At 45.1% G+C, this 144,179-nt stretch overlaps 1 protein-coding gene across 1 annotated transcript; it reads right to left on the bottom strand.

The window, feature by feature from the left end:
• Positions 1-31,666: 31,666 nt before the first annotated feature.
• Positions 31,667-107,497, bottom strand: CLDN15 (claudin 15). Its single transcript, XM_073547125.1, has 5 exons — positions 106,879-107,497; positions 35,882-36,046; positions 35,196-35,277; positions 34,781-34,888; positions 31,667-34,561 (listed from the first exon to the last, which is right to left on the bottom strand). Exons 1-5 carry the CDS (start codon positions 107,093-107,095, stop codon positions 34,435-34,437), a joined length of 699 nt encoding a protein of 232 aa, XP_073403226.1. The 5' UTR covers positions 107,096-107,497; the 3' UTR covers positions 31,667-34,434.
• Positions 107,498-144,179: the final 36,682 nt, after the last annotated feature.

Below are 144,179 nucleotides of genomic sequence, written 5' to 3' on the forward strand. Positions count from 1 at the left end.
GGTCCTAACTTCCATACCAATGATCCCTTTAAGAGAGGCCTGGTGTCAGTACAAAAGCACAGACTCAAAGAGGAGATCCCAAGAGGGAAAAAAGCACCAGATTCCCGCGCTGATATATTTCAACCAACAAATAGAGGAAATCCAGTAGATTGTAGAAATTGGTTCCAATATCAGTACTTTATTTATGGTACATACAGAGACAACGCGCTTCGAGATCCATTCAGTGACCTCTTCTTCAGGTCGAATGTACAGAAATGAAGATAAATCAGAAGTTGGCGGTTTATATCATATCGAGGTTAGGCCCCCCGCTGTTCACAAAAAAAAAATGGAGGGGGAAGGGCCAGTAACCAAATGCAAGTACATAGAAATTTCACAAAAAAACGACCAAGTGTTAAAAGACACAATAACCTACATCCCATAGATCACAAGTTGAACTAATAAAAAAGAAATAAAAAATAAGAGTATTTAAAAACGAAACATAAAAGACTCCCCACACCAGGATCAAACCAATAAGGTTGTGGGACTGAGTGTATGTATATGAACCAAGGTCATCCACTTTAACTAGTAGTGCTATATGTGGGTCGCCCTCCCAGGCACACAGGACCCGGGAATACCGGGCTCCGTAATCCTGTTCGTGACGCCAAGTTGGGTCGCCCTTCCAGGGCTGTGGGGTACTCGGTACCGGGCCGGTGTCGGGGGATGTGTCACAGCAGCGGTGACCCGGTCCGTGGCCCTGGGCGCCCAATAAAGTGGTGGTTTGTGGTGTAGTTTATATGGATAGTTCGTGACGCCACCTGTGGTGTTTGGCAAGTAAGATGTGAAGCCGACGCTGCATGCAGATCCTCTGGGACTGATGATGTGGTGCAGCAAAGATGGTGTAGCTCCCCACAGGTAGAGCTGTAGCCCCAGGGAAGTGTAGATATGGTTGGCACGGGGATGTAGCAGTGCCGGAAGGATAGGAAGCAGACAAGACACAGCGGGGTGCAATTTCTGTACCTTTACTTGATAACTGTAGTCCAGGGTCCTGATTACAGATGTTAACGGAGCAGGCTAGCCTGGAAGCAACTCTGGGATTCTCTCTCACAGACGGGCTGTGCAGTCTCCTTCCTAGCGCTTGTGTGGTGTGAAGCACTCCAGTACTTAGTTACTCTGAAGTTCCTTCTGTCAGATGTTCTCAAGAACCTCACTTGAACGGCAGACAGCTGTAGCCTATCTCTGGGACTCCTTACTTCCGGCTCTCTATCCGTTTTGCTGTTGTGCCTCAAGTCCTAGATGGGAGCAGGGCATTTACATCCTCCTACTCCTCTGGTATCTGTTGCAGGATCGTTAATATCCGTACAACCGTGGAGACCAGACTCCAGTTCGTGTGCTCTCAAGCTGAGGGAGCTTGCCTTCTGCAGCTCAACCTCCAGCTTCGCTCTCCACGTCTGCACACTTCACCCTCTGCAGACGTACTACTCCTTCCTCCTCCTGGCCCTCAGAGGGCACTCCTCCCCTGAATCCTGGTTCAGAGTTCCCCCTGCTGGCCTAGAGTGGAACTGTGTTGCATGTAAGGATTGACTGTGAGAGAGACCCATCATTGCCTCCAAGCCTGGCATTATCCTCCCCTGGAGGAAGGCAAAGCCAGTGTGGTGACCATACTACTGGGGGCGCCACATTCCCCCCTAGTGAAAGTCAGCACTCCTGGGCTGAACATAAACATGTATAACATATAAACATTTGAACAATAATAATTGTACAAGATTGAAAAAGGGAAAAATGTACAAAAACCAAATGTTTCCAAAAATGGTCCTATGATGACAAGTCCAACATCAATGTCCATGGTCCATTCCTGGGCAAATGGTAACTATTTATAAAGAAAGTTTTTGACCACACACAAGTCCTGTGGTTCAGTGTCCAATAAACAAAACTGGTAACTTTTAAAGAGAACTCTTACAGGTCACCTGTAGGCACAAAACTTGGAAAACAGTTACATATTTACATTCAATTTCAATATTCACATTTACTTTATATGCGGAACCTAACTGGTAGTATTCCCTGTGTGGTACGGGTAGATCTGCGTAACACTGGTGTTGTAGTGGTCCCTACCGATTGTCTGGTTCTAACTACCGGTGTAGTGTGCAAGGTACTGGATACACTACTGGGTGTTCTACATGGCACAGGAGTACATGATTGTCTAGTAACTCTTGGACTCACCAGGGGCACAACAGGTTCACCACTGGCAGGGCGAGGGTTCTCTGGCTCCACTGCTGGTGTGGCTTCTGCTACCTGATTTTCCTGATATTCTCGAGTCACGTCCTCTGGTGCTTCCACTTGGGGGAATAACAACACTGGAACCACTATTGCATCATTAATTCTAGTCCAATTCGCAGGGAACTCCCCAAGCTTTGTGCTGACCTTTTCTTCTGCCTCTACAGGTTGGATGTCCTCTGAGTCTTCTGCTCTTGCTTTCAACTGGTCAGGGCATAACTTCAAATGGTCCCTGGATACCACTGCCGAGGTCTCTCCTCCATCTTTACTAACAAGGCATACTTTAGTATTATCAAAGTTTGAGGGCAGAATGGTATAATGTTCAGCCTCCCATTGATCATCCAGCTTGTGCAATCTCCTCTTCCTTTTTAGGACTTGTTCTCCCGGGGAAAAAGGAACAGCAGGTGCATTCTGATTGTAAAGCTTCTCCTGCTTTTGTCTTGCCTGGGCCAGATTCTACTCCACACACTCCTGTACTCTCCTGTACTGCTGCTGCCTCTCCTTGTCCCAGTCAGCGTCTGGCGACGTTACTTCAGGCGTCAGGACTCCCATGTCCAAATCCACTGGCAGTCTACCCGGTCTTGCTCTCATCAGGTATGCTGGAGTACAGTTGGTAGAGTTCACTGGAATATGGTTGTAGAGGTCTACCAGATCTGGCAACTTTTCTGGACACAGATTTCTCTCCTCCAAGGGCAATGTTTTCAGTAGGTCAATCACTACCTGGTTCATCTTCTCGCACATGCCACTGGTCTGTGGGTGATAAGGTGTTGTCCGGATCTTCTTACAACCATACAAGTTGCAGAACTCATGGAACACTTCTGCCTCAAAAGCTGGACCTTGAACTGTGAGCACTCTTTCAGGATACCCATGTGGCCTAAAGAAGTGCTGTTGGAACGCTCTGGCTGCTGTCCTGGCAGTCTGATCTTTGACAGGCACAACTACCAGGAATCTTGAATAGTGGTCCACAATGGTAAGGGCATAGAGGTAGCCTGTCCAGCTTGGAACCAACTTCACATGGTCCAGGGCTACCAACTCGAGGGGCTGTTTGGTGATGATAGGCTGCAAGGGAGCTCTCTGGCTGTCTCGATCCTTTCTGCGCAGGTTACATTGTCCACACTCTCGGCACCACCTCTCAAAGGCTTTCCTCATACCAGCCCAATAGAACCTCTCTCCGAGCAATGCTTCCAACTTCTTCCATCCGAAGTGTCCAGCTCCATTGTGGTATGCTTCCTGGACCATTGATGCCTCTCTCTTTGGGACTATCACCTGCCAGACCAGCTCATATGTGCGGGCATTGATTCTCCTTCGACACAGCTTCCCTTCATAAATGAACAGCCGGCCCTTCTCCTTCCACAGCTGCTGGGTTTCTTCAGGAGCATCTGACTCTGGGCGTGAGTCAGCTTGTGTCAGCAGTTCCTTCACCAGGCAGACTGCAGGGTCACTATCTTGCGCTTCTGCCCAGTCATGATGGGGCAATGGGTTCAGGGTGACCTCCTTCAAGCCAGACCGTCGGTTCCTCACTCCTTGAGCACGTTGGGCCGCAAGTGGTCGGTGGAAGGGAGGTAGCTCTATTTCTTCAAGAGCCTCTGGGTCTTCTCCTGCATCTGGTAGGTTAGGCATCCTGGACAGCGCATCAGCATTGGCATTCTTGTGCCCTGCCCGGTACTTGATAGTAAACTCATAGTTAGATAGCCGAGCCATCCATCGCTGTTCCAGTGCACCTAGCTTTGCAGTGTCCAAGTGGGTCAACAGATTGTTGTCCGTGAAGATAGTAAAATTGGCGGAGGCTAAGTAGTGTTTGAACCTTTCGGTGACAGCCCAGACTATGGCAAGGAACTCCAACTTGAAAGAACTGTAGTTGTCAGGGTTCCTTTCAGTGGGGCGCAGCTTCCTGCTGGCGTAGGAGATCACTCTTTCTTTTCCATTCTGTACCTGCGACAGTACTGCTCCTAGTCCCACATTGCTGGCATCGGTGTACAGCACAAAGGGTTTCTCATAGTCTGGGTAGGCCAGAACTTCGTCACCTGTGAGAGCCATCTTCAATCTGGTGAAGGACCTTTCCAACTCTTCCGTCCATTCAAAGGTGGAATTCTTCTGTTTGGTCTTCTTGGACTGCCCCACCAGAAGGTTTTGCATAGGGGTGGCTATTTCAGTAAAGCCCTTGATGAATCTTCGGTAGTAGCCAACCAGTCCAAGGAATTGGCGGACTTCATGAAGGTTGCTGGGCTTCGGCCAGTCCCGGATGACTGTGACCTTGTCAGGATCTGGTGCCACACCTTCTGCACTGACCACATGACCGAGGTACTGTACCTTGGGCTTCAGGAGGTGGCATTTGGAAGGCTTCACCTTCAGGCCAAAATTGGACAAAGCTTCAAACACTTCCGCCAGGTGTTCCAGATGATCTTCATAGGTCTTGGAGAAAACAATGACATCATCCAGATACAACAGGACAGTCTCAAAGTTCATGTGTCCCAAGCAACACTCCATCAGCCGTTGAAATGTCCCTGGAGCAGTGCAGAGCCCAAATGGCATATAACTGAACTCACAGAGACCCATTGGAGTCAAATATCTAAAGGGCTGTCACATTGTAGAAGGATCAACTTTATTCTCATTTGCACAAGGAAAGACTAGAAGCAATGGGATGAAGCTGAATGGGAGGAGACACAGATTAGATATTAGAAAAAACTTTTTGACAGTTAGAGTGATCAATGAGTGGAACAGGCTGCCACGAGAAGTGGTGAGTTCTCCTTCAATGGAAGTCTTCAAACAGAGGCTGGACAGACATCTAACTGGGATGATTTAGCGAATCCTGCTTTGAGCAGGGGGTTGGACCAGATGGCCCAGGAGGTCCCTTCCAACTCTACCATTCTATGTGGTCCTCCTCACCACATTCCCACAGTCATTTCTACCTCCCATCCACGCTCTATCACAACCTTCCGTAACCTCTCCAACCTTATACCCATTCACCCAGCCCCCGCTTCCCCAGTCCCACTAACAGGAGCTCTGTGGAACGCTCGCTCTGTCTGCAACAAGCTTTCCTACATCCATGATCTTTTTGTTACTACCAAACTCTCCTTCCTCGCCATCACCGAAACCTGGCTCACCCCTTCTGACACAGCCTCTCCTGCTGCACTTTCGTATGGTGGCTTCCACCTTTCTCACACCCCCCGCCCCAGCAGCAAACATGGTGGAGGAGTTGGTTTTCTCCTGTCAGATACCTGCTCCTTCACCCCAATCCCACTGCCACCCTCTGTTACCCTCCCTTCCTTTGAGGTGCACTCTGTGCGCATCTACTCCCCCTCCAACCTCCAACTGGCTGTCATCTACCGCCCCCCAGGGCCAGCCACCATCTTCTTTGACCACTTCACCACCTGGTTACTTCATTTCCTTTCCGCTGACATCCCTACCATCATCATGGGCGACTTCAACATCCCCATTGACACTTCCCTCTCAGCTGCCACTAAACTTCTATCTCTCACTTCCTCCTTCGGCCTCACTCAATGGTCTTCTACAGCCACCCACAAAGATGGCCACACACTGGACCTCATCTTCACCCGCCTCTGCTCCCTATCTAACCTCTCTAACTCACCTCTTCCTCTCTCTGACCACAACCTGCTCACATTCTCTTCCCTCTTCACTCCATGTCTACAATCCTCACCCCACAAACTTTCACACCCTCGCAGGAATCTTAAACACCTTGACCTACACTCATTCTCTGAATCCCTCCTCCCTCTTACAGATATAAGTTCCTTACACAATGCGGATGACGCTGCCGCTCTATATAACACCACAATAGCTGTAGCTTTGGAATCCGCTGCCCCACTTACACATACCAAAACTCGCAAAATCAACAGACAGCCCTGGCACACCAGCCTGACCAAAGAGCTGAGGCGAGCTTCCAGGGCTGCTGAGCGCAGATGGAAAAGATCCCACTCCAACGAGCACTTCATCGCATTCAAACAGTCCCTCACTACTTTCAAGACCACACTCGCCACAGCTAAACAAACCTACTTCTCATCTCTCATATCCTCCCTGTCTCGCAACCCTAAACAGTTATTCAACACCTTCAATTCTCTCCTCCGCCCCCCAGCACCTCCTCCCTCCCCACTCATCTCAGCTGAAGACTTTGCCTCATTTTTCAAGCAGAAAATTGATAACATCAGGGACAGTTTTGGTCAACAACCCCCAGAGCCCTTCCTTCCGACTTCCCAGCCCTCCACCTTCAAAACCAACTTCTCCACCATTACAGAAGATCGACTCTCCACTCTACTCTCAAGATCACATCTCACCACCTGTGCACTCGACCCGATCCCATCCCACTTCATCCCAAACCTCACCACAGTCTTCATCCCAACCCTAACCCATCTCTTCAACCTATCACTAACAACTGGTGTTTTCCCCTCAAGCTTTAAACATGCCTCCATCACACCTATCCTCAAAAAGCCCTCTCTTGACCCATCCTCTGTATCTAGCTATCGCCCTATATCACTTCTCCCATACGCCTCCAAGCTACTGGAACAACACGTCTACCTTGAACTGTCCTCCCATCTCTCTTCTTGCTCCCTCTTCGACCGCTTACAATCTGGCTTCCGGTCACACCACTCCACTGAAACAGCCCTTACTAAGGTCACCAATGACCTCTTAACTGCCAAGAGCAAGCGACACTACTCTGTCCTCCTCCTCCTGGACCTGTCGGCTGCCTTTGACACAGTGGACCATTCCCTATTATTACAGACCCTCTCATCCCTCGGCATCACAGACTTGGCCCTCTCCTGGATCTCATCATACCTAACAGACCGGACATTCAGCGTCTCCCACTCACACACCACCTCCTCACCTCGCCCCCTATCTGTCGGAGTCCCACAAGGTTCAGTCCTTGGGCCCCTGCTGTTCTCTATTTACACCTTTGGCCTGGGACAGCTCATAGAATCTCATGGCTTTCAGTATCATCTTTATGCTGATGACACACAGATCTACATCTCTGGACCAGATATCACCTCCCTACTAACCAGAATCCCTCAATGTCTGTCCACTATTTCATCCTTCTTCTCCACTAGATATCTGAAACTCAACATGGACAAAACAGAATTCATCATCTTTCCCCCATCTCACGCGACCCCCCCTACGAACCTATCAATTACAGTAAATGACTGCCCACTCTCCCCAGTCCCACAAGCTCGCTGCCTCGGAGTAATCCTTGACGCTGATCTCTCCTTCAAACCACATATCCAAACCCTTTCCACTTCATGCCGACTTCAACTCAAAAATATTTCACGCATCCGTTCATTCCTCACCCAAGAATCTGCAAAAACCCTAGTCCATGCCCTCATCATCTCTCGCCTTGACTACTGCAACCTCATGCTCTGTGGCCTCCCCTCAAACACTCTCGCACCCCTCCAATCTATTCTAAACTCTGCTGCCCGACTAATCCACCTGTCCCCCCGCTATTCCCCAGCTTCTCCCCTCTGTCAATCCCTTCACTGGCTCCCAATTGCCCAGAGACTCCATTACAAAACCCTAACCATGACATACAAAGCCATCCACAACTTGTCTCCTCCATACATCTGTGACCTCGTCTCCCGGTACTTTCCTGCACGCAACCTCCGATCCTCACAAGATCTCCTTCTCTACTCCCCTCTTATCTCCTCTTCCCACAATCGCATACAAGATTTCTCTCGCGCATCACCCCTACTCTGGAACTCTCTACCACATCATATCAGACTCTCACCTACCATCGAAACCTTCAAAAAGAGCCTGAAGACCCACCTCTTCCGACAAGCCTACAACCTGCAGTAACCACCGATCGACCAAACCGCTGCACGACCAGCTCTACCCTCGCCTACTGTATTACCACCCATCCCTTGAAGATTGTGAGCCCTCGCGGGCAGGGTCCTCTCTCCTCCTGTACCAGTTATGACTTGTATTGTTTAAGATTATTGTACTTGTTTTTATGTATACCCCTCCTCACATGTAAAGCGCCATGGAATAAATAGCGCTATAACAATAAATAATAATAATAAAATAATAATAATAATTCTAAGATTCTATGATTCTATGATTCTATGGTACATGCGGTTTTCTCCTTATATGCCTCTGCCACGGGAACCTGCCAATACCCACTGGTGAGATCCACGGTGGAAAAGTAGTTAGCAGTTTTAAGTGCAGCTAATGATTCCTCAATTCTGGGTAGTGGGTAGGCGTCTTTATGTGTAATTCTGTTAATTTTCCTGTAATCAACACACATTCTCATGGTACCATCCTTTTTCTTTACAAACACTATTGGAGCTGCCCAGGGGCTACAACTGTCTCTGATAACCCCAGCCTCCTTCATCTCTTTCAGCATACTCTTAGCACACTGGTACTGTGTTGGGGGTATAGGTCTGTACCTCTCCTTTATGGGTGGATGTTCTCCAGTGAGGATATGATGTTGCACCCCTTTTGCCTGCCCTAAATCTAGTGGGTGTTTGCTGAATACCCGCTCATACTCTTGTGTCACCCTGTAAACCCCATTTCTCTGGTATGAAGGTGTAGAGTCAGTTCCCACCTGCAGTTGCTGGCACCACTCCTCTGGCTGCTTCACAGAGCCATTGTCCTCCACCTGATCGGATGAGACCAAGGGTTCTACTGCCTGCAAAGAGTTGTTATTAACTGTGAGCAGCTTAGCAACTGTGGCGTACCGAGGTATTGTGGCTTCCTCTTCCCCACAATTCAAAAGACGTACAGGTACTCTCCCTTTTCTGACATCAACCACCCCTCTGGCTGTGAGGACAGTGGGCCTGCTTTCGGAGTATACTGGTTCTACCAATGCCTGGTAATCTCTCCCTCTAAGACCTATAGCTGACCGACACCATACCAACATTTCACATCTGGGGGGTATTGCAATGGGGAAAGCATCACTCACTCTGACGCTGCCAATCTCTCCGCCAGAGAGTTCTACCTGTTGCCTTTGCATAAGGGCTTGGATCTCCTTCTGCAGGACTCGTTGTTCTCCGGAACCAGCAGTCTCAGCCACCTGTTGCAATAAGACAATAACCTCGGACAGACAGTTTTCAATCACATTTGTACCAAGAGTCATCATGGGATTGCATTCACGTCGATCAATATCAACAATTATCAGTCCTTGTGATTTTAGCTCTACCTGCCCCACTTTAACAGTAATCTCCTTACATCCAATCTGCGGTAAGGTCTGACCATTACTAGGAACTACTGTCAGTTCATCAGTGGGACCACAGGTGAGTTCAGAATCAGCCCAATACATCTTGTATAGAATATAGGGCATGGTGGTCACCTGGGAGCCAGTGTCCAGCAAAGCGTTCATGGGGATACCATCAATCACCACTGGAAGGATCGGTCTCCCTCCAACAAACTTGGCTCTCCAGTTCTTTGGGCCTGGGGATCCTACTCCTGGGGGTTGGCCCTCTGCCCCAGGGGTTGCTCGTTTAAAGGACAGTACCTTGCAAGATGACCTGCCTTGTAGCAGCGCCGACAGATGGGAAGCCCGTCCTGGTCATAGTGATCGTTGTTCCTTCCTCGAAGCGGCGGGGCTCTCCTCCTCCGGAGCCACGGGACATCCTCTGGACTGGAAGCAAGCTGGACCTTTTCTTTGGAGGACACCTGCAGGGGCTGCACAGTTTTAGTCAGTGCAGCCATTCCTTTGGTCAACTCCTGGACCTGAAGACGCAGCTCCTCCGTGGGGTCTTTATCCAGAGTCTGGGCATCAGCCTCCACAGAGATGGAAGGAAAAGATGTTGCTTCCTGGTGGTAGGTGATCGCTGGGCGCCTAGGGTGCGCTGGGCGGCTGTCAGTGGATTCCTGCAGTACCCGAATAGCCCGGTCCTTGAAATTAGTAAAGTCCAGATGAGGGTCTTGCAGGGTTTTGATGCGCAACTGTCCCATGTGGGTACTGGACAGGAGTCCTTCAATGAACTGCTCCTTTAACAGTTTATCTTCTTCCTTCACACTGTCAGGGTCAACTTGTTTAACTGCTCGCAGCGCCTCCTGCAGGTTGAGGGCATAGTCCCTGATACTGTCTTGCGCTCTCTGCTTACAGCCAAAGAACCTCATCTTGATTTCAGCTGCAGTGCGGGTGTCAAAAGTGCTCTTCAGCTTGGCCAGGACCTTTGCAACAGTCTCTTTATCGGTGTCCTGCCAGGCTTTCACCTCCCTCAGTGCTGCACCCATTAGCTGTCCAATCAAGATATTCACTTTCTGGCTTTCAGACAGGGGGTAAACTTTAAACAAGCTGCACAGTCTCTCTCTAAATTCACTCAGGGTATGTGACTCACCCAAGTACTGCGGTAGCCAGGTCGCTCCCGGTATGTAGGGCATAGACAGCGGCATTATGGGGACCACTGCAGCGGGTACTCCTCCTGGCGGTGCCGCGGGGTTGGCAACGGCGTCCGCCGCTGCATCGCCGCCTGGCGCAGACATTCTCTTCCCCCCCCAGTTAACGCTAGCCAGGGCCGGGGGGATGTAGGAGCTCACTGGCGGCCGCTTTACAGGCCTGACGCTCCGGGCTGTAGGCCTCAGCTCCTCCTCCTCTCCCGCGCTGTCCTCTATTCCCGCGCGGCACTTCACTGCTTTGCGCTCTGTGGCAGGCTCCACCCACGAAGGCCGCCCCTCTCTCTTCCCGCGCGCGCCAAGCAGCGCGGCAATGGCGGCAACTGGTGCCAAATTCACACAGTCTTTTTCACATACACAGTCTATGGCACACAGGACCCGGGAATACCGGGCTCCGTAATCCTGTTCGTGACGCCAAGTTGGGTCGCCCTTCCAGGGCTGTGGGGTATTCGGTACCGGGCCGGTGTCAGGGGGATGTGTCACAGCAGCGGTGTTATGGTCCGTGGCCCTGGGCGCCCAATAAAGTGGTGGTTTGTGATGTAGTTTATATGGATAGTTCGTGACGCCACCTGTGGTGTTTGGCAAGTAAGATGTTAAGCCAACGCTGCGTACAAGTCCACTGGGACTGATGATGTGGTGCAGCAAAGATGGTGTAGCTCCCCACAGGTAGAGCTGTAGCCCCAGGGCAGTGTAGATATGGTTGGCACGGGGATGTAGCAGTGCCGGAAGGATAGGAAGCAGACAAGACACAGCAGGGTGCAATTTCTGTACCTTTATTTGATAACTGCAGTCCAGATTACACATGGTAATGGAGCAGGCTAGCCTGGAAGCAACTCTGGGATTCTCTCTCACAGACGGGCTGTGCAGTCTCCTTCCTAGCGCTTGTGTGGTGTGAAGCACTCCAGTACTTAGTTACTCTGAAGTTCCTCCTGTCAGATGTTCTCAAGAACCTCACTTGCATGGCAGACAGCTCTGGGACTCCTTACTCCCTGCTCTCTATCCGTTTTGCTGTTGTGCCTCAAGTCCTAGATGAGAACAGGGCATTTACAGCCTCCTACTCCTCTGGTATCTGTTGCAGGATCGTTTGTATCCGTTCAACCGTGGAGACCAGGCTCCAGTTCGTGCGCTCTCAAGCTGAGGGAGCTCGCCTTCTGCAGCTCAACCTCCAGCTTCGCTCTCCACGTCTGCACACTTCACCCTCTGCAGACTAACTACTCCTTCCTCCTCCTGGCCCTCAGAGGGCACTCCTCCCCTGAATCCTGGTTCAGAGTTCCCCCTGCTGGCCTGGAGTGGAACTGTGTTGCATGTAAGGATTGAATGTGAGAGAGACCCATCATTGCCTCCAAGCCTGGCATTACTCTCCCCTGGAGAAAGGCAAAGCCAGTGTGGTGACCATACTCCTGGGGGCGCCACATATGCATTCTGCTATATTTTACTGATAAGAGAGACATATGTTAAAATGGAAAGTAAACATTATACACGGGGAGCGCCAGAAACCATGACTGTGAGTAACCCAAAGGGTTTTCCAGTCCCCACGGTCAGTACTGACGTCAGAGGCCAGGGAGACATTTCCAAAGAAGCGGAGAGATGTTGGGTGAACCCTTCAACACCAGATGTCTGAGCTATTGGGATCATTAAAAAGTATCAGAGGATCCCAGGTGAGACAAAAATAAATAAATAAATAAAATAAATAAAAAATGCTGGATGAATACATATGAGAGGAAGTTTTACTCAAAGATATCACCCACCTCATTGAGGCCATTCGGATTTATAGTATTCATCCTATAAATCCAATAAATTTCTCTCCTACACAGAGCCTGGAATCTGTTAGGAGTATTAGGAGTAATCCGGTCAATAGGTAGAAACCGCAAACCTATGAAATCCCGTCCACGTGTGATAGCGCAGTGTCTGGACAGGCCGGGCTTCATGAAGCCTTTTTTAGTATCATGGCGATGTGCTTTGAATCTCTTTCTTAATGTCGGTGTTGTCCGCCCTATATACTGTTTATTGCAGCTACACTGTATCAAATAAATGACAAAGTCCGACTCGCAGGACAATCGCTCACGTATGGGGAAGGAGTCATTAGTAGAGGTAGAGCTGAAAGAGGACACATTAGGAGTGATGCCTTTACAACAATGGCATTTCAGTTTCCCACACCGGAACACTCCAATATGGCTGGCTTTTTTAATATTCAAAAAGGGATTAGAGATCTTCTCTTACAAATGACTGGGGGCCAATATATTTCTGATGGTGGGAGCCCTCCTATAGGTGATCCTGGGGTTCTCAGGCAAGGAATTCCCCAAGATAAGATCACTGCGGAGAATGTGCCAATTCTTCATTAATATGCTTTTCATTTGTTTGTGACACTTATTAAATGTAGTTAAAAAATTAACCGAGAAGTCCTCATCCTCTCGGTTCCTTATAAGTAGCGTTTCCTGATCACACTCCGTCTGTACATGTCTGAGGGATTTTTCAATAAGTTTTTTCGGGTAATTTTGTGCATAAAACCTTTTTTTAAAAACTCCGCCTGCTCTAAAAAATCTTTCTCCTCAGTACAATTCCTCCTAATCCTCTTAAACTGATTTACCGGTATATTGAAGACCCACTTAAAATAATGCCCACTCTCAAAATGTAAAAAACTGTTTGCATCTACCGTCTTAAAAAACGTCTTAGTGTGAATACTGCAGGATTCAATAAATAAATTTAAATCCAGAAAATCAATGGCGGTATCACTAAAATGGGGAGTAAAATTAAAACCCAATTCATTGGAATTCAGACGATCAATGAAAGAACCAAGGTTATTGTGCCGGTTATCCCAGACTAAAATCAGATCATCAATAAAACATTTATAAAAAATGATCTCGTTTTTAAAAACAGAATTCTCTATAAAAATGTTCTCAAAACGTCCCATAGCGAGATTAGCAATGGTTGGTGCTACTTTAGATCCCATAGCCACACCTGTTATTTGGTGATAAAAGGCACCTAAAAAAGTAAAAAAAACTATTTTTCATGATTAGTGAAATTCCATTGTATATAAAAGTTCTCTGGGGGGATGAAAGCCGATCATCGGATTCCAAATAAAATAATAGACACGATAGGGCTAAATCTTGCTGAATATTTGAATAAAGTGCTGTAATATCGAAAGTCACAAATCTATATGAATCCTTCCACTGTACTGTCTTCAGGAGTTGAATCAAGTGCGCTGAGTCCCTTAAACAGCTAGGTAGTGTGAAAACATGGACTTTCATCACAGAATCAATATATTCAGCCAATCCGCTATAGATAGAACCAATGCTTGATATAATTGGCCTCCCTGGGGGGTTATTAAAATCTTTATGACCTTGGGGAGGTGATTAAAAAAAAGGAATATTCGGATTTTTAACCATTAAAAACCTCCCCTCTTTCTCATCAAGGATACCATCTTTCTTGGCATTTTTTATAAATGATAAATACTCCTTTAAAATATTGGTACCAGGATAAGATCTAACTTTGGAATAAAAATTGGAGTCCGATAAAATTTTAAAAGCCTCTTGGCAATAAGTATTAAAATCCTGTCTAACAATCCCCCACCCTTATCTGCTGGGCGTATAACTATTTTGCGATTGTTTGCCAGATTTTTCAATGCCATTTTCTCTAATCTAGTCAGGTTACCTTTTTTATCGTTGAAATTTTTCAAGGATTTGAATTCCTTCAGTACAAGGTCCCCAAATACATTAATAAAATTCCCCATGTTCTCTATAGGAGAAAAATTCAATTTGGACTTCACATCCACATGTAAATGAGTATCAGAAACCGGGGTCAATGTTTCTTTTGGTAATTTCACGTTATCTTTTTTAGCATTAAAAAGTGTCTACGAAGTGTGAGCTTTGTTAAGAAAAGTTGAACGTCCATAAATAAATTAAAATCACTACGGTAATGTGAGGGGCTAAAAGACAGACCCTTGGATCATACTTTCTCTTCAATCGGATTGAGTTTATATGAGGACAAATTAAAAATATTTGTGCTTTTATCCCTCAAATTGATATCACTGATTACTTCTTTTTTATTTTTGTTGCCTTTCTTTCTCCTTCCCCCCTGGTACCTCTGTAGGAGGCTTTCTTTTTTTTTTTGTTTTGCTCCAAAAAAATCTTCCAGATTGTTCTTTTTCTTTACTTTTATAGAGGTGGCCACTGGCAAAAAAGGGAACAATCCCTGCCGAATTGTTTCCACTATTATCTACCATGACAATTTGGTTATTATCAATTTTCTGGTCGGTATCTACAACTGGAATTTTGCAACAATTATCAATCCTTTGGTCAATTTTTAAACCAGGATTTATGTTACTGACCACATCTTGAGACATGCTCTGCGATGGGGTATCAACATGTATGGAAAGATCTAAAAGATCCTCCACTTCAACATTCCCAAAGTCTATTAGATCAGAGGGAGTGCCTGGTAATTCCTCAGGTACAAAGGAATACTAAAAGATGATGATATCCTTCTATTCTCATAAAATTTGGTTTTAAAATCTTCCAGATTTTTTTCCATACTCTGACTAATGTCTTGCTCATTTTTTGGGGTACCCCCCTTCATGGGCTTATTGTGGATAACTGGTGTTGGTAAGCCTGAAAAACCTTCAACAGGGGTACCAGTGTTGTTATCAATATTCCCCAACTGCTTCGTATTATGTCTAGAATCCACCTCATTTTTACCCTTATTACTACAAAAGATATTCCCTGGTGCTCTATTAGTGTTGACAAAACTCTCTTAATGTTTCTACTATTTTGTCCAGCCTCGATTGCTCCAAACTTGTTCCCAAACTTAGAGGTCCAGGCGACAGAGAGATTATTATCAGATTTTTCTACATTAGGTTCCGAACTACACTCGGCTAAAATACAATTTTTCTTATTATAGAATTCTCTGTCCCTCGTAAGTTTGTTGGTTTTATTCAAGATGGTATCATGTTCTAATTTGAGAATGCTGGTTGAGATACTTGTATTAATTTTTTTATAAAGCGGATGTGATTTAAAAAAACTCAATTTAGCAGAAATATTCTCTACACATTCTGTGGCTTTATCACTCAAAGCCTGTCTTTTTCTCATTAGACAACTTAATAAATTGCGCATACTGTCAGAAAGTATAGCATTCCATTCAGTAGAAAATGCCAGATCATTAGGGAAAGGAGACTCATGGCTAATCCTTAAACCCTTTGGACAAATTTTTTCATTCAGGTAAATCCCTAGAAATCTCACATCTATGCTACTATGTAACTCTTCTCTTATTGATCTATCCAGACATGAAACAAATTCTTCATCTTAGCGGTCTCTTCAATAGAAAAACACTGTTCAATTTCACTAACACTCATAGTCGGTGGAGTAGTGGTATTACCAATCGCCTGTAAAATCAGTCTCTCCCTAGAGGATATGCAAAACACAAGCCGCGGAGACACCATCACATGTTTCTCAACGCAAGCAATGATTAGCCAGGTCTTACCCCGGGAAGGAACAACCACGGGAAGGGCAGTCTCCAATGAAGGAAACCACCTATGCCAAAACATGGTATCCATCCACAGACAGCTGTTTCAGGGTATTGCCCCTCGTCAGTGTGGAGTAGGAAACTGGCCAGTAGGAGCAATGCCTAGTAGAAGACTGTGAAAAATGAGGATGAATGAACTCATGGAGATCAACATCCAACACTGCGGAGACACCATCACATGGCCAGTTTCCTACTCCACACTGATGAGGGGCAATACCCCGAAACAGCTGTCTGTGGATGGATACCATGTTTTGGCATAGGTGGTTTCCTTCATTGGAGACTGCCCTTCCCGTGGTTGTTCCTTCCCGGGGAAAGACCTGGCTAGTCATTGCTTGCGTTGAGAAACATGTGATGGTGTCTCCGCGGCTTGTGTTTTGCATGTTTTTACATATTTCCCATAAGGGTGGGGGCATTGCTCTAGAATCACTGCATTGAGAAACATGTGATGGTGTCTCCGCAGTGTTGGATGTTGATCTCCATGAGCTCACGTGATGGTGTCTCCGCAGTGTTGGATGTTTATCTCCATGAGTTCATGTAATGGTGTCTCCGAAGTGTTGGATGTTGATCTCCATGAGTTCATGTGATGGTGTCCCCGCAGTGTTGGATGTTGATCTCCATGAGTTCATGTGATGGTGTCTCTGCAGTGTTGGATGTTGATCTCCATGAGTTCATGTGATGGGGTCTCCGCAGTGTTGGATGTTGATCTCCATGAGTTCATGTGATGGTGTCTCCGCCGTGTTGGATGTTGATCTCCATGAGTTCATGTGATGTGTCTCCGCCGTGTTGGATGTTGAGTTCATTCATCCTCATTTTTCTCCCTGGAGGATAGTCTGAACTGGAAGTAGTCCATTTTACCAGGGTGTATCTCCAAACACAGTAGCTTGATAGAAAATCTGATGCAGGTGAAGCTCTAGTGGTATGCAGCTTTCTGTGGTAAGAAAGGGGGTTCCGTAGGAAATCCCCAAATCCAGCGTAGGATCTCTCCTCAGCGATCTCCTGGATTGGCAATAAAGATAAAAGAAAACACAAAAGCGCGCCCATAGGGCCTTACCAGTGCAGATATAATGAATATAAATTAAATAGTGCAGGGTACGCACCCTCAATAGTTGTGTAAAGCCACAACTACTGTATGCGCTTAGTCACCTGCAATGAAGCTGCAGCAGGATGGTGTAGACAGACAGCGTCTGCTTCCATTACTCAAAGAGGAGATCCCAAGAGGGAAAAAAACACCAGATTCCCGCGCTGCTATATTTCAACCAACAAATAGAGGAAATCCAGTAGATTGTAGAAATTGGTTCCAATGTCAGTACTTTATTTATGGTACATACAGAGACAACGCGTTTTGAGGTGTATTCAGTGACCTCTTCTTCAGGTCTTTGTACAGAAATGAAGATAAATCAGAAGTTGGCGGTTTATATCATATCGAGGCTAGGCCCCCCGCTGTTCACAAACAAAAAAAAAAAAAAAGGAGGGGGAAGGGGCAGTAACCAAATGCAAGTACATAGTTCGGAACCTAATGTAGAAAAATCTGATAATAATCTCTCTGTCGCCTGGACCTCTAAGTTTGGGAACAAGTTTGGAGCAATCGAGGCTGGACAAAATAGTAGAAACATTAAGAGAGTTTTGTCAACACTAATAGAGCACCAGGGAATATCTTTTGTAGTAGTAATAAGGGTAAAAATGAGGTGGATTCTAGACATAATACTAAGCAGTTGGGGAATATTGATAACAACATTGGTACCCCTGTTGAAGGATCTTCAGGCTTACTAACACCAGTTATCCACAATAAGCCCATGAAGGGGGGTACCCCAAAAAATGAGCAAGACATTAGTCAGAATATGGAAAAAAATCTGGAAGATTTTAAAACCAAATTTTATGAGAATAGAAGGATATCATCATCTTTTAGTATTCCTTTGCTTGTACCTGAGGAATTACCAGGCACTCCCTCTGATCTAATAGACTTTGGGAATGTTGAAGTGGAGGATCTTTTAGATCTTTCCATACATGTTGATACCCCATCGCAGAGCATGTCTCAAGATGTGGTCAGTAATATAAATCCTGGTTTAAATATTGACCAAAGGATTGATAATTGTTGCAAAATTCCAGTTGTAGATACCGACCAGAAAATTGATAATAACCAAATTGTCATGGTAGATAATAGTGGAAAGAATTCGGCAGGGATTGTTCCCTTTTTTTTGTCAGTGGCCACCTCTGTAAAAGTAAAGAAAAAGAACAATCTGGAAGATTTTTTTGGAGCAAAACAACAAAAAAAAAAGCCTCCTACAGAGGTACCAGGGGGGGAAGGAGAAAGAAAGGCAACAAAAATAAAAAAGAAGTAATCAGTGATATCAATTTGAGGGATAAAAGCACAAATATTTTTAATTTGTCCTCATATAAACTCAAACCGATTGAAGAGAAAGTATGATCCAAGGGTCTGTCTTTTAGCCCCTCACATTACCCTAGTGATTTTAATTTATTTATGGACGTTCAACTTTTCTTAACAAAGCTCACACTTCGTAGACACTTTTTAATACTGAAAAAGGATAACGTGAAATTACCAAAAGAAACATTGACCCCGGTTTCTGATACTCATTTACATGTGGATGTGAAGTCCAAATCGAATTTTTCTCCTATAGAGAACATGGGGAGTTTTATTAATGTATTTGGGGACCTTGTACTGAAGGAATTCAAATCCTTGAAAAATTTCAACGATAAAAAAGGTAACCTGACTAGATTAGAAAAAATGGCATTGAAAAATCTGGCAAACAATCGCGAAATAGTTATACGCCCAGCAGATAAGGGTGGGGGATTGTTAGACAGGATTTTAATACTTATTGCCAAGAGGCTTTTAAAATTTTATCGGACTCCAATTTTTATTCCAAAGTTAGATCTTATCCTGGTACCAATATTTTAAAGGAGTATTTATCATTTATAAAAAATGCCAAGAAAGATGGTATCCTTGATGAGAAAGAGGGGAGGTTTTTAATGGATAAAAATCCGAATATTCCTTTTTTTTATCACCTCCCCAAGGTACATAAAGATTTTAATAACCCCCCAGGGAGGCCAATTATATCAAGCATTGGTTCTATCTATAGGGGATTGACTGAATATATTGACTCTGTGATGAAAGTCCATGTTTTCACACTACCTAGCTTTTTAAGGGACTCAGCTCACTTGATTCAAGTCCTGAAGACAGTACAGTGGAAGGATTCATATATATTTGTGACTCTCGATATTACAGCACTTTATTCAAATATTCAGCAAGATTTAGCCCTATCGTGTCTATTATTTTATTTGGAATCCGATGATCGGCTTTCATCCCCCCAGAGAACTTTTACATACAATGGAATTTCACTAATCATGAAAAATAATTTTTTTACTTTTTTAGGTGCCTTTTATCATCAATTAACGGGTGTGGCTATGGGATCTAAAGTAGCACCAACCATTGCTAATCTCGCTATGGGACGTTTTGAGAACATTTTTATAGAGAATTCTGTTTTTAAAAACGAGATCATTTTTTATAAGCGTTTTATTGATGACCTCATTTTAGTCTGGGAAAACCGGCACAATAACCTTGGTTCTTTCATTGATCGTCTGAATTCCAATGAATGAGGTTTTAATTTTACTCCCCATTTTAGTGATACCGCCATTGATTTTCTGGATTTAAATTTATTCATTGAAAACTGCAGTATTCACAATAAGACGTTTTTTAAGAAGGTAGATGCAAACAGTTTTTTACATTTTGAAAGTGGGCATTATTTTAAGTGGTGTAACGGGGTCTACCAAGCTGGGGTACCTCTTTCAGTACCACCCCGTGTTTTCGGAGGTCCGCTCTGCGCTGGCTGGAGTCTGAATGAATGACGCTGGCTGGAATTCCTCTAAGTGCATGGGCGCATATAAAAGATCACTGCTTCTACATGTATTTCCAGTCTGACAACACTTTACTCACAGGACACAGAATATATCACACAGATACAGAGGGCAGGCCAGACATGCATTACAAAAGCCGCAGGTGGCCGGAGCCGGCTATGTTTACTGTGGAAATTACAAAGGTGGGGAGAGGGCGGACAGAAGGGGAATGCTGATACATTAGGGACATGCATCTCTCATAGAACCTATTATACATCCATATAACTGAACAACATATTCTGGGTGCTGAGTGGTTCTGTAACATGGCTCCCCCTTTTCAGCGACGCGATCGGCATACACAGTCTGATCCTTAACGGATCGGTTTGGGGATGACCGAAGTTTATGGGGTTGGTACAAGTTCCGTTTGCCGACTTAGTCCATCGGCGTTACCGTTTTGTTTGCCGGGTCTGTAGTGGATGGTGAAGTCCAGAGGTTGTAGGGCTAAACTCCACCGCAGCAATCTGGCGTTGTCTCCGGAGACCCGATTAAGCCAGACTAGGGGATTATGGTCCGTTAGAAGGGAAAACTGTTGTCCATACAAATATGGTTGCAACTTCTTGAGTGCCCATACTATCCCCAGGCACTCCTTCTCGATGGCCGCATAGCTTACTTCACGGGGCAGTAGTTTCCGACTCAGGTAAGCTACCGGGTGTTCTTGGCCGTCCGGCCCGACTTGGCTCAGTACTGCCCCCAATCCAAACATAGAAGCGTCCGTATGAACAAGGAAACGTTTAGTTAGATCGGGTGAGGCCAATACAGAGGTATTGGTGAGGGCGTCCTTTAGTTGGCGGAAGGCTCCCTCACACTCTGAGGTCCAGGTTACCTGGCGGGGTTGGTTCTTACGGGTCAAATCAGTGAGGGGCTTGGCTACGCTGCTGTAATTGGGAACGAATTTCCTGTAATACCCCGCTGTCCCTAGAAACGCCATGGCCTGGGTTTTAGTGCGTGGGATGGGCCATTTGGCTATGGCCTCAATCTTGGCTGGTTCTGGTCGCTGTTTCCCACTTCCCACCCAGTGCCCTAAATACTGAACCTCTGCTTTGCCCACGTGACACTTGTTTGGGTTCAGGGTGATTCTGGCCTGGTGGATCCTGTCCAATACTGTCTCTAGGTGATTTAGATGCTCTTCCCATGTCGCACTGTAGATGGCGATGTCGTCCAGGTAGGCACAAGCATAGTTCTGGAGACCATCCAGAAGCCGGTCAGCCAGCCTTTGGAAGGTCGCCGAGGCATTCTTCATCCCGAATGGCATAACTCGAAACTGGAATAAGCCGAACAGGGTGACAAATGCCGACTTGGGAATAGTGTCAGGACTAAGGGGAATCTGCCAGTAGCCTTTGCATAGATCGATGGTGGTCAAATACTTTGCCCCCGCCAGCCGGTCTAACAACTCATCCACACGCGGCAAGGAATATGCATCCGTCACTGTTTTCTCATTGAGCTTACGATAGTCTACACAAAACCGTGTAGTCCCATCCTTCTTGGGCACTAACACTACGGGGGATGCCCAGGGACTATCTGACTCTTCAATGACCCCTAAACGCAACATCTCTTGTATCTCTTGTCGCATCCCCTCTCGTACAGACTCAGGGACGCGGAAGGGGTTTTGTCGCAGGGGGGTCTGATCCTGGGTCTCAATCTTGTGTTGTGCCAGGCGAGTGTACCCCGGTCTCTCTGAAAACATCCTCTGTCGCAGACTCAACAACGCCTCCACCTGCTGTCTCTCCCGGGGCCTAGGTCTTCACCCAAGTGTACCTGGTCCCATGTTTTAGACTGAGTCCTTTCCCCTAAGACATCCGGCAAGGGAAGTCCGGCTAAATCCTCTCCTTCAGGTGCACAGATGGCCACTACCTCTTCAGGGCGCTCCCGGTAGGGCTTCAGCATATTCACGTGGAACATGTGGATAACCCTGGGGTCGTCACAATCGGCGACATTATAGGTTGTGTCGGCTATTTTCCCCACTACCTGGTAGGGCCCCTGCCATGCAGCTTGAAACTTATTCTGCTTAGTGGGCTCTAACACCAGGACCTTCTGTCCTATTTCAAAAGTGCGCTCTCTGGCCCTCCGATTGTACCATATGCGCTGGCGCCGCTGAGTCGCCTGCATGTTCTCACGTACAGCCTGAGTCAGCTCCTGTAGGCGGTCCCGGAATTCCAGCACATAGGGTACAATAGGTACCCCTTCTATGAGGCCCTCCCCTTCCCAGTGTTCCAGCACTAAGTCTAGGGGTCCCCTTACCCGTCTCCCGTATACCAGCTCGAACGGGGAGAACCCCGTGGATTCTTGGGGCACCTCCCGATAGGCAAACAGGAGGTGTGGCAAGAATTTCTCCCAGTCCCTGTAGGTCCTGGTAAAAGTCCCAATGAGCTGTTTTAACGTCCCGTTAAAGCGTTCACACAACCCATTGGTTTGCGGGTGGTACGGGGCACTTCTAATGGACTTTACGCCGCACAGCTTCCACAGTTGGTTGGTCACCTCTGCTGTTATCTGGGTACCCTGGTCCGAGATAATCTCCCGTGGAAATCAAACCCGTGAGAAAACCTGGAGCAGGGTGGCCGCCACCGTCTCTGCCAGTATGTTAGGTAACGCAACTGCCTCTGGATACCGTGTGGCATAATCTACCACGTTCAATATATACTTTTTCCCGGATGGACTGGGTTTGGCTAACGGCCCTATCAGATCGACCGCTACTCGGCTAAATGGTTCCTCCACAATAGGGCGGGGGCGTAATTTGGCCTTGCATCGATCCCCCCTCTTGCCAATGCGCTGACAACTGTCACAGGTCTGGCAGTACTGACGAACATCATAGGTTACCCCCGGCCAAAAGAAGTTTTGTGTCAGACGATGCCTGGTGCGACTGACGCCGAAGTGCCCGGCCAAGGGTATGTCATGAGAGATTCGCAGTAGCTCCTGCCTATACTTCTTGGGAACTACCAGCTGTTGTTTTATAGTGGGGCTCGTCACTGTGTGGTGCTGCTCTGTGATCCGGTAGAGGAGTCCCTGCTTCCATAAAAACTGTTCTCCTTCTAGTACTCCTCTCCTCTCCTGTGCCTTCCCACGATATCCCTCTAATGAAGGATCCTCAAGTAACTCCCTCTTAAATTCATCTGGGGTGGCCCAGGAAATGTGTCTGGCTATGGGAATACGTGCAGGGCTGGGATGTCTTACCTGGGCCTCCTCTGAGTGTGATTCCGCCTCCGCAGCTCGAGCTTGTCTCCGGGTGGTCACAGGATAGGTCTCAGCCTGAGGGGCCACCAAGGATGCAGACAACATCGGCCCCAAGTAATTTCCCCGCAAGACATCTGCAGGCAAATCCTCCATCAAGCCGACCTCAACAAGGCCATCCCCGACTCCCCAGTTCAGGTGAATCCTGGCAGTGGGTAGTCGATGTATAGCTCCCCCTGCTACACGGACTGCCACTGTCCGGTCCGTCTTCTCTTGGTCCCGGACGAGATCAGGCTTCACAAGGGTCAAAGTTGCTCCGGAATCTCTTAGTCCCTGCATACGTTTCCCATTAACCAACACGACCTGTCGATGCTGTTGTCGATTATCTGCCCGGGCTGCCTGCACGGGGTCTACTTCATGCAGCACTTCCTCCATCTCTTCCACCTCTTGGTTAGTCGTAGCCCCCAATGCCGGGTCAGCTTCGCCTTGGTAGCAGTGTACAGCAGCCCGGTTGAAGGTAGCTGTTCCCGCCTTTGGCCACAGGGTATGCTGAGTCCGGTTGGGGCATTGTCTTTGCAGGTGGCCCAGCTGACGGCAGGTGTGGCATCGCGCCCCAGGGGGACTGTGGTAGGCCGGGTTTCTAGCTGATCCCCCTACAATCTTCGGTGGTTTGGGGCCCTCCAGGGCGGGCCCCTAGTGACCACCTTTGATCCGGAGAACTGTGGCCTCCTGGCATCATGATGTTCATCGGCCAGACGAGCGGCTTCCTCAAGTGTCGTTGGCCGCCGGTCCCGAAGCCATTCCTGTATCTCGGGGTTTAGTCCATTAAAGAATCGTTCTAACAGGAAGAGCTGGAGGACGTCCTCCTTAGTGGTTGCTTGGCTCCCTTGTACCCACTGTAGCAGTGACCGCTGTAATTTTACAGGCCCATTCAGCGTGGGTATCGGTTACGCGTTTTATAAGTCCACGGAACTTTTGGCGGTATGCCTCTGGTGTCAGCGCATACCGGGCCAAGATCACTTCTTTGATCCGCTCATAGTCCATACAGTCCTCATCAGGTACCGTGCGATAGGCGTCCGCTGCCCGGCCTGTCAGCTTGCTGGCCAGAATCAGAACACATTCCTCCGGCTTTACTTGATGAAGGGCACACTACCGCTCAAAGTCCTGCAGAAAGCCATCAATGTCTTCCTCTGCCTTCCCCAACTGTCGGAAGGCATTGTACTGGATCTTTTTGTGGTTTACTGTTGAAGGTACCTGGTCGAAGGCCAGAGCTCCCCCTGCTCGCTGACTCTCCTCTCTCAGCTCTGCCATCTCCATCTTGGCCAGCTTCACTTTGGTCCCCTCTGCCATTTCCATCTTGGCTAGCTCTATCCTGGTCCGCTCGGCCATCTTTTCCTTCAGATCAGTACGCACATCAGCCATCACCTCTCGTATGATCTCTACTGCAGGGTTTGGGCCATAGAACGCCAGTCTGTTCTTTACCTCCCTCTGGAATTCGGTCTCCTCCACGTTCACATTGGGGGGCGCTGCACTGTCGTGTTCCATGATGGCTGCTATTAAATCTGCTTTTGTTTTGTTGCTGGCGATCAACCCTCGGGCTTCCACCAGATCTTTTAATGTAGTCCTATTTAACTTCTGGTAGTTATTTTCCATTCATTTCTTTCCTCCTGTAGAAGGGGTATCAAATCCCACTGTCTGCCACCAGTGTAACGGGGTCTACCCAAGCTGGGGTACCTCTTTCAGTACCACCCTGTGTTTTTGGAGGTCCGCTCTGCGTTGGCTGGAGTCTGAATGAATGACGCTGGCTGGAATTCCTCTGAGTGCATGGGCGCATATAAAAGATCACTGCTTCTCCATGTATTTCCAGTCTGACAACACTTTACTCACAGGACACAGAATATATCACACAGATACAGAGGGCCGGCCAGACATGCATTACAAAAGCCGCAGGTGGCCAGAGCCTGCCATGTTTACTGTGGAAATTACAAAGGTGGGGGGAGGGCGGACAAAAGGGGAATGCTGATACATTAGGGACATGCATCTCTCATAGAGCCTATTATACATCCATATAACTGCACAACATATTCTGGGTGCTGAGCGGTTCTGTAACAAGTGGGTCTTCAATATACCGGTAAATCAGTTTAAGAGGATTAGGAGGAATTGTACTGAGGAGAAAGATTTTTTAGAGCAGGCGGAGGTTTTAAAAAAAAGGTTTTATGCACAAAATTACCCGATAAAACTTATTGAAAAATCCCTCAGACATGTACAGAGTGAGTGTGATCAGGAAACGCTACTTATAAGGAACCGAGAGGATGGGGATTTCTCGGTTAATTTTTTAACTACATTTAATAAGTGCCACAAACAAATGAAAAGCATATTAATGAAGAATTGGCACATTTTCCGCAGTGATCCTATCTTGGGGAATTCCTTGCCTGAGAACCCCAGGATCACCTATAGGAGGGCTCCCACCATCAGAAATATATTAACCCCCAATCGTTTGAAGGAGAAGACCGCTAATCCTTTTTGAATATTAAAAAAGCCAGAAATATTGGAGTGTTCCGATGTGGGAAACTGAAATGCCATTGTTGCAAAGGCATCACTCCTAATGTGCCCTCTTTCAGCTCTACCTCTACTAATGAATCCTTCCCCATACGTGAGCGATTGTCCTGCGAGTCAGACTTTGTCATTTATTTGATACAGTGTAGGTGCAATAAACAGTATATAGGGCGGACAACACAGACATTAAGAAAGAGAATCAAAGCACATCGCCACAATACTAAAAAAAGGCTTCATGAAGCCCGGCCTGTCCAGACACTGCGCTATTAGGCCGGGATCACACACAGCGAGATACGGCCGAGTCTCGCAGGTTAAAACCAAGCTCCGGCACTCCGGAGCGGCGCGTGCAGCTCCATGTATTGCTGTGCGGCTGCACGCTCCGCTCCGGAGTGCCGGAGCTTGGTTTTAACCTGCGAGACTCGGCCGTATCTCGCTGTGTGTGATCCCGGCCTCACACATGGACGGGATTTCTCGGGTTTGCGGTTTCTAACTATTGACCGGATTACTCCTAATACTCCTAACAGATTCCAGGCTCTGTGTAGGAGAGAAATTTATTGGATTTATAGGATGAATACTATAAATCTGAATGGCCTCAATGAGGTGGGTGATATCTTTGAGTAAAACTTCCTCTCATATGTATTCATCCGGCATTTTTTATTTATTTTATTTTTTTCTCACCTGGGATCCTCTGATACTTTTTAATGATCCCAATAGCTCAGACATCTGGTGTTGAAGGGTTCACCCAACATCTCTCCGCTTCTTTGGAAATGTCTCCCTGGCCTCTGACGTTAGTACTGACCGTGGGAACTGGAAAACCCTTGGGGTTACCCACAGTCATGGTCTCTGGCGCTCCCCGTGTATAATGTTTACTTTCCATTTTAACATATGTCTCTCTTATCAGTCAGATATAGCAGAATGCGTATAGCACTACCAGATAAAGTGGATGACCTTGGTTCATATACAAACACTCAGTCCCACAACCTTATTGGTTTGATCCTGGTGTGGGGAGTCTTTTATGTTTCATTTTTAAATACTCTTATTTTTTATTTCTTTTTTAATTAGTCCAGCTTGTGATCTATGGGATGTAGGTTATTGTGTCTTTTAACACTTGGTCGTTTTTTTGTGAAATTTCTATGTACTTGCATTTGGTTACTGCCCCTTCCCCTCCTTTTTTGTTTGTGAACAGCGGGGGGCCTAACCTCGATATGATATAAACCGCCAACTTCTGATTTATCTTCATTCCTGTATATTTGACCTGAAGAAGAGGTCACTGAATGGACCTCGAAGCGCGTTGTCTCTGTATGTACCATAAATAAAGTACTGATATTGGAACCAATTTCTACAATCTACTGGATTTCCTCTATTTGTTGGTTGAAATATAGCAGCGCGGGAATCTGGTGTTTTTTTCCCTTTTGGGATCTCCTCTTAGAGTAATGGAAGCAGAAGCTGTCTACACCATCCGGCTGCAGCTTCATTGCAGGTGACTAAGCGCATACGGTAGTTGTGGCTTTACACAACTATTGAGGGTGCGTACCCTGCACTATTTAATTTATATTCACTATATCTGCACTGGTAAGCCCCTATGGACGCGCTTTTGTGGTTTCTTTTATCTTTACACAAGCACAGAGTGGATTTGCCCTAACTTCCATACCAATGATCCCTTTAAGAGACCCTGCGGTCAGAACCACAGAGCTGAGTGGAACGGTCCTAACTTCCATACCAATGATCCCTTTAAGAGACCCTGCGGTCAGAACCACAGAGCTGAGTGGAACGGTCCTAACTTCCATACCGGGGATCCCTTTAAGAGACCCTGGGGTCAGAACCACAGAGCTGAGTGGAACGGTCCTAACTTCCATACCAATGATCCCTTTAAGAGATCCTGCGGTCAGAACCACAGAGCTGAGTGGAACGGTCCTAACTTCCATACCGGGGATCCCTTTAAGAGACCCTGGGGTCAGAACCACAGAGCTGAGTGGAACGGTCCTAACTTCCATACCAATGATCCCTTTAAGAGACCCTGCGGTCAGAACCACAGAGCTGAGTGGAACGGTCCTAACTTCCATACCGGGGATCCCTTTAAGAGACCCTGGGGTCAGAACCACAGAGCTGAGTGGAACGGTCCTAACTTCCATACCAATGATCCCTTTAAGAGACCCTGCGGTCAGAACCAGAGAGCTGAGTGGAACGGTCCTAACTTCCATACCGGGGATCCCTTTAAGAGACCCTGGGGTCAGAACCACAGAGCTGAGTGGAACGGTCCTAACTTCCATACCAATGATCCCTTTAAGAGACCCTGCGGTCAGAACCAGAGAGCTGAGTGGAACGGTCCTAACTTCCATACCGGGGATCCCTTTAAGAGAGGCCTGGGGTCAGAACCAGAGCGATGGATGGATTTGCCCGGACTTCCATACCAATGATCCCTTTAAGAGGGAAGATGTGCCTATAGGATGGAGGATGTGTGATGTGTATATGGGCACAGAAGGGGTGTGATTCATTTCTATCATGTGCTCTCTGCTCCTTTCTGAGGTGCAGACAATGGCTGGAGCTTATGTTCCTGGGGATGCTAGATTTCTCCCACCATGTCAGTGTCTGCTGAGGTGTTGTCAAGTGGGAAAACTTGCTCATAGCAACCAATCACAGCTCAGCTACTTTTAACCAGCTCTGGTGAAATGAGAGATGCTTAGAGATTGGTTGCAAGGAAAACTGTTGCTCATAGCAACCAATCACAGCTCAGCTACTTTTAACCAGCTCTGGTGAAATGAGAGATGCTTAGAGATTGGTTGCAAGGAAAACTGTTGCTCATAGCAACCAATCACAGCTCAGTTTCTTTTGAACAGCTCTGGTAAAATGAAAGATGCTTCGTGATTGGTTGGTGATACACACACACATACATACATACACTCATTTGTATATATATAGAGATAGATAGATGAAGTTCAGATTTTTGTGGCTGTCAAAGGGACAAAATGTGGACAATTTTTTCTTGGTCAGTTTCGCAGGGTATTAATGGTTTCTGTGGGGCAATTTTGCCATCTAGAGGTCACAGGGGAGGCATTATTACTATGCATGGGGCACAGTGGTGGCGTTACTATGTGGGGCGGTAACAGGAGCCGTTATTGTAGCACACAGCAGGTGCAGTAATAGAGACAGCCGCTCAGCATTGGGGTATCCGCAGGATGAGGAGGAATAGATGGGAAATGTGAGAAGTCAGATGTGTCTTTGTTGTAATGTCTGCAGCCGGGTCCTGGTTGGAGAAGTTGACATGTCGGTCTGGGCCAGATGGAAAAGACAAGAAAAGTGAACGACTCCATCAGAAGGAGCGTCCCCTGTAAGTCACCATCTGTAACTGTACCTTGATCTCTTACATGTTCTGCAGCACTGGTGTGTATCACTATATGGTCACCTTATGGTGGTATTATTGGTGTTGGTCTTTCTGTAGAGTTTTATTTTCAGTAACAGCACGGATAGCTGCTGAGTTTCCCCTATACCCATGGTCAGGGTACACCACCATAGCTGTAATCCGGGTTACGGGTTAGGGGTCCATTCATATGTCCGCCCTCAAGCTGAACCCCTAGCTACGCCTTTGCGTAAAATATATACAGTATATATTCAGGCTCCTTATTCTCCCAATATATGTGTGTCAGCTAAATACCAGAGATAGTCGCTCCACTTCCTGACTTCTACTTGTACCTTTTCAGAACAATCTCTCCTGTGTCTGTTTCATTAGTCTCTGAACTGATGGATGGAGATGAGCTGCCATGATGTCTCCCATACACAGCACACACAGACATCAGGGTTTCCTTCTCTCCTGCCTCTATGTAGCACAAGTTTATAAGTATCAGCAGCGTGATGGAGATTACACAGCAGAGCTTATCAGTGTAGCTGTAAAACCAGCAACGTGGTGAGCTAAAAAATTCTCTAAAGGAATCATGGAGGTCATTATATATCAGTACTGAGCAGCGTAATTGTGAATCCAACAATCTGGTCAGATAAACACTTGTCTGAATTCAGCAACATGGGATATAATATACAACAATACTAAGCATTGTAACTGTGAATCCAGCTCAGTAGTGAGATAGAACATCATTCTAGATCAGTACTGAGCTGATAGCCACAAAACCAACCCTGGAATGAGGTAAATCACCAGAAAGCAGCAGCATGGAGGATATTATAAAGCAATACTGAGCAGAGTTGCTGTGAATCCAATTCTGGAGTGGCATAAAAAACTAGAATGCAGCTGCATGCGGACAAAATAATGCAGTACTGAGAAATGTAATTGTGAATATAATACTAGTGTCAGATAAAACACTTACTAGAAAGCATCAACATGCAGTACATAATACAGCTGTACTGAGCTGTGTAGCTGTGAATCCAACTAAAGAGTGATATAACATACTAGGAAGTAGCAAAACTGAGGGTATTATACAGCATCAATGTGCTGTATAACTATGAATACAGCTCCAGGGTGAGATAAAACACAAAAAGCAACAGCATGGAAGAAATTATAAAGCAGTGTAAAGAATAGTGGCTGTGAATCCAGCTCTAGAGTGTGATACTGAGAGCTCCGGGAGTTGAACCCTCAGGACCGCGACGACGAACCTCCCTAGGGCGAGCTGGCCAGGTGTACTACCCCCTATACAGGGAGCGTTAGGGGCAGACCCAGGGGAGACTATCGCCGTGGAAGCTGATACCTGGGGACAACCGGAGGAAGACGTAGGCAGGGGACCAGACAGAAGGTGGTGGTGACCACAGGGGAGACTGCTGTAGCCGTGAGGATGGTGGTGGACCGCCAGGGAGGCGGCAGGAACGGGTAGCGGGTGAGATGCTGGAACAGGCAGACGAAGGCAGGAACGGGCTGGACCTGGAAGGGAACACAGGAGGGTAACAAATAGGAAAACTAGTGGGAAACCAGGAAAGGTACGAAGCGCAGAGACAGAAGGTACGCTGGAGAGCGTGGACCCGATATCAGAACGTGAAACACAATTGATAGGCAGAGAGCAAAGGGGAAGGCTGCCTGATATAGGGCACGCTGGAGAACTTCCGGGTCAGAGTGCGGCAGAGTCATGGACTCAGGGGATAGAGCGCCTAGTCTAGGGGGGCGTGCGCCTGCGTACCTGGGAGGTAGCTGAGGCCGGCCGCAGGACAGGAGAAGAGGCACTTGATGGACAGGCGTCAGCAGTGGGGCGGGCCGAGAGGACTGGAAGTGCCTGAGCGACGTAGAGGCACGGGAGGCAGCGGGAACCGCCGGTGCCATGACGACAGGAGCCATAGCAGAGGCGGATAGGCCGGCGGTGGCAGGAGCACAGCCAGGGAGGGCTGTGGCAGCGGCGGTCAGAGCGGCGGCCGCTGAAGCTGCAGGACGAGCAGAAGAAGGAGAGGTGCGCGTGACGGCGGGAGCCGGGGAGGTGAGCGTGACAGCGGGAGCCGGGGAGGTGAGCGTGACATGGAGTAAGATAAAGAAAACTAGAAATCAGCAGAATGGAGGGCTGTTATACAGGAGTACTGTGCTATATAGCTGTGAATACAGCTTCATGCCTAGAAAAGAAAACACTTTCTAAAAATCGGCAGCATCAAGGAATTTATATACCGTAGTACTGCTGAGCAGTGCATTGTGAATCCAGTACTGGAGTGAAATCAATTAGTAGAAACTAGCAACATGTTGGGCAATATACAGCAGCAATGTAATGTATAGCTGTGAACACAGCTCTATGGTGAGATACAACACATACTAAAAAGCAGCAGCATGGATGGCATTACACAGCAGCACTGAGCTGTGTAGCTGTGAATCCTTGATGATGATGATGATGATGAGGCAAATTTGAATTACTAACCTAGTCTCCACCGGACAATGCAACTCTGCTGCAATCCATGATCAGAGCTAAAAAGCACAGACAACAGTGGACACAGAGAAGAAGAGATCAGTGATCACACCTTTTTCATATATGCAAAATATTTTATTACAAATTACATTCAGTTAGTCAGAAATGTACACATTCATTTCATAGATTTATTACTAGTCAAAATAAAGTCTGAGCCTGGAGAGTAATAGAAAATTACTGGCATTAAATTCTCTTTTTAAAAAAAATTCTATATTGAAGCTGTACTCCTGCATGCCCTAACTCCGACCATAAATGTCAAAGCTCCACCCTCTGGATTATGAAGGGCCCAATAATTTATTAACGGTAACATTGTATGTACGGGTAATTTTTATTGGAGTGTCGAATTTTGTTCTTTCAGATCTGGAATATATGGGGATATAACTACTATAATACTACTCTAATACTGCCCCTAGTGGAGAAGACTATAACTACTATAATACTGCCCCTAGTGGACAAGACTATAACTACTATAATACTGCCCCTAGTGGACAATTATATAGATACTATAATACTGCCCCTAGTGGACAATTATATAGCTACTATAATACTGCACCCTGGTGGACAAAAATATAACTAATACTGCCCCCCTGATGGGCAATAATATAACTATGGTAATGCTTCCCCCTAGTGGACAAGGTTATAATTTCCATAATGCTGCCCCCTAGTGGACAATATAACTGCTATAATGCTGCCCCCCCTGGAGGATAAGGATATAACTGCTTCCCAATAGATGGAATATATCAAAATAATGGACATCTCTGGAGTGGGTAGACATACAACTGAAAAGGTGTTTGTCACATATTATTATTGCAAACTTATATAGCATCATTAATTATTTTGGAGAACTATTTTTACACTTGCAGTACTGCTTATTGACCACTAGTGGCAGCAAAGATTAAAAGAAAAAAACCCCACAACATATACAGGAGATATCCAATGGATTCTTCTAATTACTGATTTTACTGGCAATGACTTTGAAAAATATTTCCGAATTTGCCGGCCGTTCATTGTAACTATTATCTTAGCCTATCCTAAATTTTTGCATTTGGATATCGTGAAAGTTTTTGCCTTGTTTCACTTTTATATGTTGCAGTGTGTCTTGATGAGTTAGCTTGATCTAATGGGTAGTTCGTAATTGCTTTATCTGCGTTTTTCCGGGCTCCTCTGTGCTGATTTATGATCACATCAAAGATGAGCTGAACTCTGATGTGGTCGTAAATCAAAAAGGACATCTCTGTAATAATCTTCTCCCAAAAAAACTGCGGCAATTCCTTTCCCTCTGTATTTCCAGAACAAATCCCACTGACTTGTGAGCATATCAAAAGGTAAAAATGCTTTAATGACTTATTTTTTACTCTTAATGACACCTTTTTGGAGTCATCAAAATCAACACAAAGGAGCATTAAGTAAAATCATGCTTGGTACCGAAATTAGAGTTACAGTGTTTACACTTATAGGATTATTGTCCTGTAGTTTGCAGAACTCTCCGCCCAAAATAGTAAATCTTCCTCCGTGCTCATACTCACTTGCGAGAGACTCGCGCGATTCTCTCGCATGAAAACCTGGCACTGCTGCCGGCACTCAGACCGGAGCATGCGGTTGCATAGAAATGCATGTAACCGCACGCTCCGCTCCCAGTGGCGGCAGCAGTCCCAGGTTTCCATGCGAGAGACTCGCACGAGAATCGCGCGAGTCTCTCGCAAGTGAATATGAGCCCTACTGATGATTCTCCTTCAATTGATGGCCCAATTTTCTCAAAACCACCAAGTACCCAGAGGATGTCTGCAATAAACGAGGATGGAAATGACAAATACACTTCTAGTCAATAGCAGGTTGGGGTGTTTGGAGTCAGCAGCTGGAGTTCAGATGGTCAGGGATGGTCACCAGAGGTTGAAAAGGACAAGTGGTCGCCCTTTGAAAGATTGACTTGATACAGCACAATAAAAATGTGAACAGCAAAGACATCATTTATCAATTCCAGCGACCCAAAACCCAACATAACCTGTGCAAAACATGACAATTTTAATCATGAAAATCATAAATCTTGGAATTATATTAGCCATTAATGACCATCGACGTTATACAAATATAAAACTAATAAAAAGAATCAATTCACAACATGAGGTTCGGAAGACAAGTCAACCAATTGGACGGTTGTAAAATTCACAATGGTATACGACTTCAAAAAGTCTTCATGGTTGTCCTGGTTCCGTCCATGAAAGTGATATTGCCATTCACTCTAATTTTACCAATTTCAACCTCGTTCCTGAGTGTAGACCCAGGACCACGCTCCATTGGTTGACGCTTACGAGTGTCCATTCTCAAACCTCGCAGGCGTCTTTCGTAACTTTCCCTCAAAACAAATATAAACTATATTCACGGTGATTTTGTAGGTCCTTTAGCAGTAGATTCTTCGATAGACAAAAAACTATAAGAATAAATCACAAATCACAGACTGTTGTGAATATTTTAAACATTTTACAAAATTTTTCAAAAATAGTAAAAAAAAAAAATTTGTAGATTTTCCATAGGGGCTTTACTATTCTCACTGGGAGTCAAGCAGCTTTGAGGAAGGACGTTTTTCAAGTTTTTCTCCTTGATTTGGGCATCATTGTAGGCCTTGAGAGAACTTTTTTTGGCACCAACAGATCAACACGTCCATCTCAGAAGATTCATAAAAGAGCAGCGACGCCTAAACGTTTGACAACTGAAAATGCAGACGGACCGCAGCCGAAGACGGTAGAGCTTGAGGTGTGTGTGGGAAACGGACTTCACGTTCTGGAGGATTAGGTGTGCAATGTGCAGTCCTTAGTCTCGCGACCTATACGTAGGCATTCTTCCCATATTTGGAGATACTGTTACTGGATTCATATCGAGGAAGGGCAGCTTGAGGGGCAGCCTTAGACGAAGATTGGATATTCCCTTGGCGGTAGTTATAGGTGTATTTCCTGTGGGAACATAGCAAATTAGAACAGTTATAAAATTCTGTACTATACCATGACATGTATATGGCAAGGTTTGGGGTTTTTGATATACTTTTTTATGATTGGGGTTCAGCTGCCATGTGTGATACTCATTTAGGGATCCCACTGTATATTAGCTCTTTGATTTTCATGGCTTGGTGGTATCCTGCATTGCTTAGCTCATGTAACTATCCTGGTACTTACTGATTAGCTTTGGCCACTTGTTTGTATGAACAACACATCAATCCTCCTCCGACAACATCCAGAAGAGCACCTGACCAGCCAAGGTAAAGAGCTGGACCGATCTCATATCTGCAGGAAAAGAGCAAACATTTTAGGGATGAGAGCGAGTTTGATAGAGTACCAATGAATTCACATTCCAAAAAAGGAGAGTGTAAACCAGTGGTCAGTGAATGTTGTCCAACTTATGGGTGAACTTAGTCTATAATGTGACTGTCATGATATCCAAAACAATGGCAGGTTGGCCATTTATCAGGAAAAAACAACTGGGAACATTGAGAAAAGTACACCATGAAGACCTAAACTATTCGTGGAGCTTTGGTGGAGTGGGGTTAGTAACGGTGAAGGTGATGGAGTCTAGTTGGTAATTAATACATACTTGGTTCCGGGGTACAAGGGGTTGAAGAAGTCTTTGGTGATGTTGAAGGCATACCACGAGACTGAAATCCCAGCGCAGATACCTGGAGGGAAAAATAACAGAAGATAGAAATATTGTAATGTATAGGAATACTTAGGGATGGGAAGCTGCTATGTGGGGTGGTCTACACTGATTTTCTGATGTGCTATAGTTATCTGTTAGACTATCACATCAGTTCTTGATCCAGGACCACCTTTCTTTTCCAGTTTATAAGGATGATATGAAGGGTTCTATCACTGCTCTGAAATAGGAACTGGACATCAAGATAAACTGAAGTGCTGGATCCCTCATGTGATGGAAGTCAGTGACCCCCAACAAACCCAATCAACTGTAATGGGGTCCATTAGGTTTCCATCATGGAATCAGACATTTTATCAGACAAAAGAGACTGTGAAAAGAAGGCCCAAGATGAGAACATAGCCTTATAAGATGTCCAGGACACTTTATATAAAGAGCTATAAAAACCTGGAAATCAGTGGTGGTCCAAGACTTCACCAATATAAGACTTTACCAATGTTGTCTCATGTATCTACAACACATCAGTAGATTTTCTTTTTTTGTCATGATTTTCCTCTATCGACAGTCTTCCACCTTTTATTCTGAATCTAAAGTTTATATTTAATACATGTAAGCCCAGCATATCTCACCTGCAAATACTGAGAGCGCTCCAGATGCTGTCGCAAGCTTTCCCTTCAGTGCTATGTTACCGTCTGCAACTTTAGTGCACTGAAGCCCGAGCATCCCCAGCAAGCATGCGAAAAGACCAAACACCAGGGCGGAGATTATCAGAGCCCTGGAAGCCTGCAAATACCCTGTGAAGACAAAGAGATCTTTAGCGATTCCACCAGCAATTCTCCATACAAGATCCCTTATGTGTCTTATTACGGTAATCCATTGTCCTTCAGAAATTTGTAAAGTTGGTGGACTTCAGAAGTACGTTATGTCGATCCCGCAGTTGTGCGGTGATTCTACTGGGAAGAAAATACAAGATCTCAACATCACGTTGTGTAGAACAAAGTAACTCGACGTTGTCTAAACCAGGAGTTGTCAACCTTCCAGAGAAGCAGATTCTATTGAAACTCTAGATTTTATCAATAGTGGAACATGAGATGAACGCAGGAGCATCCCAATCTGCGTTCTGCAGAGTCTGTACTGTACACATGCCACGTTGACACAATATCTCTTGGCCTAAATACTGGCTGTGGCCACATTGATAAACTGAGCAAAATTTGACACCATTTCCTTATGTAAAACCCAATTTGTTTTATGCACCTACAGTGGTTTGCGAAAGCATTCACCCCCTTGGCATTTTTTGTGTTTTGCTACCTCACAACCTGGAATTTCACTGTTTTTGAGGGTTTGCATCAGTTCATGTAAATTATTTGCCTACTACTGTGACCATTTGTTTTTCTTTTTATTGTGAAGCAATCAACAAATAGGACAAAATAGCTGAAAACTTCAGTGTGCATAACTATTCACCCACTAAAGGCAGTACTTTGTAGAGCCTCTTTTTGCTGCAGTTCTAGCTGCAAGTCACCTTGGATAAGTCTCTATGAGCTTTCCACACCTTGCTACTTGAATTTTTGTCCATTCCTCAAGGCAAAACTACTCCAGCTCCTTCAAGTTACATGGTTTCCTCTGGTGTACAGCAATCTTCACATCTAACCATATATTCTCAATTGGATTAAGGACTGGCCTTTGACTACGCCACTCCAAAACATTTACACGTATGGGTGATTGTCTGGTTGGAAGGTGAACCTCCATCCCAGTCTCAAATCACTAACAGACTGAACCAAGTTTTGCTTAAGAATATTCCTGTATCCATCCATCCTTCCATCCATCCATCCATCCATCCATCCATCCATCTTCCACTAGACTTGGACCATTTTCCCTGTCCTTGCTGCCAAAAATCATCCCAACATCATGATGTTGCCACCATCATGTTTCATTGTGGGGATGGTGTTCTTGGGGAGATGAGTTGTTGGTTTGGCACCTGACATAGCGATTACCTTGGTGGCCAAAAAGTTCAAGTTTGGTTTCATCTGCCAAAGCATCTTCCTTCACACATTTGGAGAGCCTCTCACATGTCTTTTGGCAAACTTAAAACGAGCCTTACAATTTTTGTCTGTAAGTAAAAGCTTTTTTTGACCACTCTTCCATAAAGACCACCACTATGGAGAGTACTGCTTATTGTGGTTGTTTGGACAGATACTTCAGTCTCTGCTTGAGAACTCTGCAACTCCTTCAGGGTTACTTTTGGTGTCTGTGCTGCCTATGAATGATGCCCTACCAGCTCGGGCTGAGAGTTTTGGTGGGCGGCCCTCTCTGGGCACGTTTGCTGTGTTACCATGTTCTTTCCATTTGATGATAATGGATTTGATTATGTTTCGGGGGATCATCAGCGACTGGGAGATTTTTTTTTATAACCCAACTCCGACTATTACTTCTCCACAACTTTGTCCCTGACTTATATGGCGATCTCCTTGATCTTCATAGTGTTATTTGGAGATCTCCTTGGTCTTCATGGTGGTATTTGGAGATCCCCTTGGTCTTCATGGTGATGTTTGGAGATCCCCTTGGTCTTCATGGTGGTGCTTGGAGATCTCCTTGATCGTCATGGTGGTGTTTGGAGATCTCCTTGGTCTTCATGGTGGTGTTTGGAGATCTCCTTGATCTTTATGGTGTTGTTTGGAGATCTCCTTGGTCTTCATGGTGGTGTTTGGTTAGTGGAGTATCTTATTAATGGTGTTGTAACCTATGTGGCCTTTTAGAAAAGTTAAAGTGTATCTACTGACAGACGTGACACTTAGTTTGCACACCGGGGGACATCCTGTCACTAAACATATGACTTATGAAGGCAATTGCTTGTACCAAAAATTTTTAAGGGCTTCACTTCACCAACTTGGACTATTTCATGTTGATGCATCACACACACATTACAAAAATATTTAAACACTGTTTGTAATGTAACAAATAGGTAAAAAGCAAAGGAGGTGAATACTTTCACAAGCCACTAAACATGTTCATGGGGTGAAATTATAGGGATTATACCATGAATTAGGCCTTTAAACCAAGACATTAGAGAGGCTGTTTATCGTGAGCTACTGGACAATGTCACAAGACCAATTACTCTTCCAGGATCAAGGGAAATTCCAGGGCAATCACCATAAATAATTCATGCGTTTGGACCCACAATAACAATGTATCACCTATCCACACATCATTATGGTAGGGCCATTTGCTTTCAGCAATTCCTAACAGCCAATGATCAGAAGGTCAGTTCATGGTTATTTTATGGCTCCAATGCTTTCTCAAACACTGGGGAAAGCATTGTAAGATGCTGGATGGTGCTGCATGAATTCCATAACCTCAGATATCGCCACCAGTGATTCAGATTCTGTCCATAAATCAGCCCCATAGTGCCAGCTATGGATTCTCCTAAAGTGCCAGCTACAGATCCCAATCCGCCTTCTACAGATCAGATTTTAGAAGATCACAAGAGGTGGACACCACTCACTGAGCACTTACTTCGTAAAGCACCAGAGAAGTTACCAAAATCACAGATGAGTATCATAGTGTTTCTGGGACTCTAACTTCATTCTAAGTTATTTTCATTCCTTCTGTCCAAAGTATCTGTCTAAACACCTACATTTCCCTTTTCCAATTTCATACATTAACTTCCTCATAATGATAGACCTTCAGCCTAGTAGTGTCATGCTGGCAGTTACTATTGGTTCCATTTCTTGTAAGACCACATTGGCATGCCAAGTCTTCGCTTTTCACTCATCCCAAGGAGAAACATTACCCCTTGGATACCGCTCAGAAGCCTCTCGCCTAGTCAAACCAGATCTCACACTTTGCACAGATGAGAGGCAGCTGTCTGAAATACATTGTCTACAAATTGAGATTTTGGTTTGGCTTTTATCCTAAGTTATATGGCAAGGCTTGTTAAAGGGTTGATTTTGACTTTTAGTGTCGCTGCTTCCAATAGATGGCACTAGAGTTCAAGTCCTCTTCTTCTCTCAAGAGGCAATTCGCATGGTAAGATCTATACATGATGAAAGAGTGTAACTTTGCAAAACTTGACTATTAGCCAAACACCAAGTTCACACTTAGGCAAGTTGTAGGTAATACGTTTTCTTACAAAGCTGCAAGATTGTCATAAACGTGAGCTTTGTCTATGAGGGAACTATTGAAGTAACTTCTGCATTTAGTATGGAGCTCATCAAAAGGATGCTTCCCAGCCGGGGGGCCTATGGGTTGAGTGGAAGGGCGCTACTCACACTGCCAAAGTATGACATATGAAAGGCGGCATTACCCATGGACATGGCTTTCTCTATTGACTCTCAGATGGCCAGATTAACTCAGGTGGACCTGATATTGTGATCGAGGAATCGGTTGAAAAGAAAAATTTATTTAAAAACCTTGGAAAACTCCTGAGTCATGAGCAACGCACATGGTGGGACCATAACACCCTTAGCAAATACCTTGAAAGAGAGATGATCCCACGAGATCTGTGCATGAAAAAAGTTCCCACTTTTATGTTTTCTGAAGATTTTCTCGTTAAGTGGAATTGTATTTTGTCGCAATGCTCCTTAAAATTGATGGGATTAATTATTTTTCATGAAGAAACTCGTCTCACTGATCTCAAATCTGATATTGAGAAAACCAATGACGATTTAGCGAAGTTTAGCAGTTCTACTGATTTTAATGATTTAACTAATATAATTATGGATAATATAAAAGTTTGGGAAGAGAGTATATTTAAAACCAAAAAATCCAAGCTCACACTTGTAGTGACACCATCTACTACAAAAGCAAAAAGGTGTATACTTGGAACAAGACTCCGTCACAATAACCCCTATGTCAAAAAACGCAGGAGATGTAGGAGAGGGGGCAGGAGGAAGAGAAGATCGCTCATGGAGTGGTTTCAACTTCTTGTTGAAAGAGACTTACATGCACAAACAGAACTCTCTCATTATTACAGAAATTTAACCAATTTTCAATATAAACTGAAAAATTAATTTTAATCTTAGCATTGGGTCTCTTAATGAAAATGTACCGTAAGTTGATGGGTTGATGAACACCTTGATCCTGTGACGTCCGTCCGCGAATCTGGGCTGCAATAGGGACAGCACCCCGAGAAACCCCGAGACCCTTAACCCCTATACAGGGATCTGGAATTGTAGCAAGGCCCAGGGGGTGACTGTCTAGAGGAGCAGTGGGCCAGAGCAGGATGGTCAACAAGGGAAAAAGGCAGGGAATCAAAAACGTAGACAGAAATCGGGAGAGCAGCGGAGGTACCGAATCGGCAGACAGTGGCAGAGTAAACAGTCCAGGCCAAGGTCACAAAGAGTGGCAACGGTACAAAAACGGCAGGCAGTAGCAGAGTCAAATATCCAGGCCAAGGTCACTAACCAGGAGAGTAGCAGAGGTACAAAATCGTCAGGCAGTAGAGGGGTCAGAAATCCAGGCTGAGGTCAGAGTCAAACAATAGCAAATCACACAGTAGCACACAGGGGAACCAAGAATATATTCGGCGGCTTGCAGGACCAGTCCCAAGGTATTTGAGGGATCAGGTCATCCCTCACAGGTTCCCGGATGTCATTAGGACCGCCCCCAGGACCAGGCCAGATGGTGATGCACCAACCCCTTCATGACTGACAGAGGAGCGGAGCCTGCGTCCACCAGATGCCTGCGCAGGAGCCCCTTCTCTGTTGCCGCCATCACTCAGGGGCGAACCACGGCGCCTCCCAGTGGCCAACATAGGAACAGCAGGCCCCGAGTCAGACGGCGACGTGACAGTCCGGGGCCTCCTGGTGGCCGAGGTCGGGACAGCAGGCCCCGAGTCTGACGCGGGGCCTCCTGGTGGCCGAGGTCGGGACAGCAGGCCCCGAGTCTGACGGCGATGTGACAGTCCGGCGCCTCCTAGTGGCCGAGGCCGGGACAGCAGGCCCCGAGTCTGACGGCGACGTGACAGACCCCCTCGTTTCTAGGATCCCAGGTTTTGTCCGACAACCACAATCCACCAAGTCTGGGTTGTCAGTCACAGGCTTTCACAGGCAGCAGATGCAATGTCTGCACATATGCGTTAGGTAAGACCAAATATGTCCATTCTCACAGTGGCTTTTCTCACAATATCACATTGTTTATTAATGGTGATACCCATTATGTTGTATATTGCATCTGCTGCCTGTCATGTAGACTTCAGTATATTGGATGAACTGTTCTAAAGTTAAACAACAGGAGAGCGGAACATTTATCTAATATCTGTAATAAAAATGCAGCTTGCTCCACAGCTTCTAAACATTTTGTTAACATTCATAAGGGAGATGTTTCACGTTTTGCTTTTTATGGTTTTGAGAAGGTGCAGAATCCATTTCGAGGAATTATTAGCTACGAGAGAAGTATTTTGGAGTCTCAAATTAGATATAAAGTATCCGAAGAGAATGAATGCAGTAATGACTTGTTTTATATTAGTTTGTTTTGTGTCTTTGCTAGTTCCGACCATTTCTGTAACACCTTCTGCATATTAGTGTAATTCTTTACTCTGCTGTGATTGGTTCTGTTATACTATTCATTACCGGGTCATTCCTTTTGTTGTATCCTGTGACTAAGAACGTTTTTACTGCGCCAGAAACGCGTCAGGTGTTCTTCATATTTGTAATCATGGCTTGACATGCCGGAATAAAGTTTTTGTGATTTTACTTCACAGGTTGGTGTGCCAGATCAAATCCCTTCTCCTTCACTGTTTCGGCTGTGCTCACTAGCAGGACTGGCACCCACCTGTTTCTTTTGATTGGACTCAGCCTCATGTGGTCAGATATCATGTTACGTTGACAGCTCCCTGAACCTCTCTCCTATCCCCTAGGTACTGATATCTGGATGGATTATCCCATAGGTCCTGATGTCTGGATGGATTATCTCCTAGGTCCTGATGTCTGGATGGGTTATCCCCTAGGTACTGTTTTCTGGATGGAGTATCCCCAAGGTACTGGGGTCTGGATGGATTATCCAGAAGGTACTGATGTCTGAATGGATTATCCCCTAGGTACTGTTTTCTGGATGGAGTATCCCCAAGGTACTGGGGTCTGGATGGATTATCCAGAAGGTACTGATGTCTGAATGGATTATCCCCTAGGTACTGTTGTCTAGATGGATTATCCCCTAGGTACTGTTGTCTGGATGGATTATCTCCTAGGTTCTGATGTCTGGATGGATTATCCCCTAGGTTCTGATGTCTGGATGGATTATCCCCTAGGTCTTGATGTCTGGATGGATTATCTCCTAGGTCCTGATGTCTAGATGGATTATCCCCTAGGTACTGATGTCTGGATGGATTATCCCCTAGGTACTGATGTCTGGATGGATTATCCCCTAGCTACTGATGTCTGGATGGATTATCCCCTAGGTCCTGATGTCTGGATGGATTATCCCCTAGCTACTGAAGTCTGGATGGATTATCCCCTAGGTTCTGATGTCTGGATGGATTATCCCCTAGGTTCTGATGTCTGGATGGATTATCCCCTAGGTACTGATGTCTGGATGGATTATCCCCTAGGTACTGATGTCTGGATGGATTATCCCCTAGCTACTGATGTCTGGATGGATTATCCCCTAGGTACTGATGTCTGGATGGATTATCTCCTAGGTCCTGATGTCTGGATGGATTATCCCCTAGGTACTGTTGTCTGGATGGATTATACCCTAGCTACTGATGTCTGGATGGATTATCCCCTAGCTACTGATGTCTGGATGGATTATCCCCTAGCTACTGAAGTCTGGATGGATTATCCCCTAGGTACTGATGTCTGGATGGATTATCCCCTAGGTACTGATGTCTGGATGGATTATCCCCTAGGTACTGATATCTGGATGGATTATCCCCTAGCTACTGATGTCTGGATGGATTATCCCCTAGGTACTGATGTCTGGATGGATTATCCCCTAGGTCCTGATGTCTGGATGGATTATCTCCTAGGTCCTGATGTCTGGATGGATTATCCCCTAGGTACTGTTGTCTGGATGGATTATACCCTAGCTACTGATGTCTGGATGGATTATCCCCTAGCTACTGATGTCTGGATGGATTATCCCCTAGCTACTGATGTCTGGATGGATTATCTCCTAGGTTCTGATGTCTGGATGGATTATTCCTTACTGATGTCTAGATGGATTATCTCCTAAATTCTGATGTCTGGATAGATTATTCCTTAGATACTGATGTCTGGATGGATTATCTCCTAGGTTCTGATGTCTGGATGGATTATCCGTTAATTACTGATGTCTGGATGGATTATCCCCTAGATACTGATGTCTGGAAGGATTATCCCCTAGGTACTGATGTCTGGATGGATTATCCCTCAGGTATTGATGTCTGGATGAATTATCTAATAGGTTCTGATGTCTGGATGGATTATTCCTTAGGTACTGATGTCTTGATGGATTATCTCCTAGGTTCTGATGTCTGGATAGATTATCCCTTAGGTACTGTTGTCTGGATGGATTATCTCCTAGGTGCTGATGTCTGGATGGATTATCTCCTAGGTACTGATGTCTGGATAGATTATACCTTAGGTACTGATGTGTGGATGGATTATCTCCTAGGTCCTGATGTCTGGATGGATTATCTCCTAGGTACTGATGTCTGGATGGATTATCTCCTAGGTACTGATATCTGGATGGATTATCCCATAGATACTGATGTAGAGATAGGTCCTATCACTCTACCTCTACAGTCTATTAAAGCATGTAAGCACTACAGCAGCAGGATATTCGTATTATTAGTTCATGTCATGGGCATAAATAGTCATCGATCTACTTGACAGATTACAGAGGATGACATGGATAAGTTCAGTACAATCTTTATGAAATGACAGCAGTCTGGTTGCATAATGGCATTTTCCATGTTTACACTTTCCTTTTTATCTTTGCCTCTTTATCATAGAGAGAACTTCTGTCACCCTGACTCTTTGTCTCTTGACCTAATTACTGGCTGTAACAATTGGTTCCGGTTATTGTAAAACCTATTACATGTAATGACGTTGAAAGAGTCTAGGTTTAACATTTAATATACATCATTTCCACAGTAATGCAGTTTGTAGTTTTTGCCTGATTATCAATATTTTACAATGGTGCAAGAGTGTCCTAAACTTCCAATGGAAGTCATGGAAAGCGTGGTTCCCTGCCATGGAGGTTATGGATTTGGTGGCTCTCAGCGAAGAAACCAATAGAAAAAAACTGACCTCAGCTCTGGTCAATCTTGAACCTTGCCATCCTGAGAGGTGTGGAGTCACGATGTCTGATAAAACTTAAGTAGTATTCACAACTGATCCAGCCAAAGCAAGTTGTGCCACAGTTCACAGACAGGTAATAGGCAGGATGAAAGTGTCCTCGTTGTCTGGACTCCACCGACTGGCTGTAAACATGACATGACCTTAGCCAAGTGTGTGCAATAAGGAGGAACTTCTGCTAGTACAGCAAGCATTGTTTACAAAGACCTGGCCAAAACAAGTCATGGCTCAGCCAATAATTAAAACATATGTAATGAGGCAGAAGGAAAATGTTCTTGTCCATAATGGATCCAATGCAGGAAGTTTGTCTGGAAACATGACCTTCTGGTGGAGATGTTGGCTGCCAGCCTAAAGACTGGAGAGGATTGACTTCAGGTCAGGTCAACACCCATAGTGGGATGGTTTGAGCCATGGCCCAACTGGAAGACCACACCACCCTTTTATAAAGGATGGGAAAATGGGATTTAATAGGAATAAATGGTGGAATGAGCATCAGAAAAGGTCCATTGTGATATTTGTAATGTTGCCACCAGGAATCTTGCAACAAACAGCTGAAGTCAGTAAGAAAAAGGATGCCAGCAATGTGGCCAGTGCCGAAACCACAAACACATTTTGCCAAAAACCTGGTCAAACTCAAGGGTGGCACTCAATGTTCCAAGTAAATCCATAATATAGTAATGTAACTGGATGCTATAACTACCTACAAACAGGCATGTAATAGGGAAGTGTGATATAATTGCATAAAAGACAATTCCACGTAGAGAGGTGTGCCTGGGTAGTAGTGGTCACATTAGTCTCCACAGCCGTGAAGTATAATGGTATTATGCCGGTGCAACGCCTGGTACATGCTATCATACAGCCGTGTTGGCACAGGTACTGCTCACACTGGACGTAATGTGCTTTATAAAAGGATTAAGCTGCAATTATTATGATTAATGGTCTCATTGAAAACTTCTCCACTTACAGCCCTGGAAACTTCAGATGTAATGAGCTGGAAACGTATCTCCCTCCCCCCTTTATATAGCATTGCTGCCAATGCTCTGTATTACCATTTACCTCCCGGAAACGACTCATGTCGCTGGTTCACGTGTCACAGTGAAATTGTATATTATAGCGTTATATTTAGTTGACACGGCTGGTCAAGTCTTTCTTATCTGGTCCCTCGCCCCTGGTCTATACCATCCGCCCCTAGATATAACATCCAGCTCCTTGGCACCAGTATATAAGATCCACCTCCTCGGCCCAGGTGTATACCATCCACCCCTGGTATATAACACTCGGCCCCTCGACACCGGTATATAACATCCACCTCCTTGCCCCTGGTGTATACCAGCCACCCCTGGTATATAACATTCTGACCCTCGGCACTGGTATATAACATCCAGCTCCTCACCCCTGGTGTATACTATCTGCCCCTAGTATATAAAATCTGGCCCCTCAGCATCAGTATATAACATCTGCCTCCCCGCTTCCAACATATAACATCCATCCCCTCAGCACCTCGCTCTGTTGTATACAATCCGGACCCCCATCGCCAGTGCATAAAATGCAGCTCCTCACCCTTGGTGTATAACAACTGGCCCCTCCCTCCTGGTGTATAACATCTGGCCCCTCCCTCCTAGCCTAAAACATCTGACCCTCACGCCTGGCTTATAACATCAGGCCCCTGCCTCCTAGAGTATAACATCTGGCCCTTGCTCCAGTGTATAACATACGGTCCCTGACTCCTGGTGTATAACATCTGGCCCTCGCCCCAGTGTATTACATCCGGCCCCTGACTCCTGGTGTATAACATCCGGCCCCTGACTCCTGGTGTATAACATCTGGCCCTTGCCCCACTGTATAGCATACGGTCCCTGACTCCTGGTGTATTTCATCCGGCCCTCGCCCTTGCGTATAACATCCTGCCCCTCACTCCTGGTGTATAACATCTGGCTCTCGCCCCAGTGTATAACATCCGGCCCCTGACTCCTAGTGTATAACATCCGGACCTCTTCCCAGTGTATAACATCCGGCCCCTGCCTCCTAGAGTATAACATCTGGCCCCTCACTCCTGGTGTACAACATCTGGCCCTCGCCCCAGTGTACTCTACCATTCAAAAGTTTGGGGTCACTTAGAAATTTCCTTATTTTTGAAAGAAAAACACAGTTTTTTCCAATGAAGCTAACATTAAATGATTCAGAAATACATTCTATACATTGTAAATGTGGTAAATGACTATTCCAGCTGCAAACATCTCGTTTGTAATGCAATATGTTTATAGGTGTATAGAGGCCCATTTCCAACAACCATCACTCCAGTGTTCTTATGGTACTTTGTGTTTGCTAACTGTGTAAGAAGGCTAATGGATGGTTAGAATACCCTTGAAAACCCTTGTGCAAGTATGTTGGCACAGCTGAAAACAGTTTGGCTGATAAGAGAAGCTATAAACCTGACCTTCCTTTGAGCTAGTTGAGAATCTAGAGCATTAAATTTGTTGGTTCCATTAAACTCTCAAAATAGCCAGAAAAAAAAAGAACTTTCATGTGAAACTTGACAGTTTATTCTTGTTCTTAGAAATGAAGGCTATTCCATGTGAGAAATTGCCAAGAAACTAAAGATTTCCTAGAATGGCGTGTACTACTCCCTTCAGAGGAGAGCACAAACAGGCTCTAACCAGAGTAGAAAGAGAAGTGGGAGGCCCCGTTGCACAACTGAGCAACAAGACAAGTACATTAGATTCTGTAATTTGAGAAATTGATGCCTCACAGGTTCTCAACTGGCAGCTTCATTAAATAGTACACGCAAAATGCCAGTGTCAACGTCTACAGTGAAGAGGCAACTCCAGGATACTGGTCTTCAGGGCAGAGTGGCAAAGAAAACCCATATCTGAGACTGGCTAATAAAAGGAAAAGATTAATATGGGCAAAAAAACACAGAAATTGGACAGAGGAAGATTGGAAAAAAGTGTTATGGACAGACGAATCCAAGTTTGAGGTGTTTGGATCACACAGAAGAACATTTGTGAGATGCAGAACAACTGAAAAGATGCTGGAAGAGTGCCTGATGCCATCTGTCAAGCATGGTGGAGGTAATGTGATGGTCTGGGGTTGCTTCAGTGCTGGTAAAGTGGGAGATTTGTACAAGGCAAAAGGGATTTTGAATAAGGAAGGCTATCACTCCATTTTGCAGCGCCATGCCATACCCTGTGGACAGCTCTTGATTGGAGCCAATTTCATCCTACAACAGGACAATGACCCAAAGCACACCCCCAAATTATGCAAGAACTATTTAGGGAAGAAGCAGGCAGCTGGTATTCTCTCTGTAATGGAGAGGCCAGCGCAGTCACCAGATCTCAACCACATTGAGCTGTTGTGGGAGCAGCTTGACCGTATGGTATGCAAAAAGCCAAACCAACTTGTGGGAGGGGCTTCTGGAAGCATGGGGTGAAATTTCTGCAGATTACCTCAGTAAATTCACTGCTAGAATGCCAAAGGTCTGCAATGCTGGAATTGCTGCAAAGGAGCATTCTGTGCCAAAAGCAAAGATTGAAGGAGAAAATTATTATTTCAAATAAAAATCTTTTTTTCGAACCTTGTCAATGTCTGGACGAGATTTTACATTCATTTGATTAATAAAAGTATGAGTTTTCATGGCAAACACAAAATTGTCTGGGTGACCCCAAACTTTTGAACGATGGTGTATAACATACGATACCTGACTCCTGGTATATAACATCCGGCCCTCTCCCCAGTGTATAACATCCGGACCCCTGACTCCTGGTGCATAACATCCGGCCCTCGCCCCAGTGTATAACATCCGGCCCTCGACCCAGTGTATAACATCCGGACCCCTGACTCCTGGTGTATAACATCCAGCCCTCGCCCCAGTGTATAACATCTGGACCCCCGACTCCTGGTGTATAACATCTGCACGCCTGACTCCTGGTGTATAACATCCGGCCCTCATCCCAGTGTATAACATCTGACTCTCGCCCCAGTGTATAACATCCGGACCCCTGACTCCTGGTGCATAACATCCGGCCCTCGCCCCAGTGTATAACATCCGGACCCCCGACTCCTGGTGTATAACATCTGGACCCCTGACTCCTGGTGTATAACATCCGGCCCTCGTCCCAGTGTATAACATCTGACTCTCGCCCCAGTGTATAATATCCGGACCCCTGACTCCTGGTGTATAACATCTGGACCCCTGACACCTGGTGTATAACATCCGGGGCCCTCGACCCAGTGTATAACATCCGGCCACTGACTTCTGGTGTATAACATCTGGACCCCTGACTCCTGGTGTATAACATTCGGCCCTCGTCCCAGTGTATAACATCCGAACCCCTGACTCCTGGTGTATAACATCCAGCCCTTGCCCCAGTGAATAACATCCGCACCCCTGACTCCTGGTGTATAACATCTGGACCCCTGACTCCTGGTGTACAACATCTGGCCCTCGTCCCAGTGTATAACATCCGGACCCCTGGTGTATAATATCTGGACCCCTGACTCCTGCTGTATAACATCCGGCCCTCGACCCAGTGTATAACATCTGGCCCTTGACCCAGTGTATGACATCCGGCCTCTGACTTCTGGTGTATAACATCCGTCTCTCCCCCCAGTGTATAACATAACAAAGTGCAATGCCGAGCATTGGATGGAGTGGTGTAAAACCGCCACCACTCGACTCTGGAGAAGACGTGTTCTTTGCAGTTATGGATGAGTCTGGGTTTGGTGATTCCAGGAGGACGTTAGCCCCAGACTGTACTGTGCCCGCTGTACAGATGGTGGAGGAGGATAATGCTATGGACTTGTTATCAAGGGGTGGCCTCGGCTCCTTAATTTCAGGCAAGGGGAACCTTAATACTGCAGCACAAGACACTGTGGACAATTCCATCTCTGTGGGAACAGTTTAGGGAAGATCCTTTTCTGACTCCTTGTGTATAACATCCGGCCCTCGACCCAGTGTATAACATCCGGCCACTGACTTCTGGTCTATAACATCTGGACCCCTGACTCCTGGTGTATAACATTCGGCCCTCGTCCCAGTGTATAACATCCGAACCCCTGACTCCTGGTGTATAATATCTGGACCCCTTACTCCTGCTGTATAACATCCGGCCCTCGACCCAGTGAATAACATCGGCCCTCGACCCAGTGTATAACATCCGGCCCTCGACCCAGTGTATAACATCTGGCCCTCGACCTAGTGTATGACATCCGCACCCCTGACTCCTGGTGTATAACATCTGGCCCTCTCCCCAGTGTATAACATCCGGCCCTCGCTCCAGTGTATAACATCCGGACCACTGACTCCTGGTGTATAACATACGGCCCTCGCCCCAGTTTATAACATCCGGCCCTCGCCCCAGTGTATAACATCCGGCCCTCGCCCCAGTGTAAAACATACGGCCCTCGACCCAGTGTATAACATCCGGACCCCTGACTCCTGGTGTATAACATCCAGCCCTCGCCCAAGTTTATAACATCCGGACCCCTGACTCCTGGTGTCTAACATCTGGACCCCTGACTCCTGGTGTATAACATCCGGCCCTCGTCCCAGTGTACATCTGACTCTTGCCCCAGTGTATAACATCCGGACCCATGACTCCTGGTGTATAGCATCCAGCCCTCACCCCAGTTTATAACATCCGGACCCCTGACTCCTGGTGTATAACATCTGGACCCCTGACTTCTGGTGTATAACATCCGGCCCTCGTCCCAGTGTATAACATCCGACTCTCGCCCCAGTGTATAACATCCGGACCCCTGACTCCTGGTGTATAACATCTGAACCCCTGACTCCTGGTGTATAACATCCGGCCCTCGACCCAGTGTATAACATCCGGCCCTCGACCCAGTGTATAACATCTGGCCCTCGACCCAGTGTATAACATCCGGCCACTGACTTCTGGTGTATAACATCTGGACCCCTGACTCCTGGTGTATAACATCCAGCCCTCCCCCCAGTGAATAACATCCGCACCCCTGACTCCTGGTGTATAACATCTGGTACTGTGCCTGCTGTACAGATGGTGGAAGAGGATAATGCTATGGACTTGTTATAAAGGGGTGGCCTCTGCTCCTTAATTTCAGGCAAGGGGAACCTTAATACTGCAGCACAAGACACTGTGGACAATTCCATCTCTGTGGGAACAGTTTGGGGAAGACCCTTTTCTGTTTCCCATGACTGTGCCCAGTGCTCGAGGTCCATAGAGACATGGAGAGGGGAGCTTGGTAGAAGAACATGGCCGGCCGCACAGAGCCTGGACCTCGGCCCCATGCAACACCTATAATGGAGATTGTCAATTCAGCCTCTCCCGAACAACAGGGTCTGACTTCACACATGCTTTTTGTGGAAATCCTTCCCAGAAGAATGGGAGCCATTATAACTGCAGAGGAGCGACTCCATATTAGTGTCTATGGAGGTAGGATGGGAGGTCATAAAGGCTCCTGTTGGGGGAATGTGGAGAGGTCACATACTTTTTTCCAAAGGTATCCACATATATGCTCTATATAAGGCACATGGACATATAGAAAACCTTTCTGCTGCATATCTCGCACTGATCAGATCTTATTCTGCTTACAGCTTTGGTTGTGTGTGAAGCATAACCCATGCTGTAATCAAAAGTTACCCAACGTTATGTCACACCGTCTCAGGTCAGAGGTTTCCCTAATAGCCGACACCTGGCCGATATCACCTTTTATATTTCTTTTTATGACAGTGGAATATTTGAATCTAAGTAATTTTTATTAACTATAAAGCCATAAATTTTCTCTACAAGACACTAGTGGGTCAATATAGATGATAAGACTGGAGCCATTTATCAAACACACGGTGCAATAATGAAGCAAAGATAAGAACCGCATGCAATACAAAGGCATCAATGTAAAACTGCACAGACTCCAAAGGGGTCAGCCAGGACCCTTCTTTTTCAAAGAGCTCTCTGTTGTGAGTTCATTTTCCCCTTCACCATTGAGGTCTGATGAACTCCCTCTTCTGGTGAAGGAAGGTAGTGAGGCTGCTTACCAAGCACCTGGGTATGATGATGATGACTGGGTGACGGGAATTGCTGACTGGATATAAGGCAGCTGACGCCCTTCTGCCTTGCTGGTGATCTCCCTGAGGGATTCTAGGAGACCTGTCTGATTCCTGCTCCTCAAAAGCTAAGTTTTCTGCACTGCCTTTTGCATTTGTGTTTTGTTTTGTTTTGCCTTGTTTTTCTGAATTTCTGCCATTCCCTGCTGGGGTGAGTTGAATTCCTTTTTGCTCTGTCTTCAGAAAATACCTGAGTGCTGATATAGTCTTTTTGAAGCCTAGCGTCTTCAGGGCTTTTTTCCCTATCAGCCTGTTGGCCCTTGTTTTGATAGGGTTTTTGGCGGATTGCAGACAGCAGCTTTCCTATCCTGTCCTATTTAGTTAGCTTGGGCCCCATCATTTGCTCAGCCTATCTTTCTATCTGTGTGAGTGTTTTTTCATCTTGCTTCACCGTCATTATATGTTGGGGGCTGCCTATTGCTTTGGGGTCTGCTCTGGGGCAGTTTAGATTTCCCTTTCTGTCTTTAGGCTATGTAGTTCTCCGGCTGTGATCGAGGGGTCTAGGGCACCGTAGGAACCCCCCATGGCTACTGCTAGTTGTTGTTGATAGGTTCAGGGGTCTGCAATCCGATAGCTGCCAACTTCTCTGGTTTTCTGGACTTAGCTAGTATTTCTGTTTTTGCCTCCTACGGTGACTCATTCATAACAGCTCTCTAGTAGCAACATATGCTGGCTTGCCTCAATAGTGCACATAAAGTTGCCTAGAAGACTTAAAGGGGTTGTCCAATTCTTAGATATTGAAGTCCTTTCTTACGTTCCAAAGCTCCCAACGATCATCTGTTTTCAGAGGCAGCAACCAAATGGAATCGGCGCACAGAACGGCTGTTGGCACCATTCTCAGACCACATTCACTTCATTAGGAACTGAGATGGCAGTACCTGGGAACGGCCACTACACAGTGTGCGGAGCTGTGCGGTTCCAACTCTGAACACTGCACACATCTGGCTGGTGGTGCAAGCAGCTGATCATGAGGTTTTGTGAGACTCTGATTTGAAAGTGTTGAGATGTGAACTTCTTTCTTTACTATGAATCATCAAATATTTTGTAAAATTGGGCCTAAGCGGCAGGAATTTTTCCTATCTTCAGATGGCTAGCTACAATTGATGGTTGCTGGCCCCCATCCGTCACTTCCAGAAGCCCCTCCCACAAGTTGGTTTGGCTTCATGGGCACTTTTTTCGTACCATACTGTCAAGCTGCTCCCACAACAGCTCACTTAGTAAGAGTCCCTGCAGTAGAAATTTTGTCCCTGCAGTAGATATTTGGAGAAAAAAATAGACCCTTGAGATGATGATGAGATTCATTCCTTTCTGAAAAGTAACCACTTCTGGTGCCTTCCTTACAATGTCTTGATGGTGGCCAGACTTAGCACACTGTCAGCAGGGCCCTAACTTCAGGAGGTTTTTCACCACCATTGGGGCTGTCCTAGATTCCTCACCAAGTACACCATCTTTAAGTGGATCTTCTCCAACTTTCAGGTTCCCTTTGGATTTCCTTGTGTCATGGGTGATCTGGATGGTCAAGTTGGCATCCCTGTGCCAATTAATATTGAATGATTTGCCATGCTTAATGACAGTAGTGTATGTGGTGCCTACTAGTCTCTTCATTGTTTCTCGAGGTAAACTGAACCTTTTTTCTCAGTAGGGATTATTAGGCCATCATCTAATCCATGTGGTGGGTAGATGTGAAGAAGGTTTTGCTGGACAATTCTTCTGCCTAGCAAAGGTGACTACCGCTAGTCTACATGTAACTAGAAGTCTGAGCATAGTTTCTAACTTCATTTTAGGTCAGGTTTTGGGTCTAAATTAATTTAAGAGTCTGATCTGGAGTCTAAATTGATTTTGTCATCAGATCGTTGGACTATGCAGGTGACATCGGTGTCGTGAGTTGGTAAGAACATGTTGACTCCAACCTTTTTAATCCTTATAGATATGACAGTAAACCTGGTCTTTCTTCACTGTCCTTATCTGATCCATATATTAGAGAAGGTTAGCGTGAACTTCAGATCAGGTTCTTATTGGCCACTGGATTGCGTTTTGACGTCAACTGGGGCTCTGCTCTCCATTGGACCCATTGGCTTGGCTGTTTCTTTGGTTTATTGGAACTATTTTTCCAAAAATCTGTTACTCATCTCTTCTGATCCAAGCTTAAACCTCCACTATTACCCACAACTACAGCTGCCATTGGTCTCAGCCATAATTTAATCCAGCAATGCTACCTGCTGATAGCCACAGCTTGATAGTTCAGACCACAGTTCATTTGGAGATCATCACAATTAGCACTCTTTGGCACTAGTTGGAGGACACTGGCAATTACCATGTCATCTGCAGATGAAAGTACTTAGTTGGTGTGGCTCTTGTTCCAGAGAGCTACTCCTGACTATAATCATATCCTTCATTATTGAATTTTACTTTTTTCTCACTCCTTGGATTTGTTACCTGGTACCTGCTATCACACGCCAGGATTTGGCATGTTCCCTGACAGCATCTCCATGGCTTTCTCTCACATCCTGATAACCACTAGTGACAAGTCTTAAATTATTGACTACACTACAGTTCCCCATTTGTTGAATTTTGGAGACCATGATATAGGAGTCCAACCTAAAAAGTCTAAACGTCATTGTGAAGGTCAAGGGAGAAGAACATGGAGATCCCATAACTCAGTCTAACTAATGCCAATGTGATTTTTGCATAGAGGATCAATTTCTCTGAGAAATGTAATAAAAGACCCTTTAGTAAATCAGATCTTGGTGACTTTTGTCTTTGTTGCCTCAATCAAAAGTCTTGAAATGCCAATCTCAATTGACCGACAGGTTGGGAACAACAATTACCCGAATATCCTATAACCCGTTATTGTAACGTCAAATCATTGGCCACAGAAGCCTTGGCACACACTGCCAACGAAATACGTAATTACAGCAATCAAAAGTATAATAGATCTATGTGAAAATACTGAAGGCAGGCTTCTATGAGGCACATTCAGTCCTTTCTCACTAGGTAATTTGCTGCCTCAGGCGCTTGCAGATTCTGTGACTCTCCCGAAGTTGCGCTGAGAAGCTTTCGCCATTGTTACCGGCAGTGTCGTTACCAAGTAAGATACTCTTTCCTGCCACTCAGTTAACAAATATCCACTTGAATGGATTGACATGCATTAATGTGATAATCTTTTTGTGGCCTACACTGGAATGTGCTGGATAATTGCCCTGAGACACGTTCAGGACCTATGATCGCTGGTAATCTTTTGTATATATATATGTTGAGGACACTAATCCCTTCCAGTCCTTCAGAGATCGTCATACATTTACATAGTATTGACATGGAGCACCCAACAGAATTATAATAACGGCGTACTGCCAGATATTGCTAAGTGGTACCAAGTCAATCATCACTGAGGTGATGAAAACTTGGTTACCCAATTATAGGTGTTAGTCTTGGAGGGCTAACTCAAAAACCTCACAGTCAACAGGAACAAATGGACCATCATGGACATTCAATCCAACAGGCAGCAGGTCAATTGCTTGAGCACCTCACTTAACATCACTGTGTCTATAGAGGCATAGCCATGAGGGAACAGAGGTAGCAGTTGCATGCCATCTCTAGAACTAAACCTGTCAAAAGGTTTTCCAATATAAACTACTGTGACCACCTTTAACGCCTCTTTTCACCAGTCTAGCAACATGTATAATAAGTCCCCAACCCCCTCTGCATATCCAAAAAACAAACCCTTTAAAATCCCCCCATGCGGCGCGTTCTGGTCAGATGGGCGTCTCTGGTCTTGCTCAATGACTCCTCTATCCTTGCAGTCGTTGTCCTCTTGTCCTACTTCATGTGGATGACACAACCTACATGATTCACTCCGTGCCCCCAGTACTTTGCTGTTCAATGCTGATGATTTGCGGGTTATCATCACTCTGTGTTCTCTACCGGCACATGCGCATTACAGTACCTTGCTCTGTCATCAGCAGTGCAGGGCGAAGTATGCCGGCATAGGAGCGAAATTGTGGACACTGTCTGTATGACGTAGGACATGTCATCCACATGAAGTAGGGCAGGGTAATGGTCATTACGAGGATAGAGGAGGTGCTGAGCAAGACCAGCGACGCCCATAGGGCTGACGAGGGATTTTAAATGGTATATTTTTGGAAATTAAGACTCGGCAGGAGATTTATATATAGATTGATAAACTGCTGCAAAATAGGCATTAATGATGGTGGCCATAGTTTAGAATGGGCAAACCTAGTGATAGGTTCCTTTTAAGCAAAAAGATTTGTAGGTCTCTGGTCCAATGGTGATTCCAGTAGCCTGTGGCCACTGGCCCAAAACTATACGATCCTCCTCCTTCCTGTTGGGATCTGCAGCCCCTCTTCCAAATAGTAGGTGCATTATCATTATAATATTGTGAAGCACACATGACTTGGTGGATGGAATGCCGTTAGGTAGGAGGAGGTTTGTAGGGCTCTGTATCAATGGTTATGTCGTTATTCTGTGGCCGCTGGACCAGAGCCCAGTAAACTTCCTCCCACCTAACGATATCCCCAGCACCTGTACTGATTAATAGGCTTGGCGAAGCACACGACATCTTTCCGGTGCTACAAATCAGAAAAGGCACCGGTGATGCCATCAGGTAGGAGGAAGTTTGCATGGCTGTGCTCCATTGTTCACGGACTATTGAAGTGCCTCTGGAGTGGGACCCTATTAATTTTTTGGCTCAGCTATACTGGGCATCCCTATACTATCTTAGAAGACACCATTATTAAAAAGTGACAGACCTTAGGTGGGGTTTCCATTATAGGTTTTCTGTTCAAGCCCAGTGACTTACTCAATTCCGAAATTGTAGTAACTACATAGTTCTTGTTTTATTGTTCCAGTGTTATCTTTATTCTATTGGGTGCAACTAGTGAAAAAACAAAGGAAGCTCTATAAGGCAAAATAAAATGGGCCCTTAATTATGGTGCTCAGTTTTGCAAACTTTTGCAATCCTCTACTATGCTTGCATATAATAAAGTTCCTTCCATTGCCTCTGGCTGCCAAAGCAGCAAAATAGTTGTTCCATATGGTACCTACATCCTTGGTAAGAGACTTCTCCTGGGCCAAGTTACCTGTCGGACTGAGAAAAGAGGCCCATTTTATATGCCTTGGAGCACTTTCCAATTACCCAATTGTTAACCCCTTCACCCCCAAGGGTGGTTTGCACGTTCATGACCGGGCCAATTTTTACAATTCTGACCACTGTACCTTTATGAGGTCATAACTCTGGAACGCTTCCATTGATCCCGGTGATTCTGACATTGTTTTCTCGTGACATATTGTACTTCATGTTAGTGGTAAAATTGGCAAAAATTTTGAAAATTTCGCAATTTTCCAACTTTGAATTTTTATGCCCTTAAATCACAGAGATACGGCACACAAAAAACTTGATAAGTAACATTTCCCACATGTTTACATCAGCACAATTTTGGAACCAAAATTTTTTTTTGTTAGGAAGTTATAAGGGTTAAAAGTTGACCAGCGATTTCTCATTTTTACAACACCATTTTATTTTTAGGACCACATCACATTTGAAGCCACTTTGAGGGGTCTATATGATAGAAAATACCCAAAAGTGACACCATTCTAAAAACTGAACCCCTTAAGGTGCTCAAAACCACATTCAAGAAGTTTATTAACCCATTAGGTGCGTCACAGGAATTTTTTTGAATATTTAAAAAGAAATGAACATTAACTTTTTTTCACAAAAAAAATACTTCAGGTTCAATTTTTTTTATTTTACCAAGGGTAACAGGAGAAATTGGACTGCAAAAGTTATTGTGCAATTTGTCCTGAGTACGCTGATACCTGATTTGTGGGGGGGAACGACTGTTTCGGCGCATGGCAGAGCTCAGAATGGAAGGAGCGCCGTTTGACTTTTTCAATGCAAAATTGGCTGGAATTCAGATCGGACGCCATGTCACGTTTGGAGAGTCCCTGATGTACCTAAACAGTGGAAACCCCCTACAAGTGACCCCATTTTGGAAATTAGACCCCCCAAGGAACTTATCTAGATATGTGGTGAGAACTTTGAACCCACAAGGGCTTTACAGAAGTTTATAACGTACAGCGGTACAATTAAAAAATCATATTTTTTCCACAAAAATGATCTTTTCACCCCAATTTTTATTTTCCCAAGGCTAACAGGACCCTAAAAGTTATTGTGCAATTTGTCCTGAGTACGCTGATACCCCACATGTGGGGGTAAACCACTATTTGGGCGCATGGCAGAGCTCGGAAGGGAAGCAGTGCCATTTGACGTTTTTGGCTGGAATTGAGATCGGACACCATGTCGCGTTTGGAAAACCCCTGATGTACCAAACAGTGGAAACCCCCCACAAATGACACCATTTTGGAAACTAGACCCCCTAAGGAACTTATCTAGATGTGTGGTGAGAACTTTGAACCCCCATGGGCTTCACAGAAGTTTATAACATAAAGCCATACAATTAAAAAATCATATTTTTTCCACAAAAATGATCTTTTCACCCTCAATTCTTATTTTTCCAAGGGTAACAGGACCCTAAAAGTTATTGTGCAATTTGTCCTGAGTACGCCGATATCCCACATGTGGGGGTAAACCACTATTTGGGCGCATGGCAGAGCTCGGAAGGGAAGCAGCGCCATTTGACGTTTTTGGCTGGAATTGAGATCGGACACCATGTCGCGTTTGGAAAACTCCTGATGTACCAAAACAGTGGAAACCCCCCACAAATGAAACCATTTTGGAAACTAGACCCCCTAAGGAACTTATCTAGATGTGTGGTGAGCACTTTGACCCCCCCAGTGCTTCACAGAAGTTTATAATGCCCGGGCGTGAAAATAAATAATTCGTATTTTTTCCACAAACATGATCTTTTAGTCACCATTTTTTTATTTTCCCAAGGGTACCAGGAGAAATTGGACCCCAAAAGTTGTTGTCCAATTTGTCCTGAGTATGCTGATACCCCATATGTGGGAGAAAACTACTGTATGGGCACACGTCGGGGCTCGGAAGGGAAGTAGTGACGTTTTGGAATGCAGACTTTGATGGAATGGTCTGCGGGTGTCATGTTGCCTTTGGAGAGCCCCTAATGTTCCTAAACAGTGGAAACCCCCACAAATGACCCCATTTTGAAAACTAGACCCACTAAGGAACTTATCTAGATGTGAGGTGAGCACTTTGAACCCCCAAGGGCTTCACTGAAGTTTATAATGCCAGGGCATGAAAATAAAAAAATCGTATTTTTTCCAGAAACATGATCAATTAGTCCCCAATTTTTTCATTTTCCCAAGGGTAACAGGAGAAATTGGACCCCCAAAAGTTGTTGTCCAATTTGGCCTGAGTACGCTGACACCCCATATGTGGGAGAAAAGTACTGTATGGACATACGTCGGGGCTTGGAAGGGAAGCAGTGACGTTTTGGAATGCAGACTTTGATGGAATGGTCTGCGGGTGTCATGTGCGTTTGGAGAGCCCCTGATGTACCTAAACTATTGAAACTCCCCACAAGTGACCCCATTTTGGACACTAGACCCCCCACGGAACTTATCTAGATGTGTGGTGAGCACTTTGAACCCCCAAGTGTTTCACAGAAGTTTATAACACTCGGACGTGAAAATAAAAAAATCATTTTTTTCCACAAAAATGATATTTTTGCCCCCAATTTTTTATTTTCCTAAGGGTAACAGGAGAAATTGGACCCCAAAAATTGTTTTGCAATTTGTCCTGAGTAGGCTGATACCCTACATGTGGGGGTAAAACACTGTTTGGGCGCCTGGCAGAGCTTGGAAGGGAAGGAGCACCATTTGACTTTTTCAACTCAGAATTGGCTGGAATTGAGATCAGACGCCATGTTGCATTTGGAGAGCCCCTGATGTGCCCAAACAGTGGAAACCCCCAATTATAACTCCAACCCTAACCCCAACACACCCCTAACCCTAATCTGAGCCCTAACCCTAACCCTAACCCTAGCCCTAACCCTAGCCCTAGCCCTAACCCTAGCCCTAACCCTAAGGCTGTGTGCACACTCTGCGGATTTTGCTGCGGTTCCGCAGCGGTTTTGGCTGCTGCGGACCCGCAGCAGTTTCTGCTGCGGTGTACAGTACCATGATTCCCTATGGGAATCAAAAACCGCAGTGCAGACGGTGCGGAATTTTCCGCGCGGATTATCTGCGGTTTTCAATCCGCAGAAAGAATTGACATGTCAATTCTTTCTGCGGATTCTCCTGCGGTTTGCCATCTCCTCTATTGAGGAGATGAAAAACCGCAGGACAAAATCGCAGAGCAATCCGCAGGTAAAACCGCAGGTCTTTTGACCTGCGGTTTCACCTGCGGATTTGACAAAATCCGCGCGGATGAATCCGCACCTAATCCGCAGAGTGTGCACACAGCCTTACCCTAACGGGAAAATGGAGATAAATACTTTTTTTTTAGTTTTATTATTTTTCCCTAACTAAGGGGGTGATAACGGGGGGTTTAACTGACTATTTATGGCGGTTTTTATGTTTGGCGGCTGTCACACGCTAAAAGACGCTTTTTATTGTAAAATAGTTTTTGCATCACCACATTTTGAGAGCTATAATTTTTCCGTATTTTGACCCACTGAGTCATGTGAGGTCTTATTTTTTGCGGGACGAGTTGACGTTTTTATTGGTACCATTTTCGGGCACGTGACATTTTTTGATCGCTTTTTATTCCTATTTTTGGGACGCAGAATGAACAAAAACCAGCGTTTCATGAATTTCTTTTGGGGGGGTGCGTTTACACCGTTCCGCGTGCGGTAAAATTGATAAAGCAGTTTTATTCTTCGGGTCAGTACGGTTACAGCGATACCTCATTTAGGTAGTTTTTTTATGTTTTTGTCAGTTTTATGCAATGAAAACTATTTTATATAAAAAATAATTATTTTTGCATCGCTTTATTCTGTGAGCTATAACTTTTTTATTTTTTCGCTGATGATGCTGTGTGCGGCTCGTTTTTTGCGGGACAAGATGACGTTTTCAGCGGTACCATGGATATTTATATGCATTTTTTTGATCACGCGTTATTACACTTTTTGTTTGGCGGTATGATAATAAATCATTATTTTTTGCTTCGTTTTTTATTTTTATTTTTTAAGGGGTTCGCTAAAAGGGTTAACTAATGAGACAGTTTTATAGGGCGGGTCATTACGGACGCGGCGATACCTAATATGTGTACTTTTATTTTTTTATTTTTTTATTATTTCCAAAAAATGGATTTATTGAGGGAATATTTTTTTTTTTTTTTTCTAATTTATTTGGCGATTTTTTTTAATTTATTTTTACATTTTTTTTAAATTTTTTTTTACTTTATTACATAGTCCCAGGTGGGACATCACTGTCCTGTGACAGATCGCTGATCTGTCACATTACAGATCACTGTGACAGATCAGCAATCTGTCACAGGCATTGAAGAAGACTTCCTCTTGCCTGCGCTTTGCAGGCACTGAGGAAGCCAGCTTCCTCAGGTCCCCGAAGGCCCCCGTCGCCATCTTGGATTCGGGGGCCTGGAGGATAGGAGCCCCCCGCAGCAGCGCTGCACATTGCGCTGCCGTGGGGGACTCGGGAAGCACGGAGGGAGCCCCCTCCCTGCCGATGCTTCCCTTTAACTCCCGGTACACCGCGATCATGTTTGATCGCGGTGTGCAAGGGGTTAACGTGTCGGGGGCGGTCCGTGTCCGCCCCTGACACATAGTGCCGGGTGTCAGCTGTGATAATCAGCTGACACCCGGCCGCGATCAGCGGCGCTCACCACGTGGGCGCCGCTGATCGCGGTAGACGTACTATCCCGTCCACGGTCATACGGGCCCGGGTACCGTGGACGGGATAGTACGTCGCATGTCAGGAAGGGGTTAAGCTGGACAACTTTCAGTCAGTGAAGTGCATGGATTTCCACCATGCAAAGAAGAAATTTTGTAGAATGTAGAAACTTTACTCCTCTCGCTTCTTTTCATTCAGCTCTCCGCTTTACTATGTGTGTTCTAGTGGACCTTTATTATACAGGGGAGGCCATTTATATGGATCCACCTAAATAGAATGGGAATGGTTGGTAATATCAACTTCCTGCTTATGGCACCTTAGTATGTGGGGGGGGGGAACTTTTCAAGATAGGTGGTGACTATGGCGGCCATTTTGAAGTCGGACATTTTGGATCGAACTTTATTTTTTCCAATGGGAAGAGGGTCATGTGACACATCAAACTCATTGAGAATTTCACAAGAAAAACAATGGTGTGCTTGGTTTTAACGTAGCTTTATTCTTTCATGAGTTATTTACAAGTTTATGACCACTTATAAAATGTGTTAAAAGTGCTGCCCATTGTTGGATTGTCAAAACAACCCTCTTCTCCCACTCTTGACACACTGATAGCATCACCCACAGAAGAAATGCCAGTCTAAGGGGGTCAGATTCCTTGTAGGAATGCTCAGACCTGACACCCATAATGTGGTGGTGCACCATCTTGCTGGAAGAACTCAGGGAACGTGCCATATTCAGTGCATAAAGAGGGCAACACATCATCATGTAGCAATTTCAGATATCCAGTGGCATTGATGAAGAATGGCCCCACTATCTTAGTACCCCATATACCACACCATACCATCAATTATTGGTGTCAGGTCCGAGCATTCCTACATGAACAGTTTCCTGGAAAGTGGATTGGTCATCGTGGGCCAGTTGAATGGCCACCAAGGTCTCCCGATCTGACCCCCTTAGACTTTTATATTTGGAGTTATCTGAAGGCAATTGTCTATGCTGTGAAGATACAAGATGTGCAGCATCTGATACAACGGATATACTGGAAGCCTGTGCTAGCATTTCTTCTGCGGTGTTGCTATCAGTCTGTCAAGAGAGGGAGAAGAGGGTTGCATTGACAATCCAACACAACGGGCAGCACTTTGAACTCATTTTATAAGTGGCCATAAACTTGTAAATAACTCATGAAAGAATAAAGTTACGTTAAAATCAAGCACACCATTGTTTTTCTTGTGAAATTCTCAATGAGTTTGATGTGTCACATGACCCTCTTCCATTTGAAAAAAAAATAAAGTTGGATCCAAAATGGCCAACTTCAAAATGGCCACCATGGTCACCACCCATCTTGAAAAGTTCCCCCCATATACTAATGTGCCACAAACAGGAAGTTGATATCACCTACCATTCCCATTTTATTTAGGTGTATCCATATACTGTAAGTGGCCCACCCTGTAGTTGGATTACAAGACTGGGCATGGTTCAGGTTCAACCCAGTCATCCGGGGAACATAGGATCCTCCAGGAGGCCAACACTTGTGCTCGATAAAGGCCACCAAAGGTCTAGCAGAAGACAAACATTTATAGGGGAATTTAAGGGGAGTGACGTTAGGGTATACATCTTATGGGACTACATTACTCAAATAGCCTGTTAGACCTTATTATTAATTTATTCTGTGTGTAGCATAATAGAGCACAGATTGTGCCGTGATTAATAGGGGACAAGCATAGACTCTGTATAGATGTATTGACCCTTAGAATCATCTCGTCTGGTGGGCCCAAGTGCCGTAACTTCGGTTCAGCACCGGACAACACCCCCAGTGGAAGATTTCTTTCTAGTTTTGGCTACACTTTGATGCTTGAAAGATTTTGATTGTTTAGAGGTTTGGGCGTCCTGGGACCTGAGCCAGTATTAATGGGCAGTGACATCATGTTTACTTTTCAGAAATGGATGTAATCTCCGGTGAGCTATAAAAATATTTCACACATGTCTGGAAGCTAGGCTTTATCACTCGTGTTTTGATAATCCCTCAATCCAATCTGGTCTTTATATGAGCAGATTATAGAGGGGAATTATGATTTTATGTTTATATTTGTCTTCTTGGCCTACAAATGTCTTCTGCCCATCTTGACAGTATTTTTCCGTATCTACGAGCTAAAACTCTGTTCAGATCTTCATTTCTTAGTTCTGCTCCTATTAACCTTATACATACTGAATATTGAACCGGTAAAGTACCATTGTCCATGCAGTGGAAATGGAGTTTTTTTTGGCGTGCACAAGTCGCCTGAGTGCTTCCGAGGTCTGTAACACTGAAGTAATGGCTACTGTTACTCTGCTCTGAGGCTTAACTTGAAGTTTCCGGGGGAGCCAATGCAAAATTCACAACATGCCCCTAACTGTTACATGTCATTAATAATTTTGGTGTCCTCCTACATGGTAGAGAGCCCATGTCTGACTGCTTACCCTGCACTGTCTATAGCTTCACCCCTGACTCTACCCATGGGGTGGTCATGCAGTTATGGAACTAGTAGACTGCAGATTGGAAGCTCTCCCCTATAGACTAAATCATCCCATAAAAAAAACTGGAGAACTCTGTTTAAAATAATAAATGACGAATCGTTATTACACACAATAACAATTCATTATCATAAAAACACAAGGGTTCTAAGGTAGTACACAGTAGGGGTTTTAAGTGGGAATTTGTGATGGACTCAGCTTCTGCTGAGCCGATTTTTTGAGTGGACCCTCTGGGTCGTGGCACCCACCCACCGAGGGCGAGCTGACCTTGTGAGGAACCACTCCCTATACAGGGAATAAAGGTGAGAACAAACAAACACGGCAAAGTGCGTGCGTGGGCACGCCAAGGTCCATAGCATAGTATGTACCAGGTAGCACGCCTGGATACAGGCAAAGGCACAATGGAATCGGACTCCGGCCAGCTGGCAACGATCGACATGATCAGGGCATCATGCTGCGAACATCAGCTCCGGACATCAGGCCGCAGTCATCAGGCTTACGATCTCTGGCAGCGATCGGCAAGTTCCGGGCATCCGGCAGGCAAACCAGGGTTCAGGCAAGGAGGCATGACAGATCTCCAGACATGGCGCGTGTTAGGGAACACGCCAAGGTCCAAGGCAGGATTCCAGGCAGGGTGCGTGCTAGGGGCACACCAGGGTCCAGGACAAGGTGCAAGGCAGGGTGCGTGTGTAGGGGACACGCAAGGGTTCAAAGCAAGGTGCATGTGTAGGGGACACGTCAGGGTTCAGAGCTCAACAAACAAGACAGGGTGTGTGTGTAGAGACACGCCAAGACACAAGGTACAAGGCAGAGTCCTGCGCGTGCCAAGGGGCATGCCAGGGTCAGGTTCAACATACAAGACAGGGTCCTGCGCGTGCAGAGGGGCACGCCAGGGTCAGGGTTCAAAGGCAGGGTGTGTGCTAGGAGCCACGCGAGGGTTCGAGGCAGGGTGCGTGCTAGATGCCACGCCAGGGTTCGAGGCAGGGTGCGTGCTAGATGCCACGCCAGGGTTCAAGGCAGGGTGCATGCTAGGAGCCACGCCAGGGTTCGAGGCAGGGTGCGTGCTAGGAGTCACGCCAGGGTTCAAGGCAGGGTGCGTGCTAGGAGCCACGCCAGGGTTCGAGGTAGGAGACATGCCTCACTGGCCAATGCACATGGCTGAGACACAAGTACGCTGCACGACTGAGGCACAGTATGAACAAAACAAAGGAGCAGGGATGGGCTATGCACGGGGGGATCACCACAAACAATTGGTTAGCATTTTAGAATGACAGCTTTTATTGAACATGTATAAACCACACACAGATTAAAAACATTAAAAAGTCACACATGTGACTTGACAATCGCATATACTGGCTCACAATAGAACCTACACCCTGCAAATACACTCCACAGGAGACCCGCCTATATTAACAGCATACCAACTGGTGGCTAAGTGTAGGAAATGAAAAAGGGGATATGAATATACATGGGCATGAAATAACTCCCACCAACCATAAAACATATGAAAAGATGAAAACCAATGGTGTTCAATGGTATTATATCCCCTAAATGAGATCATAAATATCATACCTAATCACCATCGCCCACAATGGCCGTCATGAGAGTCATGGATGCACATGATCAAACACCAATCGTATACTCAAGCCCAAAAAATAAAAAAGACAAGAACTCATGACCACTGATGGGCAGGATCAATAGCCCGTCAGTATTGGTATAAATGGCATCAAGGCAAGGGGCCCATGTGGAGCGAGATCAGGGAGGACAGATGCCCGACGCGTGTCGCAGTTTCTTATTTGGTATGATCAGTACCTTAGAACCCTTGTGATTTCACGATAATTAATTGTTATTGTGTGTAATAAAGATTCCGACATTTATTATTTTAAATAGATTTCTCCAGTTTTTTGATAGGATGATTTAGTTATTGGTTAGGAGACACGGTACTTTTTGCCCAACTATCGGATATTTTTTCCCCTTGTGGTGTAGTAACCACTGTGTCCACTAGGGGGTGCAGTGTGGATGTCCTAAGAGAGAGGATGAATGGCAGAATACTAGATGACCTTTGTGGATCTCAAGGTGGGTGGCCTTGAGATGGAGACTTATGTGTGTGTTGATCAGCAGTGATAATGCTAAGGTGCTGTTTAAATGTGTCCGGGAGAAGGCTCCAGGTAGCTGGTGAGTCGGGCGGAACTAGTTACCTACAAATCCACCCCGGGGAGTGGTTAAGAACGATAGTGTAAAGAGTGTGAGAATGGTTCAGGGACCTGTGATGAGGTCATAGCCATGTGAATGCAGGGACCCGGTTGGTCCGTTTGGAAGGTCTCAATGGGAGATGTGTCTGCCTCCCTGAAGTGCCTGTGTGTAATGGCTGCACATGTCTGAGAATTCCCAGAGGAGGGAATGGACGTCTGCAGCATGGAGAAGCAGCCATGAGGTAAAACCCTGACGGGGTGAGAACTGTGAGGCTAGAAAGCCTGCGCAATGGACATTGCATAACATGTGTGAGTACAGGATAATCAGAGTGGAGCTCTGTCATGGACGCTATGCCGTTTGATATGTACTTTATGTTGCTGGTCATGGTTTATTATGCTGAATAAACCGCATGGACTATAATTGTTTTATGGAAAACCCGTGCCGGATCTGGTTTTGTGGCAGCTAAGCGAGTATCCCCTACCCGAATGACAGCACTACCTCACACCCTATAGACTAGTCATTGACACGGGAAATTGTTTTTGAAGACGTTTTTCCCATGCCCCCAGATGTCTTTTGATGCAACATATTGTGTTGTGCTGAGATTTCACATTGTATTTTCAAGATTATTTCATGACAGTTTTGTTCTCAGGACTGTTCATTTCTAATATTAAGCCTCCCTCTTATTTACAGAGCTGGCTACATGTGTCCCAGAAGAGCAATCAGACTATGTTCCCAGCCATGGAACTTATAGTCATAGTGTAACACGCTCTAAAAAAAAAGTCTTGTCCAAGAGCATTCCTGGACACCAGTCCCCAGCTTATGAAGGGTGAGAATTATGAAACCATTACTGAGTTGTCACAACCTCAGAATCTACAATATATTATCCTCCTGTTCCTCACCCTTAGCCCAACAAGGAACAGGAGGAAAATTGAATACTTAGATCTTAGTCTCCATGATACACCTTAATAGATGGACAAGAAGCAGGCAGCCCACTGGGTCAGAGACTTGGTCAACTTCTTTGTTGTAACTAGTAGATACCATCAAGTTCCAAAAAAAGGTAGCAGAAGACAAGAGGTCAAGCCATAATTGGTACAAGGAAAGTCAGGCAAGAAAATCCAAATGCAACAGGTCTTCAGGAAATAATGGGAAAACATGCACTAATATCAGAGACAAAGAACATCCATGGCATTGACCTGGCATCGGGAAGCCACAGCTCTCTATGGGACAACACACTGTGAGGAACATGACCTGGAGCATGGCCCTCTGACAGTTTTCCTCATGTACAAACTGTGGCTACAAAAATACGCTATTACATACAACACAGGACAAAGCAAATTCACTTCAGGATGGGACCATTGGCTCCATATTGGAGGAGAGTTCGTAAAGAAGTGAAGGACTGTCGAAGATCTTGGAATATCCACAGAACACAACGAGCATCGTGCACTTGTTTCTCCAGTAAATGTTGAGGCATATGATGGAAAACCAATGCACCTCATTGTAGTCACTACCTGCATCGCTGTACCTAACTCCTGATAATCAGTGTTGTGCATGAATACTGCATGTATCCATCCACAACATTAATACTTTGCTGTATCTGAGCCTAGGCACCCATACTACTCACTCTACCATGGCCACGATACAATCTTCATGGGTCATGGCAGGTCCAATAATGGAGACTTATGGAAGAGATAGCTTAACGAGGGCATGAGGTGGCAGGACTTTTTATTGCTGCACGTAGGGACAATCCCATAAAGCTTAGTAAATATGAGTGTCACATGAGAAGCTCTTGGCGTTGGATGGAGCGCGTTGTTGACCTAGTTTTTAAGCTCCAGCAGAAGATCACAGGCATTAGATTACAGCGTAGACATTAATATTTCCATCCTTCTGCCAAATGGCCAAATTACACAAACCTTATACCAGAGCCTGCTCTCCTTGAGAAATGTTTTCGCCAGCGAGAGTAGTCATCTGCCAATATCATGATCATTATTAACCTTATCTTCATGAAGCCATTAGTGTGGACAGATAATGAACAGCAAATATTACGATGCTGTCATTAATAAGAAGTCTCTTCAGGTGTTGCACGTCTCTGCTCCGCTTTTCCTCTTTTATTTCAGATCTAATCAATAGGGAGCCAACTGCCCTCAATAGTTGTAGAGTGAGGAGGAAACTGGAGAATCAGGAGGAAACCTAGGCAAACGTGGGCAGAACTTCAAGAAAAAAAATGGGTGTAGTTCCAGCTTCTTTATAAAATCGATTTTATTTAGCAAAAAATTAAAAATGATGGTGACAGACATGATGAAAACATCCTAACTGGCCAATCATCATTTAATTTTTGCTAAATAAAATCGATTTTATAAAGAAGCTGGAACGACACCCATTTTTTTTTCTTGATTGCTGCACGTATGACGAGCATGGGTTCCGTACTTCTACACGACGCATGCTGCTGCAGGTGAGCTGGTAAATGGTTTTTCTTCCTGCATGGGCAGAACTTACCTGCACAATGCAGATGTTGCCCTTGGTTGATTTCTAGGACTACAAGGCAACAGTGCTAACCACTGAGCCACATGGCCACCTAGTAAGACTAGTTGGAGTCAGAAGTGGCAGAATAAATGGTCAGTGGATAAAACATGCATGTATCACTCACAGGTCAATAGAACCTCTCATACTGGGCTCAGGATGTAGTCACAGGGCTGCATATTGTCACACTGGCAGGTAACCCACGTGGTTCGAGGACCCACAGTGCCACGGGGTCTGACCTGCTTAGGAAAGTGCATAGCTAAGCAGCTAACAGGTGTTCACTGGAGCTCCTGATGGTGAAGACGGACTGGGCTGCGGGTAGCCACCAGGTACTATTCCTAGGCAGGAGTCAGTACTGCAGCTGCGGATCCCAGGGGTCGGGTTCACTGACATGAGGAGACGTGACCAAGTCGTAACACGTAGACAATGAAGAATGCCTGACCTGACTGTACTGATAACTTGAATGTTGAAGATAGGTTCTTGTTCACACTCATAGACATCAGGAAACCGTTCTGGATCTGTCCGCATTAGGACCAAGGACAACAAAAACACGACTGGCTACACCGGGACCAGGAGACCGGGTATAGGTACCACAGACGCGGTTTTAGGATTAGGATACTGCCGAGGTGGTCACAGGAACATGGACAAACTATACTACGTTAAAGGGAACACAGGATGTGGGACTTGGAAACAAAGTTGCAAACACCAACACCATTAAGGCTAACTATAGGGGTTGCTCAGGCATCTCCCAATTGGGGGGGTGCCTTTTATACAAGATGCTTCCCAGTTATTGGCTGGGAGACATCTTACAGGAATCATATTAACTAAATGCCTCCCAGTTGTCAGTTGGGTGCATTTTACCATGTGTGCACACTGCCTTTTTAAGAGCAGGGGGTGCGCGCACAAGGCACGCCGCCAGAGCACAGTGCAACAGGCACAGGAAAGAAGGAGGCAGCTCAGGAGGATGTTGCTGCGGCCGGGCGGAGCGTAAGTTGGTGTCCCCACATGGTGGGAGGAGGGGAATCATGCTTAGGCACCGGCATACGTTACAAATATTAACAACATTAGTCAAAGAGCTCAAATGGAGGTTCTCATTATATATTTGTGGCATGTCAACAAGTGTGATAAGTGGACTCTAACACAACGATTCCCATTGATCCCAATAGTTCAGTGCCTGTTCCTCGTTTTTTTGGTAAGAAACAACATGCGTGGTCATGGTCATCTATGCAAATAAAGCAGCGCACTACTCGAATCGATAAAGGTCTAGTAGATATGTATGGAAAACAAAAGTTTGGTTGATGGTAGTCCAATAGATGGGACTGCCAATGATCCTGAGGTTGAGGTGTCTGTTCTACAATTGTGGTTGGTTCAGTCCATGCATGGTCAACACCCTATAAAAATAATGTAGTGCGCTAATAAACCTCTTTATTCACAGGATCCTTGGCAACAATAGAAGTCTAGTAAATACGTATGGAAAATAAGTGTGATAGGTGGGTGTTTGATAGATGAGATTCCCTATGAGAATGAAGAGTTCTACATTCTTGTTGGAGAATTCTAATACTCATGGAAGGAGATTTTAATACTCAGGATCATTGGGGACTGTAGCGGTTTAGTAGATATGCAAGACGTTTTTGATTGGTAGGAGATAAATAGATGAGATTATGTGACGCTGAGTCACTTTTCACGGCCAAGCCATGAGTCAGGATAGTCAAGAAGTCCAAGGTCAGAAGCTAGGAGGGTACTCAAACAGAAGGAAGAAACAAAAATGTAGTCAGGTAATGTTCTGAGATCAGAATACTAGGAGGATAGTTAATTAGAGCAGGAGTTAAAAAGACAGATGGTTAGAACGAGGTCCAGAATCAGGCAACAAAAGTTCTACAAACAGAGCGCAAAGCACAGAGGCACACCACACACAGTAGCTGAGTGTACATCTGGCAGAGGTCAAGGAGTAACAGCCCAGATAAGTAGTTTGGCAATCACCTGGGACAATGAACACCTAGAGACAGCCAGCACCTCCCAGTCTCAAATTGGATGGCCAGCTGTCAATCAACACATTGACCACTCAGCATGCCACTGTATCAGATTGGGCGGCTAAGCTGTCAGTGACTGCATCCCTGACACATTGAGGGATGGAACCGTGACAGTGCCCCCTCTTTTAGTGGGGGTAGGGGGCACTGGACCGCCAGGCTTCTCAGGAAATTTTAGATGGAAGGCAATGACTAACGGCTTGGCCTTCACATCTCGAGCTGGGATCCAGGATCTCTCCTCTTTTCAGTATCCCCTCCAGCGGATGAGGTATTGGGGGTAATTTTGGACCATATGAGAATCCACAACCCACTGAACCTCATAATCCATGCCACCATCTTCTGAAATTGGAGGAGGCGGGTATGAGGAAGACAATGCTGAAGGGACAAACTCCTTTGATAGGGATTTAAGGAACATGTTAGGAATGCGAAGTGATGGAGGAGATTTTAATTGGAATGACACCAAATTCACCACCTCTAGGATCTCATATGGACCAATAAACTTGGACCCAACTTCGCCAACGCCACTTTATGTGTAATGTTCCTAGATGACAACCAAACCTTATCCTTAATCTTAAAAACATGACCCACTGAATGTCTTCCATCGGCCTTGCATTTTTGAGCAGTCCCAATATTTTCTTGAACCTCCCTCCAGACATCACCAAGTATCTGTATGGGGACCTGCACCCGAGGACCTTCAGAGTTAATCCTAGAAAATGTACCAAAATGGGGACAGAAAAACAGTAATGTCACAGTAGGCTGATTTACTCGACTGTTAAAATCAAATTCAGCTAGAGCTAAAAACAAAGAGCAGTCCTTCTGCCGAGCTGCCACAAAGCACCTTAAAATTTGTTCCAAAGATTGATTTGTCGTCTCAGTCTGACCGTTGGTACAGCAGTACTTAGCATATTCAGTATCAGTGATCATGTACAGCAGTAGTGAGCATGTGAAGCAGTAGTGTGCAAGTGTAGCAGAAGTGAGCATGTGCAGAAGCAGTGAGCATGTGCAGAAGAAGTGAGCATGTGAAGCAGTAGTGAGCATGTACAGCAGTAGTGAGCATGTCTATGCACAGCAAATGCGTCCGTTCGCTGTGCGTTTGAACCAACGCACCCGATAACGCGGTAGACCGCATTCGAGGGTGCATCACAAAGTGACGGAACATCGCTAACGCATGCCGAATTAGACATGCATTAGGATGCATTACAATAATGGCTGGCAATGCGTGAATTAACGCATCCGTTACATCGTGTTAGTGCCGCTTTGTAACGGATGCGTTAAACGGATGCCACTAACGCGATGTGAACCTAGCCTTGGAACTGTAAGAACTTTGTACTCTAAATGTGTCCGTATCACAGATCCAGGTATGTGTGGAGCATGGCTTTAAAGGCGTAGGAAAACTTGACTGCTTACTTCTAAAAACATCACCACCCTTGTGTACAGGTTGTGTGTGGTATTGCAGCTCAGCCTCATTTACATTACTGGAGCTGAACTGCAATTCCAGACACAACCTGTAGACAAGAGTGGAGCTGTTTGTATTATAGAAAGCAGCCATGGTTTTCTAATCTTTCACTTCCATCTTTACCACACTTTTGTCCGTGCTCCGTTATTTCAGCTTGTACAAATCTATAAAGTCCTGTCACAGCCGTTAACGCGTTTCACTCCCATACTCAGACACACACAATTACCCTATAAAGGTGAGGGATTTGTACACACGTCATAAACTAGAAGCCCTAGGTGACATTTTTACGTCACGTTGTCGTAATTAAAGGTGGAGAACGGCGGGTACAAAAAAGTAATATTTTCCCTATTAAAATTTACAATGTGTGCTGATGATATTGCCGCGGGCGGGCGAAACATCACCCGATGGTCACTGCCCGTCTACACACGAAAGCAGCGGTGCTGAGTCCAGATGTGGGGTCCGTGCATATGCTGGTGGGTAGATACAGGGTCAATACTGGGCATAAAGAAGGGTCGGACGGCTCCAGCGCCATCCCCCTTGCAGTGTGAACGGCATCAAAGCTTCCTGCTGGAATAGTACAACACGGAATGATCTAATAGCAGTCAATAAAGACAATTGTTTTATGGCCGTCATAATGCTCAGTGTGTGATGGAGAGATTTATGGTGGGGGGAGGAGAGTGTGCTGAGGTCCACACATTTCCAATGTCAAGGTCCTCTCCCTGAACACAGCAGCTGCGAGATAAAGCTACAAGCGGAGAGTGCGGCCGACACCTGATAGCAGGGGTGGGGATCCATTTGGATATTTATAACCTTGTTTACGGCCGTACAAAATTATCAACTTAAAAATGACCCGGCTATATTTGATCAAACAATTAATTACCGCCCCATAATGTGATGGTGGAGTTGCTTCTTTTTGGTGAGATGTGTGATGACAGGTGGTAGTGATGATGTTGCTACTCATGGCTGCTTTTCCAAATGTACATCAGTCTGGAGCGCAGGCGATACATCACATAGGTGACAAAGAGACCGATGTTTATACATCACATAGGTAACAACGAGACATAGTGGACAATAAGACTGCTGTACATAGTGCACATATGAGATGCTTACACTGCTGAATATATCTCACACAGGAGATACTGAACATGCTGTATATACATGACATAGAAGACTCTAGCACTATTGTATATACATCTCATATTAGATGCCAAGACTGCTATATATACACACACACACATCACATAGTAGATATTAAGACTGCTGTAAATACATCACATAAGAGACACTGATGCTGCTGTATATACATCACGTTGGAGACACTGAGACCTATGTGCATGTGCCACATAGGGGACACTTTAGACTGCTATATATTCATCATATAGAAGACACTGAGACTTCTGTAAATGCATCACATAGGGGACACAGACTGCTGTGCATATATAACATAGGAGACATTAAGACTGGTGTATACACATCACAAAAGATACACTGAGACTGCTTTTAAGGAGATGGACATATTGCCCACGTAGCCCCTTGAAGAAAAAGTGTAATGTGGAATTGTGCAATGTGAATTGTGTTATTCGCTAATGATGTTCGGAATGTGTGTTAATCGACGGTAGGGAGAGCTAGAGTTAAAGATTGGAAATAGCCCAAATTGGGAGGGACTAAGGTGAAGGGACAGAGATATTTTCAACAGACAGGACCTAGTGTTCATCTGGAGTAGATCTAAGGTCCACACAGTAGCAGTGCTGCATGATTGGGGTGTCCCGAACGTGAAAGGAGACTGTGACAGAGGATAGCTAGATCCTAGCAGAAAGAAGAAGAAGAGAAGTGACTGAAAGTCAGAATGATCGGGCTGAGACCTGTACATAGGAAGGATAGCTAGCAGTACAGCTTAGAGTTTATAGCTCCGACAGGTATAGGGCCAAAATGGGACAGAATACATGAGATGAAGAGAGTGCCCTGGGTGGGAGTTCCAGAGCGACAGACAGGAGAGGATAAATACCAGCCACACTGGCAATATAGATCACTAGAGGTGAAAGAAGATGCAGAACCGTGTCCATATTTGCTAACTGGACTGTAGAATTGATCTGGGCTGTGGTGAAGTAGAGCGAAACGGTGAAGATAGAGAACAAGCGAGTAAAAAGGAAAGAATTAGAACCATGTGTGGAAAATGCTCCGAGTTGTGAAGGAAACGTTCATTAAGTTGAGTACCCTCTGTCTACTGTACATAATACCCACAAAGTTCTTGTTTAGTAAAAAATTTATTTCTTGACCGGTGGTGTCCCTCATCGAACTGTGAAACATCTGGTCCTGACCAATCCAAGTCATCAGTTACATGCGGCTTGTGCCTTCACAGCACAAGTCCACCCAGCCTGGACCCCCACTTTTCAGAAAATCACATTGTATGATTTTTAGATAAGTAAATGACATTTTATTGCATGAAATAAGTATTTTATCACCTACCAAGAATTCTGGCTCTCACAGACATGTTAATTTTTCTTTAAGAAGCCCTCCTACTCCGCACTTGTTACCTGTATTAATTGCACCTATTTGAACTCGTTATTACCTGTATAAAAGACACCTGTCCACACATTCAATCATACTCCAACCTCTCCACCATGGCCAAGACCGAAGAGCTGTCTAAGGACACCAAAGACAAAATTGTAGACTTGCCCAAGGCTGGGATGGACTGCAGGACAGGACTCCGGCGGGATTGGAGACAGGTGAATATTCATTTCTCTTAAGTAGCGGGCACACATGACCGCCCGGGGACTGACACTGTGCTTGCTACTTAATAGCAATGAATACTCACTGCCCTCCACGAGCATAGTTCCGGCGTGGAGAGCAGCGAGTATTCCGGCAACTGTGTATAAAGCAGCTGCTGGCATCAGAACAAGACGCTGTGAGGGAACGCAGGAAGGTAAGTATAATTTTTTTTATGTTTTTTGATGGGGGCCATGCATACCAGGATAGAGATGAGGAGCCACACAGACCAGGATAGGGAGGATGAGCCATGCATACAAGGATAGGGATGAGGAGTCATGCATACAAGGATAGGGATGAGGAGCCATGCATACATGGATTGGGATGAGGAGCCATGCAGACAAGAATAGGGATGAGGAGCCATGAAGACAAGAATAGGGATGAGGAGCCATGCAGACAAGAATAGGGATGAAGAGCCATGCATATAAGGATGGGGATGAAGAGCCATGCATACAAGGATTGGGATGAGGAGCCATGCATACAAGGATTGGGATGAGGAGCCATGCATACCAGGATAGAGATGAGGAGCCATGCATACCAGGATAGAGATGAGGAGCCATGCATACCAGGATAGAGATGAGGAGCCATGCATACCAGGATAGAGATGAGGAGCCATGCATACCAGGATAGAGATGAGGAGCCATGCATACCAGGATAGAGATGAGGAGACATGCAGACCAGGATAGGGAGGATGAGCCATGCAGACCAGGATAGGGAGGATGAGCCATGCATACAAGGATTGGGATGAAGATCCATGCATACAAGGATTGGGATGAGGAGCCATGCATACAAGGATTGGGATGAGGAGCCATGCATACCAGGATAGAGATGAGGAGCCATGCATACCAGGATAGAGATGAGGAGCCATGCATACCAGGAGAGAGATGAGGAGCCATGCATACCAGGATAGAGATGAGGAGCCATGCATACCAGGATAGAGATGAGGAGCCATGCAGACCAGGATAGGGAGGATGAGCCATGCAGACCAGGATAGGGAGGATGAGCCATGCATACAAGGATTGGGATGAGGAGCCATGCATACAAGGATTGGGATGAGGAGCCATGCATACAAAGACAGGGATGAAGAGCCATGCATACAAGAATAGGGATGAGGAGCCATGCAGACAAGAACGGGGATGAAGAGCCATGCATACAAGGATAGGGATGAGGAGCCATGCATACAAGGATTGGGATGAGGAGCCATGATACCAGGATAGAGATGAGGAGCCATGCATACCAGGATAGAGATGAGGAGCCATGCATACCAGGATAGAGATGAGGAGCCATGCATACCAGGATAGGGAGGATGAGCCATGCATACCAGGATAGAGATGAGGAGCCATGCATACCAGGATAGAGATGAGGAGCCATGCATACAAGGATTGGGATGAGGAGCCATGCATACAAAGACAGGGATGAAGAGCCATGCATACAAGAATAGGGATGAGGAGCCATGCAGACAAGGATGAGGATGAAGAGCCATGCATACCAAGATAGGGATGAGGAGCCATGCATACCGGGATAGAGATGAGGAGCCATGCAGACCAGGATAGGGAGGATGAGCCATGCGTACAAGGATTGGGATGAGCCATGCATACAAGGATTGGGATGAGGAGCCATGTATACAAGGATTGGGATGAGGAGCCATGCATACAAAGACAGGGATGAAGAGCCATGCATACAAGAATAGGGATGAGGAGCCATGCAGACAAGGATGGGGATGAAGAGCCATGTATACAAGGATAGGTATGAGGAGCCATGCATACAAGGATTGGGATGAGGAGCCATGCAGACAAGGATAGGTATGAGGAGCCATGCAGACAAGGATAGGGATGAGGAGCCATGCATACCAGGATAGGAATGAGAAGGTCATGCAAATGCAGGATTTGGCCAGCACGGTAGTCGTGGCCGAAGACACCAGGGCCTTGGTGTCCTGGCCTACTCCCACAGAAAAATTGTCAGCTTCTGCCGGCATACCTGTTTGAGGTTCTGGTTCACCGTCAGGGATTCCACTGCGGTGAGGCATAGCTCCTGTACACTTTCAGTGCATAGGGTGGAAAGAACGGACATGGATTCCGGTTCAGATGCCAAACAAACAATTTTACTTTTCTCTTCATCGGTCCCGGACACATCAGTAACGTTACAGTTCACACAGCATTCTTCCTGCACTTTCCCTTTCCTGCTTTCTTTGTCCTCATGCACATTACGGGGTAGTAGCGCCCTAGGCGGTACCGCAGCATCACTTCTGTAGGACCTCAAGACATAGGGGATCCCGTTCATCCGTTTCGCCCTGGACTTTCAAGCTAAAGCCCTATTTAAGATCTGCCAAATTGTGAATCTTCTGCGCCCTGCAAGACTCTTGGACCATGCAATTCTCTCCTTCACTTCCTGCTGTGAAACACCATAGCTCCCAGGGTGCTGAGGTCTCATCCAGCACCTGTCTGACTGTACCCTTGCACTTTTCTTCCAACAGAATGTTACATAGCTGCTATGTCGTCCTGGGCCTAGAGCCCTTGTGGACACGTCGGGCGTGCTCGCCCTTCTGACCTGTTCCTATATCCTACACTCACTTATCCCATAGCAGCGCCTCCTACAATTAACCTTCTATGAATTTCCTACAAGATCTACCTACCAGGCCCCCTAGTATACCCTGCCTAGTTGCCCACAACAGAACTACACCTACCCGTATCTATGAGAAATATATACTAATAGTGCCCTCCTCTAATGACCCCAAAGGATGCCCCAGCTTACGCTAATCTAAACATAAATATGCAGAACAGTATACAGCACAATATAATGATAATGAAGATATAGCACTGAAATGTCTCCCCTATAGTGGCAACAACAGTGACCCCCATAATAAAAGCGGCATCCACAGTGCCCCCATAATAACAGCGATATCCACAGTGCCCCCATAACAGCGATATCCACAGTGCCCCCATAATAACAGCGATATCCACAGTGCCCCCATAATAAAAGAGGCATCCACAGTGTCCCCATAATAACAGCGATATCCACAGTGCCCCCCATAATAACAGCGATATCCACAGTGCCCCCCATAATAACAGCGATATCCACAGTGCCCCATAATAACAGCGATATCCACAGTGCCCCCATAATAACAGCGATATCCACAGTGCCCCCATAATAACAGCGATATCCACAGTGCCCCCATAATAACAGCGATATCCACAGTGTCCTCATAATAACAGCGATATCCACAGTGTCCTCATAATAACAGCGATATCCACAGTGCCCCCATAATAACAGCGATATCCACAGTGCCCCCATAATAACAGCGATATCCACAGTGTCCTCATAATAACAGCGATATCCACAGTGCCCCCATAATAACAGCGATATCCACAGTGCCCCCATAATAACAGCGATATCCACAGTGCCCCATAATAACAGCGATATCCACAGTGCCCGCATAATAACAGCGATATCCACAGTGTCCCCATAATAACAGCGATATCCACAGTGCCCCCATAATAACAGCGATATCCACAGTGTCCCCCATAATAACAGCGATATCCACAGTGTCCCCATAATAACAGCGATATCCACAGTGCCCCCATAATAACAGCGATATCCACAGTGCCCCCATAATAACAATGATATCCACAGTGCCCCCATAATAACAGCGATATCCACAGTGCCCCCATAATAACAGTGATATCCACAGTGCCCATGAGGCATGGGGCAGAAATGTAAGGTAAACCAGGCACAAAAACAAAACAAGGATAACAGGCAACCTGTGTCACACAAAAGCACTAACCAATAATAGGGAGTAGGATAGGGACTGGGGGGAATAAACTAAATGGGCAAAGGGAACAGGATATAAACACACATGCACTACAGCAAACTACAGAACAACTCCAGACATCAACTACTTATTTTTAGCAGAACTTTCACAGGCAGGACAGAGAGAGTCTGGCCAGGTTTCATAGGAAGATTTAATGGCCAGATCAGAAGCAGCTGAAATGGAGCAGCATGTTTCTGACCAGCATAGAAAGGGTTGTTAACCTCTTCAGCACCAAAGGAGACCAAATTTAATATGGGATCCAAATATACAGCCTAAAGCCTCTTTCACACGTCAGTGTGTCCGGCACGTATGGTGGCAATTTTCACACCTACCGGAGACACTGTCACACATAGACCCATTCAAATTATTGGGTCTGTGCACGTCAGTGTGTTTCCACGGACCATGTGTCCATGGGCAAAACACGCTGACATGTCCGTATTTACCGGCAGCATGGTCCGCAAAACGACCCTCACACGTGAACACGGAGAACACACATTGATGTCATCCGTGTGACACGCAGCAGCCCGGGGAAGAAGTGCTACAGTAAGCGCTGTTCCCCGGTGGCAGGTGCTGAAGACGGCTCTCATCATTCTCCCCTGCTCTACCGGTGATCAGCGCAAGCAGGGGAGAATGATGAGAGCCGTCTTCAGCACCTGCCACTGGGGAACAGCGCTTACTGTAGCACTTCTTCCCCGGGCCGATGCGTGTCACACAGTAGTGTTTCTTCCCAGGCGGCTGTCCGTGTGGCACAAATATCACATTCACAAGACACGGATATCTCCAGTACCGGAAATATCAGAACATGTGAATCCAGCCTACATGGAAGATCTGCAATTCACAATACACAGTGATCTTCTACTCCCAGATCTCACAGTTTGGTGTGACAGTTACACCATGTTAGTGAGATGTTTGGATAGTCATCTACGTCTCAGACAGTTATCTTCGTTTCGGTCAGTTCTTTGTGTCTTGGTCAGTTCTCTACGTCTCGGGCAGTTTTCTAAATCTTGCTCAGTTCTCTATGTCTTTTTCAGTTCTCTACGTGTTGGCCAGTTCTCTATATTTCGGTCAGTTTTCTATGTCTTGGTCAGTTCTCTATGTCTTGGTCAGTTCTCTGCTTCTCGGTCAGTTTTCTGTGTCTTGGTCAGTTCTCTACGTCTTGGTCAGTTCTCTGCTTCTCGGTCAGTTTTCTATGTCTTGGTCAGTTCTCTATGTCTTGGTCAGTTCTCTGCATCTCGGTCACACAGTCCTCTACCTACACGACAGATCTCAGAGTCCATCGTGGATGAGTTCACCACAATCTTTATGTACCGTTGGCTTTATGTTCTCACTCCATGTCTGGACATCACCTGTCACTTCTGCCTCGTAAAGGAGAACATTTGTCCACTGACCGTGTGTTCTAATGCTGAAAACAGAAGGAAGGTCAAAGTTAACTTTATGACCCAAGGTAACACAAAAAGCACAAACATGCCCTATGTTCTGTATACTGATAGGACAACCACATTTCGGAGCCCTAGAATAGTGAATGTGGACATTACAGACAGTCCCTATGATGATTTGAACAGGAGCTCAGGCAGTAGGAGCATTTCTTGTTCAGGTGGACTTATCTTATACAACCACCGTGATCAGTTGATTGTTACATCTGATTATCTTGAAGAGGCAGCCTCTTTAATGGCTCACATCTAAAGGGGGTTTTACATATAGCGATATCGCTAGCAATATCGCTAAAACGTCACTGATTTTGTGACGTTATAGCGATATCGCTGATATCGCTATGTGGGATACTTACCTCCGACCAGCTCCCCCGCTGTCCATCGCTGATCGCGCAAGATCGGGCTGCTCCATTTCTCGTCGTCTGCTTCCTGCTGGGCTTCCTGCTGTGTGAGACGAGCGACGCGTGGAGGCGGGCGGGAGGACGTCAGGATCACTGTGTGTGAAAGGTGAATATCGTCCGCTGCGTCGCTGCTGCATCGCTGTGAGCTCTTTCTGTGTGGCAGCTCACTAGCGATCATTTAGCGATGCACCAGCGATCCTGACCGGGTCGTATCGCTGGTCGGATTGCTGGTGCATCGCTAAATGTAAAAGGGCCTTAAAACTCCAACTTGTTAAATCCTTAGGGGGGCATATAAGGACTGTCTAACCTTCTCCATTGAAGAGAAGCCTGACTCTTGTTGGAGGATTCCAAAAAATGATTGATTCTACTGAACAAATAGAAATCCAATGCCGATGGCCAGCTATAGAGTTGAAGATATAGTAAAGCTGTCCTAAAATAAAGGACCTCTCCAACTTCAGCAACTTTTACTAAAAAAAAAAACCAAACAAATATAACATCTTTTTGTTTAAGAAGTTCTTGGTATGCCTCTTATTCAAAATCTGGTCATAGGCATCTCTGCATGTGTGGCGCCCCTGAGGTTCAGTCGCCACAGAGGTACTGCACCTCCTCCTGAGGTGTGGTACCCCACCATCAAGGTAAGGTGGAGACTCCTGACCACACTCCAACACCTGCACCCCACACCACAAAGTAGTGTAGCAAAGCACCTTCGGCTGCTCCCTGCTTGGAGTGTAGCAAAGCACCCATTGGTGGCTCCCTGCTTGGAACACGAAACGTGCTGGGAGGTGGGTGGAGTTAGATGACATTTCAAGGAGCGGGAAGAGTTTAAGTCAGTTAGTCAGTAGTTGGTTGGAGAGAGAAGAGAAGATCCCTAGAGAGAGGGATAGATGGATGGAAGTGCTGCAGCAGATCCCAGTGACCTGGATCTGCTGGCACAGGAAAGAGAGAAAGAGAGAGCAACATAGACTGAAAGCTTGACTCTCCATAGAAAGCAAGGATTAGTACGGAACGTGAGGAATAAAAGAGAACAGAGGACGTGGGTGAGAAGAGAACCCTTCCTAGAAGTTCTAAGCGCAAGGCCGGGGCCCGGTCCCCGAGGTTGTACGGATACTAATGGTCCTGCAGCAGACACTGGAGGAATAGAAGTAGTGACCACTTTATTCCCACACAAGACTTGGGGGGCACAACAGCAACTGGATAGTGAGCCGGGACTTAGTAGCAAGGAGTCCCCGAAGCAGGCTACAGCTGTCTGCCGTACAAGTAGAGTTCATAGGAACATCAGACAGGAGGAACTCCAGTGTAACTCAGTACTAGGAGTACTTCATCTAAAGGCGCTGTAAGAGGAGACGTTTAGAAAGGCACAAGTTGGCGGAGTGTTGGAAAGGAGTATTCCATCTTGCCTGGGGGTTGACTGAGTCCCAGACCCGGAGGACACGGCACAGAAGCAGGCACCTGTTTGTACAACAGACTGTGAGTAAATCTTTGGAACTACATGCCCTGGTGTCCTCCACTTATTCCAGCGTCAACCTGCCCGGCACTGCTACCTCCCCTGCGCCTGACAGTACACCACCTAAGTGTCACCATATCTACTCTGCCCTGGGACAACAGACTGCCCTGTGGAGGGCTATACCATCACTGAGGCACCACACCATCTGTCCCAGAGGATCGGTCTGCAGTGTCGGCCTAACATCTACATTGCCGAACACCACAGGTGGCGTCACGACTTATTCATTCACACTGAACATTTACAAAGGGCGCCCAGGGCCACGGGCTGGGTCACAGCTACCGTGACAACTTCCCTTGAGATCCACCGGGCCCGGTACTGAGTACCCCACAGCCCTGGGTGGGAGGGTGTCCCACATGTGGAGGATTTGCCTGGTGTGACTCTGAAGACACAATGTTAGGGGCTGGCAGAACGCACCAAATAATAAAGATAGTATAAGGTATATGGTGCGTTCGCAGCCCGGGGTCCACCGTGCAGAGGTGATAAACTGCAGCTAGACAATGACGAATGATATATAACAAGTGGTAGCTGGACACCGGCGGGTAACCACTGACCCGGTGCGTGCAAGGACAGACTCAGTTACTTCACGGAGTCCGCACTAGCCGGCGTATAAGCGTGAGCTGTTAAACGTCACAGATCACTACTAAGTAAACTACCGCTCAGAGCGGGTACAATGTCTACCGTGGTGGGCACCACTAACCAGCATAAGAACAGTGCTGGTAAGTGCACGTAGCTGCACACGGCGTCGCTCTGGCAGACACGGCGGTATCAGTGGTATGTGAAGCCTGTACAGACCGGCGCCCCAAGAAGCTACAGGACGGAGAGCTGACTACCCTGCGGCGCTAAGCAGTGCTAGTGCTAGATGCTAACTCAGACTCTAGGACCCTAACTCAGGCGTATCAAAGGGAGGGAGTCTTAATGAGTCAGTCACCAGTCTCATACATCCGTCATCACTCACACCACTAAACAGTATAGCATCAAAGTCTATCATAGCGCATGGTGGGGTGGCCATGCAAACCTTTTATAGCAGCATCCATCCGGGGCCTTCCTGATGGTCCAATCCGAGCTGGAGAAGGACCTGAACATGTGACCTCCGATCTCCAATGGGAGATCGTCCCACGGGCATGCTCAGTGGACCGAAAGGAGGACTTAGTCCCTGGAATCATTCGCTGCTGACCAGCATTCGTTGCTACAGCTGGACCAGAAGTGGCAGCAGCAACCAAGCCCACAATGCTGGTGTGGGCAGAGCGCCGGGATCAATGAGTCTGCTGAGCAGGCTCCACTGCGGCTGGAGATGAATGTGAGACCGCTAAAGGCAACGCTTGGGATTCCTGCTGTGCAGCGCCAGGAACCTGATGTCTAACACACACTGTCTTTGGTTTTGCGAAGGAAAGATTCAGTAGATTTTCTATTTGCATTCTTTAGGTTCTAGATTTTTATTTTTCCCTCAACCAAGCTGGAAGAACCTTGAGAACTCAAGGTGTTGTGCTTCCAAAAAGCAAGGAAGCAGAGCTTTCCCCAACAGGACAGAGAGGGACTAGCCAGGTTTTAAAGGAAGAGTTAACAACCAGATCAGAAGCAGCTGAAATGGAGCTGCATGTTTCTGATCAGCATAGAAAGGGTCGTTAATCTCTTCAGCACCAAAGGAAATCAAATTCATTTAATATGGGATCCAAATATACAGGCTACAGTTGTGCTCAAAAGTTTACATACCCCGGCATAATTTTTCCTTTATTGGCCATTTTTGAGAGAACATGAATGATAACACCACAACTTTTTCTCCACTCGTGGTTAGTGGTTGGGTGAAGCCATTCATTCTCAAGCTACTGAGGTTTCTCTTTTTATGTAGAAATCAGATAAATGTGACCATGCGGAGTGTGGTCATGTGGTAATCAAGTCTGGTAATGTAGTCTTTGGAAAGAAGGAAAATGGAAAATGAAACTAAACATTAGAAAAATAAAAATAAAAGATAAAAATAAAAAATAAAAATAAGGGGAAATAATTTTTTATTGAAAAAATAGATGTATAGAGAGAAATAAAATGAAAATGAAAATAAGATTAAAAACAAAACATTGCATTTGGTTTTGGAAAGGAAAGATTCAGTAGATTTTCTGTTTGCATTCCTTAGGTTCTAGCTTTTTATATTTCACTCAACTAAGCTGGAAGAACCTCGAGAACTCAAGGTGGAGGGCTTTCAAACCACCATTGCTGGTAAGTCTATAAGGTTAAGTAGAACTTTAAGAACTCTTTGTTTCCTTTTAGGAGACTAACTCTTGAAGTTATTCCCTACCCATATGTCCTCTTAGGTCATATAGACATCCAAGCACACACTGTATATTGTAACCTGATCCAATCAATTGTTGATTTGATGCCTTCATGTCACAATTGGCCCTCTACCCAGTAGTCCATTTGGTAATCAGGACGGAGGGACTTATACATGTACGTGGCAACCATCATGGCAGCAATACAATATCAATATAAAAACATTTTTTTACCAACTTATGTAATAGCTCACAGTTACTTGATGTAGGGTGAGCACCAAGGTAAATCCAGGTGACCCACAGTGTCCTGAATGGATGACCTTACATCATATTGGTGCTTCCAGATAATGCTACTTGGAGGGAATTAAACCTGCCAGAGTCTGATTTCTCTGAACCCAGCAGCCGGAGCATCTGATTGTTTCTAGGTAATTAATTATAACTGGCATTACCACAAAACCAGCCCCAGGGCCAAGACAAGACCTCAGTGCTGTTTTCCACTGGCAAAAAAAAAATCTCAGCGCCGAGCTGCATAATGGGATAGAAGAGTTAGTCTGCTTCAATATATGATTGGTGAAGGTTATATTGAGGGATGCGTCTCTATTTAAAAAGGGGTAATAACTGATGGTCCAACACTGGAAATCCCACTGACCATGAGAATGAGCTCTGAAGTGCCCCTTTGGATTGAGCAATGACCTTGCAGGTTTATCTCTCCAGACAGCACTCAATCCACAGACAATGAGTGAACCTATAATGAAATCTATAATGCAGATGCCTTGTTCAACCACCTACAATCTGACTTCTGTCCCCACTCCCTACCATTCCACTGAGACTGCCCTGACCAAAATTACTAATGACTTAGGGCCCCGTCACACATAGTGATTCACCAGCGATCCCAACAATGATATCAACTTGTCAGGATCACTGGTGTGTCGCTACATGATCGCTGGTGAGCTATCAAACAGGCAGCTGCACCAGCGAGCGGCATCGCTGTGTACATTACTTACCAGCGCGCTGATGCAGGGAGCTGGTAACTAAGGTACTCATCGGGTTTCTAAGCAGTGCGCGTCACTTAGAAACCATGCGTTTACCCTAGTTACCAGCGCGCTGATCGCTGGTCTCCCGCCTGTCACACGCAGCGATGCGTGCTGGCCAGCGGGAGACCAGCGATCAAAAAAATGTCCTGGCTATTCCAGGACGATCAGCGATAACCGGCAGGGGGGCCGGTCGCTGGTCAGTGTTACACACAGCGATCTCGCTGGTGAGATCGCTATTGTGTCACAAAAATTGTGACTCAGCAGCGTGACGGGGGCTTTACTTACAGCCAAAGCTAACAGACAATTCTCTATACTCGTCCTTCTAGACCTGTCTTCTGCCTTCGACGCAGTTGACCACTGCCTTCTACTACAGATCCTCTCTTCCTTTGGTGTCAAAGACCTTGCCCTATCCTGGATCTCCTCATACCTTACCAACTGCACATTTAGCCTTTCCTACTCCCACACTACCCCCTCATCTTGCCCTTTCTCTGCTGGTGTCCCTCAAGGCTCTGTCCTAGGACCCCTTCTCGTCTCTGTCTATACTCTTGGCCTGGGACAACTCATAAAGTCCTATGGTTTCCAGTACCATCTACATGCTAGTGACACTCAGATCTACCTCTCTGGCCCAGATGTCAACTATCTGCTGTCCAGAATCCCAGAATGTCTATCAGCCATATCCTCCTTCGTCTCCTCTCGCTTCCTCAAGCTCAACGTGGACAAATCTGAACTAATTATCTTTCCTCCATCTCGCATACCTTCCCTACCTAATCTATCTATCACAATAAATGAAATCAGACTTTCCCCTGTCCCAGAAATCCTCTGCCTTGGAGTAACCCTTGACTCTGTCCTGTCCTTCAAACCACACATCCAAGCTCTCGCCACCTCCTGTCGCCTCCAGCTCAAAAATATTTCCAGAATCCGTCCTTTCCTCAACCCTCACTCTACCAAAATGCTTGAGCATGCCCTAATCATCTCCTGTCTCGACTACTGCAACATCCTCCTCTGTGGCCTACGTTTTAACACTCTCGCACCCCTCCAGTCCGTCCTTAACTCTGCTGCCCGACTAATTAATCTCTCTCCTCGCTACACTCCTGCTTCCCCTCTTTGCAAATCCCTTCACTGGCTCCCAATTTTCCAGCTTATCCAGTTTAAACTACTAACACTGACCTACAAAACCTTCCATAACCTTTCTCCTGCATATATTTCTGAACTAATCTCTCAATATCTTCCCTCACGTAACCTCCGGTCCTCCCAAGACCTCCTTCTTTCCTCCACGGCTATTCGCTCCTCACCCAATCGCCTCCAAGATTTCTTCCGAATATCCCCCATCCTCTGGAATTCTCTGCCCCAACATGTCTGGTTATCCACCACATTTAGAGCCTTCAGAAGGAACCTGAAAACCCATGTCTTCAAAAAAGTTTACAACCTGCAATGACCACCCAGCCACCTCAACACCATCGGAGCTGCTGCAACCCCTGATCTACTGTCTCCTTCCCCATAATCCTGTAGAATGTATTATGAGTAGAGCAGCATTCTCGGAATTTGTGATTGTCCCAGTTTGGTAACTATGGACCACCCAATCCAATTTAAAGACAAAAATTATATCCGTCTGATGCCCAGGAGATACTGAACATCATAAACAAGGTTTCAAAAACAAGGTGGAGTATTGGGAAGCAAAGTTGTAGTCTTATTGGTCAAAGTTCAATGGGATCAAAAGACAAGTGGAGGAAAAAGACAAAAGGAATTGGGCAAGATAACGAGAAGACATGCCGAGGTCAAAAGCTGGAGTCACACATAGCAACTTACCAGCGATCCCGACAACGATATCAACATGTCAGGATCGCTGGTGAGTCGCTATGTGATTGCTGGTGAGCTGTCACACAGACAGCTTCACCAGCAATTAGCACAGCAATGCGCGCGGCATCGCTGTGTTCGTTAGCGCTGATGCCATCCCTATAAAAAAATAGAATTCAAATAAAAAATATTGTTATTCTCACCTTCCGACGTCCCGCGCAGCCATCCCGCCTCTCTCCACGCTCCCGGTCCCAGTGATCCTTTGCAAGAATAACCGCGAGAATGTCACGGTCTCGCGGGAGCGCGACGTCTTGCGGTCATTCGTGCAAAGGATCACTGGGACCGGGAGCGTGGAGAGAGGCGGGATGGCTGCGCGGGACGTCGGAAGGTGAGAATAACAATATTTTTTATTTTTTTTATTATTTTTTACAGCTGATCACTGGTCTCCCGCCTATCACACGCAGCAATGCGTGCTGGCCAGCGGGAGACAAGCAATGAAAAAAAAGTCCAGAGGTTTCTTGCAGCGATCAGCGATACCGGCAGGGGGGCCGGTCGCTGATCGCTGTCACACACAGCGATCTCGCTGGTGAGATCGCTGTTATGTCACAAAAGTTGTGACTCAGCAGCGATCTCGCTAGCGAGATTGCTATGTGTGACTCCAGCTTACCACACAGAAGTAACGTTGATCAATTCAATCCACAAACAACGAGACGTGACCATGGTCATTTTCATGTCAGCCAAACATCCTCCACCAAGTTTACTAGTTGACAGCTCGGTGGAAAAAAGGGAAATGCATGTCTATGGAAAGAATTCAGTCAAATCCTAGAGTGGTGATCGAGTGTGGACCAGCCTTACCGGTTACAAAGGTTCCTGGATAAAACTTTGGTCACAAAGTGCCTCGTCAACTTTAATCTGAAAGGAAGCCTGTTAAGTGTTCATACTTAACAGCAGCACCACCACAGGGCAAGTTAAATAATATAAAGCATCCATTCATATGTGTAGTCTGTGTAAAGCAAGACAAGAGACAATTTTTGAAGCTGCTCTCCATTTTCCAGAATAAGAGCATCCTGAACAGAGGATCCCCCTGTTTTAGCACAGCATTTCCTATTGGGGTAAATGAGACTAGAAAACACCTTTAAGGAGGACTTTTCATTAGTTTGAGTAAGTTAAACAGGACACATCATGGAATAGCAGCTACAGAACTGAGTAAAACCTATTTGTTTTCTTTAAATCTGCTTATAAAGTTTAGATTATAGTTTATAAGCCCAAGGGTATGTTACCAGAGTTTCATCACTGGGGGTGGACACTTTTCCCCTGCATGACGCTGACCAATCATAAGCAGGAAGCATCATGAAGGGGAAAAAAGAACACGCCCATGTGAGACATGTAATGACACACAGCCCTGCTCTCCTCTGTGATCTCTGCAGATACTGTGTACGATAGAGCTATTGGAATATGTTTGGTACAACAACTCCAATCCTGTCTATGAGTGTTTAGTTGCTCGATTTGTATACAGTTCATAAAGTTAGAACAAACAAAAACTCCCAGAGGCTCACACAGGGTGAGCATGTGACTTTTATTTCCTGTTTTCCTGTGTCTGTGTATGAGAGAAGCAGTCTGCTGTAGGTGCTGCACAAGTAGAGACACACAAATGATTTATTCCTGATCTATTAAGCTTATCATACATTGTTCCTGAATAAAGAAGCTGTGTTGTCACATGCTTGGAGAGTATCGTGAGTAATCCGCTGCCAACAGGTTATGGGCCCAGAGTGACACAGAACCCCAGAGTAACACAGCAACAGAAGCCCAGAGCAAAAGCAGCACAGAGAAACAGAGATGTCCACTAGCAGCAATCCTGTCAAGTTCTCAGTGCCAAGCCTCACTAACCAGAACTACCAGTCCTGGAAATTCTTAAGGTGAAGATGCTGCTCATAAGAGAAGGTACGTGGAAATATACTCAGGAACAAGTGCCTCATCCGTTACCAGATGATTAGCTAGAGAAGGATCAGAAAGCACAAAGCACGATCTCCCATAGTGTAGATGATAATCAGATTGTGCATATATGCAAGTGTGCAACTACAAATGAGATGTGGGATGAGTTACAGAAAGGGCATGAAAGATCAAATCTCAGCAATAAGCTTTATCTCATGAGAAAGCAATATCAGTCTAAGCTAAGTGATGGACAGAATATGCAGGACTATACAAGAAACACCCTAGAGATTGTGGAGCGTCTTAGAAATTTTAGAGAAGAAATTATAGATTTTCATGTTGCTGCACTTCTATTAAGTGGTCTACCAGAGAGTTATGACACACTCGTGACTGCACTAGATGCACGGCCAGATGATAAGCTGACACTAGATTAAGTTAAAGGCAAACTTGTGGATGAGTTCAAGAGAAAAATGCAACATGTAAGCAGCAGTAATGAATCCAGAGTAGAAACAGCATTAAAGACACAGGATTTCCCTAAATATAAGAGCAATCTAAGAGAAACTCATGAATGTTTTACCTGTAAAAACCCCGGCCACCTTAAAGCAGACTGCAGAATTTGGAAAGCAAGACTAAGTCACTTTAAAAAGCATAACAGTCATCAAAGGGTTAAGATTCTGCAAGTGTTGAAGCTGCATTTAATGCCAGAACAAGCCCATCTGCAAAGAGTATATGGTGTATAGATTCTGGTCCAAGCAGCAATATGACAAATAACAAGGATTTCTTCACTGACCTTAATGAAAGCAAGTCAGAAAAGGTCATCTTACCTAATGGTCACTATATGACTTCAGAAGGAGTAGGAGATTGCAACCTCCACTATCCAGGTTCCTCAGCACAAAGCTGGAACATCCCAATAAAGGATGTTCTCTATGTTCCCAGCCTTCAAAGCAATCTTTTGTCAGTAAAGAAGCTCAAAGAAAAGGGGAATGTAGTTACTTTTAGAGATAACAGCTGCATCATCTCAAAGAAGAGTCACACTCTTGCAGAAGGAAAAATCCAAGATGAAGTTTATCAGCTGAAATGCAAAGAAAGAGTGTACAGTGCTACACAAGATCTACACAAGAACTGTATCCATGTATGGCACAGATGTCTTGGGCACAGAGACCCAGAAACAGTAAAGAAGCTAGCTCAACTTGCAAATGGTGTTGAAATCAACCAGTGTAGTCAAATCATGAAGTGCACTAGCTGTCTAAGGCTAGTTTCACACTAGCGTTCAGGAGGGCTGCAGATGGCAGTCTACTTACTCCTTGAAGATCTGTCTACGCTCCGCCTACTGCCGCATGTGTCCAGCATTTCCCTGCATAGCTATCTTTAACATTGGGTACGCAGGGACATGCGTTGTATGTGAATGCGTCCGCATGCGGCGATTTTTAATGTGTGCGGCGACCGCACGGAAACACAAAGTTTTGAGTTTCCGTGCAGTTGCCGCACACCTATCACCGCACGTGGACGCATCTGCACACAACGCATGTCCCTGCGTACCCAATGTTAAAGTTGGCACGCAGGGAAACGCTGGACGCAAGCGGCAGTAGGCGGAGCTTCACGGAGGAAGGAAGGAGGAAGTAGGCAGGCATCCGCAGCCCTCTTCAATGCAAGTGTGAAACCAGCCTTAAAGAGAAAATGTCCAGAAAATCCTTTCCTAAAATAAGCACCACTAGATCTGCACAGCCTCTGGATCTGATACATACAGATGTATGTGGCCCAAAGAGTGTTCAAACTCCTGGCAAGAAGAAATATTTTCTCACATTTATTGATGGCTACTCCAGATATACAGTCGCCTACCTGCTTCACAGCAAGGATGAAGTTCGAGCAGTGGGGGCGCTTCTGTACATAGCAACCACAACTCGTCCGGATATCACAGCCACAGATGGAATTCTCTGCCGACGTATAAGCAAGCCACGCCAAAGAGACTGGAATGCAATTAAGAGAATTCTTCAATATCTTAAAGAAACTCAAAAGTTAAATCTTAAGATATCTGCATCAGGAGATCTCACTCTCAGAGGTTATGTGGATGCAGATTGGGCTGGAGATTCAAGTGATCGGAAATCAACAAGTGGTTACTTGTTAAAGTTAGGAGAAAATTCAATTTCTTGGTCGAGAAGAAAACAAGTGTCAGTCGCATTATCTTCTACAGAAGCAGAATAGATGTCTGCTGCTTATGCAAGTCAAGAAGTAATTTGGTTGAAACAACTTTCGGAAGATTTCGGCAAGTCATTAGCTCAACCAACAGTTATCTATGAGGACAACCAAGGATGCATTAAACTTTCCAGCAGTGAGAAGATTAGTGCAAGGACTAAGCACATTGATGTAAAACATCACCACTTACATGACTTAGTAGAACGTGGTGTACTCGAGTTTGTTTATTGTGAGTCTGACAAGATGATAGCTGATGGTATGACAAAGCCATTATCAAGAGCCATGTTTGTGGACTTCAGAACCACAATGGGACTAACAGGATAAGTACAGGTACATCTCAAAAAATTGGAATGTCAAAAAGTGAATTTATTTCAGTTCTTCAATACAAAAAGTGAATCTCCTATATTCTATAGAGTCATTACACACAGAGTGATCTATTTCATGTGTTTATTTCTGTTAATGTTGATGATTATGGCTTACAGCCAATGAAAACCCAAAAGTCATTATCTCAGTAAATTAGAATACTTTATAACACCAGCTTGAAAAAATGATTTTAAAATATGAAATGTTGTCCTACTGAAATGTATGTTCAGTAAATGCACTCAATACTTGGTTGGGGCTCCTTTGGCATCAATTACTTCATCCATGCGGCGTGGCGTGGAGGTGATCAGCCTGTGGCACTGCTGAGGGGTTATGGAAGCCCAGGTTGCTTTGATAACAGCCTTCAGCTCGTCGGCATTGTTGGGTCTGGTGTCTCTCATCTTCCTCTTGATAATACCCCAAAGATTATGGGGTTAAGGTCAGGCGAGTTTGCTGCCAATCAAGCACAGTGATACTGTTGGTTGTACACCAGGTATTGGTACTTTTGGAAGTGTGGACAGGGGCCAAGTCTTGCTGGAGAATGACCTTTCCATCTCCAAAAAGCTTGTCGGCAGAGGGAAGCATGAAGAGCTCTAAAATCTCCTGGTAGACAGCTGCACTGACTTTGGTCTTGATAAAACACAGTGGACCTACACCAGCAGATGACATGGCTCCCCAAACCATCACTGATTGTGAACACTTCACACTAGTCCTCCAGCAGCTTGGATTGTGGCCTCTCCACTCTTCCTCCTGACTCTGGGACCTTGATTTCCAAGGTCATGTATTTCCTGTTTTCCTGTGTCTGTGTATGAGAGAAGCAGCCTGCTGTAGGTGCTGCACAGATAGAGACACACAAATGATGTATTCCTGATCTATTAAGCTTATCATATATTGTTCCTGATTGTTCCTGAATAAAGAAGCTCTGTTGTCACACGCTTTGAGGGTATCCTGAATAATCCACTGCCAGCAAGAGCAGAGCTGAGTGTGATTACAACCACCTCAAGCTTTCATCTCCCAAAGGTCAGTGTGGGCGGAAGGGGGAATATAGCTGAGCAAACAGTGCTGTGAGAGGAGAGCTGCAGAGGTGTTTTTAATTAGGCATAGCTCACCTCTTCCCTTTTCCCACAGACTGAATACTGAGAGATCAAAGCTGCAGGAGGTGTTTGTTATCACATCTAGCTTTGCTCTATATTAGACAGTATCTGCAGAGATCAGCGCTGTGAGCAGGGCTGTCTGCTGAAACTTGGAAAAGGTCCTTTCCAACATCTATAAGGTGTGTGTATATGAAGCGGGTTTGTTAGAAAAGCCTGCTCCAGGAATGATGGGTGCTCGTAGTGTTATACAGCTCGCACTTGCCACTAACAGCAGCAACCAGAGCGAGGTCTGATCACTGCTGTTTACACCTAAATGTTGTCAATCACTAATGATGGAATTTAAGTAGTGAAATTTTAGCTCATCCGTCCCCTGTGACATGGTTACAGGGGACAGAAAAATATAAAAATTATGGCTCTTGAAATAAGGGGAGGAAAAGTGCAAAACAAAAAATGCAAAAACAAAAAAGTGCTTGCGCCTAGTAAAGGGGTCAGTCTCCTTCTTCAGCTTCTGAGGCTGAACCTCCATCCTGCCGAAGTTTGCTCATGGAACACCTGACTTTGTAAGAAACTATGAGGATGGGAGAGAGATTATTTCTGCGAATGTTTCGCTCACAGAGGATTTTCAGGCTGGGTACTAATGGAATAATACATCAGCTGTGACAATGATTAGTTCTGCGGATGTTTCACTCACAGAGGATTGTCAGGCTGGGTACTAATGGAATAATCCATCAGCTGTGACAATGATTAGTTCTGTGGATGTTTCGCTCACAGAGGATTGTCAGGCTGGATACTAATGGAATAATACATCAGCTGTGACAATGATTAGTTCTGCGGATGTTTCACTCACAGAGGATTGTCAGGCTGGGTACTAATAGAATAATACATCAGCTGTGACAATGATTAGTTCTGCGGATGTTTCACTCACAGAGGATTGTCAGGCTGGGTACTAATGGAATAATCCACTGGCTATGACAATGATTAGTTCTGTGGATGTTTCGCTCACAGAGGATTGTCAGGCTGGGTACTAATAGAATAATACATCAGATGTGACAATGATTAGTTCTGCAGATGTTTCACTCACAGAGGATTGTCAGGCTGGGTACTAATCCACCGGCTATGACAATGATTAGTTCTGTGGATGTTTCGCTCACAGAGGATTGTCAGGCTGGATACTAATGGAATAATACATCAGCTGTGACAATGATTAGTTCTGCGGATGTTTCGCTCACAGAGGATTGTCAGGCTGGGTACTAATGGAACAGTCCTCCGGCTGTGACAATGATTAGTTCTGTGGATGTTTCGCTCACAGAGGATTGTCAGGCTGGGTACTAATGGAACAGTCCACCGGCTGTGACAATGATTAGTTCTGTAGATGTTTCGCTCAGAGGATTGTCAGGCTGGGTACTAATGCAACAATCCACCGGCTGTGACAATGATTAGTTCTGTAGATGTTTCGCTCACAGAGGATTGTCAGGCTGGGTATTAATGGAACAATCAATCGGCTGTGACAATAAATAGTTCTGTGGATATCTCGCTCACAGAGGATTGTCAGGTTGACTACTAAGGGAACAATCAATTGGCTGTGACATTAATTATTTCTGTGGATGTTTCGCTCACAGAGGATTTTCAGGCTGGGTACTAATGGAATAATACATCAGCTGTGACAATGATTAGTTCTGCGGATGTTTCACTCACAGAGGATTGTCAGGCTGGGTACTAATGGAATAATCCATCAGCTGTGACAATGATTAGTTCTGTGGATGTTTCGCTCACAGAGGATTGTCAGGCTGGATACTAATGGAATAATACATCAGCTGTGACAATGATTAGTTCTGCGGATGTTTCACTCACAGAGGATTGTCAGGCTGGGTACTAATGGAATAATACATCAGCTGTGACAATGATTAGTTCTGCGGATGTTTCACTCACAGAGGATTGTCAGGCTGGGTACTAATGGAATAATCCACTGGCTATGACAATGATTAGTTCTGTGGATGTTTCGCTCACAGAGGATTGTCAGGCTGGGTACTAATAGAATAATACATCAGATGTGACAATGATTAGTTCTGCAGATGTTTCACTCACAGAGGATTGTCAGGCTGGGTACTAATCCACTGGCTATGACAATGATTAGTTCTGTGGATGTTTCGCTCACAGAGGATTGTCAGGCTGGATACTAATGGAATAATACATCAGCTGTGACAATGATTAGTTCTGCGGATGTTTCGCTCACAGAGGATTGTCAGGCTGGGTACTAATGGAACAGTCCTCCGGCTGTGACAATGATTAGTTCTGTGGATGTTTCGCTCACAGAGGATTGTCAGGCTGGGTACTAATGGAACAGTCCACCGGCTGTGACAATGATTAGTTCTGTAGATGTTTCGCTCAGAGGATTGTCAGGCTGGGTACTAATGCAACAATCCACCGGCTGTGACAATGATTAGTTCTGTAGATGTTTCGCTCACAGAGGATTGTCAGGCTGGGTATTAATGGAACAATCAATCGGCTGTGACAATAAATAGTTCTGTGGATATCTCGCTCACAGAGGATTGTCAGGTTGACTACTAAGGGAACAATCAATCGGCTGTGACATTAATTATTTCTGTGGATGTTTCGCTCACAGAGGATTTGTCAGCCTGGGTTCTAATGGAACAATCAATCGGCTGTGACAATGATTAGTTCTGTGGATGTTTCGCTCACAGAGGATTTGTCAGGCTGGGTACAAATGGAATAATCCATCTGTTGTGACAATGATTAGTTCTGCGGATATTTCGCTCACAGAGGATTGTCAGGCTGGATACAAATGGAATAATCCATCGGCTGTGACAATGATTAGTTCTGTGGATATTTCGCTCACAGAGGATTGTCAAGCTGGGTACAAATGGAATAATCCATCGGCTGTGACAATGATTAGTTCTGTGGATATTTTGCTCACAGAGGATTGTCTGGCTGGGTACAAATGGAATAATCCATCGGCTGTGACAATGATTAGTTCTGTGGATGTTTCCCTCACAGAGGATTGTCAGGCTGGGCACAAATGGAATAATCCATCAGCTGTGACAATGATTAGTTTTGTGGAAGTTTCGCTCACAGAGGATTGTCAGGCTGGGTACTAATGGAATAATACATCAGCTGTGACAATGATTAGTTCTGCGGATGTTTCACTCACAGAGGATTGTCAGGCTGGGTACTAATGGAATAATCCATCAGCTGTGACAATGATTAGTTCTGTGGATGTTTCGCTCACAGAGGATTGTCAGGCTGGATACTAATGGAATAATACATCAGCTGTGACAATGATTAGTTCTGCGGATGTTTCACTCACAGAGGATTGTCAGGCTGGGTACTAATGGAATAATACATCAGCTGTGACAATGATTAGTTCTGCGGATGTTTCACTCACAGAGGATTGTCAGGCTGGGTACTAATGGAATAATCCACTGGCTATGACAATGATTAGTTCTGTGGATGTTTCGCTCACAGAGGATTGTCAGGCTGGGTACTAATAGAATAATACATCAGATGTGACAATGATTAGTTCTGCAGATGTTTCACTCACAGAGGATTGTCAGGCTGGGTACTAATGGAACAGTCCTCCGGCTGTGACAATGATTAGTTCTGTAGATGTTTCGCTCACAGAGGATTGTCAGGCTGGGTACTAATGGAACAGTCCACCGGCTGTGACAATGATTAGTTCTGTGGATGTTTCGCTCACAGAGGATTGTCAGGCTGGATACTAATGGAATAATACATCAGCTGTGACAATGATTAGTTCTGCGGATGTTTCGCTCACAGAGGATTGTCAGGCTGGGTACTAATGGAACAATCAATCGGCTGTGACATTAATTATTTCTGTGGATGTTTCGCTCAGAGAGGATTTGTCAGCCTGGGTTCTAATGGAACAATCAATCGGCTGTGACAATGATTAGTTCTGTGGATGTTTCGCTCACAGAGGATTTGTCAGGCTGGGTACAAATGGAATAATCCATCTGTTGTGACAATGATTAGTTCTGCGGATATTTCGCTCACAGAGGATTGTCAGGCTGGATACAAATGGAATAATCCATCGGCTGTGACAATGATTAGTTCTGTGGATATTTTGCTCACAGAGGATTGTCAAGCTGGGTACAAATGGAATAATCCATCGGCTGTGACAATGATTAGTTCTGTGGATATTTTGCTCACAGAGGATTGTCTGGCTGGGTACAAATGGAATAATCCATCGGCTGTGACAATGATTAGTTCTGTGGATGTTTCGCTCACAGAGGATTGTCAGGCTGGGTACAAATGGAATAATCCATCGGCTGTGACAATGATTAGTTCTGTGGATGTTTCGCTCACAGAGGATTGTCTGGCTGGGTACAAATAGAATAATCCATCAGCTGTGACAATGATTAGTTCTGTGGATGTTTCGCTCACAGAGGATTGTCAGGCTGGGTACAAATGGAATAATCCATCAGCTGTGACAATGATTAGTTCTGTGGATGTTTCGCTCACAGAGGATTGTCAGGCTGGGTACAAATGGAATAATCCATCGGCTGTGACAATGATTAGTTCTGTGGATGTTTCGCTCACAGAGGATTGTCAGGCTGGGTACAAATGGAATAATCCATCGGCTGTGACAATGATTAGTTCTGTGGATGTTTCGCTCACAGAGGATTGTCAGGCTGGGTACTAATGGAACAGTCCACCGGCTGTGACAATGATTAGTTCTGTAGATGTTTCGCTCAGAGGATTGTCAGGCTGGGTACTAATGCAACAATCCACCGGCTGTGACAATGATTAGTTCTGTAGATGTTTCGCTCACAGAGGATTGTCAGGCTGGGTATTAATGGAGCAATCAATCGGCTGTGACAATGAATAGTTCTGTGGATATCTCGCTCACAGAGGATTGTCAGGTTGACTACTAAGGGAACAATCAATCGGCTGTGACATTAATTATTTCTGTGGATGTTTCGCTCACAGAGGATTTGTCAGCCTGGGTTCTAATGGAACAATCAATCGGCTGTGACAATGATTAGTTCTGTGGATGTTTCGCTCACAGAGGATTTGTCAGGCTGGGTACAAATGGAATAATCCATCTGTTGTGACAATGATTAGTTCTGCGGATATTTCGCTCACAGAGGATTGTCAGGCTGGATACAAATGGAATAATCCATCGGCTGTGACAATGATTAGTTCTGTGGATATTTCGCTCAAGAGGATTGTCAAGCTGGGTACAAATGGAATAATCCATCGGCTGTGTCAATGATTAGTTCTGCGGATGTTTCGCTCACAGAGGATTGTCAGGCTGGGTACTAATGGAACAGTCCTCCGGCTGTGACAATGATTAGTTCTGTGGATGTTTCGCTCACAGAGGATTGTCAGGCTGGGTACTAATGGAACAGTCCACCGGCTGTGACAATGATTAGTTCTGTAGATGTTTCGCTCAGAGGATTGTCAGGCTGGGTACTAATGCAACAATCCACCGGCTGTGACAATGATTAGTTCTGTAGATGTTTCGCTCACAGAGGATTGTCAGGCTGGGTATTAATGGAACAATCAATCGGCTGTGACAATAAATAGTTCTGTGGATATCTCGCTCACAGAGGATTGTCAGGTTGACTACTAAGGGAACAATCAATCGGCTGTGACATTAATTATTTCTGTGGATGTTTCGCTCACAGAGGATTTGTCAGCCTGGGTTCTAATGGAACAATCAATCGGCTGTGACAATGATTAGTTCTGTGGATGTTTCGCTCACAGAGGATTTGTCAGGCTGGGTACAAATGGAATAATCCATCTGTTGTGACAATGATTAGTTCTGCGGATATTTCGCTCACAGAGGATTGTCAGGCTGGATACAAATGGAATAATCCATCGGCTGTGACAATGATTAGTTCTGTGGATATTTCGCTCACAGAGGATTGTCAAGCTGGGTACAAATGGAATAATCCATCGGCTGTGACAATGATTAGTTCTGTGGATATTTTGCTCACAGAGGATTGTCTGGCTGGGTACAAATGGAATAATCCATCGGCTGTGACAATGATTAGTTCTGTGGATGTTTCCCTCACAGAGGATTGTCAGGCTGGGCACAAATGGAATAATCCATCAGCTGTGACAATGATTAGTTCTGTGGATGTTTCGCTCACAGAGGATTGTCAGGCTGGGTACTAATGGAATAATACATCAGCTGTGACAATGATTAGTTCTGCGGATGTTTCACTCACAGAGGATTGTCAGGCTGGGTACTAATGGAATAATCCATCAGCTGTGACAATGATTAATTCTGTGGATGTTTCGCTCACAGAGGATTGTCAGGCTGGATACTAATGGAATAATACATCAGCTGTGACAATGATTAGTTCTGCGGATGTTTCACTCACAGAGGATTGTCAGGCTGGGTACTAATGGAATAATACATCAGCTGTGACAATGATTAGTTCTGCGGATGTTTCACTCACAGAGGATTGTCAGGCTGGGTACTAATGGAATAATCCACTGGCTATGACAATGATTAGTTCTGTGGATGTTTCGCTCACAGAGGATTGTCAGGCTGGGTACTAATAGAATAATACATCAGATGTGACAATGATTAGTTCTGCAGATGTTTCACTCACAGAGGATTGTCAGGCTGGGTACTAATGGAACAGTCCTCCGGCTGTGACAATGATTAGTTCTGTAGATGTTTCGCTCACAGAGGATTGTCAGGCTGGGTACTAATGGAACAGTCCACCGGCTGTGACAATGATTAGTTCTGTGGATGTTTCGCTCACAGAGGATTGTCAGGCTGGACACTAATGGAATAATACATCAGCTGTGACAATGATTAGTTCTGCGGATGTTTCGCTCACAGAGGATTGTCAGGCTGGGTACTAATGGAACAATCAATCGGCTATGACATTAATTATTTCTGTGGATGTTTTGCTCAGAGAGGATTTGTCAGCCTGGGTTCTAATGGAACAATCAATCGGCTGTGACAATGATTAGTTCTGTGGATGTTTTGCTCACAGAGGATTTGTCAGGCTGGGTACAAATGGAATAATCCATCTGTTGTGACAATGATTAGTTCTGCGGATATTTCGCTCACAGAGGATTGTCAGGCTGGATACAAATGGAATAATCCATCGGCTGTGACAATGATTAGTTCTGTGGATATTTCGCTCACAGAGGATTGTCAAGCTGGGTACAAATGGAATAATCCATCGGCTGTGACAATGATTAGTTCTGTGGATATTTTGCTCACAGAGGATTGTCTGGCTGGGTACAAATGGAATAATCCATCGGCTGTGACAATGATTAGTTCTGTGGATGTTTCGCTCACAGAGGATTGTCAGGCTGGGTACAAATGGAATAATCCATCGGCTGTGACAATGATTAGTTCTGTGGATGTTTCGCTCACAGAGGATTGTCTGGCTGGGTACAAATAGAATAATCCATCAGCTGTGACAATGATTAGTTCTGTGGATGTTTCGCTCACAGAGGATTGTCAGGCTGGGTACAAATGGAATAATCCATCAGCTGTGACAATGATTAGTTCTGTGGATGTTTCGCTCACAGAGGATTGTCAGGCTGGGTACAAATGGAATAATCCATCGGCTGTGACAATGATTAGTTCTGTGGATGTTTCGCTCACAGAGGATTGTCAGGCTGGGTACAAATGGAATAATCCATCGGCTGTGACAATGACTAGTTCTGTGGATGTTTCGCTCACAGAGGATTGTCAGGCTGGGTACTAATGGAACAGTCCACCGGCTGTGACAATGATTAGTTCTGTAGATGTTTCGCTCAGAGGATTGTCAGGCTGGGTACTAATGCAACAATCCACCGGCTGTGACAATGATTAGTTCTGTAGATGTTTCGCTCACAGAGGATTGTCAGGCTGGGTATTAATGGAGCAATCAATCGGCTGTGACAATGAATAGTTCTGTGGATATCTCGCTCACAGAGGATTGTCAGGTTGACTACTAAGGGAACAATCAATCGGCTGTGACATTAATTATTTCTGTGGATGTTTCGCTCACAGAGGATTTGTCAGCCTGGGTTCTAATGGAACAATCAATCGGCTGTGACAATGATTAGTTCTGTGGATGTTTCGCTCACAGAGGATTTGTCAGGCTGGGTACAAATGGAATAATCCATCTGTTGTGACAATGATTAGTTCTGCGGATATTTCGCTCACAGAGGATTGTCAGGCTGGATACAAATGGAATAATCCATCGGCTGTGACAATGATTAGTTCTGTGGATATTTCGCTCACAGAGGATTGTCAAGCTGGGTACAAATGGAATAATCCATCGGCTGTGACAATGATTAGTTCTGTGGATATTTTGCTCACAGAGGATTGTCTGGCTGGGTACAAATGGAATAATCCATCGGCTGTGACAATGATTAGTTCTGTGGATGTTTCCCTCACAGAGGATTGTCAGGCTGGGCACAAATGGAATAATCCATCAGCTGTGACAATGATTAGTTCTGTGGATGTTTCGCTCACAGAGGATTGTCAGGCTGGGTACTAATGGAATAATACATCAGCTGTGACAATGATTAGTTCTGCGGATGTTTCACTCACAGAGGATTGTCAGGCTGGGTACTAATGGAATAATCCATCAGCTGTGACAATGATTAGTTCTGTGGATGTTTCGCTCACAGAGGATTGTCAGGCTGGATACTAATGGAATAATACATCAGCTGTGACAATGATTAGTTCTGCGGATGTTTCACTCACAGAGGATTGTCAGGCTGGGTACTAATGGAATAATACATCAGCTGTGACAATGATTAGTTCTGCGGATGTTTCACTCACAGAGGATTGTCAGGCTGGGTACTAATGGAATAATCCACGGGCTATGACAATGATTAGTTCTGTGGATGTTTCGCTCACAGAGGATTGTCAGGCTGGGTACTAATAGAATAATACATCAGATGTGACAATGATTAGTTCTGCAGATGTTTCACTCACAGAGGATTGTCAGGCTGGGTACTAATGGAACAGTCCTCCGGCTGTGACAATGATTAGTTCTGTAGATGTTTCGCTCACAGAGGATTGTCAGGCTGGGTACTAATGGAACAGTCCACCGGCTGTGACAATGATTAGTTCTGTGGATGTTTCGCTCACAGAGGATTGTCAGGCTGGACACTAATGGAATAATACATCAGCTGTGACAATGATTAGTTCTGCGGATGTTTCGCTCACAGAGGATTGTCAGGCTGGGTACTAATGGAACAATCAATCGGCTGTGACATTAATTATTTCTGTGGATGTTTCGCTCAGAGAGGATTTGTCAGCCTGGGTTCTAATGGAACAATCAATCGGCTGTGACAATGATTAGTTCTGTGGATGTTTCGCTCACAGAGGATTTGTCAGGCTGGGTACAAATGGAATAATCCATCTGTTGTGACAATGATTAGTTCTGCGGATATTTCGCTCACAGAGGATTGTCAGGCTGGATACAAATGGAATAATCCATCGGCTGTGACAATGATTAGTTCTGTGGATATTTCGCTCACAGAGGATTGTCAAGCTGGGTACAAATGGAATAATCCATCGGCTGTGACAATGATTAGTTCTGTGGATATTTTGCTCACAGAGGATTGTCTGGCTGGGTACAAATGGAATAATCCATCGGCTGTGACAATGATTAGTTCTGTGGATGTTTCGCTCACAGAGGATTGTCAGGCTGGGTACAAATGGAATAATCCATCGGCTGTGACAATGATTAGTTCTGTGGATGTTTCGCTCACAGAGGATTGTCTGGCTGGGTACAAATAGAATAATCCATCAGCTGTGACAATGATTAGTTCTGTGGATGTTTCGCTCACAGAGGATTGTCAGGCTGGGTACAAATGGAATAATCCATCAGCTGTGACAATGATTAGTTCTGTGGATGTTTCGCTCACAGAGGATTGTCAGGCTGGGTACAAATGGAATAATCCATCGGCTGTGACAATGATTAGTTCTGTGGATGTTTCGCTCACAGAGGATTGTCAGGCTGGGTACAAATGGAATAATCCATCGGCTGTGACAATGATTAGTTCTGTGGATGTTTCGCTCACAGAGGATTGTCAGGCTGGGTACTAATGGAACAGTCCACCGGCTGTGACAATGATTAGTTCTGTAGATGTTTCGCTCAGAGGATTGTCAGGCTGGGTACTAATGCAACAATCCACCGGCTGTGACAATGATTAGTTCTGTAGATGTTTCGCTCACAGAGGATTGTCAGGCTGGGTATTAATGGAGCAATCAATCGGCTGTGACAATGAATAGTTCTGTGGATATCTCGCTCACAGAGGATTGTCAGGTTGACTACTAAGGGAACAATCAATCGGCTGTGACATTAATTATTTCTGTGGATGTTTCGCTCACAGAGGATTTGTCAGCCTGGGTTCTAATGGAACAATCAATCGGCTGTGACAATGATTAGTTCTGTGGATGTTTCGCTCACAGAGGATTTGTCAGGCTGGGTACAAATGGAATAATCCATCTGTTGTGACAATGATTAGTTCTGCGGATATTTCGCTCACAGAGGATTGTCAGGCTGGATACAAATGGAATAATCCATCGGCTGTGACAATGATTAGTTCTGTGGATATTTCGCTCACAGAGGATTGTCAAGCTGGGTACAAATGGAATAATCCATCGGCTGTGACAATGATTAGTTCTGTGGATATTTTGCTCACAGAGGATTGTCTGGCTGGGTACAAATGGAATAATCCATCGGCTGTGACAATGATTAGTTCTGTGGATGTTTCGCTCACAGAGGATTGTCAGGCTGGGTACAAATGGAATAATCCATCGGCTGTGACAATGATTAGTTCTGTGGATGTTTCGCTCACAGAGGATTGTCTGGCTGGGTACAAATAGAATAATCCATCAGCTGTGACAATGATTAGTTCTGTGGATGTTTCGCTCACAGAGGATTGTCACGCTGGGTACAAATAGAATAATCCATCAGCTGTGACAATGATTAGTTCTGTGGATGTTTCGCTCACAGAGGATTGTCAGGCTGGGTACAAATGGAATAATCCATCGGCTGTGACAATGATTAGTTCTGTGGATATTTCGCTCACAGAGGATTGTCAGGCTGGGTACAAATGGAATAATCCATCGGCTGTGACAATGATTAGTTCTGTGGATATTTCGCTCACAGAGGATTGTCAGGCTGGGTACAAATGGAATAATCCATCGGCTGTGACAATGATTAGTTCTGTGGATATTTCGCTCACAGAGGATTGTCAGGCTGGGTACAAATGGAATAATCCATCGGCTGTGACAATGATTAGTTCTGTGGATGTTTCGCTCACAGAGGATTGTCTGGCTGGGTACAAATAGAATAATCCATCAGCTGTGACAATGATTAGTTCTGTGGATGTTTCGCTCACAGAGGATTGTCAGGCTGGGTACAAATAGAATAATCCATCAGCTGTGACAATGATTAGTTCTGTGGATGTTTCGCTCACAGAGGATTGTCAGGCTGGATACAAATGGAATAATCCATCGGCTGTGACAATGATTAGTTCTGTGAATATTTCGCTCACAGAGGATTGTCTGGCTGGGTACAAATTGAATAATCCATCGGCTGTGACAATGATTAGTTCTGTGGATGTTTCACTCACAGAGGATTGTCTGGCTGGGTACAAATGGAATAATCCATCGGCTGTGACAATGATTAGTTCTGTGGATATTTCGCTCACCGAGGATTGTCTGGCTGGGTACAAATGGAATAATCCATCGGCTGTGACAATGATTAGTTCTGTGGATATTTCGCTCACAGAGGATTGTCTGGCTGGGTACAAATGGAATAATCCATCGGCTGTGACAATGATTAGTTCTGTGGATGTTTCACTCACAGAGGATTGTCAGGCTGGGTACAAATGGAACAATCCTTCGGCTGTGACAATGATTAGTTCTGTGGATGTTTCGCTCACAGAGGATTGTCAGGCTGGGTACTAATGGAACAATCCATCTGCTGGGACAGTGAGATCTGGGAACAGTAACATAATGATGCAGAAGTGACAAATAGTTCAGAAAAGATGACAAGGTAACTGACCCCCCCCCCCCACTGTAATCAAGAATCAGCTCCCCTGTCCCCTAATAATAATAATAATATTAGAAGTGCAGTGACAGCGGACAGTGTGCGCACTGCACGCCACATCCACTTTCGAGGAGTCCGATCAGAGCAATAGTTACACAAAGAAGGAAGGAAGCGGCTCCATCATGTGCAGATTGGTGTCAGGAGGCCACCTAGCAAGTCATGGGTACACAGTGTACTATGGAGAGGTGACCTACCTGCTGATTGTCTTCTTAAACTATCCATACAGTATGCAGAGGAATCCTACCTGCTAACAGTCTCCTTACACTATACATACAGTATACAGAGCTGACCTACCTGTTGATTGTCTTATTACACTAAATATACACTATACAGAGGTGACCTACCTGTTGACTGTCTCCTTACATTATACATACAGTATACAGAGGAATCCTACCTGCTGACAGTCTCCTTACACTATACATACAGTATACAGAGCTGACCTGCCTGTTGAGTGTCTTATTAAACGATATATACACTATACAGAGGTGACCTACCTGTTGACTGTCTCCTTACGCTGTAAAAACAATATAAAGAGGTGACCTACCTGTTGATTGTCTTATTTAACTATATATACACTATACAGAGGTGACCTACCTGCTGACAGTCTCCTTACACTATACATACAGTATACAGAGCTGACCTACCTGTTGATTGTCTTATTTAACTGTATATACACTATACAGAGGTGACCTACCTGCTGACAGTCTCCTTACATTATACATACAGTATACAGAGGAATCCTACCTGCTGACAGTCTCCTTACACTATACATACAGTATACAGAGCTGACCTGCCTGTTGAGTGTCTTATTAAACGATATATACACTATACAGAGGTGACCTACCTGTTGACTGTCTCCTTACGCTGTAAAAACAATATAAAGAGGTGACCTACCTGTTGATTGTCTTATTTAACTATATATACACTATACAGAGGTGACCTACCTGCTAACAGTCTCCTTACACTATACATACAGTATACAGAGCTGACCTACCTGTTGATTGTCTTATTACACTATATATACACTATACAGAGGTGACCTACCTGTTGACTGTCTCCTTACATTATACATACAGTATACAGAGGAATCCTACCTGCTGACAGTCTCCTTACACTATACATACAGTATACAGAGCTGACCTGCCTGTTGAGTGTCTTATTAAACGATATATACACTATACAGAGGTGACCTACCTGTTGACTGTCTCCTTACGCTGTAAAAACAATATAAAGAGGTGACCTACCTGTTGATTGTCTTATTTAACTATATATACACTATACAGAGGTGACCTACCTGCTGACAGTCTCCTTACACTATACTTACAGTATACAGAGCTGACCTGCCTGTTGAGTGTCTTATTAAACTATATATACACTATTACAGAGGTGACCTACCTGTTGACTGTCTCCTTACACTGTACAAACAATATAAAGAGGTGACCTACCTGCTGACTGTATCATCACACTGTACATATAGCATACAGAGGTACCCTACCTGCTGACTATCTCTTTACACTCTACATATAGTGTACAGAGGTGACCTACCTGCTAACTATCTCATTACACTGTACATAGAGTGTATAGAAATAGCCTACCTGCTGACTGCCTCCTTACATAAACTACACTTTATAGTATACAGAGGTAATCTACCTGCTGACTGTCTCCTTACATTACTCTTACAGTATAGCTGGTCGCCCATCTACCTGGTGCCTCATTACTTTCCCTTCAGTCCTAGTTCTCCACTGCCCATCATTCGGGTCCTCTCTGTCCGTGACCTCTATCACCTGCTCCTCGGACCCCCACCTTTATGGTCTCCTCTATGGTTTCATTTCTCCTGTAGTTTTTCCCTAATGTCCTGTGTCTCTCTCTGTCAATGCTTCTCATCCTCATCCTCCTCCTTCTCGTCCTCAGCCATAAAAGACCCTTAAACCTGGAATCCGAGAAGATCTCCTCAATGTCCAGATAACCGTTACCATCCATAACACCCGGATCCCAACCTCATCCCCAATCCCCCCGTTTGCATCACCTCCCAACCTCCTGAACCATCTGTGTCCCCCAAACTCTCCATCACTAACCTTCTCCAGCACCACAGCCGACCCACCAAGCCCCCAAACCCCACAACAACTCACCGGAGAGCGCCAGCAAGGAGGGAAAGTCACGACAGTTGTACACTCCGGTGGAGTCGGTGGCACAGCTCATCCACAGGTTCTCGAACAAGGTGGACGTGGTGATGACATTCCCATCCACCGAGGACACCCGCCAGTTGGCATTGAAGAGCGTGATCCCCAACATGACCGAGCCCGTGACCCCGAAGAAGAAGCCCACTGTTTCCACGATGGCGGACATCTCGATGGGTGGTGGTAGAGAATGAGACGGAGAGGGATTTTTTTTACTGGTGGTGTCGCTCTTTGGGCTCCACTGTCACTGTCCACGCTGCCAGATGCTGACCACTTCTGCTCTTTGGCTTTGACCACTGTCAATCTGTTCTCTGCTCCTCTGACCTCTTCCTCTCACTTTGGTAACACTGACCCTTTTAGCCCTTTTGCTTCTTCTTTCGCTTCGCCACCTTGTTCTTCAGTCCCTCAAAGCCCCAAATTCATTGACTCCCCAAATGATCTGCTGTGGTTCAGAGCCAGTGGTGATCTGCTATTGTTCAGAACCAGTAGAGATGTTCTGATGTTCCCAGCTCTGCTACACTCGGAGAGCAGCTATGTGAGGTGTGTAACCCTGCAGCTCCTCCTCACATTCTGTTACACCACACCTATGGCTGATCCTCAGCTCTGTAGGGCACTGGTACATTGTACCTGTGCAGCACACGGCTGATAGAATGTCTCACACTTCTCCACATTCCTCATGCTTCCTCATCCCTCAGGTGTCTCTGTACCAATACACCTTCATTTAGCAATTCTGTCCCCACCGCTACCGGATACCCTTCTCCACTATTACTACAGCAGCACATTAAGGGCTTGTGCACACCACCGATAATCTCATATGAGTTCTATCCGAGGTTTTCACGGCTTGCACTCATATATAGGACATTCTATGGGGCTGGTCATGTGTCCGGTTTTCTCCTCGGACCGAGCGGTCTGTGTAAATTTTGGAGATGGTGGAGAAACTTTTGTTTTTTCTCTCCATGTCTAAGAAAAACTAATCCTACTATGATTGGACCGTTTTTCTCAGATTGAATTCTTCTCTTCGCCAAAATGGGAAAAAAGGTGAAAAAATTAAAAAAAAGATATATTTATGCTCCCCACTCTGAACCATTCGCTCCACATTGTCCCGCATCTGGTCCTTGTTCCCTAATCTTCAGAACATCTGGGTCTTATGAGGTCCAGGATAATTCCACGCATGTGCTCACAAGTTCATGGTGGCAATCGACAACGTTAAAACAGGCGAACTCATCTTATTGGGCGACTTTAATATTGTCCCAGATAGCAGCATTGATTCATCCTCTTTAGTTCGCCACAAGGTCCCAGCTTTAAAAAACTGGTTAATTCAAAATGAGCTTTATGATGCTTTCCGCTGCTTGAATACATCATCACGTGAGTATTCCCACTTTTCAGATGTACATAAGACAGCATTCGCTTCATGCAGAAGTCCATCTCGGATCATACCCCGGTTCTCATTGACTTCCTTCTGGGTCCTCCCCCTGACAAACCATTCCGCTGGAAGCTTAACTCAGCTTTGCTATATATACCAGAGTACAAACAAGAGATAGAAAACGTTCTCTTAAACTACTTCAAGGAAAACGTAGCTGGTGAAGTAGATCAGTTCACGGTCTGGCACACCCATAAAGCGGTCCTGAGGGGGTATCTTATGCAAATTCTTTCTAAACATAAGAAGAGAAATAGGGAAAATATTACAAACCTACAGGCCCAAATTAATGATCTAGAGAAAAAACAAACAAACTTAAAAGTTCCTTCCCAAACCATCCAGGCTGAGATTTTGAGACTTAAACAGAGTTTGAGATCTGAAATCTACCAGGAATATGATGCAGTCATCAAAGCATCTAGGTACAAATCGTATGCGTCTCTTAACAAGCCTACCAGGTTTATGATGAGGAAATTAAAAAGAGAAAGAATTAAAAGGAGAATAAGATAGTTTCTCCCTCGGGTGACCCCAAAACTCACCCAAGGGACATTGTCAACTCGTTTGCAGAATTCTTTAAAAATCTCTATAACCTGAAAGTTGACCCCCAAACACCGGTGGTTAACTCGAATTTTGTAGATTCTTTTCTACAGAGTATCGATCTACCAAGAGTCGATGAGCTGGACTTGAATTATGTCAATAGCCCCTTTACAGAGAGAGAAATTGTTGACGTTATCAAGAAACTGCAGTCCCAAAAATCACCAGGGCCGGATGGCTTCTCTGGAGACTACTATAAATCCTTTTCAAAAGTTCTGGCTCCACAGCTGGCTTCCGTCTTTGATCTGGCGTCCTCTCGGGGTTCCTTCCCAAAGGAGATGTTAGAGGCAACAATTATCATGATTCCAAAGGAGGGGGGGGACCCCGAGAGGATACAGAGCTATAGGCCAATCTCTCTCATAAACAGTGACATTAAAATCTATTCAAAGATCTTCGCAAACCGACTAAAAAACATCCTTCCACGTCTGTTGGTGGATGATCAAATAGGCTTTACAGAGGGCCGCCAGGCCTCAGACGGAACTAGAAGGGTGTTGAATCTGATAAATTTAGCGACCAACCTGAGAACCCAAACTGCTTTTCTGGCACTGGACGCCGAGAAGGCGTTTGATAGGCTAAACTGGCTTTACTTAAAAACAACTCTCGCTAGATTTGGCATTGACGAGAAGTTTCTATCAACAGTCTTCGCCTTGTACTCGGGTCCTAGTGCCAGGATTTATGCAAACAATTTCCTCTCCGACCCGTTCGACATTACCAATGGCATGAGACAGGGGTGCCCCCTGTCCCCCCTTCTATTTGTGCTTGCCATAGAGCCCCTAGCCGAAAAAATAAGATTAAACAATGATATTAAAGGCTTTGAACTGCCATCACAAAATTTTAAAATTGGATTATTCGCAGATGATCTCTTCCTCACGCTACTGGATCCTGCAAACTCCATTAAAGCCCTTTCAGTTGAACTAGAAAAATTCTCTAGAGCATCTTATTTTAAGATAAACCCAAACAAATCAAAATTTATAACTCTAAACATGAAACAATCTGAAATTAACAAAATAAAGGCCCAAACCCAGTTCATTTGGGAGGAGAAAGAGATTGTCTATCTAGGGATTAGAATAGCAGGATCAATCCAAGCCACAGTTAGGGCCAATTTAGACAGCATTATAAAGACTATTACAGACGATCTATCCTTTTTGGCTCAGCTAGAGACTTCCATCTTTGGGAAGATTCTGGCAGTCAAAACTTTTATCCTTCCCAAAATTTTATACATATTTAGGACTTTACCAGTTAGCTTTCCGCGCCAGACCATTGATAAAGCTCAAGAGCTCATCCGACTATTTATTTGGAAAGGTAAAAAAGCAAGAATATCTGCAGACTTGATGTACAAAAATAAAAAACAGGGGGGCGCAGGACTGCCCAACATATACGCTTATTATCAGGCCTCGCTCATCAAACAGAGCTGGCACTGGTTTATGGAAAACATGACGCATCCAGCTTGGTATGGCTTGGAGAGAGATGCTAGTGATAGAGGCTCATTGCAAAAGCTTTTCTTTAACTTCCTTCTGCAAAAGCCCAGTGCGAACTCATCTCATCCTATATTCCGGCCGATAATCTCAGCCTGGAGGGATCTCATTAAGCCGACTAAAAATATCAAAAAAGCAGAGCAAATCTTAAAGTTGCCTCTTTCTTCATTGGCACTGATGGATGATCTCCCGATACCGGAGGTTTGGGGGAAATCTGGAATTAAAAGGGTGGGGGATGTTTTTAGTGGATTGGAGTTCCTGAAATTCGGTGAGATCAGGGTTAAATATAATTTTACCGTCATCTGAGCTAGTCTTTTACACCATGTTGAAAGACAGAATTTGGAAATTCATAAAAGGGAAGACTTTGAATTATGAAATGCTATCTTCACTACTGTGCAACCTTAAAAATAAAAACCTCTGGAGTCTGCGTAATTTGTATAGATCTGTCGTCAAAGACCTAACGAGCCACAAAAACATATACATGAAGAGATGGGAGTCCGATTTTGGTGCTGATATCCGTCTCGAGAACTGGAACGATGCCATCAAAAACACTTACAATTCCAACATATCAATGGGTCTTCATGAGAGTTATTTCAAATTGTTAAATGGTACTATACCCCGACGAGGTTATCGCATTTTAACACAGAGCTATCTTCCTTGTGCTGGAGAGATTGTGGACACCAAGGGAACCTCTACCATATTTTCTGGGGTTGTTCAAAACTCAAAAACCTCTGGCTTCAAGTCACACAGCACATTAACCTCATTGCTAAGGTCTTCACAATTACACCCGAAAGAGCACTTCTTTCATTAGACATGGAACAATTTGATGATTCGGTAAGACACATTATCATACACATCCTCTTAGTGACCAAGACCATGTTAGCACAATGGTGGAAGAAAGCAGAGGTTCCCAAGTTTTCAGACATACTTGACAAGATAAGCCAACACAGCGATTTAGAACGCAGATTTGCGATTAACAACAATCACATTCACAAATACTCAAAAAAATGGAAGACCTGGAACAACAAATTTCATATCAAATAGACTTAACAAGAGGCACTATATTTTGAAGGTTAAACCTGGGCACTTTAGTGCTGGGATGCTGTATCTCCATCCAAGAATGTTACCCCATAATAAGGATTGTCGATTTTTTTTTCTTTTATGTTGTTATTCGATATATGTTATTCTATGCCTATTTGTGGGTTCTCTAGTTTTTAAAAAAAATTTTCCGTACCTGTACAAGGTTGTTTATTCCCCACTCCCTTCCCTCCCTTCTTACCTTCCTTTCCCTACCCTGTTTATTTCTAAAAAAAACAATAAAATTATTTGAAAACAAGTTCATGGTGGCAATCATGATGTTGTGACCTTACATGCAACTGTGCAGAAGCGTCTCGGAGCTCCTTATAGGTGGAAGTCCTAGCCTAACTCCAGAGGCCTGAAGATTCATCGCTCACTGTAGTGATAAGAAGATGCGGTGAAGACCGACGGGGTGACGGTGAAGAGCAGAGGGGCCAGAGAGATGAGCGGTACAATTTGCGGAGAATAACTTCTCTGCAAATGGGATTTCCTAAGACGATCCGTATGAGCAGGTGAATTAAAATTTTGGCAAATTTGCTCATCTCTGCTACCTACTATTGGAAATGTCAAGTCTTGTTTAGCGCCAAGATACGTTGAATTTTGCTGTTAGATGGAATGATCCTGTAGTCAAGATTTTATCTAAACCAGTTCACTAGAAAAAAAAGATTGGATCCTACAAGCTTTGTTATGGAGATGCCCCGATAGTGCCGACCCAAATAAAGGAGCCGATCATACTCAATACACTTTGGAGATGCAGAAAACAATGTCACGTAACCTAAGTGGATAAGAGGACCATCCTGAAGCTACCTGTCTTCAACCATGAAGGTCACAGTTCACATTGAGGAAACCAATTGCATTGGGTGTTGGGTTGAGTATGGACACAACTGACCAGGAACAGTGGGGTTCTGAGCACATGAACCTCTTGTTAGATGGTGAAAACATCCAGACGGATGGTTCTCCTGCAAAACGCTACCTAAAGGAGGAGATTTTACCATATTCACCCCTGTAATCTGTGATGACTCTGCATCAGAAAATTAGGTCTGCTTCACCCTCTGGGTTGGAGCTGAACATCCCGGCTGTTCTGCAAATATTGAATGTGCAGCCTCGGATCACCTGGCGTCCAAAGTCTATAGGTTTACTGCATATACAGCCGGGTCTGCTCCTGTTAATAGTATTTCAGAGATAGGACAGTTTCACCTGAGCACGTGAATGCCTGGATGGATAATGTATTGCTACCGAGGGTCAACAGTCAAGAAAAGAAATGTCAAAAATTCAGTGAGGAAAATAAACTGTCAATTAGCTGTAATAGATTTTATTGCATCTTCAGTCTTCCACCGTGGGTGAGGTTATAGGGGTCGACCTCATACACAAATCAGATCCATGTAGTAAATGCAAAATGTCATGGTCCCTACAGAGCGATGGGTCTATCCTTGTGGTCCTGCGAGCTAAGTGATGCCACAAGGGTCTGGTTCAATGACCATGAAGAGTTGAGGGGTCAGGATAAGACTGGGCCCCTACAGTGGCATGTAAAAGTTTGGACACCCCTGGTCAATATTACTGTTATTGTGAACAGTTTAGCTAGATGAAGATGAAACGATCTTTAAAAGGGCTAAACGTAAAGATGAAAACATTTCCTTTGTATTTTATGAAAAATTATAATATTTTTTCATCTTTTACATTTTAAAAATTGCAAAAAGAAAAATTGGCCAATGCAAAGGTTTGCCACCGTTCATAGTTAGCACCTAGTAGCATCCCCTTTTTGCCACTATCACAGCTTGTTATCGCTTTTTGTCGCCAGACAAGAGTCTTTCAATTGCTGTTTGAGGGATTTTCCTCCATTCTTCCTTAGGGAATTCCTCCCGTTCTGTGAGATTCCTGGGCCATCTTGCATCCTCTGCTATTTTGAGGTCTAGCCATAGATTTTCAATGATGTTCAGAGACTGTGAGGGCCATTGAAAAAAACCTTCAGCTTGTGCTTTTTGAGAGCACCTAATGTGGATTTTGATGTTTGCTTAGGAACTTTATCCATTTGTAGAAGCCATCCTCTTTTCACCTTCAGCTTTTGTACAGATGGTGCTATGTTTGTATCAAGAATTTGTTGAAATTTTATTGAATCCATTCTAGCCATGACATGTTCCCCATTCCATTGTCTGCAACATAATCCCAAAGCATGACTGATCCACCCCCCATGCTTAATAGTTGGCGAGATATTATTTTCCTGAAATTCTGTGCCCTTTTTTATCCACCTTTGTGGTCACATAGTTGTATTTTAACCTTATTGGACCACAGGACTTGTTTCCAAAATGCATCTGGCTTGTTTAAATGTTCTTTCACAGACAACTGATTCTCAATTTTATGGTGAGGATGCAGGAGAGGTTTTCTTCTGATGACTCTTCTTTGAAGGCCATATTTGTGCAGTTGTCTCTGAACAGTAGAACAATGTTCCACAACTTGAGAGTCTGCTAAATCTTTCTGAATGTCTTTTGCAGCCAAGCAGGGGTTCTGATTTACCTCTCTAGCAATCCTACGAGCAGCTCTCACTGAAATGTTGCTTGGTCTTCCAGATCTTATCTTGACCTCCACAGTTCCTGATAACTGCCATTTTTTAATTACATTTCGAATTGAGGAAAGAGCAGCTTGAAAATGCTGTGCTATATTTTTATAGCCTTCTCCTGCTTAGTGGGTCTCTACCATTTTCATTTTCAGAGTGCTACACAGCTGTTTAGAAGAACCCATGGCTGCTGTTTTTTGGCACAAGTTCAGAGGAGGCTGGGTTTTTAGAAAGCATCACCTGGAATTTCCTAATGATGATAGTAAATTTATGATAGATTTAAAATCTGTGGCGAGACCTCAAAATAGCAGAGGATGCAAGATGAAGGAAGAATGGATGAGAATCCCTCAAACAAGTATTGAAAGACTCTTGCCTGGCTACAAAAAGCGTTTACAAGCTGTGATACTTGCAAAAAGGGGTGCTAGTAGGTAGAGTTGAGCGAAACGGGTCGAAAAATTTCAAAAGTCGCCAACTTTTGGCAAAGTCAGGTTTCATGAAACGAAACCCGACCCTAGGATGAGGTCGGCCACGAGGTCGGCGACTTACGCGCCAAAGTCGCGTTTCAAAAGTTTGTTTTGCGCTCTTTTTCAGCCAATCAGGATCCACGGACACTGTGGGCAACGTGATGACATAGGCACGGGTCACCACCATCTTTCAGAAGGGCATGCAAGTGATTGGCTTGCTTTGGGGGGCGTCACAGGGGGTATAAAAGGGCGTGCACGCCGACCGCCATGTTACTCATGCTGATCTCAGAATAGAGAGAGCTGCTGATGATGATGATTTTGTAGGGAGAGCGTTAGGCAGGGAAGAAGACACCAAAAACTGCTTCTGCTGCTAGCGATTTTGCCTGTACAACACACCAGTCACTGTGTGTGCAGTGCAAGGGGAGGCTATATAGTGGTGTATCAGTGGTGTTGGTTGTTGGGCTGCCTTATAAGGCTTCCTGACATTCCTGCATTGCTGTTTACCCACTGCTCCGCAAACTGCTTTTTTAAAAGCAATCCCAATTTTTTTTTTGTCCTGCTGAGAAGAAAAAAAAACTGCTTCTGCTGCTAGCGATTTTGCCTGTACAACACATCAGTCACTGTGTGTGCAGTGCAAGGGGAGGCTATATAGTGGTGTATCAGTGGTGTTGGCTGTTGGGCTGCCTTCTAAGGCTTCCTGACATTCCTGCATTGCTGTTTACCCACTGATCCGCAAACTGCTTTTTTAAAAGCAATCCCAATTTTTTTTTTTGTCCTGCTGAGGTACTGAGCGTGCATTTTTTCACACCATACAGCGGTGTACGCTCCTCACACAGTACCGTGTAACGGCTGTTATCACAGCCACAGTGAAGCTATCAGTGTGTCACTCTGTGAGAATAAAACGAGGACATGTTCCGTTCTTACAGACCTGCACTCTAGGGAGATTCCTATTCTGCCCAATTCTACATACACCTTGTAGTTTGTGATACACTAGCCAATTTCTGCCTGTGACATAGCGCTGTGATATTCAGTGGGCCTCACACAATCCATAAGTGTCCAGTGTCCACAAGTGTGTGCAGAAATTCAAAATCTCCCTTATCCTCTAGTCACTTTGGTCACAGCTGTGCCATCGAGCCTGTGACAGAGCGCTCAGATATTCAGTGGGCCTCACGCAATCCAAAAGTGTCCAGTGTCCACAAGTGTGTGCAGAAATTCAAAATCTCCCTTATCCTCTAGTCACTTTGGTCACAGCTGTGCCATCGAGCCTGTGACAGAGCGCTCAGATATTCAGTGGGCCTCACACAATCCATAAGTGTCCAGTGTCCACAAGTGTGTGCAGAAATTCAAAATCTCCCTTATCCTCTAGTCATTTTGGTCACAGCTGTGCCATCGAGCCTGTGACAGAGCGCTCAGATATTCAGTGGGCCTCACACAATCCAAAAGTGTCCAGTGTCCACAAGTGTGTGCAGAAATTCAAAATCTCCCTTATCCTCTAGTCACTTTGGTCACAGCTGTGCCATCGAGCCTGTGACAGAGCAGAGCGCTCAGATATTCAGTGGGCCTCACACAATCCAAAAGTGTCCAGTGTCCACAAGTGTGTGCAGAAATTCAAAATCTCCCTTATCCTCTAGTCACTTTGGTCACAGCTGTGCCATCGAGCCTGTGACAGAGCGCTCAGATATTCAGTGGGCCTCACACAATCCAAAAGTGTCCAGTGTCCACAAGTGTGAGCAGAAATTCAAAATCTCCCTTATCCTCTAGTCATTTTGGTCACAGCTGTGCCATCGAGCCTGTGACAGAGCGCTCAGATATTCAGTGGGCCTCACACAATCCATAAGTGTCCAGTGTCCACAAGTGTGTGCAGAAATTCAAAATCTCCCTTATCCTCTAGTCACTTTGTTCACAGCTGTGCCATCGAGCCTGTGACAGAGCGCTCAGATATTCAGTGGGCCTCACACAATCCAAAAGTGTCCAGTGTCCACAAGTGTGTGCAGAAATTCAAAATCTCCCTTATCCTCTAGTCACATTGGTCACAGCTGTGCCATCGAGCCTGTGACAGAGTGCTCAGATATTCAGTGGGCCTCACACAATCCAAAAGTGTCCAGTGTCCACAAGTGTGTGCAGAAATTCAAAATCTCCCTTATCCTCTAGTTATTTTGGTCACAGCTGTGCCATCGAGCCTGTGACAGAGCGCTCAGATATTCAGTGGGCCTCACACAATCCAAAAGTGTCCAGTGTCCACAAGTGTGTGCAGAAATTCAAAATCTCCCTTATCCGCTAGTCACTTTGGTTACAGCTGTGCCATCGAGCCTGTGACAGAGCGCTCAGATATTCAGTGGGCCTCACACAATCCAAAAGTGTCCAGTGTCCACAAGTGTGTGCAGAAATTCAAAATCTCCCTTATCCTCTAGTCATTTTGGTCACAGCTGTGCCATCGAGCCTGTGACAGAGCGCTCAGATATTCAGTGGGCCTCACACAATCCAAAAGTGTCCAGTGTCCACAAGTGTCTGCAGAAATTCAAAATCTCCCCTGTCCTATAGACACCTTGTACCTTGTTTTACATTACTATATAGTTTGTTGGATTTTGTCTACATTTCTACCAAAAATGAGGAAGGCTGGTGGAAGAGGCCGTGGAATTGGGCGGGGGTTGGCAGCTGGTAATGATGGTGTTGGTGGTGGATCTGATGGTAGTGGCAAGAGCAAAATAGGACCGAATGCAGGAGGTGTTGAGCCTGCGTCATCGTCTGGCTACATAAGGCCTCGAACGCTTAGTTTTCTAGGAGTTGGCAAACCGCTTTTAAAGCCAAAGCATCAGGAAAAAGTTTTGTCTTACATTGCTGACTCAGCCTCCAGCTCTATCGCCTCCTCTTCTTCAGTTGTAAAAAGTAAAAGCACTGAGTCGTCATTGGAGGCTCATGTTCATGAACCACACCTTTCCTTGTGTCCTTCACCCCAACCAAGATTGAAGGATGACGCAGGCCATACTACTGATTACTCCATGGAGCTGTTTTCACATACCATGCCTGGATTATCAAGTGAAATGGTGAATTACCCAGGCCAAGATGAATCTGACATGGAGTGCACTGATGCACAGCCGCTGATGGATGATTCTGCTGGTACATTCACTCAGAGCACTACATTGTCCTCGCAGTGTACAGAGCCAGATTCTGACCCTGATGAGACTCAGGTGCCCCTTCCCGCACACTATACCACCATACACAGTGACACAGAGGAAGGTGCACATGACATAGAAGAGGAGGTGATGGATGACCCAGTTGTTGACCCAGATTGGCATCCATTGGGGGAAGAGGGTGCTGCTTCCAATAGCTCAGATGAGGAGCATCCACAGCAGACATCGACATCGCAACAGCTGTTATCTGGCAGGCCCGGAGCACTCCAAAGACAGGTTCCAAACATCAAAAGAGTTGCTGGACAGCTTGTCCAGACGGTCAAAAGATCACAGTGTGCTAGGCCGCAAAATGTCTGCCAAAGTAGGAAGAGTGCAGTGTGGCACTTTTTTGAACAAAATCCTCATGATCAGGCCAAGGTTATCTGTAAGAAGTGCGCAAAGACCTTTAGCCGAGGGAAAAATCTGAAAAATTTGAATACCAGTTGCATGCTTAAACATTTAACCAGCATGCACTTGCAAGCATGGACACAACACCAAACCTCAAGTGCCACATGTGCAACTGATCACAACGAAGGTAGTCAGCAACGCTACATTGTTTCCCCCACTGTAAGCCCACCGGTTAGCACAGCAGCAAATGTTGAGGTGTCGTTGCAAGGCCACAGCAGTCAGGGAATCCCACTGTTATATCAACGAAAGACTGATTCTAGGCCATCAGAAAGAACAACAACTCCATCACCATCATCAACCCTCTCTCAGTCCGCCCTGTCCACCGGTACTTCCACCATATGCAGCTCTCAAGTCCAGCTCACCCTCCCAGACACTATGAGTAGGTCAAAAAAGTACTCAGTCTCTCATCCGCGTACACTGGGTTTGAACGCCCACATTGCCAAACTAATCTCGTTTGAGATGATGCCCTTTCGGTTGGTGGAAAGCACAGCTTTCCGCAAACTCATGGCCTATGCAGTACCACGCTATGACCTACCCAGTCGCCACTTCTTCTCTCGCAAAGCCATCCCAGCCCTCCACCATCATGTGAAAGACCGCATTGTCCATGCACTCAAGCAGTCAGTGAGCGGAAAGGTGCACCTCACAACTGATGCATGGTCCAGTCGGCATGGCCAGGGCCGTTACGTGTCCATCACTGCGCACTGGGTTAATGTGGTGGATGCAGGGTCCACAGGGGACAGCGGTGGTGGGACAGTGCTGCCTAGCCCACGGTATAGGAAACAGTTGGCTGTAGGCGTTCGACCCTCCTCCTCCTCCTCCTCCTCCTCCAGAAGCGAAAGCTCGTCCACAGAGCGCAGTCGTACGAGCACTCCATCTGCAGCTGCCACTGTTGCACACGAGGTGTCCCCCTATCGAGCAGCTAGTGGAAAGCGTCAGCAGGCTGTGTTGCAGATGATGTGTTTGGGCGACAGACACACCACCGAGGTGCTGGACGAGTACTTGAAGCGACAAACTGAGTCATGGCTGGGCAGTGTACATCTTGAGGCAGGCAAGGTAGTTAGTGATAACGGCCGTAATTTTGTGGCAGCCATAGCCCTTTCAGAACTCAGCCACATACCTTGCTTGGCTCACACCTTGAACCTGGTGGTGCAGTGCTTCCTCAAAAATTATCCGGAGTTAACAGCCCTGCTCCAGAAGGTGCGAAGACTGTGCGCGCACATCCGCCGGTCGCCTGTACACTCCGTTCATATGCAGAAGCTGCAGTGATTGCTCCACCTTCCCAACCACCGCCTCATTATCGACATTGCAACAAGGTGGAACTCCACCCTGCACATGGTGGAGCGGCTGTGCGAGCAGAGGCAGGCCATAATGCATTTGTGGGAGGATACACGGCCAGGCACTTTGAGAGCAGACATGGAGTTGACAGGTGTGCAGTGGTCGAAGCTGAAAGACCTCTGTAAAGTCCTTCAGTGTTTTGAGGAATGCACACGGCTGGTAAGCGCAGACGACGCCATCCTAAGCATGAGCATCCCACTTATGCGTCTGCTCATGCAAACTTTGACGCACCTTAAGGAGCAGGCTTCTGCAGCCAATGTTGATGAGAAGGAAGAGGAGGAGGGAATCCTTGATGACATTCAGCCATTGTCTGCTCAGGGACCTCACCTGGACGAGGTGGAGGAAGAGGAGGAGGAGGAGGAGGATGATGGGGATGATTACTTAGGGGAGGAGGATGCATCTCGTGGGGCAAGTGAAAATGTTGGCGTGGCAAGGTCTGGTACAGGGTTTGTGCGTGACTGGAGGGATGTGGATTTGCCAGAAAGTGCTCCTCCAACCAGCACTCGCAGTGCATCATTGACACCGGGAACATTGGCCCACATGTCAGATTATGCCTTGCAGATCCTAAAATGGGACCCCCGCATTGCCAAAATGATGATCGATGACGACTACTGGTTGGCCAGCATCCTGGATCCACGCTATAAAGGCAAATTACAAAACATCATGCCACAGGAGAACCTTGACCTAATATTGGCTAATAAACAAGCAACTCTGGTAAATCGGTTGCTTGAGGCATTCCCAGCACACAGCAGCGGTGATGGTTCTCACACGAGCCATACGGGCCGGGGTCAGCTTGGCAGAGGTGTTCGTGGTGCACACAGCAGAAGTGGCGTTAGAGACAGGGGTTTCATGACAATGTTGTGGACTGATTTTTCAAGTACCGCTCACACAACTGGTAATACTGCATCGATGGAAAGTGACAGGAGACAGCAGTTGTCAACTATGGTTACAAACTACTTTTCCTCCCATATCGATGTTCTCCCACACAGGTCATTCCCCTTTGACTATTGGGCCGCTAAACTGGACACCTGGCCTGAATTGGCACAATATGCCTTACAGGAGCTCGCTTGCCCAGCTGCAAGTGTGCTATCGGAAAGAGTCTTCAGTGCAGCTGGATCAATCCTGACAGAAAAAAGGACCCGTCTGTCAACCCAAAATGTGGATGATCTAACCTTCATTAAAATGAACCACGCATGGGTTTCCAAGGATTTTGTCCCACCTTCCCCTGATGACACATAGGGTGACAGAAAAATGGCTTGCTTTGGTCCACCTCTTCCTGGGACTTGACCTATTTCACCTTTTGCATCAGCTGAATGTCCAACATCAACATATGCCACTTTCTAAAACTCCCTAACTGTGCTGCCTCCCCCCCCCATGGCCGGGGTCACCACCTAGCGCACGACACCGTGCGAGTGCCGTTGCCCTGGACAGGTGGGTAGGCCGACTCTTGGGCGCGGGCACTGGCACGGGGTCCCTCATAGTGCAATCAAGTGTCTCTGACGGTGGTGGTGCACACCCACCCTCAGACACACCGCCGTACTATGAGGGGCCCAGTGCCAGTACCGACGCCCACGAGTGGGCCCCCCTTGCTTGGGCAGGGCCCCAGCATTTGCAATCTTTACCTCTCCCTGCTCCTCCGCTGTAGTCTGGGCCGTCAAATCCATACTGTGCCTGACACTGTTTGAGCCTGCCTCCTGATGTACAGACATATATTTTGAATGTGTACGCTATCCATACATGTTATCTGGGGATACGGTTCCCTTTCTAACCTTTGTGCAATCACGTGCAATCCATACTGGGCCTAACACCGTCTGAGCCTGCCTCCTGATGTATATAGACATATATTTTGAATGTGTACGCTATCCATACATGTTATCTGGGGATACGGTTCCCTTTCTAACCTTTGTGCAAACACGTGCAATCCATACTGGGCCTAACACCATCTGAGCCTGCCTCCTGATGTATAGACATATATTTTGAATGTGTACGCTATCCATACATGTTATCTGGGGATACGGTACCCTTTCTAACCTTTGTGCAATCACGTGCAATCCATACTGGGCCTAACACCGTCTGAGCCTGCCTCCTGATGTATAGACATATATTTTGAATGTGTATGCTATCCATACATGTTATCTGCGGATACGGTACCCTTTCTCACCTTTGTGCAATCACGTGTAATCCATACTGGGCGTGAGAACGGCTGGCGAGCTGTTAAGCAAGCTACAGCACCTGTGGTTTGCACACGTAAGTTTTTTATTTTTTCAGGAATGACGGTTAGGCCTTATTCCGGAACTGCGGTTAACCTGCACTTTCTGGGAAATCATTGTTCGCGGTTCCATGACAATTGTGTACAAGATAATTGTGTACGGACAATTGTGTACAGGCCAATTGTGTACAGGCCAATTGTGTCCAAGGCCAATTGTGTACAAGGACAATTGTGTACAGGGCAATCGCCTTGTACACAATTGCCTTGTACACAATTGTCATTGTACACAATTGGCCTGTACACAATTGTCTGTACACAATAGTCCGTACACAATTATCTTGTACACAATTGTCCTGTCACCATTGTTCGCGGGTAATAATTGTAATCAGTGATCCCCATCACTAACGTTGTTCAGCGGGTTATCTGCACCTGTAAGCAACAAACGCTGGCCTTTTCAATGTAGCGCACATGCAGCCATGGACATGTAAGGGCATGACACACCAGTTATTGGCCAATCTCATGTGCCAGAGCCTCACGTGTCCCTCTAGTAAGCCGGACTCGGACCGCGGGGCATGACGGAGTCTCGTTCGTTAACGGAATTAAGCTTGCAATGTGTGCATCTGTTCTGTAGCTGGCATGGTTGAGGTTTCCCAGGTGGAGTCGAATTTAACCGTAGGCTCCACTCCTGGTGGTGCCCTTCTGGACATTCCTTTAAGGTTCAGCTTTGCAACCATACTGCCCACGTAAAACAAACACTTTGCCTTCATGAACGCTGTTTGGAGGGTCATGACTCGTGGGAATAACGCCGCCCAATCAGTTAACCTGCTAGAGAGATCGTTCGTTGCTCCCAAGCATGACATCACACTCCCTAGGAAGAAGGTAATGCCACTGTGGCGACCGTACTCCTGGGGGCGACACAAGTGCACTGATGCCCAGCCACTGCTCGATGAATCTGCTGGTACATTGACCCAGACCACTACATTCCCCTCGCACGCTACACGGCCTGAATCTGACCCTGATGAAACTCAGGTTACCCTTCCCATATACAGTTCCATCTTACACGGTGACAAAGAGGAAGCTGCAGATGAAAGTGCAGGTTCGGCCCACCCGCCATCAGACACACCACCGTACTATTAGGGGCCCTGTGCCAGTGCCGTCGCCAACGAGTGGGCCCCCCCTGCTTGCTCAGGATCACAGCACTTGCAAAGTTGAAATACTGTGCAGTGAGATGGAAGATGGGGACGACGAGGAGTCCAGACAAGTACAGGGATTCCCTAGCGAGGAGACTTATTTGATTGTTTTCAATGTTGGGACAGCAATTTTTGGGGAGCACTATACTCTGGAGAATGATAGATGGGGCCCACCATACACTGGAACATTCCAAAGGTGGACATCAGACACTGGAGCAGCATTTACAGGGCCCATTATACACTAGAGCATTAGAAATGGGGCCCATTATGTTTGGAGCATTATTTGGGCCCATAAGACAGTGGAGCTTCATCCATGGGGACCAACATATACTGTAGCATTATGTGGAGCTCATCATATACTGTTTCAAACATTATATGGGACCAATGATTCTGTATGGAGAAATAGATGGGCCTCGTCATGAGATGTAAAAAGTGAAGTATTTTTCATTGTACTATACCGCTATTTCTCTGCCGTATTGGAGCATGATGAGTTGTGGTATGTGTTAAAGGGGCGCTCTTTCGCCCAGGGCACATGAAAACCTGGAGCCAGCCCTCCCCCCCCCCACAGTCTGTAGCCAAATAACCCCCATTTTTCAGTGCGTAACTTGTATTATGAAGTTAATTAAGGTTGACAAGCTTAAGTAAGAAGAATTGATGCTTTTGGCATTCAAATGGGCACTGTAGGTGTGTTTCCTGTCCTCCTCTCACTGCCGACTTTTATTCCCCATTGACTTACATTTGGTTTCGTGTTTCGGGACGACCCCGACTTTTCCCTATAATCGGACGATCTTGCTCTACCCGACTTTTGGAAAAGTCGGGTTTCACGAAACGAAACTCGACCCTAAAAACCAAACGTCGCTCAACTCTACTAGTAGGTACTAACCATGCAGGGTGCCCAAACCTTTGCATAAGCCCATTATCCTTTTTGTAATTATTAAAATGTAAAAGATGAAAACATATTTTTTAATTTTGCCTAAAATACAGAGGAAATGTGTCATCTTTAACTTTAGGGTTTTTAGAGATCATTTAATCTTTAACTTGCTTAATTGTTCACAATAGCAGTAATTTTCACCAGGGGTGTCCAAACTTTAACTTTCCACTGAATGTGGCTGCACAGGTGGCACAAATGTTGTGTACGCCCCGGACACTGACCCTCTATTAGAACTGGACAATGAAAGCACTATATCTTCCTGATCTATGAAGAGACACCAGCCTCTATGTCCTGGTGGATAACTCCCTGATCTATGGAGAGACACAACCCTCTATATCCTGATGGATAACTCCCTGATCTATGAGGAGACACAAGCCTCTATATCCTGGTGGATAACTCCTTGATCTATGAGGAGACACAACCCTCTATATCCTGGCGGATAACTCCCTGATCTATGAGGAGACACAAGCCTCTATATCCTGGTGGATAACTCCCTGATCTATGAGGAGACACAAGCCTCTATATCCTGGTGGATAACTCCCTGATCTATGAGGAGACACAACCCTCTAAGTCCTGGTGGATAACGCACTGATCTATGAGGAGACACAACCCTCTATGTCCTGGTGGATAACTCCCTGATCTATGAGGAGACACAAGCCTCTATGTCCTGTTGGATAACTCCCTGATATATGAGGAGACACAAGCCTCGTATCTCATATAGGTGATTTCTATGCAAACACGAATAGTTCAGAGTAGAGATGAGTGAATCAATTTGACAGACCCTGCTCCAATGGCCAAGTCAGTACTCCATGGTTACTGGAGCCCTGTGATTTGCCTCCTACTTATCGGCATTCTATATTCCTCTTTTAATTAGCGGTCCTGGCATATTGTGGCATTGTTGTGGTGTAACACATATTTGACATCGTGCCATGCACTGGGGATGTGGTCAGGTAGAAGGCTTTTTACAAGGCTTCCATCCAGCAGCCAGAGTGGTGACTTTGCAGCTCGACCAGGCTGCAGAGAATATATTCGCTCATCTCTAGTTAGGACCTTCAGAACGTGAAAAGGCAAAAACTACAAAACTGATGTGCCCCTATGAGCCCAAAGAGATACAGCATTAGCCCCAGACTGAAGCTTTGTAAATGCAATAAAAAAATAAAATAAAGACCTGGCTAAAGTTGCGCTGTCAGTTACAGTCACACGCCACATGATTTGGTGAATGGAGAAGTAAATGAATGGAGAATATCCTTGAGTTACCTCCTATATTAGAGAGACCTGTAAGGAGAAATTCAAGCAGGAACGTGAAAGGTAAGAGATGGTCAACAACTCTTAGTAGGATGGTAAGAGCACTAGCTAGACATTATTAATGATGACGAACTTCTCAAATCAGTCAACATTTTCCTCTTCATATTCATAAAGGTCTTGGCCCTATTCCATATCAAAGGGCAAGAAAGTAAAGATTTTCAAAACTTTGGTAATAGATCGTAGAATAGAAAAAAATGCCAACTTGTATGGCCAAGATGAGATGTTTTGGGTGTCAAGGTTCTCAACAGAAAAGTAGATTCTTAGGTTAATATTTTTTTGTCGTTGGCAAAACTAAGGAGCTGAGTCAAAAGAATCACTCTGCCCTTAGGCCTAGAGCTCCTGCTTGGGGTATGTTCTTTTTTTGGTACAAATCTCCCGGTTGCTGTCTCTGGGGTTGGCATTCACTGGTGGTAGTTGCACTGTAGAGATGTATAGAGCAGATATAGGATTCAAACAAAGCCTGAAGCCGACATGAGGAAAGCAGACCAGTAAGCCTGAAGTCATCGTAGTAGGCAGGAATGAGGCAGAAGACAATCCAATGGTCAAAACCAGGAGGTGCAAAGTGCCAGATGAAGCAAGACATAATAAAAAGCCATAATCAGACATAGGTGATTATCGGGGTCAAAGTCATTGTCACAACACAGAATAGTATCTAGAAAAGGATATGACTTCACTTTATGATCTGTGCTGGTGTGACCTCTGGGATCACCTTTGACAGAGTGATAATTTAATGTGTATTTGGGCCTCCTTCATCTTCCCTTGCTCCATCCAATTCATTCTAGAAGACATTAGCTATTCATACTAAGACTATATGTGGCTGAGTGTGCATATCTATGGAGGGGTCTGGAGAGTCATGGCCAAACAAGTATGACAGCTAATGCATAGGGGACTGAACCACAGACCTTATTTACTATACCTCTCAGGCCGTGTCCTCCATCCATCAGACTACTTCAGGAAATTCTTTTTTTAGGTTTCTGAATCAGATGTGAGAGATGAATCAGTCGTGCCAAAACACATTTGATGATTGCTGACTGAGCCCAACAATTTTGGCGGGGAAGATCCAACACCCTGCCTATAAAAAAGTCCAACATAAAATGAGAAGAATCTGAGATAGCAATCAATACAACCGAAGACACAACAATGCCTGCTATACCATCATAGTGCAAAGTCCTAGGAGGGATAATCAGATTACTCAGAAGTTTATCTATGCATGCAGGGCTGATGAAACAACGTGCGTGGTGTCTTCAGTGTGGTCGTGTATGAACTCTTCTATGGAGCACTCAATTATTGACCAGGAATACGCAGAACACATAACCTTCTAGTACGGTTCAAAAATAACGTAAAGAAAAGCCCAGGGCGTATTCGGTCTCTTAAAAATTTCTTAATGGCCCAATTTAATTGGATGATATTCACCATTTGTTTATCTTATAATCCATAAATCAACCCAAGCGTGTTCTCTGAAGAGGGCCATGATGACGAAGTGTTTGTCAGACATATGATCAAGGAGCTTAAACATCGACCCAAGTCATCATTGATTAATGAGAGGGTGGACCTGGTTACTATCCTGGATTTTTCTGTTTCATTGTGGTTTTGCATATTGTACTTAAATGGTTGCCATTTCCTTAAATTCAAAATGAGCAATGTGGACAATTGCAGTGAGGGTAGCAGGCTGAACTGATAGAATTGATCTCCCGGAGATAAGCTGCTGGCCGATGTGCCGATCGGTGGCTTTCTCAGAGAACACAGGAGCACTCAGCTGAACGAGTGCTCCTGTGGTAGACATATTTATGGTTCTGCCACTAAATCTTGCTTTTTCCCTTAATTTGTCTTGGTAGCACAACCCATCGCCTCACTTGACCTTGTTGGCCTGGACTTGGCTGTCGAGATTTTCTTCTCCTCTAGTTGTGGTTCATTATAATACCACAATTTGAGATTAATTTATGGACAAGGAGATTGTATCTTTGCCAAAGCTGCCCAATCATCTTATTATTAAAAAGAAAATGTTCGGCTAACACTGGTAGGACCAACTTTTTTCTTAGCTGTATTCTTAAAGCAACTTTACAAAAGCAAAATAATGGGTTAGACAATGGGACCTTCAGTACCTACAGATGTCACCATTAATCTTCTTACCATTGTTTCAGGAACAGCTGGTAATTTAAGCTATGAATAGACGTTTAAGAAATATTTGTCTCTTTCACAATGTCGAGAGATTTGTAACTAAATTCTAGAGCAGCTGTTGTTGCAGGTGGAAGGAAGCATTGTGTCTGGTCACAAACCAGCCAAGACTTGGAGAGCGGGAAATTATGAGTCACGGTAAGGTAACTGGTCTCTAGTCAACATTGATCAAATCAATGTATTGGAGAATGTGGATGATAAAAATAGTCTGCACCAAGAACAGAGCGAGGTGGAACAATGAAGGAAGACAATGTCAGCAAGAGCCTGGCACAGCAAGACCAAGGCATCAGTCGATAGCCCTAATTTTCCTTTACAGCTCTGGACTCTGGAGCCCTGGTTTTTAAGCTAACCATCAGCTTGGAGTTTGTATATTTTCCATTTGTAACAGCGGGTTTCCTCTGATTACTCCAGCTTTTACTTAAAGGGGTGGGCCACTACTTTTTTTGTATTGATGGCCTATCTTTACGGTAAGCCATCAATATCTGATCAGTGGGGGTGCGGTACCTGTGGCCGGAAATTCTTGGATGCTGCCACAACACAGCAGCTCGGTCATTTTTTGTAGTGCCCATGGTCAAATAAGGGTGGGATTTACAGTATCCAGACATGACCACTAAAGTTTTGATGGAGCTGCTTTGTTCTGACAGCATCAGAGAAATAACGACCACCACCAATGCCGGTTGCAGCTAGGGGGCTGGGTGTCGTACCCCTACCAATCAGATATTGATACCTATCCTATTGATTCGCCATCAATGAAAAAGTAGTGACCAATCTCTTTGAAAGAAAAACAAAATTAAATATGAGCCTCCGATGTGGACAGGGACATATGTGAGTGATGAAAATCTCAGTAAAAACGCTGCCAAAAATTTAGGGACAATATAAATAAATCTGGAATGAAATTAATAGTTTATGATAATGATTTTAGTGCAAGGAACCCGGGAAAAATATCTCTGAGATAAGAACCAATTCTAAGAATTTGAGCCAGCACTCGAATTAGGAAACCAAATGTTGGATCAAATGTTGAAACCAGGAATGGAACCAAAAGAGAGAAGAACCAGTCGGAAAACCCAAAATTAGAGCTGGAAATTCTGAGCCCACAGCTTGCTCATCAGGTCATTCACAAATTCTTAAGCTCCATTGTACGTTGAGCCACCATATTTTTGACTCAATCAATTGTCCTTCCACAATAATGGAGGACATGCCAATTGCACCTCTGCCATATCGGAGGATACTTCTTTGGCTCTGAATTCTTTATTACCAGTAATCATTTCCACTATTTACTTCTTGAAGTTCTTCCATACATGGATAAAAAAAATTTTGCTCTACGAGTTAATTAAGACATAATTCACAAAGGGTGAGAGCGTGCGACTCTGCCAAATCCTGGCATCATATGTGCAAACAATCCTGTGAAAGTAAAACAAACCCTCAGCCGATTCCGTGACCTGGGTCAGAGTCTCACGGGACAAATTGGAGGAAAAAGTAGATATTTATTTAACACTATAACACAATTTAATAGCTACTTTGATGTGCCGCCATCACCTGTACACATTAGCGGCTAAATTGCATCGTATTGCAACACAATATTGAAGAAATGTGGTGGAGCTTGTGGATTCTTCAAATCAACCAAAAGTATCTGAGAGGCTTCAATTGCAATTTTTTTTTAGTTTTCTATGAATATTAATATATTCTACTATAATTTGAATTTTGATTTTAGTTAGAAAATCAAGGGGAATGAGGAAACCCTTCAAATAAAGCAGGGGAAAATATGCGCAAGCCTCACCTGTAGAACAAATCTACCTCTGAATACCTTCTACGGGTATTCTTCCAGTCTTCTAGTTCTAAAGGCCAGTAATAAAGTGAGGGGGTTGGACCAGATGGCCCAGGAGGTCCCTTCCAACTCTACGATTCTATGATTCTATGATTCTATGAGGTTCTATCTACAATTTCTAATATATAATCATCTCAGATCCAAAATCTTTACCGATGAGATGCAAAAATCAAAGACGGATTTGAGTTTTTCCTTTGCTGACCTTGCAGTTGGCATTTTGGCGTTTGGTGGTAGAGCGGCTCTCCGGTGGATTGCTCTTGGTCTAAGTATTTTCTTCTGTGTTGCAAGTTCCAAATGTGATGGATACGAGGTGTAGGCACATTTATCTAAAGAATTGGTTAGTGTCTTTGGGCCTGGATGGTTCTTCTTGTGTGATCACTGTTACTGATTGATAGGAAATTGGGGGGGTCATTAATTGATAGAGAGGACATATTGATTGGTCAGGAACAGTCGTGATCCAGGCAGTGGACTGTAAGTAAAGAATCTTTTTCTACTTTTTTTTACAAAAGAGTTAGGCTGTGTGCACACGATGCAGATTTGCAGCGGATCCGCAGTGGATTTTACTGCGCAGAAACGTTGCATATCCGCTGTGTGATGTAAAGTAGCCTTAAAATCAATGAAAAAAAAAAACCGCTGTGCAGACGCTGCAGATTTTTCTGAGCGGTTTTCCTGCGGTACAAAATCCGCAGCATGCTACTTCTTTTGTGCGGTTTTCCATCTCCCCTGTCACCAAATCCGCAGGGGGAAAACCGCAGTGGAAAACCGCAAGAAAACTGCATAAAAAATGGAAGAAATCCGCAGGAAAAATGCAGGTCATTTGACCTGCGGATTTCTTCCATTCTGCACGAAAAAATCCGCAGGGCCAAAAAGTACGCCTGCACTCAGCCTTAGGCCTCTTTCACACATCCGGTGTCAGGGGTCTGGCGGAGTGCAGCGAAAAGCCGTGCCGCCGGATCCGGCCTGCAGCGGTGACACCGGATGTACATGCGGCGCCTGATGCGGCTTGGAGGACATTTAAAGGAGCCGCAGCAGCCGGAGAGAGATCGGGAGGCGAGAGAGCAGCCAGAGAGACAGCGGGGGACGAGAGAGCAGCCAAAGAGAGAGCGGGGGACGAGAGAGCAGCCAGAGAGACAGCGGGGGACGAGAGAGCAGCCAGAGAGACAGTGGGGGACGAGAGAGCCAGCCAAAGAAAGGTATGGAGCGTATGGAGAGAGAGAGAGAGAGAGAAGGGGAGGGGGAGACAGAGAGATGCGCGCCGGGCACTTGTGGGGTTAAAACTCTCAGTGCCCGGGCATGCGCTGTTGAATAAGCTGGTCCGGCGCTGCAAAAAAACGTTGCAGCCAACGTTTTTCAAAGATGCCAGACGGCGCATGTTTGCCGTATCCGGCAAAACCCGGAGGCACCGCATGTCCATCCGGCGCGATGCGGCGATCATTACATTCTATGTGAAAAAAACGGATCCAATTCCGGATCCGGTTTTCACAATTTTTGCCGCATCATGTCGGATTTAAAAAAACGGATGTGTGAAAGTAGCCTTAGGCGGGAGATAGGGAAGAAGGTATCTCATATTTAGTCTGGAAAGTTGGAAATGGATGGATTCGCCGAAAGAGAGACCCTGAACGTACCATAGAGCAGATCCTAAGAAATAATGGAATTGTCACCCAAAATGTACATGTTTTATGGTGGATCATAGAGCATTGAGGAGATCCTCTGCCGCCACTCAGGGAACCACATTGTACATTTTATGCTATGATCGTAAGTACCGGTCACATTGTGAAACTGACATGCCTGTTCTGCTTGCACCTTATTCACAACCTCATATCACAACTGTGAGGCTAGGCTTCATTATACACATGGCCATCCTACACTAGTACAAGTGTGCTGTATGAAATATTGCCTGAGATGAGTCAGTATTAGTGAAGCTATACCTGTATCACTCAGATCCCCGGCCATTGCTGATGAGGTCTCACAAGCAGAAACGAAACATCCCATAAATGGGTTTAATTTTTTCTCGGCTCTTCATCTCGTTCTCAAGCTTCATCTATGAAGTGGCATTAAAAAGGACCTGTGACTTCCTCAAAAAATTAAATTCAAATACCTTTAAAAAAATCCCATAGCTTCCCTGATTCTGCTGCTTTTTTCCATTTTGAGCTGTGTCACTCTATTTCAGAGATATTCAAATTTGTCGATCTAGGAGCGCTGTATGTGAAACCAATGCTTAGAAACCAACTGTATGTTTCTACAGAGTCTCCTCGGGAGATATGCATTTTCACTCCTTCCTCCCAGATGCTGCCAATTGTGATGGCTGTGAGTATGAATTCACTGGCCACTGGCCAGGGTTACTCTGGAGGAGCATAACTAAAAGACCACCTGGTCTTCACTAGCACCTCTGATGGTGAGGATAGACTTGGGCCATTATTGTAGTCACCAGGTGACACTTTAGGGCAGTGACTGGACCTGCAGCAGTTGACTAACTGGTCAAATGCATAATACAAGGCACCAAGGGTGAAGACAGAGAAGTGGCCAGGAAGTCTAAGGTCAGGGGAAGAGTCTTGAGGAGATCATTTGCATATTCCCAGTGCCTTCTGGGATAAGTGAAGAGTCTCTGCGAGCTCAACGATCACTGGGTTTTGGCCGTTGCAGCTGAAAAGAGGAAATCGGAAAACCAGGGGAAGAGTCTTGAGGAGATCATTTGCATATTCCCAGTGCCTTCTGGGATAAGTGAAGAGTCTCCGCGAGCTCAACGATCACTGGGTTTTGGCCGTTGCAGCTGAAAAGAGGAAATCGGAAAACCAGGGGAAGAGTCTTGAGGAGATCATTTGCATATTCCCAGTGCCTTCTGGGATAAGTGAAGAGTCTCCGCGAGCTCAACGATCACTGGGTTTTGGCCGTTGCAGCTGAAAAGAGGAAATCGGAAAACTAGGGGAAGAGTCTTGAGGAGATCATTTGCATATTCCCAGTGCCTTCTGGGATAAGTGAAGAGTCTCCGCGAGCTCAACAATCACTGGGTTTTGGCCATTGCAGCTGAAAAGAGGAAATCGGAAAACTAGGGGAAGAGTCTTGAGGAGATCATTTGCATATTTCCAGTGCCTTCTGGGATAAGTGAAGAGTCTCCGCGAGCTCAACGATCACTGGATTTTGGCCGTTGCAGCTGAAAAGAGGAAATCGGAAAACTAGGGGAAGAGTCTTGAGGAGATCATTTGCATATTCCCAGTGCCTTCTGGGATAAGTGAAGAGTCTCCGCGAGCTCAACGATCACTGGGTTTTGGCCGCTGCAGCTGAAAAGAGGAAATCGGAAAACTAGGGGAAGAGTCTTGAGGAGATCATTTGCATATTCCCAGTGCCTTCTGGGATAAGTGAAGAGTCTCCGCGAGCTCAACGATCACTGGGTTTTGGCCGTTGCAGCTGAAAAGAGGAAATCGGAAAAACCGCGCGCCTATCCGCGCGCGAATTTTGGCTCATCTTTCATCGTTTTTAAGAAATCTCAAGATGGAAGAGGCCAGGAGCCATTTGGTGAGCTGCATTTCTTGCTACATGTTCACAGACTTACCAGTGGAAAAGCCAAACTTCACATTCCACAAATGCAAGCTTGTGTCCCTGTTGGAGGAAAAGTTGCAAAATCTCGAAGAGAGGTTAGCTACGTTGAAGATCATTAAGGAAGGTGAAGAGTTCTTGGACAGAGCAGAATTATCTCTTCATGTTACAGAAAGAGAAGAAATTCGAAGTGCACCTGAAGAAACAGAGGAATGGAGACATGTGACCCAGAGAAGCAGGAGGATCAGGAGGCAGTCAGCACCCATACTGCTCAGAAACCAGTACCAGGCTCTCACGCAGGAAAACGATGAAGAAATACATCAGGATAAGACTTTGCCAACAAACAGCAACCTTGTACGCCTTCAGAGTCCTCCTGGATGGAGAAAGAAAAATGTTGTGAAGAAGAAACGGAGAGTGGTGGTCATGGGGGATTCCCTGTTGAGAGGAACAGAGGCCGCTATCTGCAGACCGGATATAACTTCAAGAGAAATGTGCTGTCTTCCAGGTGCAAAAATTAAAGATGTGTCTGACAGGATATCAGGACTCTTCAGACCTACAGATGACTACCCATTCCTGCTACTACATGTGGGGACAAATGACACCGCAAGAAACGACCTGGAAACCATCTGCAGAGACTTTGAAGACTTAGGCAAGAAAGTGAAAGAACTGGGAGCGCAGGTGGTCTTCTCTTCCATCCTCCCAGTGGATGGCCATGGAACAAGGAGGTGGAATAAGAGTCTGCAGGTGAACAACTGGCTACGTCGATGGTGCCGTCAGCAACTATTTGGATTTCTGGATCACGGAGTGAACTACTTATACGATGGACTACTTGCTAGAGATGGGGTGCACCTTACGAAGACTGGAAAGCATGTATTTGGAAGTCGCCTTGCTACACTTGTAAGGAGAGCTTTAAACTAGAACAACATGGGAAGGGAAGCAAAAGACCAGAAAAAGCCATACACCTGACAAATGCTATTGAGAACTCTGCTATTAGAAGTGGAAAGGAAGAACAAAGACAAAAGAATCTAATTAATAAAAATATTGGAGAAAGAGAAACCAATCACAAACTAAAATGTTTCTATACTAATGCACAAAGCATGGGCAACAAACAAGGAGAATTGGAACTACTAACACAGGAAAAGAAATATGATGTCATTGGAATCACTGAAACTTGGTGGGACAATACACATGATTGGAATACAAGACTAGAAGGATACAACTTATTTGCAAGAAACAGACTTGATAAACGAGGAGGAGGTGTCACATTGTATGTTAGAAACGCGTATATCTGCACAGAGATTGAAGCTTCAGAGACTGGGAGTTCGGTGGAAACTGTTTGGGTAAGAATACAAGGACAGAACAATGGAAAGGACACCATTGTAGGCATTTACTACAGGCCGCCTGTGCAAGCTGAAGATATGGATGAACTCTTTATGCATCAAATGGCCAAGTTCTCCAAAAAATATGACATAGTTGTCATGGGAGATTTCAACTATCCAGACATTTGTTGGGAATCTCTCTCAGGCAAAACTAACAGGTCAAGGAAATTCTTATCCTCTCTTGCTGACAACTTTATCTTCCAAAAGGTAAGGGAGAAAACAAGGGGAACTGCTACCTTGGATCTAATCCTTATAAACAGGGAGGAAATGGTTGAGGAGGTAAAAGTGGCTGGGACCCTAGGAGGTAGCGACCATGCTATTTTAGAATTTTGGATAACTAGAGGCGGAAGACCTGTGAAGACTCAGACGTCAAGGTTAGATTTCAGAAAGGCAGATTTTAAGGGATTCAGAAAGAGAATTGGAAGGATACAATGGCTGGATATCCTTAAAGACAAAAATGTCCAGGAAGGATGGGAAATCTTGAAAAATGAAATTCTCAAAGCACAGTTGTTAACAATTCCGAAAAGCGGGAAGAATAGGAAGCATTTAAGGAAACCAGGATGGATGAACACAGAACTTAAGCACATGCTAAAAAGGAAGAAAAAAATGTTTATAAAATGGAAAGAGGGAGGCATATCTAAAGAAGAATATAATGCTGTCTGCAGAACCTGCAGGGCACAAATCAGATTATCTAAAGCTGAAAATGAATTGAGGCTTGCAAGAGATGTCAAAAGCAATAATAAAGGATTTTGGGGATATGTCAAAAGTAAAAGAAAAGTCAAAGATGCTATAGGATTTTTACAGGATGAAAATGATGAAATGGTAAGACAGGATGTTGAGAAGGCTGAACTTTTAAATTCCTATTTTGCATCTGTTTTCTCTCAGAAAGGAAATGTAACATCAACTGTTATTCACTGTCCTATTAAGGGAATAGAAGAATCCAGGATATCTATAAACAGAAAGATAGTGAGGAAACACTTAGCTAACCTAAATGAATTCAAGTCTCCAGGTCCAGATGAATTACACCCCAGAGTACTGAAGGAGATAGCAGAAGAAATTTTTGAGCCCCTCTCCATAATCTTTGAAAATTCTTGGAGAACAGGAGAAGTGCCAGAAGACTGGAGAAGAGCAAATGTTGTTCCTATCTTCAAAAAGGGGAAGAAGGTGGACCCAGGCAACTATAGGCCGGTGAGTCTGACTTCTATACCAGGAAAGATCTTTGAACAAATTATTAAACAACATGTATGTCAATACCTGGATAAGAATGAAGTGATTAAACATGCATGGGTTTGTAACTAATAAGTCATGTCAGACTAACTTAATTTCCTTCTATGACGGTATCACTGATTGGGTGGATCAAGGAAATGCTGTAGATATAGTATATCTTGACTTCAGCAAAGCATTTGACAAAGTCTCTCATACAATCCTTATTGAAAAAATGACTAAGTATGGAATGGACAAGGCAACTGTTAGGTGGATTCATAACTGGCTTAGTGATCGGACCCAAAGAGTGGTCGTAAATGGCTGCACATCCAGTTGGAAGAATGTCTCAAGTGGGGTACCACAGGGCTCTGTCCTGGGCCCTGTATTGTTCAACATCTTTATCAACGATTTAGATGAAGGAATTGAGGGTAAACTGATTAAATTTGCTGATGACACAAAGCTAGGAGGGATAGCTAATACTAGAGAAGAGAGAGAGAGGATTCAAAAAGATTTAAATAAACTGGAGAAGTGGGCAGCAACTAACAGAATGGTTTTTAACAGGGAGAAATGCAAAGTACTACATCTGGGCAATAAAAATGAAAAAAGCATATATAGAATGGGAGGAATAGGGCTAAGTGACAGCACATGTGAAAAAGACTTGGGTATACTAATAGATCACAGACTGAATATGAGTCAACAGTGTGATGCAGCAGCAAAAAAGGCAAATGCAATTCTAGGATGTATTAACAGAAGCATACAGTCTAGATCACGTGAAGTCATTTTTTCCCTCTAATCCTCTTTGGTCAGACCTCATCTGGAATATTGTGTCCAGTTTTGGGCACCACATTTTAAAAAAGACATCAACAAACTGGAGCAAGTTCAGAAAAGAGCGACCAGAATGGTGACCGGTCTGCAAACCCTGTCTTATGAGGAAAGGTTGCAGGATTTGGGAATGTATAGTTTGCAAAAGAGAAGACTGAGAGGAGACTTAATAGCTGTCTACAAATATCTAAAGGGCTGTCACATTGTAGAAGGATCAACTTTATTCTCATTTGCACAAGGAAAGACTAGAAGCAATGGGATGAAACTGAATGGGAGGAGACACAGATTAGATATTAGAAAAAACTTTTTGACAGTTAGAGTGATCAATGAGTGGAACAGGCTGCCACGAGAAGTGGTGAGTTCTCCTTCAATGGAAGTCTTCAAACAGAGGCTGGACAGACATCTGACTGGGATGATTTAGCGAATCCTGCTTTGAGCAGGGGGTTGGACCAGATGGCCCAGGAGGTCCCTTCCAACTCTACGATTCTATGATTCTATGATTCTAGGACAGGCAGCACAGGTTCAGAGTACAAAGCTGGGGTCAGCAGCAGAGAGGTCAGACAAAATGAGTAAATACACCAGGTCGGTAACAGAAGAGACTGAACAACAAAGCACCTTGACAGGGAACTACTGACAAACTGTGAATCATAGAATCGTAGAGTTGGAAGGGACCTCCTGGGCCATCTGGTCCAACCCCCTGCTCAAAGCAGGATTCGCTAAATCATCCCAGTCAGATGTCTGTCCAGCCTCTGTTTGAAGACTTCCATTGAAGGAGAACTCACCACTTCTCGTGGCAGCTTGTTCCATCCACTCATTGATCACTCTAACTGTCAAAAAGTTTTTTCTAATATCTAATCTGTGTCTCCTCCCATTCAGTTTCATCCCATTGCTTCTAGTCTTTCCTTGTGCAAATGAGAATAAAGTGGATCCTTCTACAATGTGACAGCCCTTTAGATATTTGTAGACAGCTATTAAGTCTCCTCTCAGTCTTCTCTTTTGCAAACTACACATTCCCAAATCCTGCAACCTTTCCTCATAAGACAGGGTTTGCAGACCGGTCACCATTTTGGTCGCTCTTTTCTGAACTTGCTCCAATTTGTTGATGTCTTTTTTAAAATGTGGTGCCCAAAACTGGACACAATATTCCAGATGAGGTCTGACCAAAGAGGAGTAGAGGGAAATAATGACTTCACATGATCTAGACTGTATGCTTCTGTTAATACATCCTAGAATTGCATTTGCCTTTTTTGCTGCTGCATCACACTGTTGACTCATATTCAGTCTGTGATCTATTAGTATACCCAAGTCTTTTTCACATGTGCTGTCACTTAGCCCTATTCCTCCCATTCTATATATGCTTTTTTCATTTTTATTGCCCTATGATGACCTAAGCTCAGGCAAGGTGTGGAGGGAGGAGCTGCCTAATATATCAATAAGCCAACAAAGCAAAAGTCTGCAGGACACAATGTATGTAAATTCCTGCAGAGTCTGGCCCTGCCTTCCTATGGCCAGGTAGAGACACTCCAGCAGAAGAAGGTTGTAGCAGTGCTGAGATGGTCTGATACTGAGAGGCGCAGAGTGGTGCATGCAGTGAGTAGCAGTGGTTACAAACCACGCAAGTCAGCAACATGACACCAATCACAGCATTATTAGTGTCTGAGAATGCAAGACTATTAGATCAGCTGCCAAGCTGTGATATGCAGCATCTAGGCGGGAGGAATAAAAGCACATGCCCCGCAGAAGACTCCGAAGAAACGCCCCCAGAGAAGACTCGGAACAATTGCTCCATTGGTCTGCAAGTAGAGACTTCATATTCTGAACTCCAAAATCGTTGTCCGGTTGCAGAATAAACTAGAGCCAATCAGATGGTCCTCTGATGGTATTACATGACGCATAAGTGTCTGCTCCTTGATGCATCTTCTGATCCCCCTCTCTCCTACTAAAATCCCTGGCTTCCAGCTCGTTTGAGGGATGGTTCTTCACATAAGCATGCAAAAGGTCTTGATTATTACATCATGAGTCATGACCTTTTGGCACATAACCTCTGCGGAAGTCCAAGCTAAGTGTGAGAGGCCCTGGGATTTCAGCACTAGTGACAGCTATCTGAAGATGCTATGAGGACCAGAGAGGTGACAGTGAGGACTTGAGAGGTTGGAGAGGTGACAGTGAGGACCGGAGAGGTGACAGTAAGGACTGGAGAGGTGGGAGAGGTGACAGCGAGGACCGGAGAGGTGACAGCAAGGACCGGGAAGGCCGGAGAGGTGACAGTGATGATCGGAGAGGCCAGAGAGGTAACAGTGAGGATTGGAAGGGCCAAAGAGATGAGAGATGAGGTGGGTATGAGGATTTGTTTCATTTTTTACATATCACGTTTATTATACTCATGTTTATTATCTTGGAGAGACCACGGCATCTAATAAAGGACATTCAATTTACAAAACATAACTTCTTTGCTAATCAAATTTCCAAGGAAAATCTGTGAGAATAAGCAGAATCAAATTTTGCCAGATCAGCTCTTCTCCAGCAGTGACGCCAAATACCGAGGGTGTCCTGCTACTGCAGTGCAGTATGGCGCAATCTCCACCAGGGGCTGCTGGTCAGGGAAGAGAGGTTGCACACACAGCATAGCAACACTAAGCAGCAGCACAAGTGCCACCAGGTGGTGAAAGAGTGGTCAGACAAGCCGAGTCAGAAACAGTCAGGAGCAGAAGTACCAGATGTCACAGCAGTACACGTGGTCAGAAACAAGCCAGGGGGTCAGAAGTGGATAAGACAAAGACAGAAGCAGGTCTGAATGCAAGCCAAGACAAAACCAGGGAGTCAACAAACTTACAAGGAAACACTGAGTCAGGACAGACAGGGGAAACAAACAGACAAGGGGCAAGTCAGGGATCACAGCAGGGAAAATCAGGATATACCAGAGTCAGCTACACACGCCAAAGGGAGAACTATAGCTGACACCGCCTGCAGGATGCATCGGAGCTAAATAACAAACCTGAGACCAGACTGCGACTGAGAAAAGTTAACCCCTGAAATGACTAGACCGGGAACATGGAAAGACAGGACTCAAAACCCGGTCTGGATCATGACAGAGGGGATTTAAAGTTCTGATTTACTCTTTCACTTTGCATTATGTTAACTGATAAAAACAAACTATTAATTTGCAAAAGCTTCTTGCTCTGCAGCTTTTTTTAAACTCCTGCATGAAACTTATGCACAGTACTTTGCCTTAGATGTAAAGGTTGCACATTGTCCTACAGAACAACTTTTTCAGCTAAGACTTAAGAATTATTTTAAAGCAAATTTTTACTATTTAATTTTGAATTCCCGACATAAACAATCTGAGCGAGCGTGTATGACGCGTTCCCATACATCACGAGTTAGCATCGCTTGTGTCATGTTTAGTAATGTCTCCTAGATGGGTAACGATAACGAATACTTACATGGGTGATAATATTATTGACTCAGGACTTGGAAGTTTTGTAGAAAGTTTTTGAAAGTTTACGTAAGGCAAACAAACCTGAAAAAGTGCTCTCCACCACCAGAAGTGCCTCATTTACATCTTAAGTGGAGCGATCTCCATCCAAGTAATCATGAATTCTAAATATGAGTTCCAGGAAGATACTGAGGATGGAAAAACGGAAGAGGGAACAGGAGCTTCTAGAATAAAAGAGCTACCAGAAAATTACCAGCAACGATATGAAATTATTAAAGAAATAAGGAACTTTCTAATCCATTTCGTCTTAGGATTGTCCATCCTTAGGTTCTCTTTAAGCAGCACATATCAGGAGTTAAAAAAAATATAAAGATAAAACAATTAAAGGAAAGCGTAGAAAACATTGTTTGATTTTCACCCAGAAAAAACAGACACTGACATTTTTTTTCTTATATATCAGCGTCATTAGAATTTACAAGACCACATGCAGTTTCCTATGATAAAGAACTGCAAAATATCTGTAAACATTGGATGCTATATTCACAATCTGATTTTCTGTTTGCTTTTTGCCCACTCGTAGATTTCTCATCCAAAATACGGACAAGAATTGTGCATGCCGCAATTTTTTTCAGGGGCAGATTCAATGAACAGCCCTATTGAAGTACATCAGTCCAAGTGCTGTCCGTTTTTTAACCACAAATAGATTTGGCATTCCTGAGATTATGAACATATACAATGCTGTTCGGCCACCGGCTAGCGGCAGAACATGAAATTATTTATTCCCAGGCACCGCTGGCTTTCAGTCATGGAGTTGGTGCACAGAGCACGCTCTGCACTTTCATTGACAGCTTGTGGTACACCGATGTGCTACAGAGCTGGCTGTTACTCAAAGTGCTGGGGTGTGCTTGCAGCCGGCGCTCACAGTAAAGTGAGCAATGTCAGTAGTTGCTCTATTCGTGCCTCCATGACTGAAAGTCGACGGCTGCGGGAGGAAGCCACACTTTCAGTAAGGTGGCAGGGCAGCATTGTATGTGTTTACCTGCAGGTAAACCCTATATCTGTAGATGTCACAGGTTCCCTTTAAAACTTTATGCGTAGAGGTGCCAAGTCACTGAGGTTTGTTAGTTTGACGCAGGTGCATCGATTCTCCAAAAAACAATCAATATGGCCATAATTAGAGATGAGCAAGTCAATTTTATACAAATCGAATTTGTGATGAGTTTTTAGGACTTTGCTGAAGATCGTCAATTTGAACAATTTGTTTCCTAGCACCTTTTTCCACTTCGTAGAAGACTGCATCAGCCAGTGAAGGATCGCGTGACTTTGAGCACGACTTCCCCATTGTGTCTGGCAACTGTTACATCACATGGTATAACACAGTCAATCAGGAGAGACTATAAAAGCCTGTATAAAAGCCAAGGCAGGGAATTCAGCAGCCATTTGAGGGTGAATCTGCATATTGAGAGGACGTTGCAGCTCACAGCTTAGTAATAGAATTAAGGAGAGAAAAACAAAAAATACTGCACAGAAGTGTGTGTGTGAGACAGCACAGCAATTACAATCTGTTAACCCATAGCCAAGTAAAGTGGCGAACAAAAATGTTGCATTTTTTTAACCCCTTAATGACTGCCAATACGCCTTTTAACGGCTGGAGTTAAGGGTACTTATTCCTCTGCGATGCTTTTTAAGGCACTGAGAAATAAGGTTATAGCACCCCCCAGCATCAGCGCCGGAATTTCTTTGAGGTCTCGGCTAACGGGGGCAGCTGAGACCCCGGAGAACATGATTTGAGTCGGTTTTTACCGACCCCCAGTGTTGCGATCACCATTATTCACGGAATAACGGTCACCGCAAAAGAAAAAGTCTAATTTCCCATTTAATTTCTCTCTCCTCTGATCTAGCACATCAGAGGAGAGAGAAATGGGGTCCCCCAAGCCCCCCAGGTACCTCCTGTGTCCCTGGATCCTCCTGCATCCCCCAGCAGTTAGCATCTTCTTCCGGGAAGACAATGACGCTCGCATATGCTGTCGGCCGGCAACAATTGGAGATTTCTCCTATTGGTTCATCTGTCGGCCGGCAACAATTGGAGATTTCTCCTATTGGTTCATTTTGATCACTATGATAGACCCTATCACAGTGATCAAAATAAAAAAAATAGTAAAGCAAACCCCCTTTATCACCCCCTTAGGTAAAAATAATAAAATTTAAAAAAAAAATGTTTTCCATTTTTCATTAGGGCTAGGGTTAGAGTTATGGTTGAGGTTATACAGTAGTTGGGGTTATAGCTAGTGTTAGAGTTGGGGCTAGGATTAGAGTTGGGCTAGGGTTACGGTTGGGCTAGAGTTAGAGCGAGGGTTAGGATTGGGCTAGTGTTAGGGTTGGGGCTAGGTTTAGGTTTGGGCTAGAGTTATGGTTAGTGCTAGGGCTGATGTTAGGGTTGTGTTGTGGTTAGGGTTGTTTTGGGGTTTGGGTTGTGGTGTTGGGGTTAGGGTTGTGGTTAGGGTTGGGGTTAGTGCTGTGTTAGGGTTGGAGTTAGAATTGTAGGGTCTCCACTGTTTAGATACATCAGGGGCTCTCCAAACACGACATGGTGCCCGACATTGCAAAATGTTACCACTGACATGAAGTACAATATGTCACGAAAAAAATCGATCTCAGAATTAGTGGGATCTATTAAAGCGTTGCAGAGCTATAACCTCACAAAGTGGAAGTGGGTCAGAATTGTACAAATTGTCCCGGTCATTAAGTACAAAATTGGCTGTCACTAAGGGGTTAAAGTGTAATTACTTCTGTCTGGTTGTTGTGATAACATTTTCCTGGTGATGAATTGAAAGTACATGAAGTTGTCATCATGCAAAATCTTAAAGCAAACCTGTCAGCAGGACTTTGCTCAGTAAACTACAGACAGTGTCAGGTCGGTGCCATTATACTGATTGCAATGATACCTGGTGATGAAATCCATCTTGTGGTTGTTGTTTAATCTGTATTTGTAGTTTTCAGTTAATGAGAATCTGATGCTTTGGAGCGGCTTGTGGGCAAGGCTTTATGTGGTGCTCTGCTTACATATGCATCCTTATGGGTTTATGACAGGTCACTGATTCTTCAGTCACCTGCTCCCTACTTTACATAATGCATAGAATATTGTGGAGTTAGAAAAAAGAAAAGTATATTCTGCAAAATGCCATCGTCAATGGCTGCACATGAGCAGTAGCATCTATTCAAAATGCATATAAAATTATCGGGTAAAAAAAAAAACTTAATCAAAATGGCGCCCGCGGTGGCACAAGCGCAATAGCATCTAGCACTTTCTGATAGATGCTACTGTGGCACCCTTTTGCTGCACCCACATTTTTTTTCTCCAGCAAAATAGCAGCCATGCATGCCCAGTAGCATCTATAGGCAAGCGATAATCTGGCAACACCTGTGCTGTAAATAAATGAAAAAAAATGATGTGGGTTCTCCTGTATTTTTGATAACCAGCAAGGCAAATCAGCATGGGGTCCCCCCATTTTTTGACAAGCAGCCAAGCTAAAGCAGACAGCTTGGGGCTGATATCCTCAGGCTGGGAAGGGGTCATGGATATGCCCCCCCAGTCTAAAAATAGCAGCCTGTAACCACCCCAGAAAAGGTGCATCTACTAGATGCGCCATTTCTGGCACTTTGCCCGGCTCTTCGTGCGGTGGCAAGTGGGGGAATAATTGGGGGGTTGATGTCACTTTTGAATTGTTTTCAGATGACATCAAACCCAGAGGTTAGTAGTAAAGAGGCATCTGTAAGACACCCCCATTACTAACCCCATAGTCATATTGTATAAAAAACCAACAATACCACAATAAAGTCCTTTAATTGAAAGAATGACACAAACTCTTTTAATTAATCTAAATTAAACCATACTCACATCATCCCCCATTCCTCTGAAGCCATGGTCTCCTGTAATAAAATAAAAAAACATCCATATCCCTCACCTCTCTGAAGTTCTGTCCTGCGAAGTAATTCATGTCTGGTGATAAACAGTTTTCAACCTGGATGGTGCCATGATGCGACTGTCCAGGCTGAGAACCACTTCAGAGTGAGCCACAGTGAGCACAGCCTCAATGGCTAGCTGTGACATCATAGAGCTTTGAACTGGTCACTGAGGGTGCGTTTACAGCCAGGCCCCTGAACTGCAGGGACCTCTTGCACTGCAAGACTTTTTCTCACTGCACTAGTGGTGATTTCACCAAGGTCACCGCAGTTCAGCAGCCCAGCTGGGAACTCAGCTTCAGTGACTGGCGGTAACCTCAATGATGTCACTGCTGCTCACTGATGATACGCTCGAATCAGCTCATACCTCAGTGGTTCTCAGCCGGGACAGTTGCATCTTGGCACCATCCAGGTTGAAAACTGTTTATCCCCAGATGTGGATTACGGTGTGAGATAGCTTCCAGCTATCTGATTTAGCTTGGCTGGTTGCCAAAAACGGGTGGGGGGAACCCCACGCCATTTTTTAAAATTATTTATTTAAATAATTAAAAAATGGCATGGCAACCCCTCTGCTTTTAATAACCAGCCTTGCTGAAGCTGACAGCTGAGGGTTGGAGCCCGCAGCTGTCAGTTTTGCCTGGCTAGTTAACAAAAATACAGGGGAAACCATCTTCATTTTTTTGGATGTTCCTCCATTTTAATTACCAGGAAAGGCTAAGTTTACAGCTGTGAGCTTATATTAATAGCCTGGGAACCTTTATGAATATTGTCTCTTTCCCAGAATATTAACTTC

The sequence above is a fragment of the Dendrobates tinctorius genome, unplaced genomic scaffold (genome assembly GCF_039654945.1).
Source record: "Dendrobates tinctorius isolate UK_male_01 unplaced genomic scaffold, ASM3965494v1 ptg000151l, whole genome shotgun sequence".
NCBI lineage: Eukaryota > Metazoa > Chordata > Amphibia > Anura > Dendrobatidae > Dendrobates > Dendrobates tinctorius.

Coding starts and splice junctions, on each gene's coding strand:
- CLDN15 (XM_073547125.1), bottom strand. CDS start 107,095: ATGTCCGCCATCGTGGAAACAGTGGGCTTCTTCTTCGGGGTCACGGGC. Junction 36,047..106,878: donor CTCCTTGCTGGCGCTCTCCG/GTGAGTTGTTGT, acceptor TTGTCTTCACAG/GGTATTTGCAGGCTTCCAGG. Junction 34,889..35,195: donor CCCTTGTACCCCGGAACCAA/GTATGTATTAAT, acceptor CTTTTCCTGCAG/ATATGAGATCGGTCCAGCTC.